The 121714-nt window shown below is 41.3% G+C and overlaps 1 protein-coding gene across 7 annotated transcripts; it reads left to right on the top strand.

Moving 5' to 3' along the window:
• Positions 1-761: 761 nt before the first annotated feature.
• Positions 762-107120, top strand: RASGRP3 (RAS guanyl releasing protein 3). Of its 7 annotated transcripts, none has more exons than XM_082745546.1 (18): positions 762-1046; positions 65055-65187; positions 67977-68171; positions 69142-69202; positions 70447-70514; positions 71100-71231; positions 71999-72146; positions 73826-73999; positions 74804-74920; positions 77129-77404; positions 82930-83007; positions 86540-86656; positions 90350-90465; positions 93604-93751; positions 98483-98519; positions 100636-100761; positions 101107-101448; positions 105219-107120. In XM_082745546.1, the coding sequence occupies exons 4-18, from the start codon at positions 69200-69202 to the stop codon at positions 105236-105238; spliced, it is 1902 nt and encodes a 633-aa protein (XP_082601672.1). In that variant the 5' UTR covers positions 762-1046; positions 65055-65187; positions 67977-68171; positions 69142-69199; the 3' UTR covers positions 105239-107120. The 7 variants fall into 7 exon arrangements, with proteins under 7 accessions (XP_082601672.1, XP_082601675.1, XP_082601669.1 ...); XM_082745549.1 differs by having other exon boundaries at positions 69142-69263; positions 101107-101471; XM_082745543.1 differs by lacking the exon at positions 762-1046 and adding an exon at positions 29820-30217 and having other exon boundaries at positions 101107-101471.
• Positions 107121-121714: the final 14594 nt, after the last annotated feature.

Here is a 121714-nt window from a genome sequence, read left to right as displayed (position 1 = left end):
CCTTATGGGGATTCTTACTTCTCCCCACTTGAATGATATCAGGCAATATCAACATTTGGATTTGTCCATCTAATAGGTGAAAAATGAGGTCTAATTTTTATTTTATGGCATCTGTAACTATGAGAGAAGTCAAACAACTTTGAGTAGCAAAACTGCGGACCGCCTCTAGTTTAATGCCAATGGATGATGAGTCTATAAACTTTGCTTCATTGTTTCTTGTAAGGCAAAGCATCTACTTTTCTCATCCACCTGCTGATACCTTCTGTTGTTGAACCTTGCCTCCAAAAGGATGAAAAGAAATCAGTGTGGCAATCCCTCCCGTCTGCCCCCTCCCTCGTCTCCCCCAGGAGTTTCATTTTCTAGATCATTCATTCCCTTGGGAAACGAAGGTGATACAGGTTTGTGGATGGTATCTTATATAGAAAATGGTACATCTCCAACCCCTAGCTTTGGTGGTGGGAAATGTCAATTTAGCACAACCAAGATGATAGGAAGTTAAACTTGACTATGGTACTGTGACCAAAGCTGAATTTCCCTTAGCTTGTTTATTGGTATTCACTTGAAAGAAACACACACGCACACACACGCACACACACGCACACACACGCGCACACACACACCTCAGACTGCTTTTTGAAATCAAATACATTTCCTGCCTTCTTCTTTCCTCCGTGCTCTTACGACCAGCCTATTTATAGCCCAGGAAAGGAAAAAGCTCCAGGGGAGGCAGGAAAACTAAGTTCAGAAAGAATAGGAGGAAGTGTGCCTGCCATGTAGCCAAACAACCTTTAATTCATTGAGCTCAAAGCTTAGCAGCTTCACTGTCGTCCTGAGGCGTAAACAGCTTGCAAATTTGAAATTTTTTCCTCTTCCCACTTTGGACCAGTGCTGGGGCAGTGGAGGTGATGGCAGCGTTTTAGAAGACAGGACAGAAATCTCTAAGACTTTGCATGCATGGAAGAGACGCTCGGGAGGGGTTGGAGAAGCGGAAAGAGATAGTTCAACAGAGGAATAAGCTGGAAAAGAGTCCACATCTGTGAGTGAAGGTAAGTGTCATTTTTAAGACCAACCATTGCTGTGTCTACATGCGTATCGGGAGCAACGGGTGTCAAACAGAGACAGTGTGTATCCTGTGAGGGCACGGCCTCACGAAGAGCTCAGAAGCTTGCTTCTATTTCTGAAGAAATGCAGAAACCAGTCTCCATCATGACTTCTTCAGTTTTTAACAATGATAATTTTTTTTTTTTTGAAATCGTAGTTGTTTCCTTAAGATAGCTTTAAAGTATTCTTCTGCTTCATCATCACCAGGGAGAAAATAGTATAAATAATTTTACTAAAGATCATTTTTGAAAAATAATTTCTTGAGTTTGTCTGTCCAGTCCTTTCAAATCGCTGCTTAATAATCTGTGTACCATTCCTTCCATCACTCCTGGCTTAGAATACATTTAAATTGGCTCGCAAGCAAACATAGTCAACTTTAGAAAAGTTGCTTTAATTAAAAGTTAAATTTGGCAGAAAAGTAAGCAGAGAGAAAGTTGTTGTTGTTGTTGTTGTTTTTAATACAGAGCTTCTTTTCCTGGACATTCATTTTCAGACAAAGGAGAACCTTCCAGAAGCACCAAAAACATCACTGACCAGCTCCAGTGATAGAAACTGTTCGCAATAACTATTTACATTTAAGTGGTGATTTCAAAACATTTGTGTCGCATACATTTTCTGAGTGACCTGAAAATTGCCCCCGGGTTTGGAAGAAGAAAGGTGGAAAGGGTTAAATCCAAGAACAGTCAGATGCTGCCCACAAAAACTTGGAAAGCTCCTTAGGGACATTCTAAATTCTTTTAACATTCCTTGCCATCAAACAAGTACGTTTATTTACATGATGCACCGTATTTGCATCCACTGCTGAGAATACCCACGTTTGTGTCCTGGCGGAACTTGATTAATGTTGTCACAAGGACAACAAAAGAATATGTTTCTTGTGGTCTGTTGACAAGAAAGAGCAGAAGGAAACGTGTTGCTGTTATTTTGCCTTATCCCAGTTTGAGATTGGTATGTTTAGAATCTGTCACAAGGAGATAGCAAAGCTGGGAGCCAGCAAGGCTGAGGTCACCAGATTGTGACTGGGAGAGGACGCCAGGACACGGATCTCTCTCCACATGGAGTCCGCTGGCTGCTCTCTTTCCTAGGAGAATTTAAGGGCTATTTTTTTTTTTAATTAGAATATTAGAATTCATTCCTTGGAAACTGTAGTCAAGCGTGGTATTTTTTTTTTTTTAAGATTTTTATTTATATATTTGACAGGCAGAGATCACAAGTAGGCAGAGAGGCAGGCAGAGAGAGAGGAGGAAGCAGGCTCCCTGCTGAGCAGAGAGCCCGATGTGGGACTCAATCCCAGGACTGTGGGATCATGACCTGAGCTGAAGGCAGAGGCTTTAACCCGCTGAGCCACCCAGGCGCCCCAAGTGTGGTATTCTTGACTAGGGAGAACAGTTTTCTTCCTTGAACTTCAACTGTACAAAGAAAGAGGGAAATAAAATTAATCTGGATAAATATGGTAGATCTGAAGAGACAAACTCTTAGCATGCATTTCCAAGACATTCCTGTGCTGCAAAGTTATTTCTGAATCTGTTTTCTTTCAATTCTGCAAAGTGAAGCCCCAGGTAACGTCTTTAATTGCCCCTCCACGTGGGTCTAGTGATAGAGATGGTGCTGACGGTGATCTTCATTTCTGGGAACGTTGAACTCCCTGCTCTTAACGGTTTCAAAACAACTTTCTCATCTGACACATTTGTATATTTACATTACGAGAATAAAAATGGTTTAAATACTGTTGAAGGTTTAAATAATAGAGAAAATTTGGCATTATGCTTTTTATTCTAAAAGTGTATATTTTTTTCACTTTTAGAAACCTTATGGTGGGTCATTGGTTTCTGGAGGCCCCACAGATGATTATAAATATATTCATGAAATCCCAGTCATTTAAAATAGATTTGGGGGGAGGATTGTTGAATCGTTTCACTGGTTTCTTGATGTAATTTCAAGCTCCTCAGACTATTTGAAGGTAGAGTTACCCAATTTTTTGAAAAAAAAAAAAAAAAAAGTCAACTTTTTTTAGGTTTTCTGTTAAATAGAGATGTATCGCTTGGCTTCCAACGTGACTCTTATGATTGCTCTGTGTATATAGGTCTCATGATAGAGCCACCTCTGGCCCTCCCATTTAAATACAGGGGAAATCAGATTATTGAAGAGATAGTGCGAAGTGTTGAGAGCCGGCAAAGTCACTGCATGTGATGCACAATTTGTGGGATGTGTTGGTGTGGAGTGTGGGGAGAAGCATGCTAAGGCCAAGCGGCCGCACCTACCTGGCCAGGTGCCGTGGAGGGGGTCCCATTATGGTTTTAGTTTGTCTGTGATAAGTGGTCTCTGGAGGTTTTCTCATCCCCCCCATACCCCTATGTGACAGGTTAACAACAGCATATTGATTGAGTTTTCCTCCTTATCCGGCAATCTTTACCTTTGCTAACTCAGCATTTACTCAGAGAAAGGGAATTATGTAAGACACAAAGCCCCTGACACCAACTTCTTGATTCGTATTAACTAAATGAACGATGTAGATGGTGGGTACTGGGTAAATCCTAGTCCAGGCGGGCTTCCTGGAGTTCTGAGGCTGAGTTGACTTGCAGGGCAGAACAGCTGATGACAAAAGAGACAAGCGTGTCCAGAACAGGATTGGAGCTGTGTATGTGGGCCTCTGCGCAGGCCAGTGGGACAGCAATATTGTTGGTGTACCCAAGGAAGAGGACTGCCAGACAGAAAACAGGATTCCCAGTTAAATGAGTTAAATGTGAATTTCAGCTAGACAATGAACTTTTTAAAGTATATCTCTGTCCTATTGCACAGGGGTGTGTATGTGTATGTGTGTGTGTGTGCGTGTGTGTGTGTGTGTGTAGCCACTGCACGGGACATACATGTTCAAAAATATTATTTGTTGTTTATCTGAAATTCACACATACGTGGGTGTCCTCTGCTTTAATTTCCTAAATCAGGCAACCATAGTAGGAAGCTGTGCATCAACCGTTGGCGGGGGCTGAGGCAGTGAGCATATGGGGCCAGAGAGAGGCATCTGGAGGGGGTTCGGGGTCAGACTGGTGTGACTGTGATGCCGGACAGAGGAGTTTAGAATCTAATTTAAAGCCACTGGGAAGCCATTGCGGGGCTTTGGAAAGGGAAATGACATCAATAGAATTTGCCTGTTCAAGACAGGACCTGGTGGGGCAGAGAGAGCAGGTTGCCAAGGCCTGGGCTCTGGTGACCGCAGAGAGATGGAAACCAGATGGAGACGCATTAGAGAACAAATCGACATGTTTCGTCAACTAATCGGTGATGGTTACAGGAGGAGAGGAAGCATCAGAGAGGATGTTGTGTTTCGGGTTACGTTTCTATGCTAAGAAATAGCCAGTCAGAGGGATAGCCGCAGGTCAGGGAGTGAGGCGGGGAGATGAGGATTTGGGTTGTAGAAGTCTTAACTTTGATGCCCTGATGGAACAGCCAGGTAGAAATCCTAAGTGAGCAGTTGGAAATGGGAAACAGCTTAGGAGGAAGGAGAGAAGCAGAAGAGATCACAACGGGCCAGCCCTGATTGGGCATTTCCTTCATGCCAAGACTTTTCTGTGATGCTCCCAGCCGCCCAGGGGCAGGCTCCATCACCAGCCACCTTTTATAAAAGAGGAAATGGAGGTTCGGAGAGGTTAAGTAATCTGTCCATGACTCCTTAGCTAGCGAGAGAGTGAAAAGCAGGTGCGTAGGAGGCCCAAGCCAGCAATCAGCTCTGAATTCCCCTTCTGCCTCTGCACGGATCTAAAGGCACCAATTGTTCATGCTGTCACCCGATTTTTAGCTGGATTCCTGGTCTTTAATTTGTTTCTAACTGGTAGCTCTCAGAATTCTGCACCTTTTGGTTCATCTCCCCCAAAAGGGAAACGTGTATACTCGGAGAATTGCGTATTTCTTTACTTTCATGGTTATTTATTTCCAAAATTGATTTTACCTTCCGTGCCTCGTGTTTTACTTTTCCTTGCTTATCAGATGAGTAATTATGCCAAAAACAGGCCTTCGAGTGTTAAAAAACAACAACAACAAACTCCTTTCTCTGTCCCCGGCTGTCCTCTAGTGGCCGTCCTAGGTAACGACGCCCAGGCCAGGCAGGGACAGCGCTGGCCCCGTCTAACACCGTCCAGCAGCAAGCTTGTTAGGAAACCAAGAGTTCACAGAATCCCTGCAGAAACATCTGTGAGTTCCTAAATGGTTTGGAGCCTCGTTGTGCTAGGAGATTCTGGAAAAGGTCTTCGTGGAATTATATACCCCCTACAGTTGGTTGGCCTGAAGGGTCTTTTGAATAGATACATTTCAGATTTACCTTAAACTTTGTAACCGTGAAAAATATGTCACTTCTTTATCTTGTTAGGAGGACACATATTATCAAGTTTGGTTATTAAGCTTTTAATTCACATAGGTGCTTTAATTGTTAAGAAAGTTTCCTAGGCCTTTTATTCTAAGATACACAGTATAGTTTTTAGTCAAAAGTGAGTAATCTCCCTTTTAGGAATATATCCTAAGGACATATTCACAGATTGAGACCAAAATGTATGTGAAAGAATGCATATCTATTTGTAATGGACACATTTTGGACAAATATACAAAATGAGGAAATTGTCAAATAGTGTTCCACAATGTGGAATTTCACATAGCCATTAATTAAAATAGTTAATGTTTTTAGTAAATGTTAAGTGAAAAAGAAGGCAAAACATTATATACATGGTGCGAACTCATTTACCTAACAATTGTATATGTTTATATGAAAATTAGTTACCTAAAATTTTACATATCAAAATATTAGCAATAGAATCTCTCCTTGGTGGGATAATGGGGATTTTCATTTTCTACTTTGTTTCCAGGATAAACATGTTCTTCAAGATAAGCATGCACTAACTACTCTTATAATCAGGAACAAAACCAGTGTGTTTTAGAAAAAGTGGAGAGTTAAGTCCCAGGGTTGATTTCTTGCTGTCATGGCTGACAATAACATCTGAGCTAATTCAGCCCCATTTACGGCCCCTTTGCCCAGTAAAGAGCTGTATCCTGTTTGTGACAGCATAATTCATTGTAATGGAAAAGATTATGATGCACTAGCCTGGTCTGTGACTTCACTATATTCATCAGCAACAGGAAACAAAGACACACACTTTTTTTTTTCATAATTGTTTTAGTAATAATTGACAATTGGAGGAAATGAATGGCAGAAAACAATTATGGGCAGACAAGATGGTCAGCAGATCGGACTGGGAAATGCAAAGGAGCCGGTCTCAATTTTATTCCTGCAACAATTTCAGAACATTACAAAGATGTCATTGTTTTGTTTTCAATCCACTCCTGAAATCACTGTTGTTTTTACCAGCAGTTACACAATTCTTTGCTGGCAGCAGTGACACCTCCCCCCCCCCGTATGCTTTTGATTCAGTAATCTGGTAATCCTACATCAGGGTTTTGTACTGAACTTTTTGTGTATATCAACACTTGGAGTCAGTGTGAACTTTTCCGTGTGTGTGTGTGTCTGCTAACAGTGCTTCTCTAATAATAAACTTGCCATTGGTTGTCCATACCTAAAACTCTAAAAGCTTTATTTTTCTATTAAATGTAAAAATATCAAATTCATAGTTCTATTTTCCATGAAAGGATGCCTGGTCTTCCTTTTACAAGCAGCGGCTGGGGGAACAAACAATAGAAACTCAAAGCAAGTGAATTCTTGATTCACTTGCTAGTGGGATGGGCACAGTTAGCAACCACAGAGCCGAAATGAAGGCTGCAGTATCGATTAGGAAAGAGCGAAGGAAGACGGGTGTTACATATACTACAGTAACATTTCTCTTCCCTAGTGGCATGTGCCCGTAGTGTAATGTCACTGTCAGGTTGAGTACTCTTAAAAGTCTTTGGGTGGATCGGAAGGGAGACAAAACTTAAGAGACTCTTAATCTCACAAAACACTTGAGGGTTGCTGGGGGGAGGGAGAGGGTGGCTGGGTTATGGACACTGGGGAGGGTATGTGCTATGGCGAGTGCTATGAAGGGTGTAAACCTGGTGATTCACAGACCTGTACTCCTGAAACAAATAATACATCATATGTTAATAAAAAATAATGAAGTACATTCTTTGGGTGGAGAAACTAAACACACAGGGCATGCTTTCACTTTTATCCCAAGTCAGATTCTCCTCTGGTTAGCCTGATTGGAAGCACAGTTCTGCAGCAGCTCTGGCTTCCAATCTTAAAGACCACTTATAGGCCTTGCTGTTTGTTGTGAAAGCTTCTAGACCAGGGCTGTCCAGTAGAAATCAAATGTGAGCCACAAATGTCATTCTGTATTTTCCAGTCACCACATTTAAAAGAAAAAGAAAGAAAGAAAGAAAGAAAGAAAGAAAGAAAGAAAGAAACTAAGAAAAGAAACGGAATTAATTTTTTAAAGAGCTTATTTATTTTTGAGAGAGAGAGAGCAAGAGCATGAGCATGGAGAGAGAGAGAATCTCAAGCAGATGTCACATTGAGCCACTCAAAACCAGGACCCTAAGATCACAACATGAGCAGAAATCAAGAGTTGGCCCCTTAACCACTGGAGCCATTCCGGTGCCCCCAATTAGAATTGGTCTTTTAAATGTAGTTACAAGGGCGCCTGGGTAGCTCAGTGGGTTAAGCTTCTGCCTCTGGCTCAGGTCATGGTCTCAGGGTCCTGGGATCAAGCCCAGTTTGGGCTCTCTGCTCAGCAGCAAACCCGTCTCCCCGCCATCTCTCTGCCTGCCTCTCTACCTACTTGTGATCTCTCTGTGTCAAATAAATAAACAAAATCTTTTTTAAAAATGTAGTTATATAATCCAACATATCAAAACATCATCATTTTGACACATAATCAATATAAAAGATTATTAGTGGGATAGTCTACTTTTTTTTTTGGACCAAGTCTTTGACATCAGGTTAGTGTATTTTACTCTTAGCACAGATCCCCATTGGGACGAGGCTCATGATAGTGGATTCAGCAGATCTGAACAGAAGAGTTAGAGTTATATCAATAGCATGTGAAGCTTGGTCTGTGAGATCCTACTATCTGTTCAGGACTCAGTCTTCTCCTTTGTGATCGATTCTGCTGGCCACTCTTACAGGAATCAGCTAAAACTGAAGGACCGAGAAGCAAGCAAAATCTTGGCAGTTTTTGAGTTTCTTCCTTTAGAACAATTCAGCTGTTCATTTAGACCATGTAACTAATGGATGCCCCAATTAAGAAGAGGGTAATAGAGGTTAAAAAGTTCCCCGTTTTTGAAATCTGGGTTACATGGTGGTAAGAAGCCCTACTTTTTAATGTTTTCAGGTGAGCTTAGGCGTAGGAATAGATTTCATTACACAACCTAAGACGTATTTCCAGGAAGCATTATAAATATTGTGTTTCTAATAATGCATACAATTTAGTACAAAGAAAGAAACCTTTAGAAATTCGTGCACGCAAGCGCGCACACACACACACACACACACACACACTCCTTCTAACATTGTGATCACTTGCTGATGTCTTTTCGGCATTCTGCATTGTCTTATTTCAAGAGTAGGAAGTAAGCTTCAATAATCTTGTATAACTCTGATGCCCTGGGGACTCGCATGCCAGTCAGCTGGAGCGATAAATATAGCTGTGTGTGCTAAATATGGGGATACAAAAATAGAGCCGGTGGAAGTGGATCAAACTAAAGGACTCTGTAGGTTCTTGTGGCCCCGCCCATGGCGGAGAGCTGGAGACGAGAGCCCCGAAGTCCTGGCAAAGAGTCCCAGTCCCCTGGTCCCCTCAGAGTTTGGGTTCATTTCTTATTCTATGAGGGTCTGTTTATAAGAGCTAGATTGAAAGCAGTCAGAAAACCCAAAAATCAAAATAAAATATAAAGACATTTATATTGTAAATAATGACCATCTATGGCGTGATTTACAAATTGGTAGTGCTCCAAAAGCCTGTTTGTAAGAATTTTCTTGGCCCTCTGAATTCACTTTCCATTTTCCCCACTGAAACAAAGTCATAAAAAAAAAAAAAAAAGAAAGAAACAAAGTCATAAATAGTGATGGGGTATGTGCATCTAAAATACTGTGTACTGGGGCGCCTGGGTGGCATAGTTGGATAAGGGTCTGCCTTCGGCTCAGGTCATGATCTCAGGGTCCGGGAATCGAGTCCCACGTCAGACTCCTTGCTCAGCATGGAGTCGGCTTCTCCCTCTGCTTGCAGCTCCCCCTGCTTGTGCGTGCTCTCTCTCTCTTTGACAAATAAACAAACAAAATCTTTAAAAAATAAATAAATAAAATAAAAATGAAATACTGTGTACTTACAATGAAATTGTTACAATATATTTATATTCACAATATATTACAGTAAATTATTATTCGTTATTAAATCATGATTAATATAAATCTCTTATATATTATACGTTTTATATTTATAATTTTTATAAATCTGTATTAGCTAAATTATTACAATGCATTGATCATGAAATGCAGTTACTAATATATCACTTCTACATGAGTATATTACATAATACATTAATAATATGTTAATAATTACATTCCATTAATAGATTAATAACCTATGAATAATTAAAACAAAAAAAGAATATGTAGAATCAAAGCACACGTCACCTTATATCCGAAGCAACAAACACTGGTAGAGAAGGTAGCAAGTGCCAGGTGTCCCACTGAGTGTGGGAACAAGTGTAAAAGATACCTATTTTGTCCCTTAATGTCGGCAGGAAAGCAAAAATTCACTGAAGAATGAGAAAACAGGTGGAATTCTTTTCTAAGGAAGCTGCCTTACCTCTGTGACCTGCCGGTGGAGATGGCCTTTTCATTTGCATGTCTGAACCTTAGATTTGCCCGTTCCTTATGGATGAAGTATGTCTAGCGCTGCGTTTGGTGTGTAGCCATAATTAGGATCTTTTTTTGTTCCCAAATAGGGTGAGGTTTTCCTAAGTAACATTTGGTAGAAAGGAAGGTGGAGAGAAAGTTGCAGTGAAGGAGATTATGTGGGCCCATGAGACCGAGATCGGGTCCAATGGCTCAGTTCTGCAGAGGGAAAACGGAGGCAGAGCCCTAGGGACCCTGCATCTTTGTTTCCCCTGCAGTCTCCAGGGTGGCAAAGAGGAGGGGAGCGAGGCTTGTGCAGCCGGTCTCTGCACCTAGAGGGCACTTTCTGACTCTGTTTTCTGCATGAGCTGCTCATGCGTGCCATGAGCTCTTGGATCTTGCGGATAGGACCATGGCTTTTTCTCATCACCAGTAAATGAAGAGTGTGTGACAAAGTGAGACATTAACTGCCCTTCGGGCAAGGTCAAGAGCCACTGGTTGGTTTCACAAGTCAACAAGAGAATTCAAGGACATGCAGGTGAGTGGAGATGACGTCTGTAGCTCAAGAACAGGAGCCTCGTCCAGGAGGATCAAGTATGCCTGTGACCTCTCTCTTTTAGAACGTCTTCCTGTCCTTCCTTCTGGTTGGGACCTGGGGCTGTCTCCCTGGGCAGGGAGGTTGGCCAACAGAGACCAAGGGTGGGTGCTGTGCCATGTGCTGCTCAAAGAGGCAGGCCACGGCTGGGACATGCACATCTGTGTTTCCTGTATCTGAAACGACCCCTAACCCTCCTGTCTGATAAATCCATCCTCTCTCTCAATTTCTTTGGATTCTAGGACGTTTTCTTTAAAACTTTCACGTTTCTCTTTGCTGTGGAAACTGACCCAGACTACCTAAATCTGCTGCCCTCATGAGTTACCCATCTGAATTCTCAGATTCTACCACTGAAGCTTTCAATGTGTCTTCTGGCACATAACACCTTTGTTTTCTCATTTCTCTTTCAAGATTTTTAAACACATTAAATCAGCCACTCTGTCCCTAACTCCACTGAAAGTATAATGTCAGAAACTTTCTCAATGATGCAGGAAATAATCTCTTTCCACTTTTATTCCTCTCGACCCCTGCACCATTTAATATCCTAAAGTTGTCCTCTATTGAAATCTGAGATGCCACATTGTTCCTGTTTTCTTTCAATCCTGACGAGTGTTTTCTTTTTTCTTTGCCCTCAAACGCAGCCATTTACCAGAGATCCTTTTCTCTCTAAATCCTTTCTCCCTCAGAGAGCTCGTTCATGGCTTCCATATGTAAAGAACTCTGAACTCGCTTCTCTGGCTTTAAGGGGATTGTCGCCTGCATTCTAGGACCAGGTGTTGGTCCGTATGTTTCTACTCGATGTTCCTTCATCACTTCAAACTTAGCACGTCCAGGATAAAAATCTTAACCCTTCTTCCCTCAGCTACACAGCCACCCTGTGTTCTTTCCTTTGAGCTACGCAGCTGCCCTGTGTTCTTTCCTTTGACCGTGACATCATCCCATCTGGGTTGGAGCCATCTTTCCTCCATCTTGTTCTTCACCTCCTGGTAACCCGGTAGATTATCCTTCCTGCTGAATGTGTCTCACATTCAGCTCCTCCCTTCCTGTCACCAATGCTTCTCTTCTTCGTCCTTTTTACCTAAACCCGGGACTTTGTCAGTCGCCGACCAGCTGATTGCCTTCCCTCGGGCTCTCCCATTCCCCCACACTCACCTCTCCACACTCGTGAGAGCATGATCTGTCTCGGAGGGTGTTACCCTTTGTGAAGTTAACATTTGTTAAGTTGGAGCCTTCAGAGTTGCTGGATGGTGAGCAAAACAGAAGGCCACAACAGAAACTGAAATAGATTTACTATTCACAGGTTCTGGGGGAAGCGCGCCGCATACCTTGAGGGGCTAAACAAGGAGGTCAAGGTGGGGTGCAGGCACAGGACCTGAGCACACGCCTTTGCCAGAGGCTGTGGTTGGCCTGCTTTGGGGTTCCTGGGCTAAGGCCTGATCGGCCGATTCAAACCACAAAGTGTGGATTTTGGTAAGTTCCACCAGGTCTTACCTAAGGATAGCAGGAGGGAAGGCCCTAGGAGGTGGGGGAGACTATTGATCACAAGGGTCTTTAGAGAAGTCCTATCAGGAACTGATGTTAACCTGTCGCTCTGCAGGCTGTTATCTAGGGAAGGCCCTTACGTGAGGGGCTGGTGTCCATTAGCTAAGCTCTTGACACAAGGCTGCACACGGCCTGGGCTCTTAGCCAAGGCTCAGGGAATGGAAATACATTCAGCAGAGCTACATTGGTTATAAGAAAACATGTACGTCATGGAAACACAAGTAATGAAGTGGAGAATGGCAGGGGCCTCTCTCCAGAAACTTGATGACCAGAGCTGAAGGCCATGAATTCTGGAACATGATGGTTTCTGCCCCATTCCTCAGAGGCTCTGCTCACCTCCTCCCACCCCGGCTGCTCTTTCTGTCTCGACTTCACCAAGCCCAGCATGGAGGACGTCCATCTGCTCTTCATTTGAAGGTTCTTTTTATTCAAGCGCTGATCGAAATGGAGACATCTCTTGCTTTCCACTCCAAATTCTTTTTAGAAAGAATCTGACTATCAGACTGGCCTAAACTTGCCTCAGGTGTCCATTCCTCGTCTAGTCCTGTATAACCTTGAGAGGCGAGTCCCGGGACGAATCCAGAGGGTGGGGGCCGTTTTCAGAAGAGAGGCTCGTGCTTGTGAAGCTGAGTCTTACACACCTGGCCATCGGGCAGAATAGAGCATTTTATTTTTTTTTCCTTTTCTCTGCCAGACCCTAGCCAACAATGCGTCTCCTAACTTTGCCTCTTCCGACGTGTTATAACATGCTCTCTATCACAAGATGTTTTGTGATATTTCTTTCATTCAGTCGTTAGATGCCTGGTTGGTTCCTCTTCCAGGAGTTTCTTCTCTCATCCACTTACTTATAAATTCCTGGAGGTATAAGGCATAAGAGCGTCACTGGGCCTGGGACCATCCATATGCTGGTTATCATGTATATAAAGAGAAAAAAAATTTTAAGAAGAGTGTGGGAAGAGTTGATCTTATTTTTCTTCTCTATGCTTTTCTATACCTTTCAGATCCCTTGTGGTGAACATGAGTTTTGAAATCACACACATCCAAAGAAACACAAGTCACTTTTCAAAAACCATAACTATTCCAAATAGGAGCCAGTCGATCCCTGATACCTCGACGTAAAGTTGGGTTATCTGTTGACTTTTCTAAGCTGGGTTAGGCATATAATCCTGTAATTTAGGAATATCATGTGGGAAGAGGAATAGTTTTGAAATCCGGAGCACAAGACTGGGAAGGGTGGCCTAGGTAAAGAGCCTGGAGGAGGCCTGGCCCACAGGGACCACCAAAGAGGGTTGAGTATGATGAAGAGTGAAAGTATATTGTACAGACCTGGAGTTTTCTGCTAAAGGAGGGTGTAACACAAACATTTAACTCCTCTTCTGCTTTCTGAGATCCATTCAAAGAGCTCACAGGGCTTGGTGTGTTGTTTTGTTTTTAAGTCATAAATAAGTCATAAGACAGTATTTAGAAAGCTAGAAAACAGACAGTTGATCACTAATTCAACAATAGAAATCAGAAAATTCATTCATTTTGCACCAGAGCACACGTGCACGACCCAGGAACTAGTTGCACCAGCCACCCCTGAAATTAATTGTAGGTGAAAATGAGGCCAATTTGAAGACTGGTTTGAAATCTTTGTAAAAAGTGGCTAGCTTGGGGGGCACCTGGGTGGCTCAGTCTGGGAAGCGTCTGCCTTTGGTTCAGGGCATGATCCCGGGGTCCTGGGATGGAGCCCTGTGTTGGGCTCCCTGCTCAGCTGGGAGTCTGCTTCTCTCTCTCCCTCTGCAACTGCCCCTGCACGTGCACACTCTCTCTCTCAAATAAATAAATACAATCTTCAAAAAAAAAAAAAAAAAAAGGGTTAGCTGGGGATGCCTGGGCTACTCAGTCAGTTAAGCATCTGTCTTTGGCTCATGATCCTAGGGTCCTGGGATAGAGCCTCAAGCCCTGTGTCAGGCACTTCCCTGTTCAGCAGAAAACCTGCTTCTCCCTCTGCCTGCTGCTACCCCTGCTGTGCTCATGCTTGCTTTCTCTCTCTCTGACAAACAAATAAATAAAATCTTAAAAAAATAAATAAATAAAAGCACTTTGGATAGGGCCCAGCTGAGGGCAGGCATTTTTTTTTATAGCTGAAACTAGAGAATTAGTTGAAGGCCGACACCAACCCTCTACTCCCCCTCATCTCCTAGAATGGTAGAGGCCAAGCAGATAATGTGAGTGCCAATGGGTTCTAGGTTTTGCGTCTTAAGATTTGGCCACTGAAAAGGATGTTCTCGCTCCATGTCTGAAAAGCCTGGGGCAGGGACTCATAGTTTAGGGAATCATCTGCCTGAATCTAGTCAGATGTTCATCCCTGAAACACTCAACTGTGGTCAGAGCAAGAGAAGTATTAAGACTACTCCCCTTCACAGGGCGCCCTGGTGGCTCAGCGGGTTAAAGCTTCTGCCTTCGGCCCAGGTCATGATCCCAGGGTCCTGGGATCGAGCCCCGCATTGGGCTCTCTGCTCAGTGCAGAGTCTGCTTCTCTCTCTCTCTCTGCCTGCCTCTCTGCCTACTTGTGTTCTCTGTCAAATAAATAAAATCTTTTTTTTTTTTTTAAAAAAAGACTACTCCCCTTCGGATCACACGCGCCATCACACGCGCCCATCCCTGGACCAGTGAACACTGCCCCAAATACCAAAGCCGTCCCAAAGGTAGGAGGGGCAGAAGAGATTGTCACTAAGAGTGGGCACGTTGGGCCCATCAAAGATGTCAGCTGAAACTCCGTGGCCTCCTCTGCAGGCGATGGTGTTATGCAGGCAAAGGTGCTATAAAGCCTGAAAGCCGTCTTACCAGTTGTAGGAAATGAATACACTTTGCATTCCCACAATATAATACGGGTTTCAAAGTACATCATTTTATTAGCTTTCCATAAAGACCTATGAGACAGATAGTGTCATTTCCACTTTCTTGATGATTAGGGGGTCCTCTAATGGTAATGGTGTGGACTGGCTCACTATTGCTCAACGCGATTTTAAGGCAGAGCTGGTAGGAGAAACCCTGTTTTTTGGTCTTGTTTTGTTTCGTTTTCAGGAGTAGAAGTCAATGATTCATTGCTTACTTATATCGGACCGCGGGCAACAGGACAAGCGCCCTCCTCAATACCGCGGCACTCATTAGCCCATCCCCTGCCTACCTCCCCTCCAGCAGCCCTCGGCTTGTTGTCCATCATAAAGTCTTTTATGATTTGTCTGTCTTTTCTTCCTCTGATTCCAGTTCTATGGTAGCACCCCATCCGTGAGATTCCCAGACAACTGGGCAGGGAAGGATGTGTGGAGGTGCCTGCCATTCCGGGGCAGCGGGCTGTAGGGCAGACAGGTGTCGCTCGTCACCGAGGGTCTCCCCCACCGTCGCCTGCACGGCCTCCCCAACACGTGTCCAATCCGCAGAGGCCGGGAGGGCGCTGCCAAGTGCACAGAGCCAGAGGAGCCACGTGGCCTCCTTTTTTTGGAATAAGACTAAAGAAGTAACTTCTGGGAAGAATTTTCCATCTGTTTTCCAGATAAGATGGATTAGAACCATCTACCCTGTTTTGCAGATTGCATGAAAGGATGGATGAATTGTGCCGTCTGGCGTGGCCGTGTTGAGTTCACATGTGGCCGAAGAGTGCCGGCTCCGCCAGGCTGGGGAGGGCTCTGGACCTTCAGAAACCCTCTGGAGAGAGGAGCTCCAGGGTCCCCAGGGGAGCCCCCACGCCGGCGGAGGGCCTCACTGTAGGTAGGAAGGGTGGCCCCTTGCGGGATCCGCTGGGCACCTCCCTGAGCCTTGCATCTCCCCTCTGCTGAGGTCCTGGCAGACAAACACGCTGTCCACTCGCCGCTTGTCTTTGCCTCCCTGGCACTTCCCTCACCCTCTCCCCTCCCGACCAAGTCCATTCCCCTTCTTATTTTTGGTATAAAAAACTTTCCTTCCATGAATTTCAAGGCTTCAGAAAAGCAGTTTTAAAACGTTGAGGGGAGATATCTGATCTATTTTCTGTACACACACCCACATGCGTGCCCTGTGCCTGTGAGGCTGAACTGATTTAAAAATGAGTCCCTCCTTTCGCTTCTTATTTAATAAGAGTCTCTGCATTTTCATGGTGAGTTCAGCCAGGCTCGAATGCTCTGAAGAGTCAAGAGCATTATTTTCTCTTTGAGGTTCTTTTCCTCGCCTGTCCTGCTCCTTTTGGATTTTTCAAGTTTTCGTTATTCTTGGGTCTCCCCTCTAGTGTTCTGGAAGCTATGTCCTCTATTTCTTTTCTTGCATTTGCACATTAAAGACATCTTTTGATGTAACAAAGCCTAACGCTGATGTCTTCACATGGACAACTTCTTGCGAATAACACAAAGACCTTAGAAACCTCTGACTCTGATCTCATTCTCCCATCCGTCCGTCGTCTTATTACTGCTGAAAATTTTAGCTCCACTTTTTTCTCTTTCAAACAATTTTGTTGAGGCGTAATTGACGTATAATAAAAGGTGCCTATTGCAAGTATACTGTTTGCTGTCTTGACTCATGGCGGTACCCAGGAAGCTATCAGCACATCGAGATCACAAACAGTCACTTGAAAAAAGTAAACGGATCAGGGTCACACTCGAGTGTAACTGGCTGCTGTTTTACCAAGGTCTGCTTGCTTTCCATACCCCCATTTTACTTAGGAAGTTCTGTGGTTTCTGGATAGAATTAACTGTGATAATCACCATTCATCAAAGCCCGCTAGGCCTTGAGCCAAGTGCTTTACGGTGATTAATTTTCATTGCATTCTTCAGTGTCTTCAATTTTTAATTGTAAAAACAGCACAGGTTTATGATACATAAATGTATTCAATATCAAAAGTGAATAGTGTGAAAAAGGAAAAACTAGCAACTCTGGCCACCCTCTTGTTTTCTTCAGGGTGGATATTTGCTTGATATCATCATAGATATTTTCTACATATTTGAAAACATACCTGATTATGATAAAAATGGAACTAAACACATAGTGGAGGGTTCTTTCTGGCTTAAAACAATAATCATTTATACTTAGTGATTTTTGCAGCTTGCTTTTTCCACTTCTTACAGCAAAGCCATCTTCCCATTTAATCCTTTTACTGGCTGCATAATGTGTATAGCATTGAATTAATGCACTGTGATTATTTTTGGCAACCTACCTTTCTTTCTTTCTTTTTTGTAAGATTTTATTTATGTGTTTGACAGAGAGAGAAAGCACAAGCAGGAGGAAAGGCAGAGGGAGAGGGTGAAGCAGCTCCCTGCTGAGCAGAGAGCCCATGTGGGACTTGATCCAAGAACCCTGGGATCATGACTTGAGCTGAAGGCAGACACTTAACCAATTGAGCCACCCAGGCGCCCCTCAATCTCCCTTTCTTTTTAGGTTATTTTTGTTTTTCTGGTGTGATTACCAGTGTCTCACTGAGCTTGTTTTAACATTTATTTTTGTGTACTTGCTGAGTATTTTTATAGGAGAACATCCTGAAATACAACACATTATTCCCAACCGATATAGCCTCCTTTTGAGTTGGGTATTATCATTGGCTTTTTGCAATTGAGGAAGTTTATCCTGAAAGGGTTAAGCTTACTCAGTGGGTGAGTGGCTGATGGGGGAATGAGAATCCTGACATCCCAGTGTCCCAGCGTGTCCAAGTCCTCAACACTCAACAACACTGCCTCTCCTACTGGCTTGGAAAAATGGTTAAAAGAGAAAAAGGTTATTAATGTTGGAATTGTCAGGAGGATTAGTGGGGATTTTCAGCTAATGGTAGTTCCTATGGAATTCGAATACAGGACGTATTTCAAGCAATTTATATTTTCACCTGGCCCTTCAGCAAAGGAGGCTAATATGAGCCCTGACGGGCTATTTTTAGCAGGTTACTTTAAGCCCTCTGGGGGGTGGGGGTTGTGAAATAGCCTGTCCATCACAGGCAGCGTAGAATTACTTGCCCACTTTTGTGTTCTGAAGGAAAGGACACAGTCCATCTGGGCCAGTAAGTTGGGTCCGAAATGGGACTCGTGTTTATTTTACTTAATAAATGTGCTCTTGAATAATATGAGCTAAATTTTGCCATTGTTAATGCACCAGAGGTGCACACATTTCTTATAATCCTGCGACGAGTAGATTTCTAAAACAAAGAATGCTTTGGTAATGTGAACAAATTTTCCTAAATTTATGTTGACTGTAACTTAGTTTTTCTGAGGGCAAGGAACCTTATGCTTGGTCGCTTGTGTCTTAGAGTATGTTGGTGGCTGTAGCCATATCAGTTGGAAAATATATGCTGTGAAAAATATAGAAAAATGTTGCCTAACGTCTCATTCCAAAGCCCCAAACCAAATGTCATGGCAAAACCATATAATTTTGAAGAGGCGGTTTTAGAAAACTAGGAGGAGTAGAGCTGTAGACAGTGTGTACGCTTAGCCGTGTGTTTGGACAGCAGGGCCCATTCCTGTCTCTTGGAGACGATAGTGGGCTCTTCAGCTACTAAGACCAAAATCCAGAGCATAAAATCAAAACAAGGGAGTTTCTGACCCTTTTTTACACTAGCACTGCTGCGTTCTTTGAAAGTTCAGTGAATCATTTTTAGTCCGACATTCACATTTTCGTTCTTCATAACATATCCGTTCACGTTCACTCATAATTTTAAAAAATTAATCAGCAATTGATTCTGCAGTCGGAATGGGCTTGAGAGTTTATGGGATTTTTGGTGTGTGAAGATAATAAAGACTAGCTGGAGGGAAACAGGCTCCAACTTTTAACTTGGACACATTTCGAGTCGACATGATTAAAACATTTTGGTTTTAAAAACTTACTATTGCTTGTGAAAAGCCAGTCAATATCTTCAATATAAATGATGTAGTTAATATACCTGATGGAAAATAATTCTGGAAGGAAATTTTAATGCTTCTCAGATTAAAATCTTGATCCTCTAAGTTGATATTTACTGGTCTTCTTAAGGTCATTGATGTTTGCACTGATTTTAAGTTAGTTTTGGGAAAATAACTAAGACTGTATAGTGAAATGAGTAATTCTACAAACCCAATAGTCCCAGTTTTGGATATCTCTACCATGGAATGAAAAACACCAGAAACTAAAGGTATATGGGTGAGGATAATCAGTACAACATTTTATACTAGCACAAAACTGAGAACATGATGAATGTTCATTAATAGGGTGAATACAGTATGATATAACTATGCTGTGGAGAAGTATACAGCTATTGAAAAATAAAAGTTAAATCTCTGTTACTGACCATATACATGACCATGATATGATAAGGGAAAAAATAAAATACAGACTTTTATTTTTTAAAGATTTTATTTATTTATTTGACAGTCATAGATCACAAGTAGGCAGAGAGGCAGGCAGAGAGAGAGGAGGAAGCAGGCTGCCTGCGGAGCAGAGAGTCTGACGTGGGGCTTGATCCCAAGGACCCAAGCCAAAGGCAGAGGCTCTAACCCACTGAGCCACTCAGGCACCCCAAATACAAACTTTTTTTTAATGGAAAACTAGAACCTTATATATGCTCGTATATATGAGATACATTTTCCATAGGTGTATGTCATCTTGGCAAGATGGAAGTGGATAGGTTACTAAGTTTTTCTGTATGTCTATCTCTGTATCATTTGATTTGCTACAGTGAACATTATTGCTTTTTAAATGTATATATTTTATAAAGTACAAAGAGAAACGTAGGAGTCCTGCTTTCCCTATATTCCAAAAGGAAACAAGACTATTCTTCCATGTGATAAAGTAGTTAGTCTGACCGGTTACAATATAAATTTAAAAAGAATTTATAGGCATTCAGTACCTGTCAAATACCACGTAGGCTAGTATTGTTCAGCTGTTTTAGCCTGCATGCGCCTGCATTGATTTCTCACTACCATGTGTTTATCTCCACCAGCCAAGAAGCTTTGCAAAGTTCCTACTTCCCACGGTTGTATTAAAGAAACAACACCCACTCTCAGTTCTGAGCCCTCCCCTCCACCTGCCCCTCAGTTTGAGAGTTTGGACACAGCATGCATCAATCTACTGCTTTTCATGAATAAGAATGGCAACACAAAGATGAGCCCTGAGAACAAAAACTCCCTGCTTAATTAAAACATGAAGGAGAACTGGAAATTTTCCTACTCCATTTTTATGTGTTTCTTAAAGTGTTTTCTTAGTTTACCCCTCTGATCTACAAATCAGAAAATCTGGTTGCAATACTATTGGAGCCTTATTACTCAGTAGGTTCTTGCTCTGTCTGTGGCTGCCTTTGTGCTCTCCAGGGCAGTCGTGATGAAGAATATCTTATCCAAAGGCTTTCTATACACAAAGGTTCTAAGTAATCCCAAGACTGCAGCCAAAAGTTGGAGCAAACACCGTGTAAGTAAATCATGGCGATGTTTAATGAAGTGTGTGATAAAGGTAATGATACTTTAGGAAAGGATATGGAAATGAAGTTAGAAGCTCAATCCTCACAGGTTTATAACCTAGGGATGGTGATGGTTGGATTAAAACGTGAGCAAGTAGTTTGGCACCAAGGACTGAGAAACAGGACTTGCAGTCAGCTAGCTGGGTTTGGATAATGGGATAGCTAGAATGAAGAGCGGAAGTGATCATGTAGAACCTGTAGAACATGGACATTGTTTAGAATTAGTACAGGTTTCCCCAGGTATTCAACAGTAGAGCATTCCTATGAAACCTTGTATAAGCCAAAATGGCATAAAGCAATAAAATAATTTATTTACATTAATAATTTATTATTAATTTATATGGGACTTTTAAAAAGATTTCATTTATTTATCTGACAGAGAGAGACACCATGAGAGAGGGAACATAAGCAGGGGGAGTAGGAGAGGGAGAAGCAGGCTTCCTGCAGAGCAGGGACCCCCCGCTATGTGGGCTCCATCCCAGGACCCTGGGATCCTGATCTGAGTGGAAGACAGATGCTTAAGGACTGAGCCACCCTGGCGCCCCTGTGTGGAAAAGTTTTTGAGCATGCCCACACTCCAAAAAATAACTTCTCTTAGACTTTTCTGCTATCACATCTTACTAATAGATGCACAAACTAAATCCACGAAAAGCACAGATGCTCACACAGTTGAAAATTATGGGGGGCTTGATACTGAGATGCTCAGTGTAGTTCCTGGGAAAGGAGCTTGGTGGCACCACATTCTCCCCCAGAGATGGGGGCGGTGCCACACACGTGGCTCTGGGGTGCGCCCTGCCTCTGTGAAGGCTCACTGCCAAGGGGGGAACATTATTTTCACTTGTCATCTTTTTTAAAATTTCTGTTGGCATGAACCCAGTGCAGGTCAGCAGACTCAGAGTGGAGCGGATGTAGGAGTGTGGGGAGAAGGCAGGAGAGTCTCAAGTACTCATATGAGAAAAAGGATTTGGAGCTTCTAACAGAGCTTTTCCTAGGATTCCTGCAAAGAGCAAACTGTGCCCATCTCATGCATTTAGCTATCACACATTTCGAGAAAAATTTTTAAAGATATATTCTTAGCCTCATTTCCCCTGAAGCAGCTTTGTATTTTCTCCTTTGAAACAGCAATGATGCCGAAACTTGAATAGAAAGGAAATTATAAATCTGAAACTGCCCTTCTATTATTTTCTGCACACTAAATGATTCTCAGAAAAATGCACAGAGGCAGCCTTAGGAAGCTTTTTGTTTCCCCCTAAGCAACTTCTTCAAGAACTAAAACAGTTCTGAGGGGGCACCTGGGTGGCTCAGTGGGTTAAGCCGCCGACTCTTCATTGTGGCTCAGGTCATGATCTCAGGGTCTTGGAATCTAGGCGGCATCAGGTTCTCTGCTCCGTGAGGAGTGTGCTGGAAATTCTCTCCCCTCCCTTTGCCTCTCACCTTCCCTTTTCTTCTTCCCCAACACGCATACTTTTTCAAATAAATAAGTCTAAAAAAAGAAAAAAAAGAACTAAATTTGGAAAGCAGCAGTGGTATGTTAGAAGATTTATATCAGATTAGTTTGACCACTAGTCTGTGGTTTATAGGGGTAAGATCTTCAAAGATTAGTGCAAGTTGCTGTCAAATCGGGGTTTAGAAATAAGGGGCCCCTGGGTGTCTCAGTGGGTTAAAGCCTCTGCCTTCTGCTCAGGTCATGATCCCAGGGTCCTGGGATCGAGCCCCGCATAGGGCTCTCTGCTCAGCAGGGAGCCTGCCCCCCCCCCCTCTCTCTACCTGCCTCTCTGCCTACTCGTGATGTCTGTCTGTCAAATAAACAAATAAAATCTTAAAAAAAAAGAAATAAAACTACTGTTTTGTTTATTATATTTAATATAATATTTATTTACTATTTTATTTATTATGTAAGTAATTATTATTATTATTAAGTAATTATGCTAAGCGAGGTGATTCGTGTCATGGATGCTAACTCTTCCATCTCATGTTTAAGGAATCCAGCTTCAGCTAGAAATCTAGCCCAGTCTGAGAAGCTGATTAGATGGAGAAGAATCTTCCATAAGGGTAAATGTAAATGAATTAGATTCAGTAAATGCCACATTAATATGTAATGTGTTTTTAAAAAACAAATGAAATTTAACACAAAGGAAGAAAGAAAAGAGATAAAATACATGAAAAAGAAAGAGACCAACAGAGGAAGTCCATTTTTAAATGTAACTGATTTGTCCAGAAATTTGGGAATTTCTCCAGAGATGCTGAAGAAAAGGGGCACGATGCCCAGACAGGGTGTGGGAGAAGCTTCTGCAGCCTATGGTAGAGGTTGTCCTCCTGACTCAGCCACCTTTTTACTTTTATACAGCCCAATCCCAGTTTGTGAATGGCTTGTACCAAAAGGTTCACTTGTGAATCGGTCGGTTACAACTGCTGTGGTAATGCCAGTCATTAGACGCCACAGTGCAATACAGTTGACCTGGCCGTTGTGCATGAGTGCGAGCAGGTTTAATTAGAAAAAGACGAGCAAGTCTGTGAAAACTTCCATGGACCCTAAATCATTTGGTTGGGTGGAGATAGTAAACATGGAAGGTTTGGAGTCAGAGAGACCTGGGTTTGCTTGCATCTGTATTTCTCTCTCTTTCTCTCTCTGCTGCTTACTAGCTGGGGGCAGGCTAGTTAATCTCATTAAAGGTCATCATCATAGTAATAATAGCATCCCCTTAGGGCATTGTTGTGAGAAGTAAATGAGTATTTTGCACAGATGTTAGCTTGTTATATATTATTAATACTATATTAGTATGGTACAATATTAATAGGGATTAAGTGTTATGATATATTATCATTAGAATTCCTTATGTATGGGTCTCTGTATGTCCCATTCTCTCCAAGAGAGACTCCGCTTTGAGAGCAGAGATTTTTGTCACGTGCTTTGGTGACTCCTTAAATGCAATGCACTTTGAAAGCAGACCCTATATTTCTTTCTTTGTTGACAATGGTTTGCTTTGTTCAAGGGCTTTAGAGATTAAGAACTCCACGCTCCGATTTTCTTTTCACAATTTTTTCTGTTTGTTACAGACATGTGGCTAGCACACCTCTTAGGAGAACTGATGGTGTCTAGGGGTTTATTTTGGCTCAAGGGGAAATACAGGGGACGAACAAGAGTGGGAGAGAAAAATCCCCCATGATACTTAGACAAATGTTGGAAGAAACAAGAAAGAAGCGTATGTATCTGAGAAAGACATGACCCAGTAGAAATAAGAAAGTAATGTGTGAAAGGTCTGCTGAAAAGAAAGGCAGGTAGGGGGGTGCCTGGGTGGCTCAGTGGGTTAAGCCACTGCCTTCGGCTCGGGTCATGATCCCAGAATCCTGGAATCGAGTCCCGCATCGGGCTCTCGGCTAAGCCGGGAGCCTGCTTCCTCCTCTCTCTCTCTGCCTGCCTCTCTGCCTACTTGTGATCTCTCTGTGTCAAATAAATAAATAAATTCTTTAAAAAGAAAAAGAAAAGAAAAGAAAGGCAGGTAGGGCTGGGGATGCAGCATGGCGTTAGTACCTCAAATCGACCAGGAGGTGGTGTGTCACCAAGTTGGAGTAGGAGTTTGGCACAAAGTGAATGGCAGCTTACTGTGGGGGCAGTTGGCAGAGGACCTTCCTGCTCTCTGACCATGTGTGCATAAGATGGAAACCATTTGGGACTTCTACTTAAGGGAGTATCTCAGGTAGACATAAAGGCCCATCCGGGCATCTCTGAACCCACGGTGCTCAAGCAAGACCACACTTCTCTCCTCTTCCCACGTCCTCTGAACCTGCTCGTTCCACCACGTCCAGTGACTTGCTGTCCAATATGGAGTCCAGACACAGAAAGGTGGAAAACTGAGACTTAGGAAAACGTGTCTTACTTAATCAGGGGAAGGTGAGGCATTGCAGCTCTGGGTCTTTTTTCATGATCACATTTCTTAGGGCTTTCTCCTCTTTGTGTAGATGATTAAAGCATTTAAAGCTGAGGGCAGAGGCTTCATTTTTTAATCTCATTCTGTCATGCGCGATTTAATTTTGTTTATGGTGGGTTTTTTTTTTTTTACTTTTTACTTATTTAAATATTTAAAACATTCTTAAATGGTTTTCACTTTTGTGATCATAATTAAAATAATTTTCATGGTAAAAGCATTTAGTCATGATTAAAATAATTAAAATTAAAATAATTTTAAGATGTTAAAAAAAATCACATGATTTTCTTCAAGTTTATGTGGGGTCTTATTTTCACTTTTAGTTCCTTTGTCTACTAGGCATTTAGTTTGGGTATGGTATGAGATAATAACTGATTTTATTTTTGTGAGGTAATAATTGATTTTTATTTTATTTTAATAATTGGTAATAATTTATTGTTCATCATACTTAACTATCCAACCAGTCATTATATAGTCCATTTCTTTCCCCTGGGTTTAAATATCATATTTAACAAATAAACATTTTTTTTAAAGATTTTATTTATTTGACAGAGAGAGAGAGAGCACAAGTAGGCAGAGAGGCAGGCAGAGAGAGGGGGAAGCAGGCTCCCTGCCAAGCAGAGAGCCTGATGCCAGGCTCAATCCCAGGACCCTGAGATCATGACCCGAGCTGAAGGCAGAGGCTTTAACCCACTGAGCCACCCAGGTACCCCAACGAATAAACATTTTAATATAGTACTTGTTTTTGTATTTCTGGCTTTCTGTTCTGCTATTGGTCTGCCTCTTTTGGCTCCAGAATCAAACTTTTAATTCTTGATTTTTCAGCCTACTTAATACCTAGTACCCTTGACCAGCCTTGTTGTTTTCTGAAATTTTCTTTACCATTCTCAGCTTTTTATTCTTTCACATAAACTTCAGAATTTCTTTTTTGACCTGTTGTTTAAAATCTCTGGCATTTTAATCAAAATTTAATTATATGTATTAATTAAATAGAAAAGAATCGACAGCTTGACGATATTGAGTCTTCCAGTCCTGGAAAATCATAGAATGCTCCATTTATTGAAATATTTCTGAGGCACTTGGGTGACTCAGTCCTTCAGCGTCTGCTTTCAGCTCAGGTCAGGATCCCAGGGTCCTGGGATCAAGCCCTGCTTCCCTTCAGGCTCCCTGCTCAGCGGGAAGCCTGCTTTTCCCTCTCCAACTCCCCCTGCCTCTATTCCCTCTATCACTCTCTCTCTGTGTCAAATAAATAAATAAAATCTTAAAAAAAAAAAAAGATTTCCTATTTTCTCAGTAAACTTATAAATTCCTTTATATTTTCTTCACTTTTCTTGTCTTTCCGAGAAATTTTATTACTGTTGCCATTTTGAATGAGATTTTTTTTTCTCCCATGATTTTTCTAACAGTTTTAGGCTGTGACGTGGGAAACCCAATTAATTTGATTTTGTGATTGTTCACTGGCATTTATAATCATTTAAAACATTTTTAAAAGTTGATTCTACTGAGTAAATGATTATAACATATGCAAGTTGGGTAATTTTGTCTCTTGCTTTCCCCTAATTCTTCTTTAGTTTTTTGGTTTGTTTGTTTGCTTGTTTGTTTTTACTCTTGTCTGATTGCAAAGGCTTGAATGACGGAAACAGTGCTGTAGTAACAACGAGCACCCTTTCCCTGTTTCTCAATTTAATTTTAATGTCTCTACTAATATACCATTTAATATCTCTACTACTATACTATATGACACTTGTGTTTGGTTTGGGATCATCTTTATCATGCCAAGAAAAATTCTCCTAACTCCATTTTATTAATTAAAAAAATTGATACTAAATTTTATCAAAAGACTTTTGAAGAGTACCTCTTGTGCTAATTCAAAGGCTTTTTACCATCACGTCATCATACTGATGCATTCCTTAATATTCACAGTTTTTTTACGTCTCTCTAGTAGACTATGTTTATATGTGAGGTTAGTCTGTGGTTTCCATTATTATGCTTTATCAGTTGGTTTGTTTGTGTGCTTTTGTGTCTGGGGTATTATGTTAGGTTTCTGTTACTTTTGTTCATTTGAACATTTTATACAGCCTGGGAATTATGCGTGGCTTGAAACTCAAGGATAACTTGATTGTGTAAGTAATTTGGACAAAAAACTTCTTTGGAAACAATTTCTTAATAACTTTGGCATTTTCCCATGCTTATTGATCCGTTGTTTTTCAACTCCTTGGGTCAATTTGCTTCTCATTAACTCTTTTGGCTCTACCTACAGTATTGGATATGGTATTCTCATTACTGAGACCTGCTAAGCATTCTGTGATTGCCCTTTTGATTTCTTTCCAATCAATTATTTTCTTAAAGAAGAGTCATAAAAATTTTCCAAGAGCTTGGTTCTTCTTTGACTTATACTTTTGCAATTATTTTATAGTTGTATTACAATGCGGTCATAGAATGTGGTGAAAATAATTTCTTTGTGGGGGGACGTTACTTAAGATTTTTTGATGGTCTAATATAAAATGAGTTACTGTTACTTTTCTTATCATCTTTTCTGAGAGGAGTAAACAGAAGATCTTTCTTTTTAATCATTCATTTATTCATTCAGCATTGTTTCCATGTGTCTCCTACAGGTCAGACATTGGATGAGGCACTGCAGGATATAAAATGAGGAAGTCACAGGCTTTCTTTAAGGTTGTCAAAGTGTGAATGGGACATAGACATATTAAGACCTACTTATAACATAGAGTAAGAAATGCAACAGTAACAGAATGTACAAAAGAAGGATTTAAGCCTTGTTCTAGGTTCTGGGAATACAAAGATGCGTGAGATTCTACCATAGTTTTGGAGAGGCTTATGGTACAAAAGTTTAAAAATAAAACAAAATAAATTTTTTTTTGTCAGAGACAGGCTTTTGGAGACAGAACAACTAATTAGGAAACTACTGCAGTCATTCAGTAATAAATTAAGATATATGGGAGCTGTTAGAAAACATGAAGAAGAGAGGAGATTTTTACATGTGAGAGCAGCGGGACTAATAATAATAAATAACTCTAATAGAGCAGGACTCTATTAGAAGAGTCCACGTAGGAGGCTGAAGGAGGTAGGAATGAAATGTTACAGAAGCCCAAAGAAAACACATTAAAGAGTGCTTGGCCAGTGAGGTCAAGTGCAGCAAAGAGGTCAAGTCAGATAAAAGCAAAAAGGTGTCCAATAGCATTGGTCTTTGGTGACTTGGGGAAACGAGTTTCCGTGAAGTTGGGGGAAGAGGCAGACTGGAAGCCAACCTCAGGATAAATGGGATGTGAAGATGAGCGACACAAGAAGTGTGTCTAGAAGCTCACCTGTGCTGGGAATGTGTAGGTTAGGGCAGTAATTAAGGAAGCAAAAGATCAAAAAAGATTGTTTTTAGGACGTAAAAATAATGTGAACATATTTAGATAATGAGGAGGGCAAGTGGACAGGGAGAGAAGGCGTGATGGTTGACAAAGGATCCAAGGTGAGACAGAAAGCTGGGGCGGGGGTGGGGGTAGCCTTTGGTGGGAGGAGGGCACTTCTTTTGGAGTTGAAGGAGAAGATTGGTCCCTGTAGGTGTTTGGGACACAAAGGAGGGATTTCTCCATTTGTTTGCAAGGTTAGAAAAGGGTCTTTTGGAACCTTTGGGACACTCCTGGACGCTGTCAGAAAGGCCCAGGATCTTCGTCCGAGTTGACAGTTCCCTTGATATGTATGATTTGGAATCCATCCCTTCCTCTCTCCCAAAGGAATGAGAGAATTTCTATGCTTACCTTTCCCGAGGCTGTTTTTTTCATTGTTCATTGAAGGGTTTCCAGAAGCCTCTGCCTCATTAAGTATGTGGTATGCAATGGATCATCAGAATAATTAACACCACCAGTTGCAAATAAGGTGATTGATGGATGCCACAAAATCACCAAAGTTTCCATTACTGTTAAGTGTGAAGTATAAATAAAATCCAAATAACATTTCCAGTCTTCAGTAGGCCTCCCTTTCTGCTTCTGATTCATGATTGTCATACGAGGAAAAAGGGTTAGGAAGGTGACATATTCTAGCACATTGTATTTTAATATCTGTAGTTTCGTTGTATTACTAACTTTGAACAAAAGGGGTATGTTTTGCAGCTTGCAAAACATTTTTCTATTTACACTTTGGTCACTCACATGTTGGTAACAAATTAGTCCCCTGAAAGAATGGTAAGACTGAGGGGTTTTGGTCTTCTCTTGTTGTTGTTGTTATTCTGGAAAAAAAAAACACTCTATCCTCTGTATGGAGGGAAAGTTCTGATTTGATTGATTTTGTAAATAATTATGAGACAAAACCCAGATATGGAAGATTGCCCACACAAGCTCCTCTGTTGAGTAATATCTCACTTACTAAAAATCAAGGTTGACAGTTTAACGGGCTCATTATGGTGCAGAAATCCCCCGGGGCATTTTAACCTCTTAAAATCTCTTTTGGATGTTCAGTTTGCCAAATAGCTCACTGCCTGTCATACCTACATTCTAGCCTGCTTGGGCTCTGCTGTTAGAAGGTGGCATAAGAAGTCAGGTGCTATCCAAAGTCAGAGCGTCCACAGGCTTTCCTTGGAGAGGGGAACCATCAGCTCAGGTGAGAAGTATGAATTCAACAAGGCTCCCAGAACGTCTGCCACCTTCCTGAGTCGCACAGGAAACAGCAGGTCGGTTCAACTTCCTAGCACCAAAGGGGGCAGCAGCACATCTGTAAAGCGGCCTGTACATCTTGTGATCATTTCTGTTTCCACTCTTGATTCCCCGCTGATAGTCTCAACGGCTCTGCGGTGCCCCCCAAATGTTGATACGCTCCAACAGAGAACTATAGTGTGCGGAAGCTCAGTCTCAGGTTACCTGAAAGTCATTTCCACTGGCTCTAGACGAAGATAATGGTCTTCCTTAACCCTCACCCACTCGCCCCTCAGCATCACCTGGCACAGAAGCCCTGGCCTTCGAAATTAAACCTAAACATCCTGAGATGGTTAGTCCGCCTTCCTCACAACAGGCTGCCCAGTCTTTTTTTTTTTTTTTTTTTTAAGATTATTTATTTATTTATTTGACAGACAGAGATCACAAGTAGGCAGAGAGGCAGGCAGAGAGAGAGAGAGGAGGAAGCAGGCTCCCTGCTGAGCAGAGAGCCCGATGTGGGACTCGATCCCAGGACCCTGAGATCATGACCTGAGCCGAAGGCAGCGGCTTAACCCACTGAGCCACCCAGGCGCCCAGGCTGCCCAATCTTAAACAGCTCTTCCCACAAACCGGAGCCTGGACGCTGAGCAGAGAAAACCAAGATGGAGCAGCATCTTGATGGACCCCGGGGGCACCCGGTCGCAGCACAGTTTCCACCTGCTGCGTCTCCTTCTTCCTGCTGCTCAAGAACCCCAGTGAAAACCTGATGAGATGAGAGACCATAGGGACTGCAGCTCCTCTCCCCACACCCCTTCCTACCCCTCCCCCGCCCTCCACATACACATCAACTTTCCACTTGCAGTGACCTGCCCTTCAGGGTGACTTATCAGCTGTTTGGGGTTTGCCACTGAAAGAAAACAAATTGTGGAATGCACCGCTCTGCGTGCTAATGAAATGGCTGAGCCAGCTCAGGGGTTATGAGGCTTGCGAATTAGGAGAATAATGATCTTCAGTTTCTGACCTCCTGGCACGGCAGCAGTATTTATCAGGAGGCGCATGTGACTGGTTAAGACACAGAGCCGCAGCTTGAAGGAAACAGCTGCTCGAGGCATGCTCCAGCACTTGGCAGCCGGACAGGCAGGGTGCCGATGTGAGGAGGACGTCGGAACCGCCCCAGTAAGTAACTGGAGAACTTTTGAGAGACAGAGAGAGGGAGGGAAAGAGAGAGAGAGTGTGTGCGTGTTTTGCAAGGCACTGACAAATTTTAATTTGGATCTTGGTTTCCATTTGGCATTCAAGGAGGTATTTTATGTTATCTGTTGTTAATAGCCAGTTGCGTTTTTACTGATTTATTATTATTATTATTATTATTAGAATCTGTCATTTGCAGCAGTGTTTTATTCTAACTTTAAGGGTGAATAAGGCATTTTGCTTGATTCCTACCTAGGAAGCTACGAGTTGATTTCCTGGTGTCTGGGATTTTTATGGTCTGTGGTGTTTAGGTTCAAAGCCAAGATTCAAGTTATGAAAAAGAGAGCTTACAACAAAGTGGATGGATGACTGGATTGGATTTGAATCGATTTCGCCATTGAAATTTGAAACAAATAGTGCTTTGAGAAAGGTGTATGTCTCACTTGATCGGTCAGCTTGGGAAACGATCTCATTTAACGGTGTATAACAATCTGCAATACAGAAAACTAACATAATGATATGGAGATTTAGATAAGGAAGCTTTTTTTTTTTTTTTTTTGAGTTCAGGCATGCTTTCCAACTCACTGAAGATACATTTTGTAGCTCTTTTCGGGAACAAGCTAATTCAACCTCATTACTTTAAAGCTAATTTTTTTAGTCACCCCCTGGTCCTCCTGACTTTAGATAAGGGCAAGTTAGCGTTTTGATGATGCTTAGTGTCCCTCCTTGTTGATGACCTGAGTGATGAAAGTGCTGCCTGTGGCTGATTATCAGCTCTGGGGGCTTGAGAGCCGGCTTCCAAGTAACAGACCTGTTCTCTCTTTCTCGGGTTCATTCGGCTGATTGGAGCTTACTCTGGGGAGAGCAGCACAGCAGGCACCATGCTGGAATGGGGCTGTTGTTCAGGGACTTTCTGTGGTCGTCACCAGCCAGAATGTTTAAGAAAGGAAAAGGGGAAAGGGAGAGGACAGAACCCGGAATCAGTGAGGTAAACCTCTGGAAGTGACAGGCCTCTGAATCAGAGCCCTGGCGGAGATAACCAAACAAGTTCCTTTTTCTGGAGTGCCCGGACATTAGGAAGAGAGGCGGGGGCAGGTTGTTTGGATTCGGTTCTTACCAAACAGTTGTTTTGCTTGAGACAAGCACAGGGTATTCCAAAGTGAGTTTGTTTCCCCCAGATGACTGATGGATGGTCAGATAGACTCAAGGGGTCCAGCTGTCTTGCCGTCTCTGCTCCCTGCCTGGAGGGAGCTCTGCTCTCCCACACCCCCTCCACCCATGGGAGGCAGAGGATGGACTGAAAATGACCAGAGCACGCTGGGCCTGTGGCGGTTTCCCTTGGCGTAGCCGGTCTTGGGTACCACATCAGTCAAACATCTGGGACGAATGCACTTTCAGATGCCCATCTGTAAATGGGGCTAGTCTGGCACTGGGAAATTTCTCCCCTTCTTCTCCTTAAAATGTAGAAGAGTCTACAAGACCTGGAAAGTTCAACAAGCAAAAAATTCCTCTTTATGCCATTTATGTGAGGGCCTTGATTTTAGCCCATGGCCGTGTGGCTCAGTGACTTCCCTGTTGGCCCCCAGGGTTGCCCACTGGGCCACTTTTTAGGGGAGTTTGCTCATGGTTTAGTTTCGCTTTTACTGCAGGCATCGTGGAAAAGAACTATCAGGTGAAATTTTGTCTCCAGGATAATAGAGACACCCACGATAAAATGGGAGGGGGGTCTCATTGACAGGGTATCCTTTGAATTATTCAAGTGCTGATTTTTTCAAGGCCCACAGATGATTTTGAAAAACCCCATGCTACCTTGAATATTAACAGCCTAATGAATAATTATTTTACATGCCAAAAGAATGCCTATAGAGTCACAGACTTTTAGATTTGGATAGAAATTCTAGAATGTACCATCCATTTCAAAGTTGAGAAAATTATAACACATTTATCTGGGTCAAAGAGCTACTTTGTTGCAGAGCCAACAAAGAGGGCTCAAGGCTTCCGCCACTATTATTATTTTATGATTATAACATTAATCCTAATAATTATAACTTCCATTTACCGTGCACTTACTCTGCCAAATGATGTGCTAAGCAAGTGTATTCATTTTTATATAACCTTCACAATACATCTGTGTACTAGCTATCATCATTTCAGTTTTATAGACGGAGAACCTGAAGCCTCAGGGTCCCCTTCGGCCACTGGGCAGTCCATGGCACAGACAGAAGCGGCTCCTGGATCTGACTCCAGAAACTGCACACATGAAAAAAAAAAAAAAAGCATGGAACACATACACTGATCCCACACATTCACGCTTAAAAGCGTAATGCTTAATGAAGTGCTTAACTGAATGCAAACGAGACCATTTCAGTTGCACAGAACACACACACACCGCACACACCCTGCGGGAAGGCTCTTTCGGACGCTGCTCCCTGCTCCCGGGCAGGAAGGGCGAGGTTTCCCCTTGTGACCGTCCAGGCCGGAGCTGTTCAGATCACTGACCTGCAGCTTGTTTTTCTCACTGCGAGTAGTTCAGGGATGGCTCTCCCATTGGGAAGAACGGCAAGTTGGAGCTTTCCCGTTAGGCTGGAGCACTCCATGGTCCCTGCCCTTTCTGGCCTTTTCCTCAGCTTTTCCTGTCACTCCTTTCCTTTGGAGGACAGCTGCTCCACCCCTGCCGCACCCCAATAGCTGGCTTTGTGGTGATAACACTGTTTGCAGACCTGTTCGCTGTTATTCCACCTGGAAGGCTGGTTGTCCCAGCAGGTGGGTGTTCCTCATGCATAGAAACAATGTAGTCCTTCCCTCTGTTTGCTCCTGCGGTTCTGTTTGCTCCTGCGGTTTTGAGCCTGACAGGGGAGGTTGGAGGCTGGGGGGAGTGAGGTGCTGGAGGAGAGGCCTGCTTTTCCCTGTCCAAGGAAATGCTGCGGGCTCTGGCCCTGGCCCCAGGTACACTCTTCCCCCTGCACCTGTCGCGTAGCTAAAGACTGATGGTTCTTCACTTGTGGGCCAGGAACCTGAAGCTTCTCTGGGTCATCGGCCAGACAGAGACCAAGCCCTTAAAGAAACATAGTTCTTGGGTCACCTGAGTGGCTCACTTGCTTAAGAGTCTGCCTTTGGTTCAGGTCATGATCCCAGGGTCTTGGGATCGAGCCTCACATGGGGCTCCTTGTTCAGCAGGGAACCTGCTTCTCCCTCTGCCTACTGCTCCCCCTGCTTGTGCTCTTTCTCTCTGTCAAGTAAATGAATAAAATCTGAAAGAAAGAAAGAAAGAAAGAAAGCCATAGTTCTTGAACCCTTCTAAAAATTTAATTTGGTTCCTCCCTGTCGTTAAATGTCCAAATTAGGGCTGGTAATGAGAAAGAGGACTGAGTGATACATAGACAGCAGAAGGGTCCTGTGCTTAATCAGGAAGAAAATTAAGTCTGGAGACCAGTCATGGATGTCTTTGAGAAAGTTTGCATTTTTTTTTCAAGGCTGTTACATGGCAAGATTACGCATTCTGAAGGTCAAGCTATTTACAGCAAGAAAGGGGAATTTTTAATCAACTTATCACCTGCCGATGCTTCTAAATCAGCTCCAGAGAAGTGACCCAAACAGTCTGCTAAACCAGAACCACTAGGAAATTACCTCCAGTTCTTGCTGGGAATGGCTTATTTCCATGGCAGTGGGAACAGTCCCGTGTGATAAACAGAGACACATGAGACAGATTCAAAATCACTGCAGAGTTTGTAAGTTATACTCCAGATCCAGTTTAAAGCAAAATAAAAAAGTGGTTATCTTCTTGGGAGCTTTTAGGATGAGGAAACAAAATTTGTGATACCGTGTTGGTTGGCTTTGTGTCTTTGTTTTTTTTCCAGATGGTGTGTTCCAAAGACCCTGTTAGCAGAGTTCCCTCCCCTGGGTCCCACTTCCCCTTTGTACTGATGGTGCATTTACAGTCGCTAGAGCTGTTCCCCTACTTGCAAGTCCCCTTCCCTTCTTCCCTTCCTCTGATGGATTTGAAAGTCTGGAGTTTTGTTTGTTTGTTTGTTTTCGTCGTTGTAAATGATCACAGTAGCATCTCTGAGTCTGTGTAGGTTTGCTGTGTTTGATCTTGAGTCCATTTGGAGTATCTAGAAGACCAACTCCTGCATTTCTACTGGAATGTTCTGGGGCACTTGCTTGCATTTTGCTACAATCCTGTGAGAGAGGGAGGGCATCATCACCACGGTTCGCCGTGAGGAAGCTGAGAATGAGGCCAAGTGAGTGTGACAGGGAATCAGTCCCTGGCAGAGCTCCACAAAATCCTGTGTCCTCTGACTCTGAATAGTACTAGCTAGAGAATTGTCCTCTGTGATCAAAAGTGCCATAATTTGTATTATTTCTGGTGGGCAAAGGGTAAAGGGGAGACTGATTCAGAATGCACCGTCTTGTGCACGTCAGTGAGTGTATCTGTGCAGTATTTCTAAACGAACTTAGTGGTTGTTTTCCTCCTCTGCACACACAGTATGATTAAGTTGGGGTCCTACTAACTAGGGCATGATATAATATTCAACTTCTATAAGGGATCTGGGGTTTTTTGTTTATGTGTTCGTTTTAGGTACCAAAAAATGTAGCCTGTTGTTCAGCATGCCACTCCCATTATCCCACAAAACCATCAGCAGCCTTGGAATCCTCCTGGTTATAATACCTGGACTCCCATGGGAAATGTATAAATCTGACTACTAGGAACAGGGTCCACTGGGACTATTTGCCTCCACAAAGTTACCTCAAGAGCCCTAGCTTGGTAGGATAATTGAGCATCTCCACTACTAGTCCGTTTTCTGTTATGGTCACCCAGTTCATTGTAGAACAATGTTATCTGTGTGTTGGCGAGGTCATAAAAATGACAGCACCCAATGCCTGATGATTTTACAATGTAGCTGCACATTTTAATGGCTGTGACTTACAGGTGGGGGTGGGGGAAAGCAAGGGAACCGCCCTCTGACAGTAATAGCCATTACAGTCTTTCTTTCTAAAGCTGTCCCCTCCTTTTTTTTTTTTTTTTAGTATGAATGTGAAAGGTAGCCTTCTTTGAATTAAAAAAATCCTGAAAAACATTTAATTCAAGAATTGACTCAAAGAATGTTTTTCTTAGTAACTACTGTAATAATCAGAACTTTCTGTACCTCTCAAGAGGACAAAAGGGGAAAGAACATTTTTTTAAAAGCGGGAAAGAAAGAAAATGAAATGGTAGATTCAAGGGTAGGTTCAAGGGTTGGTGTCCTGGGGGCCCCTGGGTGGCTCAGTTGGTTAAGTGTCCAACTTTTGGTTTCAGCTTGGGTCATGATCTTGGGGTCATGGGATGAAGCCCCATGGGGGGCTCTGTGCTCAGTGCAGAGTCTGCTTGAGATCTTCTCTCCTTTCCCTCTGCTCTCTCTCTCTCTGTTTCTCAAATAAATAAATAAAATCTTAAAACAAAAAACAGAACAATGGGGCACCCGCGTGGCTCAGTGGGTTAAAGCCTCTGCCTTCGGCTCAGGTCATGATCTCAGGGTCATGAGATCGAGCCCAGCGTCTGGCTCTCTGCTCAGCGGGGAGACTGCTTCCCCTCTCTTTCTGCCTGCCTCTTCGCCTGCTTGTGATCTCTGTCAAATAAATAAATAAAATCTTTAAAAAAAAAAAAAAAAGCCCAGAACAAACAAACCCTTAGTGTCCTGGATTTCAGTGTGTAGAGTAGGAAGTAATATAAACCTGATATCCCTCTTGTAATTGGAGAATTCAAGTCATTATACAAATGATTCATGTAACTGCAGGTACCCCATCATCTTGGAAGTTTCCATGGGATCAAATTGGTCATTTTATTTTTTGAAGGCTCATCTATTCCAACTGCTGTCCTATCTTTATGCTTAATTTAGTGCTGCTTTAAAAGGACGTGTCCCTACCCCACAAAATATTCCAAGACCCGTGCCGAGATCATTGTGTCCTTGATTTGTTTTTGTGTTGTAAGTGTTTATAAGAGAATGTGTTCTGGGTACGGCCTTTGATAGAGAACTAGTGATGGGGAAAATAACATGGAAAAAGGTTCGTCATTAATTCCAGAACTTCACTTTAGTTACTACCTTGCTGCTGCCTCATTGTTTCAAAAATCACAGCCAAGGTCTTTGTACTGTGGTTGCGACCTTAGCAACTGATGAAAGGGCCAGAAGGAAGTCAAGGGGCTGGAGAAGAATTCAAGCAAAGAGGATATCAATCTGTCATGGAATCAGAGGAGCGAGCAAGCAAGCAAGCAAGTAGGTGGGAGGGAGGGAGAGAGAGAGAAAGAAAGAAAGAAGGAAAGAGGAAGGGAGGGAGGAAGGAAGGAGAGAAAGGAAAGAGAGGGAGAAAGAAGGGAAAAAAGGCTGTTTAGCCAGTCATCTGTTTTGTTTTGAGAGATTAGTAATTTTCCTTTCAACTAACAATTCAAAATGAGCTGAACCAATTTTCCTTGGAGACTTGTATATGAGTTCACTTGAGGAAGGTACCACCTGGGGGTCTGTTCCTTTTTAGGAATTGACACACTGGTTTGACAGAACTTTCTGGGTGTGGAGTCAAGGAGCTAGGAAGGACAAACAGCCTTCCCCAGCCATACTCTATCAACTTGCCCGTGACTATCAAGGAGTAATGTTCTCAAATCTCAAGTTAATATAGAAACCTGAAGCTCAAAAACGATTCAAGAATTTAAAACCATTTTAAAATAGAAGAACTGAGTATAGTTTCCATACTTGGCTCTGGAAAAATCATACCCTGGCTTCAATTTGACTGAACTTAGGATTCTGCTTTCCTTTCGGTTCTGCTTTTCAAAAGTAGAAAGTATTTCATGTATGCGTGGAATGCCTGCCACTCAAAATCATATGAGTTGACAGGATGTTTTGCAGATCCTTGCTTGTTTATGGCAAGGACAGTGCTCCGTCTAAATTTCTCTGTTGTCTCTCTCTCCTGGCTCACTCAGGTTCTAAGATGAATCCATCTCTCTTTTCCTTCTGTAGTTAGCATCTAAACAGAATCTGCGGCTGGGAGAGGAAAGAAACGGGTATTTCTTTTCACAACTCCCAGAGGTAAACTTCATCACTGATGCTCTTTATGGAAGAGAAAACTAAATTTCAGAGAGGTCAAGTATCCTCCATAAGGTCAAAGCCAGTGAGTAGCAAAGCCAGGATTCTGGTCCTAGTTTGCCCGTAAACAAAGTACATACTTTTTCTATTGAGCTTCACATGTCTCTCACTATATTTATGTTAAAAACTGCTGTTTACTGTGGAAAGGGTAGCCTTTCTGTGGAGTCTGGATTTTGCTGGCTTACACACAACCAACATTATGTCATGCTCAATACATAGCCGTTTCCATTAGAAGGATGCTACTAAATGACAAAAAAAACCTTCCTAGGGCTCTGGATTCATGAGTACGTCCTGCAGTCGTCTCTTAGCCTCTACCCAGAATGCACTCATCCTGTTTCTGTTGTTGAGTTGTTCTTTCAACTCTGGTCCTCTGAACCTTGGGCTGGGTTCTCTTCCAGAGCCAAGCCTCTGGCTATGCTTGAAAATCACAGCACTATCTCAGATGATGACAGGTATAAAAAAGATCATGACCGAAGGATCTGGATGATTAGCCAGCAATGACAGTTTGCTTTAAATTATATTTGGTTTTTATAAGAAGTGACATAATACTGGCATCAAATGAGGCAATCATACTTACTTAATAAATTGTGTCTTGGGGCCATGATTACAAATAGATAAAAGGACGAAGCAGACCTTGAAGCAGGACCAGTGGAACATACCTCATGCTATTTTAATTCTCTGGGGTTTTAGAAGAAATATTTCCTTCACCCTCTCTTGGAAGCTGCAGGAACTTTGGTTGACTTAAGTCAGTCATGGTGGTTTTATTGTGTAAGATTTGAGGTTTTATCTTTCTGGCTATAAGGATGACTGAGAAATGTGTATGCCTTAAACTCTGCAACTATGTGGAATATTCTCTCATATTAGAGAGGCCAGTATGTTTGGAAAACTGTTTTGAGTTTTAATCCTCAATAACGGAAATTTTAGTCAACCGAAAGTTATCAAAACATCAGTAAGTATGGCCTAGTTTATGAGTCTTCTTATGTAGAAGCTGGAGCTTATATTTACATAACAAAAGTAAGAAGGGAAAAAAGACCCCAAATATATTTTCATACAATTCATTTGGCAAGTGTTTTTAAACATATGCATTGTGTTGCTTGTTACACACATGAATAATGGCACAGATTTTACCTTACAGGATATTACCACCTAGTTAAGCATATAAATATTTTTAAAAACTGTTATGACAATCATGACACACAAATACTTGGTCTATAAAAGGGAACTTGCGTAGAGTCTTATGGAAGTTGGCAAAAGGGAGATGTCTATATATATGGCTGAGTCAAAGAAGGTTCCCTAGGACTGGTGACATTTGAACTAGGTATAAAAGGATAAGTAATCACTATTCAAGGAGAAAAAACTATATTTTGAAAGTCTTCTTTCAGGGCACCTGGGTGGCTCAGTCTTTAAGCATCTGTCTTCGGCTCAGGTCATGATCTCAGGAGCTTGGGATCAAGCCCTGCATCGGGCTCCTTGCGAAGTGGAGAGCCTGCTTCTCCCTTTCCCACTCCCCCTGCTTGTATTTCCTCTTTCACTCTCTCTCCCTCTCTCTATCTCTGAGACAAATAAATAAATAAATAAAACCTTAAAAAAATAGAAAGTCTCCTTTCCATGAAGAACATGTAATTTGATACAATTGAACCAGAGGGTACATGTGAGAGGAGGAACTGGAGAAAAGGTCCAAAGATAAGGTGGTTCTGATGGCTAAGGGTAGTGTGTACCCTTTTGAAGCATTTAGATTTTTTAATTTAATTTAATTTATTTATTTGACAGACAGAGATCACAAGTAGGCAGAGAGGCAAGCAGAGAGAGAGATGGGGAAGCAGACTCCCTGCTGGGCAGACAGCCTGATGCCATACGGGGCTTGATCCCAGGACCCTGGGATCATGACCTGAGCTGAAGGCAGAGGCTTTAACCCACTAAGCCACCCAGGCGCCTGAAGCATTTAGATGTTTTTGAGGACCATTGAAAGTCTTTAAAAAGCTTTTTATTTATTTTTTTAAATTTTTAAATTTTTTTGTAAACATAACGTATTATTAGTCCCAGGGGTTCAGGTCTGTGAATCGCCAGGTTTACACACTTCACAGCACTCACCATAGCACATACCCTCCAAAAAGTTTTTTATTATAGAAAATTCCCAACGTATACAAAAGTAGACAGAATAATATAATGAACCCCCATGATATTCATTACCTGAATAACAATTTTTAATGGCCAGTCTTGTTTCATTTCTATCCCCACAGATGTTCTCTCTTTTTTTTTTTAAAGAATGTGTATTCTGTTTTGTTTTTTGTTTTTTGTTTTTAAAGATTTTATTTATTTACTTGAGAGACAGTGAGAGAGAGCATTAAGGAGGAGAAGGTCAGAGAGAGAAGCAGATTCCCCATGGAGCTGGGAGCCTGATGCGGGACTCGATCCTGGGACTCCAGGATCATGACCTGAGCCGAAAGCAGTCGTCCAACCAACTGAGCCACCCAGGCATCCCACAGATGTTCTCTTGTTTCCATATTAGTTTTGACACAAATCTCAGTCATTTAATCATTTCACTTGTAACTATTTTGGTGTGTATTTCTAAAAGATAAATTATATTTTGAAAAACCCATGAGGTCATTAATACATCTCAAATAATTAATAACTTATAAGTTTTGTTATAGCTTGCCAAAGAAGTGATATGAATATATTTGTAATCTGGAAAAAACTCTGGAGGCAATGAGGGGAATAAGTCGAAAGAATATTCCAAAAATATTTTTGGAAAAAAGTACCAAACCAATAGAAGACTCCAGAGATGGGTTTGAACCAAGCCAATAGTGATGGAGAAGATGGAAGAGTATTTTTTTTTTTTTCAGAGTACTTAAAAAGTAAACTGGTAATTCTGGAGATCAATTAGATATGGGGGTAAAGGGGAGTAAGAAGGAAAATTTGGATTACCAATATATGAATACACCAATAACTAATATAGTGTAGGGAGTCCTTGAAAAGCAATTCAGCCTGGTTTTTCATTAGTAAGAGATGTGTGGATACAAATCCAAAAAAATATCTTCCTCAAACAAAACTTTCAGACTTGGAACATTTAGAGTAATTTTGAGTGTCCCATCTTAAGAAAGTCATTAACAAAAGTTAGGAAACAGCCAGAATAACATCTAAAATGTTGAAGGGGATAGAGGAGCCACTTGGACAGACTGGTAACTGAGATCACTTTAGTTTACAGCTGATAATAGTTACAAAATCATAAAGGCTAATGAACATGACTTATTCATCAAATCCCCAAACACTAAAGTTTTGAAAGATGTGAATTTAAAATAATAGGAGGAGGAGCGCCAGGGTGGCTAGTGGGTTAAGCCTCTGCCTTCTGCTCAGTTCATGATCTCAGGGTCCTGGGATCGAGCCCCACATCGGGCTCTCTGCTCAGCAGGGAGCTTGCTTTCCCCCCTCTCTCTGCCTGCCTCTCTGCCTACTTGTGATCTCTGTCTGTCAGATGAATAAATAAAATCTTTAAAAAATAAAAAATAAAATAAAATAATGGAAGGAATTTTTTCACACTTTTGTGTAAAAATGTTCAAACAAACAAAAAAACTTGAAAGAATTATATAGTGAATATCCATGTGCCACCAATTCAATTTTATCATTAACAATTTACTACGTTTGCTTTTTCACATCTACCCACTTATCCGTTCTTCTATCCATCCATTGGTTCATCCTTTTTTTCCCCCCCAAAATAAGTTGCAGACAGCAATGCACTTCATTTCAAAATACTTCTTCAGTCATATTTTTAACTGGAGTTCAATATTTGTTTGTGCAAAATTTGTATTTTACACAAGAGAGATGAACTTTATACATTTATTTTGCCAAAAGGAAAGGCTACAATTCAAGAAGGATGAACACAATTCATGGCTGGCTCTACTGGGTTAATTATGAAAATGAGAAGCTGTTTGAGAACTTCTTGATTCTCAAAAGTTGTTGCCATATGGAGCAACCATACCCATCCACAAAACAGCCTTTGAGACAATGTCCATTATTGACTTGGCAAACCTAAAGCTTCTCAGTAAAGGTTAATTGAATCTGAATGTGAAGAAACTGACACCCAGAAACATAAACTCTTTGCCAGGAAACGACTGAGCAGGTATGACAACAAATCACCTCCAACCGTTTCATGCTGAGCATCTCATCCCTCCCTACCTATAATGACTCCGCCGAAGAACAGGATAACAGAGTGAATAGTTTATAAGGAGAAACTGTAGGAGAGGCAACGCATTCCATACAGAGTCATCCTGGGATGACTCTAGAAGAGCCGGTATGTGTGCAAGAGGAAAGAAGGTAAATTATCCACACAAAAGAGAACTCTTTATTCACATATTGAGAAAAAAAAATGTCCATGTTCATAAATTTTCTGACAGTCTCCTGAAAGATTAAATGCAGCTTATGATAAATGGCAAAAACAAAATAAAACTGAAAATGATTAGCACAGGAATAAAACAAGGGCCAAAATATGTCAGTTAGAGTGATATAACAAGCTTAGACATAGGAAGCTTTGAAATGTTGTAAATGAAGTCAAATTCTGACATGTTAAAACCCACTGATTGGCTCAAGGATTAAAAATCAAGCAGAGAGCATGTCTAGAAGATGCATTTTTCTCAAAGGCTTCTTGCTGATGAAGATATCTAGGATTCATTTGAAGACTGAAAAATTCAAATAGCCACCCTTTGCTTACACACACAAAAAAAGACATTCTGATACTAGAAAGAAATGTAGGTGTTTGATTGACTTTTTCAGTTTCCATTTTGATGTTAAGACATCAGTCTGTTTCAGTGGTTTTCCCCAGAGTTGGGTGTGTGTGTGTGTGTGTGTGTGTGCGCGCGCGCGCGTGCATGCGTGCACGCAATTTTATCCTCCAGGGATATTTGACAACCTATGAAGTCAGTTCTGGCTGTTCCTACTGGGGTTGGAGATGGAGTCCCACCAGCACCTAGTGGATAGAGACCAAAGGTGCTGCTAAACATCCCTCAGAACCAAGGACAGACCTCCACAACTAAGAATTACCCAGTTGAAGTACCTATAGTACTGAGGTTGAGAAATCCTGATCAGTATGTGTTGGTTACAAATCTTACTCTCATGTGCCTTGAAAACACTAGGTGATTTACACATGCCATCTCATCTCATGAGTGCTATCGAAATACTATTGCATGGGCACCAGGGCAAAAAACGAGACAGAAAATGACCAGTCTTTCAGAATAAGGTCCACAGAAAGCCAAACTGAGTGGTTTACAACGTAAGTAGACAACACTTTGTTATCTAAGAGGATCACATGTTGGCAGGCAAGAATCCAGATACTTGATGACTAGAAAAATATTCAAGAGAATTAGCTCCATACTATTTAACGGGCAGGAAAAGGGATCTTTAGATCCTAAGTCATAGGACAGTTCATCCTGGGACTTCTCCCTCTGGGACTTGGGGAGCTTGTTTCTCTGTTTGCTTCTTTCCTCTTCAAAAATCTCAGGAAGGGGAACTGGGACTATTGGAAGCAGGTAGATTAGATAAACTGCTACCAACCTGATGATTATGTCTCTCATTTATGTTCCTTTTTTTTTTTTTAAGATTTTATGTATTTATTTGACAGGCAGAGATCGTAAGTAGGCAGAGAGACAGGCAGAGAGTGAGGGAGAAGCAGGCTCCCCGCTAAACAGAGAGCCCCATGTGGGCCTCGATCCCAGGACCCTGGGATCATGACCTGAGCTTTAGCCCACTGAGCCACCCAGGTGCCCGTCTCATTTATGTTGTTCTCCTTCATCTTCCCCCTACTAATTCTACATACTCTATCTGTGTTGGCAACCATGTTCTCCTTTCTTCATCCATGTTACAACAGGGGCTCGTCCCCTTGGTTACTTCTTTCTCCTTCTGAGTCGTTTACTTCTTTCTCTCTACAAGATCATCACCATCAAGGTAGAGGAATGTTTTGGCATCTCTCGTCTTATAAAAATATCCCTTGATCCCCACATCCTCTGCCAATTTCTCTTCAATTCTAGATAAAGTCATTAAACTCTTATTCTACACATGCTGTCTTTGTTTCTTCATCTCCCATTTACTCTTCCGCTCACACCAACCAGTCTTCTGCCCACAGATCCATTAAAGCTGCTTTTGTCAAAGTTGCCAGTGACCTCCATGTCGCAAAAATGCATAAAGCAGCTGGCTTCCCATCTTCTCTTGTTTGACCTCCCTCAGTAGCATTCAGCACACGGTTTCAGCTTCCACGAGCATGTTCTTCTCTTGGCCTCATGGCACAACATGCTTTACATTTTCCTTCTGTCTCTCTGGGAGCCCCTTCCAACACTCTGCTGCTTTCCACCTTTCTCTGACCTCTAGATGTTGGAGTCCCCAAGGTGCAAGGGTGAGCTCTCTTCTCCTTTCTCCTTCTGCTTTCTTCCCGAGCGATTCAAATCCTTTCTGTAGCTTTAGATGTTGTTTACATGGGGATAATTCCCAAAATTAAATTCCATCTCTGATCTTGCCACATTTGGATGAATTCACTGCATCTTGAGACCTGCATCTGGGACTTCACAGGCAACTGAACCTTAGCGCCTCTGAAGCCCAGCTCTAGAATTCTCCCAGTGTGCCTCTCCCTCTGTCCTGTCCATCTTCCCCAACTCAGTAGTGAGATTGTAATCCTGATAGTTCTTCAGGCCTTTCGTTCTCTCACAGCTCTCACTAAATATTCTCCAAGTTCCAACACTTCAAAGAGACCTTTCCTTGCTACTCACCTAGAATAATCCCTCTTGTCACCATCTTTCTTCACTTCCTGTGTGGGTTTTCATTCATCGTTCTTATAAAGGCTTATAATTGTGTATCAGCTTGTGTACTTGTCTGATGTTGGTTTCCCTCTAAACTGTACATTCCCTTTGGCAGGGGTCTGGTCTCTTTTGTTCACTGCTGGGTACCCAGGCCCTGTCATAATGTCTGGAAGGTAGAGGTATTGTGTTCGATAAACACAATATTGTGTTTAGTCAATAAAGGACAGTTTGGATACTACCTAAAACCAACACTTTTTTTTCTGGTGAGATAAGAATCAGATCCTTTTGCTGTTTGAATCATACTCATAAGAAGATGAAAGATAATAGTTATACATCATTCAAAAAAGAGAAAATGGATCCCTGGGTGGCTCAGTTGGTTAAGCATCCAACTCTTGATTTCAGCTCAGGTCATGATCTCAGGGTCGTGGGATTGAGCACCACACTGCGCTCCATACTGGGCATAGAGCCTATTTAAGATTCTGTCTCTCCCTCTGCCTCTCCCCTCCCAAAAAGAGTAAAAATGGGGTGCCTGGGTGGTTCAGTCATTAAGCATCTGCCTTCAGCTCAGGTCATGATCCCAGAGTCCTGGGATCAAGCCCCGAGTTGGGCTCCTTGCTCCACAGGAAATCCTGCTTCTCTCTCTCCCACTCCCCCTGCTTGTATTCTCTCTCTCTGTCATATATATAAATGAATTTCTTTAAAACAAAAAGTAAAAAAAATTAATCTTTAATATGCTTGTTGACTGATGAATTGGTTGAGTAGATAATTGAAAATTTACTTAATTTCTTTGTGTTCCTATTCATTTGTAACATAGAAATAATATTATCAACTCTCTTTTTCAGAATTGTTTTGTAGGGTGAAATTAGATCCTTGTGCTATAACGTCTTTTTTTTTTTTAAGATTTTATTTATTTATTTGACAGACAGAGATCACAAGTAGGCAGAGAGGCAGGCAGAGAGAGAGAGAAGGAAGCAGGCTCCCTGCTGAGCAGAGAGCCCGACGTGGGACTCGATCCCAGGACCTTGAGATCATGACCCGAGCCGAAGGCAGCGGCTTAACCCACTGAGCCACCCAGGCGCCCTATAACGTCTTTTGAATAAAGACTTTAGATAGGCACAAAGCCCCATTCGAGATGGTGCAGAGATTACATGTATTATCAATTTCCTTAGGCTGAGAACTGCATTGCACTAATGTCTGAACTCTTGTGGTTTGTGGGTCAACAAAATGTCACCAGTCTTCTTTGTTAAAAGCCCTATTTGAAAGGACACCATTTGACGGTGTTTTTATAAAGTGGTTGGACTTAAATCATTGTCCATGTACCCTGGAGTCTTCCTCTTAGCTGCTGTGCCCTGTGGGAATTGCCATCCAAGCTGGTGGACCACACAGCAGTGTCCACCCCACCTCACCTGATGGCATCTGGCCAAGGTGCTGAACGAAGTGGCAAAAAAAGCAATTTCACTGGGAGGAGTGGGTTAGTATCTCTAGACCTTGACAGTGCCATAGATATCGCAGAAGAGTTGGGGGGGGGGGGTGGAGGGAAGCTCACATTGTTTTTTAGTTGGGTGTTCAGTCTAAGGTTGCACGTAGAATCTTGGGAGGGGAAAACATTTCAGTATCTCAATTTCTTTTTTAAAGATTTTATTTATTTATTTGACAGAAATCACAAGTAGGCAGAGAGGCAGGCAGAGAGAGAAGGGGAAGCAGGCTCCCTGCTGAGTAGAAAACCTGATGCTGGGCTCGATCCCAGGACCCTGAGATCATGACCTGAGCCGAAGGCAGAGGCTTAACCCACTGAGCCACCCAGGAGCCCCACCAGTATCTCAAATTTTTGTGACTAAAATGCTGTTGGTAGTAGTCAGGGAATAATTTTGCTTTTCCTTTCCTTTTACATCGGGCAAGTCCATTTGTTTTAGTATATTTAAAAACTGACATTAGGTGGTAGAACTTCAAGAAATTTGAGGTTTACTTTGTCTTCTTCTGATATCTTCTGAGGCAATCAGTCTTTGTGGGTTTAAATAGTGGTTCCTAAACTATTGTTGATGACAGACCATTTTGAGACTGTGAAGAAGGCTATGGACCCTCTCCCAGAACGAAGGTCAGTGGGGAGGCACCTGGGTAGCTCAGTCAGTTAAGTGTCTGATTTCAGCTCAGGGCATGATCCTAGGACCCTGGGATCGAGCCCTGCATTGGTCTCCCTGCCTAGCGGGGAACCTGCTTCTCCCTCTCCTGTTCCCCCTGCCTGAGTGCTGTTTCTCTCTGTCAAATAAATCTTAAATAAATTTTAAATAAATCTTAAAAAAAAAGAGGAAGCTCATGGGCACAAACACATATAATTCCATATATGGTGTTGGGGGGGGGTCTTATAAATCTCTGATTCTTGGTTAAGAGTCTTGCTGTGGACTGAATTGTGTCCCTCCCCAAATTCATAAGTCACAGTTCTTTTTTTTTTTTTTAAGATTTTTATTTATTTGACATACAGTGATCACAGGTAGGCAGAGAGGCAGGCAGAGAGAGGGGAAGGGAAGCAGGCTTTCAGCTGGGCAGAGAGCCCAAAGTGGGACTTGATCCCAGGACCTTGGGATCATGACCTGAGCTGAAGGCAGAGGCTTTAACCCACTGAGCCACCCAGGCGCCCCCATAAGTCATAGTTCTAACTCTGCATGTAACAGAATTGAGAAATAGGGCCTATACAGAGGTAATTAAGGTTACGTGAGGTCATAACTGTAAGACCCTCATCGGAGAGGACTGGACACCAGAGCTGTCTCTCTCTCTCTCCACCATGTGAAGACAGAGCAAGAAGAGGGCAAGCCAGAAAGAGTCTCACGAGGACCGAAATTGGCCAGCACCTTCATCTTGGGCTTCCTAACTTCTAGAACTCTAAGAAATTTCTGTTGTTTATGCCATCTAGTTTGTGATATCTTATTTTAGTGACTGGTGCAGACTAATATCAGTCTACTCTAGAAACTGCTGTGTCTTGTAAACTAGTTGTGCTTTGAAGGAGTGGGTATTGAGAAGGGGGACTCCCTAGGGAGCAACTTTTCTGCATGTGGAAGAACCAACTTGGCAGGAGGGGGAGGGCATGGTGGTTGTGTATGGGACCTGGGAGATCAGGGAAAGGACCAGCTGCCAGCACTATGCCTGGCTCTCCCTTTCTGACCCTGGCTTCGTGAGTCCACGCTCACAGAGCAAAGTATGAAGGTCATGCTGAAGGCTGATGTGTTCTCAAGTTGGGTGTAGACTTCTTTCTAGGTTCTCCTTCATTTCACTGACAAGATTGTCCCTCTGAACCAAGGACCTCCTTGAATTTCTTTCAAGCATTTAATAAGAGGCAGGTCTCTCTCCAATTAAGATTAGAGCTACCTGGGGTGCCTGGGTGGCTCAGTGGTTTAAAGCCTCTGCCTTCAGCTCAGGTCATGATCCCAGGATCCTGGGATCAAACCCCACTTCGGGCTCTCTGCTCAGCGGGGAGCCTGCTCCCCCCCCCCTCTGCCTGCCTCTCTGCCTACTTGTGATCTCTGTCAAATAAATAGACAAAATCTTAAAAAAAAAAAAAAAAAAAAAAAAGTTAGAGCTACCCAACGCAGAGACAAACCTCTGAGAACGTGGGAAGCATTTGCTGCTTAAAAATCCAGCCTTATCCCTCTTAAAAAGGCTGCCACTATCTGATGTGGGTAGAATTTGAGGGTGATGACAATAGGAACTGTAAACTATAGACTATTTGCTTCCAACCTGGGAAAGGAAGGGCAGAGTCTCAAAGCCTGGTGATGCCGTAGGAGTGAGTTTAGACTCGGGGAGGGGAATGTGTGCAGGTCTTTTCTGGAAGACTTTAGACAAGAAGTCAAAGTTTGAGTGACCAAAGTTAACCAACAAAATATGTGGGGTTTCATAGGACAGGAGTAAATGACAAGACAGGGTTTAGGATGCAAATATCAGAGCCAGAGAGCCAGAGAGCTCTTTGTGTCAGGACCATTTTGAGTTCCAAGGTTCCACCTTCTCAAGGTCACCGTTACCAACAAACACATCTCTGCCTAGCTCAGAAGTATCCAGAACTGCTTCAGATGCCCAGGACCCACCAACCAGGGATTTTAGCCTCTTACTAAAACCTCCTTTATCACATTAGACCCTTAAATGTAAATATATATATAGATATATATATTTTGGCCAAGGGAGATGATGGGATAGAAATCATATTTGCAAAGTCAAGGAGCCAAATCCCCTTAAAATTAGACCGCTGAGCAGAAATTCTGTGACAGACAGCATTTCTTCCAAGTCTAAGTTCAAAATTGGCTTTCTGATACATACCCTTTTTATTTCCCATGGTCCCCAGGAAGAGGCTGGATTTTCTGGACGCTCACCATGGTGGCATATTTCCCTTTCTCCCATAAACTCACTCTTTAAACCTGGGTAAATTATGTTGACTTTTTGATTCTAGGGCTCTCCTTTATAAAGTGAGGGAGTTTACCTGGAAAATAAAAGGTCCCCCTGAAAAATAGAAATGTTGTCAGTCTCTCTTGTACCACAATCTCTTTCCCCATTAGAACTACAGAATTTCTCTGAGTAGACCCAAAAAAGCACTATTGGAAGACTTGAATGAGCAAGCTGATGAAATCAGGTGTTTAGAGACCAGTCCCTGCAGCTGCACTGACCGGTAAATAACCCTTCCCTGGTTTCTGGTTTCTCCTTTTAGAGCAATAAACAACAACAAAGGAAGAATACCAGCTCAACTTATGTAGTCACTGGTTACCCAAGTGACTCATGATCTAAGTGGTGGTATTTATCCATAGGAAATTATCCTGAAAAGCCCACAGCGATGAGTACTTGAGGATTACCCAAATTTAACATGGAGGAGTAAGTTGTTAACAGTTGTAGTCAACATATCCAAAGCAACCCAGAGAGGAAGTGGGAGAGAGTGAAACTAGACACTCATTATAATGTGAGGAATCTAAAAATGTATTTGCCTCTAAGCATGAGTAGTTACATATTTTTTATATAAATATCCCAGTATACATTCTGTTTTTCCCTTAGTCTTTCCAGAATCTACAGAGTAAAGTGTTGCAAGGGCATTTGCACCAAGTCCCATGCTCTTTGGGAATCATTAGTAAACATTTATTTTGTTTATTACGAGAGCTTTTCTCCAAAAGGAAAACACAGAAATCTGGGGGAATTGCAAAGCATGGAGGTAACGTTGACATTTAAAAAAATATTATAAATGGAAATAAATAATAATATGTTAGCCAAAGCAAGCTTGACAAATGTTGTAGAAATCCTCAAATTTACTTTCTTGCTTGGGCACAAGGTGAAGTTTGTCTTGCAATTTGAACCTACTTTGTAAATGAAAATGTGCCAGAAGGCATAGTAGCTGGGATTCTTCTTTGTTTAATCCACGAATAGTAACATTGTTAAGATCTGCCCAGGGAAGAGTCCTCCTTTGCTTTCGCTGAGCATCTGTGATGTCAATTGGCAGCCTGATGTGTCTGAGGTTGGAGCTCAAAAATGCAAATGTCTGCAGGGCCAAGAAAATATTACAATGAGTGAAACTGCGGCGCCTGGGTGGCTCAGTCAGTTATGTGTCTGCCTTAGGCTCAGGTCATGGTCCCAAGGTCCTGCTTCTCCCCCTCTCCCCCCTGCTCATGCTCTCTCTCTCTCAAATAAATAAATAAAATCTTTTTAAAAAATCTAGAAAACTGGATTTGTAAAAAGTGAGAGTCTGGACTTGTGCATGTTGCAAATAATGGAAAAATTCTGAATCTTTGTGAGAGCCAATTCTGTGTGGGCCTAATTAAAAAAATAAACAAACAAACAAACAAAATCTGTGGGCCAGGTCTCTGTCCAAGAGGTCACTGTTTTATAATTGTGGATGCTGAGTGAGGAAGACCTTATTTTGCACCATCTTTAATTTGGAGAAAAGAACTTGACTTGTGGTTCAGTATTTGTATGTCTTTAAATAAGCATTCTCAGATAAAGAGAAAAACGTCAAAAAAGCATTTGAGGGGTGCCTGGGTGGCTCAGTGGGTTAAAGCCTCTGCTTTCAGCTCAGGTCATGGTCTCAGGGTTCTGGGATCGAGTCCCGCATCGGGCTCTCTGCTCGGCAGGGAACCTGCCTCCCTTCCTCTCTCTGACTGCCTTTCTGCCTACTTGTGATCTCTGTCTGTCAAATAAATAAATAAAATCTTTAAAATAAAAAGAAAAGCATTTGAGAACAATAGAATATTTAAGCAGTACTTTTATATTTAATTTCTATGACTTTAGAGCTAGTTTCTTAGATTTTTTATAGAAAGTATGACTTTGTGTTAGGACCCACAAGAACACCTATTCAAGATGTTGCTGATGTCACGTACATAGCATCTGTTCAGTCATTTTGCCACGAACATAGTTCTCAAATTAAAAAACTCACTGGGGTGATTCAGATCACTCCGTACTACAACGAGGATATGGATACTTGGAGACATCTAGACGACATAAACAATTTTCTAGTTTTTATAAAATGAATGTTTGGCACCGTGTAGACAGCACATTACTGAAATCAAGACTCCCTTATCCAAAAGCAAAACTGAATTTTGGGAAAAAAATGACTAGAATGCCTGAGAACCAAAAACACTTTTATCAAACTCGAGCTCCCTTCACATTGCTTTAGATACTGAAGGTAACACAGTTTGGGTCTTGAGTATTCCTTTATATTTCATTTAGACACCTTTGAGATAGTCCAGTATTTTTTTTTCCCCAGTTACTGACCGTTTTATGGTAGCTTTTCCCCCCCTTTATCACCCAAACCAAATATTACTGATAGTAATAAGATAATGAGAGGTTTAAACATTTTCATTTGTACTTTTCTGTCATAAGAAGGCAATAAATAATCGTAATCAGCATTGCATTAAGTAGTGAGGAAGTATCTTTTCACCTCCATGTTTGCTAAATCCTTTCAGGTTGTATGTGATTAACAGTTGAGGCATGGTAAAATAGCTAAATAAATAAATACATGCTCTGGTTCCTGGACTAGAAATTAGAGCTGTTGAAAAAAAAAAGTCACTGAAAATGAGATATTGTGGTGAGATAAAGATTGGTGAGGGTTTAAAACTGTGTGAACACGGGGACTTGTGAAATCCCCACAAATTACCACAGAAGCTGATGATTCTAATTTTAGTGCCCAGCCTGGTTTCACTTACTATTTCAACTCTTCAACATCCTTATTGTGACTCGGAGATCCATCAGGAGAACTCTTGGTGGAAATGCCTTTGTGTGATTTCTCCCCTCAAGAATTGCTTTTATGGATATTAATAACCTAATATGCATTTATTCCCATGCTGGAGAAAAATGATGGCAATGTTAAAACTTGGATCCTCTTCATGACTCTTTGGCACACATGAAATACTACTGGGGTTTCTATAGGAATCTACTAAAATCTCCTCCTCTTTGACGTCTTTGGGGACCTGTATGTGTCTGTGTATCCCCTTAAGTACTTAAATGCTTGATAGATATTTCTTTAAAAAAATAGATTATAACTGGGGCGCCTGGGTGGCTCAGTGGGTTAAGCCGCTGCCTTCGGCTCAGGTCATGATCTCAGGGTCCTGGGATCGAGCCCCGCATCGGGCTCTCTGCTCAGCAGGGAGCCTGCTTCCTTCTCTCTCTCTCTGCCTGCCTCTCAGTGTACTTGTAATTTCTCTCTGTCAAATAAATAAATAAAATCTTTTAAAAAAAATAGATTATAACTGATCGATAAAAATAGTTGAGGGATGCCTCGATGGCTCAGTCATTTAGTGTCTGCCTTCGACTCCAGTCATGATCCCAGGGTCCTGAGATTGAGTTCCACATTGAGCTCCTTGCTCAGTGGGGAGCCTTCTTCTTCCTCTGACTGCTGCTCCCCCTGCTTGTGCTCGCTCTCTCTCTCTGGCAAATAAATAAATAAATAATAAAATCTTTAATATATATATGTACTTTAGGTACATTATATATACATATGTATAAGTAGGTGAATATTAATAGTTTGGATTGTATGTCTAGAGGCAGCTACTTTGTCCTCCCAAATAGTGAATATTACATAGTAAGAAGCTGATTTTGGATTCTTTATTTAAGGAAATGTGGGCCTAAGTCAGCTAGAAGAAATGAGATTTCAACTAGTTCTCATTTCATACCTCACATTCCTAGCCCGTGCTGCCTTTCCCCCAGTTTCTTTGTCTCTCTCTCTCTCATATTTCTTTCTTTCTTTTGCAAAATGACTATATGTAGGTAAAATTATGGGGCTTATAACTTCGAGAGAAATGATATAAATAGGAATCATTTATTCCTTAAGTAGAATGTCGTCATTTACCTAGAAAAAAATAATAGTAGCTAACACTTATCAAGGGCATACTATGTTCCAGTAAATAAGCCCCTAACCTATAGTAACTCATTTAATTCTTGGAACAACCCTACAACATAGATCCTATTACTATCCAAGTTTATAACTAAAGATACAGAGACACAGTAAGATTCCATAAAGTGCCCAAGGCCACATACTAGAAAGCACAAAAGTCAAATTTGGTCCCAGGGGTCTGGCTCTTGAGTCCAGACTCTTATCCAACCGTCCAGCTCTACTCAGAACTCATCAAGCGACTAAAACATGTGAAGCTTGTGCAAAGCCACAGAGAAGGGCTACGTTGGGATTCTATCACACAGACCTTCACAGTGGCTTTTAGTTCTGCTCCTTACAACATGGTCCTCCTGCTCTCCCCCCTCAATGTTTGTTGAATGAAAGAATGAACACATAGATTCTTTAATTCCAGTTTTAAGAGCTCCCTATTCTGTTAGCATTCCTGCTTCTCCACCGTTCTCTGCCTTTTTCAGTGTCATTTTCTTTACATGTGGTTTCTCCTTTTCTCCACTCAGTGCAACCCCACTCATGCTTTAAGGCCACAGCCCAACTCTGTGAGTCAGAAGTTTTTACTTCTCTCGTGACTCTTTCATAATGCCCTGTATCGTCATTTCTGTTTATTTTGAACCCCCCCCCCCCGCCTTCTTTAGATTCTAAGGCCCCTGAGATCACAATCTGTGCCTGATATAAGCTTGTACCTCTGCCATGGTGTTAATCACAGTGTCTGGCACAGAAATAAGTGTTTATTAAATAAATGATAAAATGACTGGAAGAAGTATTCAGTGTAATTTTATTCTCTGTAACATAAATCTGTAATAAAAATCTGGAAGCATGTCTTGAAATTCCATCAGGGGCAGTTAATATAAGAGGAGTAAATTCATTCAATTAAAAAAAATTCAAGACAAAAATAAGAGTAGAGGGGAAAAGTGGAAAAGAAACAAATTTGAAGTCTGCAGATCATGTGGGAAGAGTCAGGTGACGGAGCAAGATAAGCATATGCAGGTATCAGACACACTTCTGGGTCGAGAGCTAGAAAGACAAAGGACACTGTCTGGTTCTTAAGAAACTACTGGGGGGACAGAACCATTCAGTAACAAAAGTCAGACAAAGACTCACTCAAGTCAGTACGTTGAGTGCCAAAAATCTTCCCAGAGGAGCTGGAAGGGAGGAGAAGAATTCAAGTGGGCATTTAAGAAGTGAGTATGTGGGACACCTGCAGGCTCAGTCAGTTAAGCGGCTGTCTTTGGCTCAGGTCATGATCCTGGGGCCCTGGGGTCTTGGGATCCTGAAGTTCCACATCAGGGTCCCCGCTCAGCAGGAAGTTTGCTTCTCCCTCTGCCTGTTCCCCCCTGCTTGTGCTCTCTTTCTCTCTCTTGCTTTTGCTGTCTTGTTCTCTTTCTGGCGAATAAATAAATAACATCTAAATTTAAATAAAAAGAGTATATGATTACCAAACAGACTTAGAGAGGGAAAGGAAAACATTCTAAAAAAAGGAAAAAATATATCCAAAGCATGTTGTCCTGGTCAGGTCAGGCTCCTGTAACAAACATACCATACACTGGGTGGTTTAAGCAATAAATTACCTTCATGAACTCATGACCTCCCAAAGGCCCCATCTCCAAAAACCCAGGAGAAGCACTGGAGAGGAAGAGGGGTGAACCCATATAAGAAGCATTTGGGAGGTAGATGAGCAGACTTGGGTATGGAGGGATAGTGCAAGAAGGCCCTGGGAGGTCTAGGAGGAGCCCCAAGTTTCTGGCATGGAGTCCTGGGAGGTAGACGGAGCCACACATCCAGGAAGGAGAAACAGATACAGAAGTTTAGGAGGGTGAAGAGGACATATTTTTTTAAGTAATCAAAAAAATTTAGTAGAAATATAATTCACAGGCTTTTGGAATCTGCCCTTTTAAAGTGTTTAGCTTAAAAAAAAAATAAAAAAATAAAGTGTTTAGCTTAGAGACGCCTGGGTGGCTCAATCAGTTAAGCCACTGCCGTTGGCTCAGGTCATGATCCTGGGGTCCTGGGATCAAGTCCCGCATCAGGCTCCTTGCTCAGCAGGGAGACTGCTTCTCTCTCCACTTCTGCCTGCCTCTCTGCATGTTTGTGTGCACTCTCTCTCTCTCTCTCTGACAATTAAATAAATAAATAAAATCTTTAAAAAAAAAAAAGTGTAGGGGCACTGGGGTAGCTCAGTGGGTTAAGCCTCTGCCTTTGGCTCAGGTCATGATCTTGGGGTCCTGGAATCGAGCCCCACATCGGGCTCTCTGCTCAGAAGGGAGCCTGCTTCCCCCCCACCCCCACTGCCTGCCTCTCTGCTTACTTGTGATCTCTCTCTCTGTCAAATAAATAAATAAAAATCTTTTTTTAAAAAGTGTATAGCTTAGTGATTTTTAGTCTGTTCACAAGTTTGTAGCACAACTGCTACTATCAAACTTCAGAACGTTTTCATCATCCCAAAAAGAAACCCTCAACTCATTGTAGTCACTCCTATGCCTCCTTTCCCTCAGCTCCTGGAAGCCACTAATTTACTTTCTGTCTGTATGAGTAGAGTCAAAGTCATGAGTATAGCCTATTCTGGGCTTTCATATAAATAGAGCTCTATAACATATGGCTTTTTTTTTTGGTCTGGCCTTTATCACTTAGCATCATTTTTTCAAGGTGTACCCATATTGTGGGATGTATCAGTTCCTTATGCTTTTTTATGGCTGAATAAAATTCCATTGTAGGGATATACTTTATTTTGTCCATCTCTTTATCAGTTCATGGAAATTTGGGTTGTTTTAACTTTTGGACTATTATGAATAATACTTTTGAACAGTTGTGTACAAGCTTTTGTGTAGACATATATTTTCAGTTCTTTCATGGATCTATCTACCTAGGAGTGAATTTGCTGAATCATAGGCAACTCTATGTTGAAGTTTTTGAGGAACTTCCAAGTTGTTTTCCAAAGTGGCTGCATCATTTCATATCTCCACTAGCAATGTAAGATGGTTAGATATGAAAACCTATCCTCAAGTTAAATAAAACTTTCCTAAATGCACCCACTCCTAAGTGGCAGCCCCCACTCTTGGCCCTCTACTGTACACCTTGCAGCTGGCCTCAGTCTGATTTGGAGTTACTGACATGGAAGTAGTTGAAGCCATGGTTGTGGGTGAGTTAACCATGGAGAGTCTGAGGTGAGAAGGAAAGTCCAGGCATAGATACCTGTGGGCCCCCAGCAGAAGGAGGGGAGTCTGTGTGTGACTGAGAAGGTGTGACCAGAGGCACGGGAGGAAAACCAGGGAAGAGAAGATGTCAGGAAAATCACCCAAGGGAAGAATTTCAGGGGGAGTGTGGTAAAGAGGTAACACAAGGCTGCTGAGCCTTAGCATAAATGTGGGGACTCCACCAGAGTAGTTTTGGTCAAGTGTGGGAGTGGGAAGTGAGGGAAGAACTGGACAGAGCTTGATTTGGGTCATCTGAAGAGGGAATGAAACAAATCCAGCAAATTCTACTTGGCCTTCAAGGATGGGAGAGATACGAGAGTTGGCCAATGGGGAGCTGGTATTCTTTGTTTCTGGTTTTGGCCAGACTTGGCCATCTTTACTCAAGCTGCTAGCAGTTTAGCTCCAATTCATTAATTCTTCCTTTTTATAATGGGATCAACAAAACCCTTATTTCTAGTCCTTTGCCTTCTCCAACTCTTCAGTATTTACTTTGTGGAAAGGATCCATGTTCTCCCTTTCCCCCCCTCTTCCTGTGTGTCTCTAGATCCTCTAATAAACCCATCTGATTCATGTTTCTAGCAGTTACACAATTTCCGAAGAGTAATTTGGCATATGAACCAATTACTTCCATCAACCTGTAAACTCCACGAGAATTCCAAAAGTTCTTTTCAGCATTTTGATAGATGCCCACCAAACTCCTTTTCCTCTGTATGTAATGTGCTATTAATCCATGTATAATGTTGTTCTAGTAGAAAAATATACTCTAAATTCCAAATAACCACTTTACAAATATAGTTGGAAACATTTCGTAATTCTAGGACTTCCTTTTTTTTCCCATTGGGTTTTATGCTCTGAAAACCTTTTCTAAAAGAGCTTTTTTTTGTTCTGATGAGGAAGACAGAGTAATATTGTTTCTCTCGTGTTAGGGATGATGAAAACAAGGCTTAAGGTAGTTAAATAGGGACCTAAGATACTACGGACGCTTGTTAGTCACTAGTATTTTCTCTTTTGTTGCTATGTACAGGGATTTCTTTTCAGGAGTAAAGTGGAATTAGTTAATGCCTTAAATGAGAAGAAGGAGATATTACCACCTCTTGAGATTTGTTTTCCTTTTGAAGAAAGGAAGAAACACTTGCTGTAGGAAAAAGACATGAAATCAGAGAGAATGACAAAGTCATTAAGTGGAGTCTTCTAATTATGGCCTTCAGGCTCTATACATTTAACTGAGAGTACGGAAATAATCTTAAAAACATTTTTTGTTCCTACACTTCACTTTCAATTGTTTTCAGTAAAAGGTCTAGCCCCAAATCCCTGATTCAGAAGTATTTGAAAACTGGGACTTTACCATCCCACAAAAGAGTACCATGAATGAATTGGTTTCTAAATAGGATCAAAAGTTTTCATTTAGGGGCACCTGGGTGGCTCAGTGGGTTAGGCCTCTGCCTTCGGCTCAGGTCGTGATCCCAGGGTCCTGGGATCGAGCCCCGCATCGGGCTCTCTGCTCAGCGGGGAGCCTGCTTCCTCCTCTCTCTGCCTGCTTCTCTGCCTGCTTGTGATCTCTGTCTGTCTAATAAATAAATAAAAAATAAAATAAAATAAAAAAGTTTTCATTTAAATGATAACATGCACCATTTCACTTAAAAAGGAGGAAATCTAAGTCTTGCCATTTGCAATGACGTGACTGGAACTAGAGGGTATTATGCTAAGTGAAATAAGTCAGTTGAGAAAGACAGTTATCATATGATCTCATATACACGGAATTAAGAAACAAAACAGAGGATCATACGGGAAGGGAGGGAAAAATAAAACAAGGTGAAATCAGAGAGGGAAAAAACCGTGAGAGTCTCTTAATCATAGGAAACAAACTGAGGGTTGCTGGAGGGGAGGGGAGGGGCAGGGAGGGATGGGGTAGCCAGGTGATGGATATTGAGGAGGGCACTTGGCTATCTGATAACACTGACTTTAACTTGTATTTTCCATTCTAGTTTTGTGACCCATAAAACTTAATATTCTCAGATGTCTCCTCTTCCAGGAAGCTTTCCCAGCTCCCTTTGGTTGAATTTTATCCCATTTTTGTACTCCCATAACACCCAGGGCTTGTTTCTCTGACACTGGACTTAATGGGCTCATTGTTTTATAATGACTGGTTTATGATCTGTAAACTGCAGTGGGATGTAGGATCCTAAATGAGCTCTTTACATCTCCAGCCCATATCATAGCACTTAATGGTTAGTAGATATTTAATAATCATTGGCTTTTTTTTCTCTCAACCAAACAAATGCCTTTCTGTGAGCATGGAAGTCAGTTTTTCATTATGTTAGTGTTTCTTGCTGAATTCCCATGAAACAACTTTGAACTCAGGTTTTAAAATGCTTTTCTGGGGTGCCTGGGTGGCTCAGTCATTTGCCATCTGCCTTCAGCCCAGATCATGATCCTAGGGTCCTGGGATCAAGCCCCACATTGAGCTCCCTGCTTACGGGGAAGCCTGCTTTTAGGAAAAAAAAAAGAAGAAGAAGAAGAAATAAAATAAAATGCTTTCCTAGTGTTCTCAAAGATAAGCAGCTTCCACTCCCAGCACAGAACAGTGGTAGGTCAGAGAGAAAGAGTATACTGCAAGCTGTGCCTTCTGTTCACATTCTTTTTTTTCTTAGAGGCTTTCTGTATAGTATCTTCATTCTCTTAGAACCTCCTTTATGTAGACTCTAACGCCCAAGTTTGTCCTTTGGCCCCAGTGGGTGGATCCCTAAGAGTTTTATTTACTCATGCCAGTTACTGAAAATGTCTCCTTGCCCCTGGTGGGCACATAGACAATACCATGTTAGTGCTGGTACCAAGTACAGAATAGAAGTCAATAACCAGCTCAGACCTCATCCTGGAACCTGGCTTCCTTGAAATTTTTTATAACAACTAAGTAACAAGGTAGAACTGTGCTTTATTTGTTGCTAGATTTCTGGGGAGAATACTGGCCTCCCAGAGTTCAATGGATAAAGCATCAGCACAGTGATGGTACAGACAGCATTCAAAACAATGACCTTCTCCTCCTTCTCCTCCACCAACATCATAATCAAGCTCAGTCTGGAGTCAGTGAATAAGGGGATGTGACTTCATTTCAGGGGATTTGGAACCAGGTCCTTCCCAAGCATTAGTGCCACAGACGAGATTCTTATGAATATAATGCTGAAGAAAACACTGGTCTTCACAAAAACTGTTTTCCCAAGGCTTAAAATTTTAACTTATAAGCTAAATATTTTCTAGTTCTGAATCTTATTTTGAGATTTTATTTATAATTTGAACACTAGAGTTGCTGTAGTAGGTCATAACCTTTCCATGGAGTTGAATGTGTTTTTCTGGAAACCATCAGATTGCAAATGTCTAATATGTGTGTATATCGGTTCTCCTCTGTGTTTAGCTTCAGCCTAATGCTAGGAAAATACCTCCTTGTTGGACTTTGGAATCTCATATATATTCCTAGAGTTTCTTTAAGATTCTCATTTGTCATTCAACTCATGTCAGATAGCTGTAGATATGTCCGTTGGGTTGACAATAGTATATTTCAGTTAACCAAGAAAGAATAAATATAATGCAGCTTAACCTTGTTACTTAATTGTTAACCCAAACTACAACAGGGCCTTGTGGAATGAGCTCTGAGCTAGTTATTGACTTCCGTTCAGTATTTGGTACCAGTGAGTCCCTGAAATGCCAAGCTTGCTCTAATAATAATGGTTATTCATCTGCAGACAATAGAGCCAGTGATAGAATGCTTAGAAATGAAGCAGAGGCATAGTACACATTTGTTCTAGACAATGCTCAGAAATTGATCTAATAGGCAAGCCTTAACAACAGCTAAAATTTCTATTGGTAGTAAGAAAAATATAAATTTTCCAAGTCAGAGCTGGCTTTGTCACTAAGCTAGTCACATGATGGGACAAGTAACTTAACCTCCATAGGCCTTAATCTCCTCATCTATGAAATGGGGAAAATAATATTTTGCTTTGGGGATGTTATAAGATTTAAACATCATATAGCTAGTTTTCCCCAACATTATGTGTATCACATCACATGCCACGAACAAGTAGTATTTGAAGAAGATATTATTACTTTGTTTTCTAAAATACACACACACACACACACACACACACAAAATCCACAAGAATGTTGATTATTAATGCCCTACTGATTTAGGAAAAGCTCTTTGTAGGAGAAAAACAACAACAGTGAAAGCTTAAAACCCAGGAAAAACTCATTATCACATTAAGTAAACCTATCCAAGGCAAGAATAAAAAAAAATTACTCTAGAGTTGAGAAAATATTTTCCACAGCTACTCCATATGTCATTGTTAAATAACCTTTGGGGATTTTGCTCCACTCTGTATAAATGTGGGATACTGGACTCTGGGTCATCGTGATGGCCCACTTAAAATGTTATAACTTTGCTATAAGCAAATAAATAAACTCATTTCCTCAGTATGTACTATCCTGGTTGGTCTGTGATAGAATCAACATTGACAATAATGACAATGAGGCCATGACAAGAGTTACTGAATGGAGGAAATAAGGTAGAAAGAGCAATTCAAAGAACTAAGAGGCAATGTGGAAAGAAGTGAGAAGGAAAATCAAAGTTAAAACACCACCAATACAGGGTACCTGGGTGGCTCAGTGAGTTGGGCCTCTGCCTTCTCCTGTCATGATCTTGGGGTCTTAGGATCAAGCCCCGTGTAGGGCTTTCTGTTCAGCGGGGAGCCTGCTTCCCTCTCTTCCTCTGCCTGTTGCTCTGTCTACTTGTGATCTCTCTCTCTGTGTCAAATAAATAAATAAAATCTAAAAAAAATAACCACCAATACAGAAATAAGAATGCCAGGTATAAAGAATGAACTGAGAAGAAACAGTAATGTATCTTTTTATTTATGACCTTTTTTTAGAGGTAATGGATAATTAGGGCATTGGTGAGTGTGGGGGGGGGGGGGGCAGAGAGAGACAGAAGTCCCCGCAGGGAAAGTGCAAGACAGGGGGATGGTGACTGAGGCTGTAGCTTTGGAATGCAGTATCCTGGATCAAGACAAAGTGTGGGAGACAAATGACTTCTCCAATAGTGTCTGTCCTCTTCTTCACCATTTGAAACAAAGCTAGATGAAATGGAAGGGGCTCGTGTCCTTGTGATGAAACTACCTAGCAAATGCCAGCCATGCTTTAGCTCTGAGTTATGGAAACCACATGTGACTAGACCATAATGGCATTAACTCAGAATTGCCTGCTTCATAAAGAAGGAACTTGCTGTATAAGTTGTTCCAGAAAAGTTAAATGATTTCAGAAACATGGCATAAGTGAGTGATGTCACCCAGGGAACAGGGAACACTAAATTTCTTTCAAAACAAACTCCAGAAGAGAAACATCAGCCTTTTCAATGGAAATAATGGGAGATAGCCCAGTAATTCTGGTTTCTTCTGTGCTTTATAACATCTCCTGCATATTTTTTTTCCCTCTTGATAAACCTCAGATCTTCCAGCAGATGACCTTGTCTCCTTCTTTTTAGAGTAAATGAGTCATTAGAAAATTCCTCAACTCCCTACTATCAAATGGACAGACCTACCTATACCTCTACCCATTTCCCACCTCTTTCCTCATGTTAAATTTAAAAAGGTGACCTGCTACCTTATCCAAGGTAAATCCCTCCACCTATAAAAGGGTACATCACCTCTGTCCTCTTGGGGACCTTATTATATAGATTAAATTCTTTTTCTCCTGTTCTTAAATTTTCCTTTCCACTGATTGTTAGCACTTAAATATGCTCAGGTGCCAATTCAGAAATCTGTAATAGTGTATCCAGAAGCTAAGTCAACATTTCCCTTTGGATATCTCAGACATCTCTAACTCAACACATTTAAAAATGCACTCATCATTGTCCAAAATGAACTTCCTTCTCCTTTCCCTTTTTCTCGTTTTTTCAGTCTCAGGGGAATGGCTTCATAACCCAACCAAATGGTTTGCTAGAAACCTGGACATTATCCCTGATTGCTCCTTTCTGCTCAGTCCCCAAAGCCATTCAATCAGCTAATCTTGTTGGATCTATCTTCAAATTATAACCTGTAACCAACCAGTCTTCTTCATCTCTATTGCCACATACTGGTTGAGATAACAATCATCTCTTGCCTAGATGGTCATAACTAACTACTAACGGGCTTCACGATCATCTGTGTACATCTCTACTCATCTCTTTTCCATACTGCAGCTGGAGGAATCTTTAAAAAGTCTAGATAGGATCATGCCACACTCTTACTCATCTTTGAAATCACGGTTTCCTATTGCCTTTCAGATAGAGTTCATACTTCTTCATATAGCTTACAGTACTGTTCATGAGCTACTCCTATGAACTTCTGAGTCTCATGTCTCACCACATTCAGTACTTCAATCACTCTATGTCTTTCAGCTTTTCATTATTGCCATCTTCCTATCTACTCTTTGCCTAGCTAAAACTCCTTTGGCTCCTAGACTAAAGTAGTGCTCCTCCCCTTCCTGGGATTCTTTATTGCAATAACTTGTTTAATTCTTTGCTAGAGTATCAGAATTATGTCTTTCTTGCAGGGTCACATGACCCTGCAATTGTGCTACCGGGCATTTACACCAAAGATACAGATGTAGTGAAAAGAAGGGCCATATGTACCCCAATGTTCATAGCAGCAATGTCCACAATTGCCAAACTGTGGAAAGAGCTGAGATGCCCTTCAACAGACAAATGGATAAAGAAGATGTGGTCGATATATACAGTGGAATATTACACAGCCATCAGAAAGGATGAATACCCAACTTTTGCATCAACATGGACAGAACTGGAGGAGATTATGCTGAGTGAAATAAGTTCAGCAGAGCAAGTCAATTTTCATATGGTTTCATTTACTTGTGGAGCATAAAGACTAACATGGGGGACATTAGCAGAAGGAAAGGAAATATGAATTGAGGGAAATCAGAGGGGGAGATGAAAAATGAGAGACTGGATTCTGGGAAACAAACTGAGGGTTATGAGGGGGCGGGGGGAGAGGAGATGGGTGAGCCTGGTGGAGGGTATTAAGGAGGGCACATATTGCATGGAGCAGTGGGTGTAGGTGTGGTGGATAAACAATGAATCTTGGAACATGAAAAAAATAAAATGAAGATGTTAAAAAAAAAAAAGAATTATGTCTTTCTTGCTCACCAATTTATCCTTCTCTCTGCTCCCAATCTCTTTTACCAGCTACTCTGGTATCTTGCTTAGTATCTGGTTTCTAATAGATCCTCAGTATTTGTCAAATAACCTGATTTTTTTTCAGGGTTTTGCTATCATTTCTCTTACTGAACTTAATAGTCTTGATTCTCCCATGGAGTTTCAGAGAATATAATCACAGCACATTTTAGGTCTCACGTCTGTGGTGAGAAAGGGAGATTAAGCTTGAACATGGCCAGAACAACAAATGCTATGTTAATCCTTAAGGCTTAAGGTTTGTAATCAAGCAGTCATTTTCACTAAGGACTTAGGCATTTAGAGACACCCCCCCCCTTATCTCCATGTGAGGGTCAAATGGACGGTCTGAGTGCAGTGGTGTTTACAATTAATTGATCATATGAGGGTCAAAAAAAGCAAAGACGTGTTTGTGGTTATTAATACATAAAGACAATATCTGCCATTAGGAGGAAAGAGTCTTTATGGGTTTTTGTTAGTTTTTTATTGCAATAGAGATAAAACTATAGACAAGACTACCTTTGGAAGTTCATATAGGGCCAAAATCATTTCAAAACTGTTTATTGAATACTCACTAGATATAATATTTCACCTTATAAATCCTACAGTCCTGGAGCCAGGAGCAACCTTTGCTGTCATTCTGGCATGCTTCCTAGACACCATCTGGGAATTAAGCCTACAACATCTCTGATAGTCATTACTTTACTTTGGCTTGAGAACTTTCAAGAATGAGATTCCATTGCTGATGAGGCCACCTGCCCTACTCCTAGAAGCTCCAGTGTCACAATACTTTTTCTCCTTTTTCCTTCTCTAACTTAACATCTCTCTTCCTGTCACTTCAAACATATGTCTTCTACTTCACCTAAGTCCTCAACTTAGAAACCCTTAAATACTGGAAGGGAAGAGGTAGAGTGGGCAAAGAGAGAGAGCTTTCCTGAGCACCCAGTGTTTTAGAAGACATTCAGTGGATAGATTTTACATTACCTCTATAACTCCTTCAACAATCTAGCAAAGAAAGCAGGATTAATGACCTTGTAGTCGGAGGTAAGTAAGACTTTCCCCATTTGCTTATCTAATGTTGAAATCCAATCCAAGATTCTGAGTCAAGAGGCTGGGGTGCTAATTTATGTCTCTTAATGGACAGCTGCATAGAGTTGGCTCTTTTTACTATTTCTAAACTTGGGAGCATAGTTCTTATTGTCCTAGACAACCTCACGAGGATTTATTTGAAGATAGAGGCGTTCATGTTAGTGAAAGACTTTTCACTGCATGAATACATCATAGCCTTTGGAAATCACACCCAACAGAAATCTATTGCCCTTTGGAAGTGAGAACTTCTCTCTTAGAAGTAATTCAAGCCCTGGAGAAATTTGGCTTATGGTGTCCTTTTCAAACTTGCGAGAAAATGTGGATGCTGGGGAGCAATAATTTTCCTTGCAGCCAGAGAGTACCTATCAACACTAAAGCAAGTCCCAAACCATCGGGAGACTAAACAACCTGGACTAAAATAACATTGACATTCATGTTGAGACAGTCAGGAGTGATTTAGAGTTAGAGTTTGATGATCACCACAACAAACTATTCTGGAGATTTACTAACACTCCAAGGTCAGTGTTTGGAAATTCTTAAGGAGTACTCCAATAATAGAAGTATATTTGGACCAAAATAGTGTCTTACACTATGTGTATAAATTTCAATTTTGCCACACTTGCAGAATTGTAATAGGCTGAATTAAAGGAAAACGACTTGATTTTAAAAATAACATGTCACATGGGACGCCTGGGTGGCTCAGTTGGTGAAGCAGCTGCCTTCGGCTCAGGTCATGATCCCAGGGTCCTGGGATCGAGTCCCACATCAGGCTCCTTGCTCGGCAGGGAGCCTGCTTCTCCCTCTGCCTCTGCCTGCCTCTTTGTCTGCCTGTGCTCGCTCTCTCTCCCTCTGTTTCTGGCAAATAAATAAATAAAATCTTTAAAAAAAATAAATAACATGTCACCAAATAACTATTTTGAATATTTTTCTTTTTAAATTGACTTTGTAGATGAAATTTAGACAAAATCTCAATACCACCTATAACTCAAGGGTTTTGGAAGTCCTTTAACACCACATGGATTCTTTTGGGCTTCTATTATTTAACTCTGTCTGGGGATTTCTTTATGTTCTTTTATCAGATTCTCCAAAGTACTTATAATTCAAGTTGGATAAACCGGTTCTGCTGACTGCATCCCCAGCACCTTTTCCAAGGATGATAACTGCCCTTACAATTTTTTCAGACCTGGAGATCTTTCAGTGTAAAGCCAGTAGGTAAGTATTTCTGTAAACCATTATAGGTGATGTAAGAAGCTTGACAAGATAAATATGCCTAGAAAAAACAAAAGAAAGGTGCTATGATATTAACAATCATGATGATGAGATGATGGGTAACATAATCTTCCTTCCTTTTTCCTTTCTGTCCTATTTTAAATGAAGACTATATATTGCTTTTGTAATAAAGAAGCTTTACTGTTGAAAAAATCAGTTGTAGACACAATAATAGCCACACATCTGAAATGAGACCTCAACTACATGTACAGGTGACAGAATGCTAAGTAGAGGCACAGACACATCTCCTGACTGCAGAAACAGATTTTAACTGAGTAGTCTGGCCCACCTGGCTCTCAGGTGCTGGCTTTATTGTGGATCACAAATCTAACTCCAAACATGGTGACAGGTCTTTGGTATGAGGTTATGTCCAACGCCTTATGGAAAGGTAATAACTTCCTCAAGTAGATCAGCTGAATAATTTTGGTTTTGCCCTGAGAATCTAGTTTAGTTGATCTAAGCTCTTGGTTCTAAGTAATATATTTACTATCCAGTAATAAGAGTTAACAAGATAAAAAGTGTCTATACAGACATGAAGGAGAATCAAACCTGTCAGTTGTCCAATCTGGACTTTTAATGGGATTGGGAGAATTTATATTAGGGAAATAAGAGAATTGTTGCTCCCAAATGTCCTGGAAGAGATATTAAGTTCTTATTATGAATACAGAGAGATTCTATTAAGTCTAGAAAGCTGGCAGGAACTCCTGTTCCAGGCTGTTTACTAAAACAAACTAAAAAATTTATAGCATGCGTGCATACAAATATATACTTAAAAAGGCAAACTTTTTACACTTCCTTATTTTCTTCATTTCTTCATCCATCCATCCACTTCTTCATTAATTCATCAATTGCTTTTCTCAGTATCTTCTCTCTGAGGGACAAAATCTTTGGTGTTGGGGAGTCCACCAGAGCACAAAACACAAAAAAATCCCTGCATTCATAGAGTTTATGTTTATAGCGCTAGAGAGATTTCAAAACAAATCTAGTAAAATATATAGTGTGTCATATGGGGATAATTGTTATGAAGAAAAATAAATCCAGGAGGTGAGGTAGGGCATGCTAAGTAGGAGGTGAGTGTGGGGAGAGAGGTCTTGTTGTTTTAAGTGGGGTGGTCAGGAAAGGTCTCACCGATAAGGTAACCTGGTGAAGAGATGTAAAAAGAGGTGGTCCCAGACATCTTTAGTATTTCCCTTTCACAAATCATTTGAGCAGCAGAAGTGGGAGAGCCCTGATCCAGTGTTTCTGTTATTTTTACCGCACATGTGAAATAATCTGACTTTTTATGCTTGGAGCATGGCACCTTCAGCACAAGAATATGGTTTTTACACAGAAATCATACATGGTAAAAAATTGTCCTTGGAGTTGTATGCCTAGTGTGCAGATCCACTCAAATATCACTGTTTGGTGGTCTGATTGAACTAACAAAACCATGTACGTGGACGTTAGTTTTTTTCCCTATACGTTCATGTGTTTGCTTTCTGAAGTGGACTTTGAGCCTACTGAAGACGGGATTGGGACAATGATTTATTCATCTTGCCGGCCTCAGCACTTAGCCCAGTGCCTGGTATTTGTCAGGTACTCAATGATTACTAGTTGAATAAATAAATTTTGAAAGCAAAATAGACATTGACTTCAAACAGTTTGTGAGATTAATGCCCAGTGGCCACATTTACCTATTAAACTACCCAAAATTGATAACTTTGTTACATCATGATAACCTCTCTCTTCCCTAGGCCCTGTATAGACCTGTCACAGGGACTCTGTAAAATAAAATGGTGGTGTTTCCAACAGCAATACTTTCAGTATGAGGAACTCTAAGAGGTTGTTTCTAATTCCCATTTTTCCCATGACAGTGCTGTAAAATAGGACCTCTGTCATACCCACACTTTTCTTCTACCTAGGAGACCGCTCATTCAGCTATGTCCTCTTTCTGACTAGGGGACAAAATTATGACAGCTTATGATATCCTTACTTGAGAGAGCAGTGAAAGGAGAGAAAGGAAAGTAAAAACTTTATTTTACAATGGAGTCCTGATTCTAGGCCTTACTAATTGTGTAGGTTTAGACCAGTTGCTGAATCTCTGCAAATCCCATGACCTCATCTGTAAACTGGGAATAATGATTACTTTTGTTAGTTAACTTTGTTATGAAGTATCATTGTGTTGGCCATAATGTTATTATTATGAAGGTCAAGTTAGATAATACACATAAGGCATTTGGTATGGCACCTGGTACAGAATGTGTGTTCAATTGGTTTTTGTTAATACTTTCACTACTACTATTAGTGTTACTATTAGAGAAATCAGGCAAATAAGATTTTTTAAATTAGTTGTTGAATGTTTATATGATCACAGCAGATGATGCATATCAATATATTTGCACTTTAAAATTTACCTCCTATATACTTGTAATAATATTAAGCCGAGTAACGTTTATAATGTTCTTGAATGGCTCTCTTATCACTTAAGAATATGAAGAAAGTGTAAGATACTGTATCCAGAAAATGTCAGCTGCAGAATGGAATGGTACCTCACAGAACACTCTGGTCGTTCTGGGGCGAAGGAACACTTCAGCAGGCATTTGACCGTCATGGTGGTTGATGGACTTTCTCACTAGGAGACTTTTCTTCTAGAAAGATACAATCATGGAAGCCCTTATCTTTTTATGTGGGAAAGTGATGCCTTAATGAGGTCTGAACCCTAGTCTGATAACTTCCGTTTCCTCTTTCTTTAGAGTCTTGAAGTATGACTGAGAACAGACACCATTAGTGGCACAAACCTTATCAAGTCACGTGATTATGGAGATGGTCTATTTGATGCTGAAAATGTATCTAGTTTTTTGACAGCGGCTAAATAACCATGGGGTCAAGTGGACTTGGAAAAGCAGCGACCTTAGATGAACTGTTGAGAACGTGCATTGAGATGTTTGGTATGAGCCCTTTCTCCCTTTGATGTACCTTGATACTCTCACTTCTCCCTAATCGGAATGCTATGGAACAGAATTCAGTCTCCATCTTTGGCATTTAAGTCCTTTTTGATGGACTCCAGTCTGCCTCCCCAGTAACACTGCCATGTGCATTTCCATGCCCATAGTTAATATGCCAGGCATCCTGTCCACTTTAATGTTTCTGGAATATTCCCTGCATCTTTCTACCTCTGTGCCTTCACTGAAATTCTACTTCAGGGCTCATCTCAGAAGCCAGTCAGATGTTCATTCTACCATTCCTAATCTCTACTGTCAGGAATGCTGATTGCTTCCTCCCACAGCTCTTTGTGACTTTCCCATGGTACTGTGATCGTTTCTCGGTCTTTCGACTCAGACAAGTAGCATAATCTGCTGTGTTCTACCTTTCCATGTATGTCTTATTTCTCCTAGTAGTTTACAGACTTTATAGCTGTATGCTTTCTAATGTTGTTTACATATCCACCTCAGCATTTCAGATTATTCTTTGCACAAACAGAGTCATAAAGTGGATGGTTTTTTAATTGTTTTTTAAGTTGATTGTTACAGGAAGAGTTAGACCAGAGTAGGGTGGCCAGATAAAATACAGATCAGTTAAATTTGAATTTCAGATAAAGTATATTTTTAGTGTAAGAATGTCCTAAATAATGCATGGGACATACATGTACTAAAGAATTATCTGTGGTTTACCTTAATTTTGATTAACTAAGTGTCTTGTACTTCGGTTTGCCGAATCTGGTAATCCAACACCAGAGGGAGGGTGAACCCCCCGTTGTCCATCCACTTGACTTGCAAGGAAGAGCCAGTGGAAGGAGGAGGAAAACAATAATTGGGTCTATGAGAAATTTTTGACACTGATGTTTCTCTACTGGTATTAGAAAAAGAGAAGAGTGCACTGTTGTCTCCACACCCCTCATTTTATTTTATTTTTTAACAGATGACAATGGAGAGCTGAATAATAGTTATTTGCCAAGAATAGTTCTACTGATGCACCGATGGTATTTATCTTCCACTGAATTGGCAGAAAAACTTCTCTGCATATATCTTTTCAACTACTGTGTAATTTTTACAATCATAAATCAAGTTCTGTATTTAGATAGAATGTCTAACAAAAGCCGGTAAATTAAGATGAATAAATAGTCTTTAGTCAGTGTTCCAGCTGTTTTGTGGATATATATAGATGTCTAGACAAGACATCTGGATGATGGACCAAACAGTTGACTATCCATCTGGATGTTTTGGCTCTACTGAAAAATAATCACTAGATACAAAATGAAACAGAAGCTGTAGGCTGACTGTTTCTAACTTGACTTAAACATTTCTGCTGTTAGTACAATGAAAGAATAGTCAACACTGATTCCAGACCTAATTTATTCCTTTTGGGATGATAAAATGATGGACATAGAGGATACAGTTTAGACATATGAAAATGCCAGCCAAAATAACGGGGTCTGGCTCAGGAACAAACAGCACCTGAATTTTCACATCTTCCCTTGATTACAAAACTCAAAGAACATTCTAGCAGTTTATTGGAATCTGTTCATTGATCATAATTTCAGATTTCCTTCGATATAATAGCAAAAACAAACAGGGGGAAAAAACCCTAGTTAGAGACTCCGTTCTATAATAAGGGCTTTAATAGTCTACCACCTTTGAACATAAAACAGTCCTAAAAGGTGACTGAAAGCCAAATGACTCAAAATGACAAAACACTCTTAGATTTAAAAGGGGATTTTATTCTCAGAGATCTAATGTTGATTATGCAACCACTAATATTGGTTCCCACGGTCCCAGCCTGCTTCAAGCCTAGGGGACCTTGCAGATGACTGGGAAGCCTTATGGGGTAGGAGGAGCCTGAAAGGCAGAAGGTCTGATTATTAGGGCCATGTGGTCATCCTTCTGCTCATTGCAAGCTTCCTTCACTTCCTACGTCTCCCCTCCATCCTCCCAACAACCTCAGGGCCAGGGGGGATGTCTGAGAGGGTAAGAAGACATTCGCCTTGAACAGAGGTTCCTGAAAGTGAGCAAGATCCTAATCCCCAGGTCTCAATATTGAGGATTAGTGTGTAGGTGACGATTATTCATTGCTGACATCATCAGAGCCCATTCTCTCCCCATCTGAACGCCCACATAACCCAGATGTCCCCACTATGGCCTTTGTATTAGGAATTCATCTAAATTGGTCAGAGAGATGCAGGTGTGGGCAAAGGACCTTGGTGCAGGGATTTTTTTCTTTAACTAGTGCACGTATCAAGATGCCAGTGGAGAAACCTGTGATGAATTTCGGTTAAAGATCTGCTACTTCATGAGGTAAATATACATGTAACTGTCTTGCAGCGGATGGTTCTGGAATTGTTGACCATTTCTTTCCCCCCAGACAGTAGACCTAGTTTGGCAATAGAATTGACTCAGATTCCCACCCCTAACCCCACTTTACTGATTTTGTTTAAATTGGCCTTCCTCTGTTCCTGGGAGTAGAATTTATCTTTCTTTTAGAGATTAAGCAGTAGCACATGTGATTAGGGAATAAAACTAGCTCTTGGAAAGAGTAAATTCATTTTTTTTTTCTATTTTCCCACCATATGCTTTCCCATCTAGTTGCCATGGGTTGGGAGAAGCGTTCAATTTCAGCTGTGTCTCAGCACTTAGGTGCAAGTCCAGATGTTCAGGACTTAGGGTCAGAAAGAGAGGCTCAGAGTGGGAGTGGTAGGCTTGGGTCCTTAATTGAAGGTGGGAAGAGTGAGACTCTGTGTCATCGGTGGGGAATAAGAGATTGCTAATTTGGGTTACAGTCCTGGGTTCATTGTTAATTGTAATCTGGAAAATGATACAACATTATCCATAAAGATCTAGCTTGAAATCTTCTCTTCATCAAAACTACTTAATGCCTTTCAGGTACTGGATTCTCAAGTTTCCTGCAGAGTTTAACTTGGACCTTGGTTTGATCCGTATGACTGAAGAGTTTCGGGAAGTAGCTAGTCAACTAGGGTATGAAAAGCACATCAGCCTCATCGACATATCCAGCATGTAAGAGTGGCTCACGCTTCCTTCCAACACGATGAGCCCACTGTTAGGGGAGGGAGTGGTGTGGCCCCGCTGGTTAATTCAGTTATTAGGAACTCAGTGCTAATGAGACTGACATTTTATATCTACTATTAACTTGCCACAGAGAAAACTATCTAATGACTCTAAGTATGGTTATCCATCTTGCAAAGATAAGCTCTTGTATTGTGGGCATTCATACTCTAGTCCATTTTCCTAGAATACTTCTTCAAGAATCTTGATCCAGGTGGCATTATCCAGGAATCATCAGGGATGTTGTTAAAAATAGAGATTATTCAGGTTCATTCCTAGTTAATCAGAATCTCCGGCAGTGAGGTCAGACCTCTGTCTTTATCACAAGCCTTTCAGATCATCCATATGTTGCTGAAGTGTGAGAACCAACTTCTAGTAGCTTTCATGTGCCTTAAATCACCATCCTATTTATTGATAATCTGACAAATTTATATACCTAACCCAAACCTCTCCCCTGTGATCCCAACCTCACTGGTCATAAGAAAGAGCAAGTAAGAAATTCTTGATGGATCAGTGCAAACCCACCCTGTCTGGAAAAACAACTCAAAGTTTCTGTTCTATTGGCAATGGGTCAGTGGTTTTCTCTTCAAATATGAGGGACAGGGCGTGTATTTTGCTCCTGGAAGCAGGCCAAGAGTTACAGAGTCAGTAGGTTAATAACTTCCATCGAATGAAATGGCCTTTCAGCACATTGACCAGACTCACTGTTTTTTTTATAGTCCTTCCTATGACTGGATGAGAAGAGTCACACAGAGGAAAAAAGTATCCAAGAAGGGAAAAGCCTGTCTGCTCTTTGACCATCTGGAGCCCATTGAATTGGCTGAGCACCTCACTTTTCTGGAGCATAAATCTTTTAGAAGGATCTCAGTAAGAAACTGACATTTATTCTTCCAAGGATAACAACCACCATGCCAACTTTCCCAAGAGCTACGTTTTCATACTCTGAAGTATTGGCAGCCCCGTCATTGTGCTCCACTGGAAAAGTGCCCTGAATTCACAGGAACAATCCCTTTTAACCAAAGATAAATATTATCCTGTCTTTAGTTTATGGCTTAGGAGCTATATATCTGTCGCTATTTTCAATGTCTCCTTTCATAGGATTAAAGCATGATTTTTCTGAATACTCAGTGGAGATTTAACCATTCAAGGTTTATGGAGCTCCACCGACTTCTCCCAAGTGAACGTGTTTTGCTAGGCCCTTCATTTGAGGGAAGAAATCTTTATTTAGGTTGGGATTTCTGTAAATGCCTAATTATGGGTGTAGGTTGAAAATAAGAGTTGTAGGCTTTGATAAGAATCTTCCATTAGGTTGTTTCTTTCCCAAGAATGGAGGTCCTGAATTAAACCTTTCTTTCCTACTCTGTCTTGATAGCGTTCCTTCTCCACCTCTTATCTCTTCCTCCTGAGTATGGTCTCTTGTCTCTTCCTAGCCACCTACTCTCTATCCACTTGTTATGATAATATTTCTGCAGTGGCTCATAATCAGCCTTTGTCTCACCAAGCTTTGGGGCAGCCATTCTTCTTCCTACTTTTCCAAAATGCCAAGGAGTTAATTATATTATTAGTTGCAAAGAAGAACATGGAGTTAGAAGTATGGATTTCTGAAACACAGATTCTTTTCAATAAATAATCCTACTTGGAGAGGACCTTCATGGTTCTCCACCAGCAGGCCATGAGAGGTAACCCGCTGCATTGTATATATGATGGAAGGCTCGTATGTATTTGATGACATCCATGATGACCTCCTGAAAAGGTGTCCATTTTGCTAAGGAGCTACCTTACTTCAACTGCTGTTTTTATTTTTTTTCTTGAAAAAACCTTACAGAATTATTCTGACTTGAAATCATTATATATATATACACATATATATGTATATATATATTCATTTCCTTTATTTTTAAAGATTATTTATTTATTTATTTGACAGGGAGTGAGAGAGAGAGAGAGTAAGAGAGGGAACACAAGCAGGGGGAGTGGGAGAGGGAGAAGCAGGCCTTCCACTGAGCAGGGAGTCCAATGCAGGGCTCAATCCCAGGACCCCGGGATCATGTACGGAGCCACACAGGCGCCCACATTTCCTTTTCTTTAATGCATGCCATTGTATCTCAACCTTGCCTGACCACTGGAATCACCAGCACCAGTGACTGAAAAATGGAGATTCTTAGGTTCTTCCTCGGGAGATTGATCCTTTAGGTCTCAAGGGTTCCCAGAAACCAAGAGGTTATAACACAAATGCCCCCGGTGAATCTCACGATCTGGCAAATTTGGGACTCACTGGAATGTGATTTGGAATCTTGTCCCTCCCCACCCCACCCCTGACGCTGTGATGTATAAGTATGTATCTGTGTATGGGGGAGTGAAACAGCAAAATAATATGTGAGGGGTACATGTATATTCAAATGTGTAAGATGCCATTATAAATGTGAAATGAAAGAAATCATTCTGTTGTTATGAAACAATATCCCACATCTTCCATCCAACGTTCTAATTTCTGATTTTGCAAAGGCTCCCTTTTAATTCAGAGTCTCTGAATCTTCCTTTACTAGTTCACTGATTACCAAAGCTATGTCATCCATGGCTGTCTGGAGAATAACCCAACCTTGGAGAGATCTATTGCTTTATTTAATGGAATCTCTAAGTGGGTCCAGTTGATGGTTCTTAGCAAACCAACCCCCCAGCAAAGGGCAGAAGTCATTACAAAGTTTATCAACGTTGCTAAGGTATGTATGTCTTGGAGTTAGATGGTTTTGGGTTTTTGGGGGGAGGGGGTTTAGGCTTTTGTCAGAGAGAGGTTGGGGGGAACCTTAGAGGGGGGAGCTGCAGACAGAGGGAGAAGGAGGCTCCCTGCTGAGCAAGGATTCCCAATTCAGGCCAGGACCCTGGGATCATGACCTGAGCTGAAGGCGGACACTTAACCAACTGAGCCACCAAGGTGTCTCTTGGACAGGGTTCTTAAAGGAACGTTCGTTCACTCTCGAGAAAAGCTGTTGAAGAAATTTGGGGTTTGCAATATAAAGGACAATTAAAGTATTCTTTTTTTTTTTTTTAAAGATTTTATTTGTTTATTTGACAGAGAGAAATCACAAGTAGATGGAGAGGCAGGCAGAGAGAGAGAGAGGGAAGCAGGCTCTCTGCCGAGCAGAGAGCCCGATGCGGGACTCGATCCCAGGACTCTGAGATCATGACCTGAGCCGAAGGCAGCGGCTTAACCCACTGAGCCACCCAGGCGCCCCCAATTAAAGTATTCTTAATATCTGGTGAACAACTCATACTGCTATCATGGGAGAAGATTGCTTTTAATTGGCAATACTTAAAAGAACTTACTATAACTATTTTTTTGGTAAAATTATTGGCATATTTTTCTGGTGAATTGCATTTGTACTTCATTTTAAACTGATGACATTTTTCTTTGTTATTGAAATGGTGCACGCATTCACCTATAATTCAGATAGATCAGAATAATTGAAAAATTGTTACAAAGTATTGATGTTAACTTTTTTTTTTTTTTTAATTTTTTATTGCAGAAGCTCCTCCAGCTTAAAAATTTTAACACTCTGATGGCGGTGGTGGGAGGCCTTAGTCACAGTTCCATTTCACGCCTCAAGGAGACCCATTCTCATCTTTCTTCAGAAGTTACAAAGGTACAGTGGATTAGATCCTAATCTTAAGTAAAAAAACTCATCTGTAAGTTGTTTAGGGATAGGATGCTCCTAAGAAATGTCACTCAGAGGGTGAAGTTTTCTTCTTAGGGGATGATTGGTTACACATGGAGAATTAAATAGGAAAGGAGTAGCCACACTGCCTGGAAAAACCGGATCGGAAGTGGTGGCAAGTGTCCCAGTAGGAAGGCTGTGAATACCATAAACGTACTGCAGTTGTAAGTACTAGTGTGCATTTCATGCCTACTGTGTGACAGGCCCTGTGACACACACAGGGGATACAAGACAAATAAGACAAATCATTCCTACCCTCCTCAAATGAAGCCGTTCAACACCTGCTCTCTTCAAGGCCCTGTGTTCGGCAAGGTGAAAGAGACAAAGGAAGAGGCAGGTGTAGACCTTGTCCAGAAATCCCTCAGATTGATAGATGAGTTTTCAGGGAAAAAAATATATTTTTGAAAAAACAGTGATCATTTCCCAAACTGAGCTTTTTCTGCCACATTGGTTTCCAGGCCACTAGAATAATATTTTTCCTTATTGAGTGAAAAAGGACATTGCATCCTTACGAAAAGATTTCCTTGTAAGTGTGGAGTTTGCTCTATCAGTAAGGACACTTTTCAGTTATAAGTTTAAAAAAAATCTGGGAATTGCTGGAGCAGTAAGGGAACGGGTCAGCTCATATACCTGGAAGTCCAGAGGCAGGGCCAGATCCAAGCATGGTCTGATCAGAGCTCTTGGCTCAGTAGCTCTGTCTTCCTTGGAGCATCAGGTTTTTATTCATTTCATTAGACTGCCTTCTTTCCTGATTAGACCATCTGTAGCAGCAAGAAAGTGATGCTTTGGGTTTTTTTGTTTGTCTGTTTGTTTTTAAGATTTTTAAATCTATTTGTCAAGGAGAGAAAGGGTGCACACAAGCTGGGAGAGTGACAGGCAGAGGGAGAAATAGGCTCCCCACGGAGCAGGGAGCCCAATGCGGGGCTCCATTCCAAGACCCTGGGATCATGACCTGAGCTGAAGGCAGAAGCTTAGCCGACTGAGCCACCCAGGTGTTCCACAAATGATGTGCTCTTGTTCACGAAAGTTGGAGATAGAGAAAGCTCTCAGCCCTGCCGGGTGGAATGAAAGACCTCTTTTTAGGCAGCTTGGCCCACCTCAAGTTCCATGCTCATCACTGGGCCAATCACAGTGGCCCAGAAATATAACGTACTGATTGGCTTAGGTCTGTGCTCCTGAACCAATCACAAACCAGAGGGGATAGAATTGGGATGATGGTAAATCAGAACCCATCCTTGGACTTGGGAATGGAGGCAGCTCCCTCTGAGTTACATGGGCCATTTGGAGAAAGTATAGCCCCATGGAAATTGAAGTCTGTTACAAAGGTCTGGTTGCTGTTAGGCAACTAACAATAAACAGCAGGATATAAGCCAAGATACACAGCTGTCTGACCTAAAACACTCATTCAAAGCATAAAGAGGCTCGTTATCTTAGTGTCTTAATATCCTTTGTCTTTGTACTGAATTTCAAGTAAAGAGCAAAACACATTTTACATGTTGTGAGGAGTAAGAATTCAGTAGAGGCTCTTAGAGGCTTGGAACCACTCGTGTATCTTCGAAAATTATTTGAATTCTTCCTTCTTACAGAAAAGAAAACTCGGGCCCCTCAAAATGAAGTTGCTTGCTCAAGGTCATGCTTGTCGTTAGTAGCAGAGTCCCAAACCCCTAGCTGTCTTACACCTAAGTGTGGCTTTTCCTCCTACCCCATCCTGTCCCAGATGAACCTTCAAGTAATACCATGAATGCAACTTTCTTAGAACAACTAGGACACACCAATATAGTACCTATTATATTTTAATAGGATACATGATTATATTTGTGGACTGTAAGATTTCCATGAATTGCAAACTACTTATAGCTATTTGATGTCATTTAACATCCTGACATCGCCAGTAGGCAGGTAGAGGTGCAGGGAGGTTTCTGCTCTGCAGTGAAATAGAACAGGCTGCCCCTCTCCTAGCCAGGCCCAGTGCATTTCTCTAATTTTCTTTTCCCAGGTTAATATTTCCCTGCATCAGTATTGGTTCGATCGATGCTTCTCTCAGTGGCCGAGGAATGTCCTAGCTGCACACAGCAGATTCACACAGGGGTGGGTGGACAGGAAAACTGAAACCTCTCCTTTCCCATCTGTTCCCAGAACTGGCACGAAATGACAGAGCTGGTCTCCTCCAACGGCAATTACTGCAGCTACCGCAGGGCCTTTGCAGACTGCGAGGGCTTCAAGATCCCCATCCTTGGCGTGCACTTGAAAGACTTGATAGCAGTCCACGTCATTTTCCCAGACTGGACGGAGGACAACAAAGTGAACATTGTAAAAATGCACCAACTCTCCGTGACCCTGAGTGAACTGGTGTCCCTGCAGAACGCCTCCCACCACTTAGAACCCAACATGGACCTGATCAACCTGCTCACGGTGAGTTCAAGGGACCGGGTTTGTGCTCAGGGCTCTTCCGTGCCTCCCTGCACAGGGTGTACAGGAACATCCGGGCCATTCACTCACCAGGTTGCATGCTGGGCCCGTGGACGTGGACAGATCTGCAAGAGTGGGGGAGGGGAGGGGAGCCCAGCCCTATAAGCAGCATGAATTGAGACTGCAATCTTGGGGACAAGAAATTTCCCATTATCTGGAGGAGCCTAATCAGCACCGCTCTCGCTCTCAGCCCCTCCCGCTCTCAGCCCCTCACTCTCCCTCACCACACCTGTCTTGTTCATCCCCTCCCTCTACATGGCTCATCTCATCTGCCTCCCTTTGCCCCCCACCCCCGCCCCACACAACCGTAGCTGAAGCCTGGGGTAATGTCAGGACCTCCTCCATCATCTCCCTGCCCCTAACGCCAACCTCCCCAAAGCCACCTGGCATTGGAGGCCCTTCCAGACTCATTGTCTATCTAGCCTGTTTTGCCATCACCTGCTCCCACAACACGCTCGCCTTTGAGGAACACTGGACTTTCCACTGTGAACTGTTGCCTTCTGCTTCCTGGCCTTTGCGCTTTCTTGGAAAACCCCTTCCCTACCCACCCCTGTGACTAGCTCAAATTCAAAAGCCTCTGTCTTTCTGGAGCATTCTCTCTTCCTCTCCAGAGCAGTAACACATCGGTCACATGTGTGCCTCTTGCCCTTTATGCTTTCTTAACCATAGGCGGTATCACTCGGTAATAGATTTCTTTTCCTGTTTACCTGCCTGACTCAGCCCATCTCCCCAGCACCTCTAGCAGTACCTGGCATATTTAGGCGCTCAACAGATGAACACTGTATCTGGGAATGAATGGGTCAGACAGAAGACATTCACCCAGTAATCATACTTTTTGTCCTCTGTGGTGGGTCGCCAGGTCCTAGCGCTTTTAGAGAGAACAGGTGTAGAGAAGAGAGCCTTCCCCACTGGCGGCTGCTTTGTCAGGGGGCAGAAGCATGACCAAATTCTCTCACCCTCGTTTCACAAATGCAGAAGCAACTTCCCTGTTTGGGTTTATAACACCGAAGCCTCTGACCTGTGGCTGCAACACCGAATTGACTATTTTCCCGTAATGACCATGGAAAATGAAAACAATAACTTTCTGAAGCTCTGAGAGCTGAAATCCCCTACTGCTACATTGGAATGAGAGCGTTGGTTCCTAGACCTTTCATAGACTGTTCCTAGAGCACATAATTGTTTACCAAAGAACAGAACTCCCTAAATGCACGTCGTAAAGCCAGCTGTACCTTAGTATAAAGCAGAAGTGGGCAACGCACAGAAACATAAACCTCCTGGGGCTGAGTCTGTATGACAAACAGTAAACACGCAGACGTTCGCCATTGGGGGAAAAAAACCCTCACAATAGACCAGGCACCTGCATTTATTAATCATTTGCCATGTAAATCTGTTTCCATGAATAAGTGACCAGAGTTGCAGCCCCAGTCGGACTGCAAACCCACAGACCCAGGTGATGTCTGCAGACTGGCCTGAGTTCCCCATGTCTGTGTCCAGGCGGCTCTGTGAGAGCATCATCGAACAGGTGCCCATGCATTTTCTCATCCACACAAAAGATAGTGATGGAAGGGGGTGCCTGGGGGCTCAGTCTGTTAAGTGGCTACCTTCAGCTCAGGTCATGATTCTGGAGTCCCAGGATCGAATCCCACATTGGACTCCCTGCTCAGCGGGGAGTCTGCTTCTCCCTCTAACCCTCTCCTCTCTCATGCTCTCTCTCACACAAGCTCTCTCTCTCTCTCAAGCTAATAAATAAAATCTTTAAAAAAAAAAAAAAAAAGACAGTGATGGAGAAGGGGAATACATTTGGGTCACGAATGCAACAAGCACCCTAATGACAGCTATTTGGGAGGTATCAAAGGATTTTGAATGAAAATTTTCAGGTACAAATGGAAAATTTGAACTCCAGAAATAAGGATGAAGAAAACGTTGTTTTTTTTTTTTTTTTCTGGGAAGGAAAGAAAAAAGAAAGAGGATGCCAACTCAGTCTCTCTCTCTCACTCTCTCTCGGCCATTAAAGGAGTATATAGGAGCCACCAAGCCCCATGTTTAGGAAGAGCAGGGTTGTTAGTATACTGCAGGGGCAAGGATCCCCGGTGGGAGATTTAGCTTTTTAGCTCTGGGTGTGCAGTTACTTCGTTTGGTCTTGACTTTGGACTTTTCATAAAGGGTTCCGTGCTCCTTTATGAGATCTCTTCCAGCTCTAAACTGTGATTCTGGATATAAGCACAGGGGGAGCTTGGAGACTAAGGCAGCCGGTGTCAGTCTGATTCTGTGGTTCCAGCCCCGTGGTTCCCTCAATAGCACAGCTCCCCCTCTGAGCACCCATCAGCAAGCCAGGTCCTGCTTAAGAGCCCACATCCCTCTGTCCTCCCCACCACCGAGGAGAAGGTGCAGGGCACAGGAACACGCATTCCTTCTTCCTGCCACCGACGGATGAATCTCTTCAATGTGGATAGAGGAGACTTCTGTCAGGGGTTCCCTGGACCCCAGGGGGCATTTCACGGAGCACCCATGTGTTGGGATTAGAACCGTTTGATTGACGGAAGCTACCCAAATGCATGCAAAGGCCTGGGAAGCCCCAAGACTCTGGGTCAGGTTTTTGCCCAGAGTGATTGTTTGCTTCTAAACACGGCCCTAGGTGAGGAAGACAATTCACAATAGAAAGCCCTGGAGAACAGCAAATTAGGACTCTTCAATGGATCCAGAACTACTGAGTGTTTGCCCAGGCAGGGAGCTGCACAGCAGTGTGCGAACTTCCTGTAATAATTGATTGCATTTTCACAGTGCTTCCACGAACTTCTCCTTGGTAGGTTCTCACAGACACCCTAGGAGCTAGCCTCTGCAGTCCGGAGCCTGTAACCTCAACCCCTAACCCTTTGTGTTTTACAAAGAAACAAACGGACTTCTGAAGGACAAGAAGCTTGCAAATGGCAAACTTCTGAATCCCGCAATGGAGTGGTGGGGGCACTCCTCCTCTCCTCAACCATGGACTCTTACTCCGTAATGTGGAAACATTGCTGACATTTATTTTATTTTGCATCTGTAAAAATTTAAGTAGACTAGGGACACCTGGGTGGCTCAGTGAGTTAAAGCCTTTGCATTCGGCTCAGGTCATGATCTCAGGGTCCTGGGATCGAGGCCCACATCAAGCTCTCTGCTCAGCAGGGAGCCTGCTTCCTCCTGCTCTCTCTCTGCCTGCCTCTCTGCCTACTTGTGATCTCTGTGAAATAAATAAATAAAATCCTTAAAATAAAAAAAAAATTAAATAGTCTCTCTCTCCCTCTTCATGGGTGTTCAGAGAAGGAGTTAATTACAGAACCAAATCTATGAGTCAGATACTGTGATGCCATTTTTATCATTGTAAACTTATCCCCTGAAAAGTACCCAGCACGTGAAGGAACTAGGACCCCAGCACTACACTGTTGGGATTTGAATTGTTCCCCTTTTCAGGGACAGTCTAGAGAAGGCATCTTCCATTGTCATCCCTCCCAGTCCTGGAACCAGAAGCTTTAAAAGCAATGCTTCTTGCTTCATGGCATATGAAATCGTCTGATTCTTTTCATAGTATTTTTAGATCTATCAGTTACTTTTACCATTCTGAGTATATGCAAATATCTGGAAAGCCCCCTGTATTTTTACAGTTTCCAAAAAAAAAGAAGAAGAAGAATTGCAAAAATGGTGAATGGCGATAGTTTGATGACCAAGTGTGTTTTATTTTATAATTCTCTAATCAAGGCAATGTGGTCTTAATGTACAGAGTAAATCCACAACCATCTTTGCTGATAGACTTTGATGTAAATGCAGCAAACGGAAACAGTGACTCAGGACATATTTCAAAAACAATGAGACTCAAAATATGTTAGACACAAGCAAACATTCCTGAAATTCCACTGCCTATAATTATAAAATACAGGCATATAGGAAATACAACAGGTTACTCTACGCAGGACATAAAACCCAGAGGAGATGAGAGAATGCACGGAAGTAGGATCATGGCTGGGGAAGCAGAGAGCTGGCAGGAGTAACCCAGGGGGCAGCTTCACATTCACTGATACGTGCAGTGACATTTGGCTGGAAACCTATCAGTATGGCCCACTAAACAAACCCCACTGGTTATGCGTTAGCTCATTTAATCTTCACATCAGTTCTAGGAGGGACCTATTATTTATGCTTCCCATTTTATAGACCGGGAGATTGAGCCCCAGGAAGGTTAATGACTTGCCCAGGTTCACAATACCACTAATAGAGAGCAAAGGTTTGGAGAAGATATTTCCATTATTGGATCTGGTATCTGTCCATGTGCTATATGAAAATTCTCGGGGTACCAGGTGGTGGGTATTATAGAGGGCACAGATTGCATGGAACACTGGGTGTGGTGAAAAAATGAAAGTTATGCTGAAAATAAATAAATGAAAAAAAAAAAAAGAAAATGCTCAAGGATGTTCTGTGTCTTTTGAAAGAGCATCTCCCCTGCATAGCATGTGGTTATTTGGGTTTCTGGACAGATGTACTAGCACTCTTGTCATCCCTTCTCCAGCAGATGTCAGTGCCAGTCACTAGAGACCTAATTAGGAGGACAGGAACAGGTTCATCAAAGTCCAGAATAACTCCTGGTAACAAAGAATTTGGAAGAAAGAAGTCACTTGATTTTCTTTCTGTTTATGTAGCATTCACAATGCAAGGCAGCAAGCCATGGGGGGGGGGGTTACAGAGGCAGAAAAGACAAATGGCTAACTGTTTTCTTGAGGCTTAGAGGCCAGTAGAGTTTTCCATTATGGAATTTACAAAATGGTGGGCAACTGCCCATGGCAGATGGGTTTTATTTGGCTGACATGGAATCTTAAATTTTTAAAATTAGTTGCTAATATTTTAAAATTGAGTATTTCATATAAAACTTCAGATTTCTGGCTTCTTCTGACAAATGAGAAGATACTGCAATACCAAACAAACTTTCTTGACATTTCATTGTGTACCAAGGCCCCTGTGTAGTACTTCCCATGAGGTATTCCATTTGATCCTGATCAAAATGCAATTCGGTAGGGACTTTTAAGATAATTTCCATTTTACAGATGTGGAAACTGAGTATCAGAGAAGATGTAACTAGTTCAAGGTGACAGGGCTAAGCAGTGGCAGGCCTGCACTTGAACTCAGACCCACTGGACTCCAGAACCTCCCTCTCTGCTATATTTGTCACCTCTCTGAACAATCCCTATTGCATTGAGCGCATTGCCTTTTGTTGATGTAAACACATCTGACATAACTCATAGTATGGCTGATGGCCATACTAGGTTTCACTATTTCTTTTTAAAAGTTCATGTTCCACCTCCAATTGCTCTCTTTTTAATGTTCTACATTCTCTCAAATTATTAGACACTGAGGTTACACATTGAGTTTGAAAAATATTTCAGCAATGTAAATAAATAAGTAAATGTGATCCAACATCATTATTTATCCCTTCTAATTTGTTGTAGCTTTCTCTGGACCTCTACCACACAGAAGACGATATTTACAAACTGTCACTGGTGCTGGAGCCTAGAAATTCTAAATCGGTAGGTGGTGTTTTCTCTCTAAGGATCAGAGTCAAATACTGTTGTTTGTCATATATCATGATGCCTGTTCCAGTGATGCTTTGTGATCTGAAGACTGAATAATTTTAAAAATCCGTATTATTCCATTTTGCCCGTGGAAGAGCTGAGCTCTGACAGTTTGAGATTATTTCTTCATATCAGAGGCTAATAAAGAACAACATTATTCCCAATTATTCCGTTTCATTGTTTATCTTCTATGTGCTGTGTCCCATCTGAGAATTTGTGTACACATAGGCCCTCCTCCCAACAAAACAAGAACTCATCTTAATGTTAAACAGCATTTAGACTCTCCAATATAAAACCCATTCAGTATGAAATTAAGTGTAATAAATTTTGAAGACCCTAATCATAATTCACAAATTTCCCTGCTAATGATCGACTCAGCTCAGAATTTCAGTATCACATTGGATCACTGACTCTTAGTAAAGAAACATTCTATGCTGAGATTGGGGAAATTGCACTACCGAAAGTACACTGGCCATTAGTTTTATCGAGTATTTTATGCAGCAAACTGAAACAGTTGTCTGTGTCTTAGATATGTTTTGTGCTAATAAAAAATACCTGGGCGAATTTGAAATTTATAGTGAGGATGAGGTTCACATGTTGAAGGAAAAACTGTCTCTATGTTGGCTTCTTAGACTCCTATCCTGACATCAGGTTTCTGATAAAGGCTTCATGCCTTACCTCCTTACCTGTTGAGTTCTGTGGCATGTTGCCAGAGATGTGGACCTTAAGTGTGACCCTCTATTCTGATTCTGAAGCATCAGCCCGAAAGAGGCAGAATGACTGTGGGTGCTGGGAGGTTACGCACTTGAGTTTGAGTCGGTTGACCTGGTAGCATCTGTTCTTATGATCATGAGTGTGGTGTTTCCATCAGCATGTTCACCTCCCCACCAGTCCCCAGAGGCTCATCTCCTGGGGACACTGAAGAACAGATCCATGTGGCCAGATACAGACCAAAGGGAAGAATGAGGGCTAGACTCTGCAAAGTTAGCACGCCTAAGAGCTGGAGAGAAAGGCAAAGTTATTAGAAAAAAGGAATTCATGAGCTCTTTTCTCATTCCTTGGCTTTGATGGGAGGATGCTGATTTCAGTGTGGCAAGCTGTTACACGTGCACATGGCATTTCCACCTCCTCACCCCTTCCTCTACCTATAAGCAGGCACTTTAATTGCTATCCATTGGTTGTTGAGCACCTGCTGGGGCTTCTGTATCTCATTAACTCTTAAGGAAGTGGAGTCTGATGAGGACAGGTGTCTCACATGGAGCACACAGCCTGTATGTGGAAGAAATGGGAGGTGGTGTCAGGCCTGTCTGTCTTCAACTCCTGTGCTTTTTTCGTTTTCTTTTCTTTTCTTTTTTTTTTTAAGATATTTATTTATTTATTTGACAGAGAGAGAGGGGGATTACAAATAGTCAGAGGCAGGCAGAGAGAGGGGGGGAAGCAAGCTTCCTGCTGAGTAGAGAGCCCCATGCAGGGCTCGATCCCAGGACCCTGAGATCATGACCTGGGCCAAAGGCGGACACTTAACCATCTGAGTCACCCAGGCACCCCTTCTGTGCTTTTTCTGCCACAGGATGCTACCCATCATTTTCCTGGCAGCCCTTGTATCAGGAACATGGTAGGAATGACCATGTTAGCATACTTGCCTGATTTGTGCTCTTTAGATGTTTTAGTTTATTTTCAGGATGAATTTTTGCCAATTGTAGGAGACATTTCCATCCAATGTAGTCTTTTTTATCTTTTATAAAAGCAGAAGCTTTCAAAGCCCCTTCCAACGACTAAAAGCCTCTGAATCTATGCGAACACATTTCCCCAATTCTTTTCCATCTCTTGTCCTCCTGTTTTGTGTTTAGGTTTGACATATGCTGACACTAGAGAACAAGCTCCTGTCAGGATGATAGTACCGGGTGTGCTTATGGTTAATGCTGGTGGACCTTGCATAGTCCCCCTCTGAACTTTTGCTCTGCACAGCGCATCCTTCGTGTCTCACTAGTTCTTTGTGTTTTACTTTGTGTCTCAGTTTTTTCAGACTACCTCTAGATCGAAAGAAATACCTCACAATTCCACTTTTAGGATAGTTAGGGCCAAACAATTTAATATATATTAATCTTCTAATGATGTAGAAACCACTTGAAAAAATAACACATGTTGAAATAAAAATAATATTTTAATTTCATTCTTAAATAACCACAATTACTTACAAATGGATGGGTGTGCCTGTTGGGCATGGAACAATTTCTTAAATCTTAGAATCAGGTTGAATACTGCCATCTTTCTCCTTGTTCCACACTGATTTTTCGTTTTGGAAAGATATGATAATATTGGAAGAAATGTAGCAGGATCTAATGGGGGAATTGTGAACTACTTTAAGATGGTAGTTCACATGGTGTTTGTCAAATATGGAGTATTGCTTTATTTACCTTGGAAGTTTGAAATATCTTTTGGTACCCCCATATGAGTCCACTGCCATGTTCCCAATGAGGCACCTTGTTATACAGTTTGGGAACCATGGGTTTATCCTTCATCAGATGAACAAAATAAAAAGCTTGAAAGAAGGAGCCAGGATATGTATGATGTGTGTGGGAGTGAGTCTATGTTTTGGTGATCACATCCAGGCAGCAGGTAGATTTTGGTCCTGCTCTCTCATCTCACAACATTGTGAGGGGCTTAAATCCAGTATAGATACTCCTTAATTCCTCTTGCAAACATATTTATCCCCAATTCAGTATCAAAACCTTCCAATACAGTTTTCATGCATGCACCAGCAAAGATATTTACATTGTATGACAGTCCGAGGGAGAGGATTTAAGTGCACAGCACTCTTGGCTAGTCTCTTGAGGGGATTGTGTTTTCCTTTGTGTTGTGTAAACATGTAATACATTATCACCACCATCTCCTCCACATTATTTAGTGAAAATGTCTTGAAAGAACGTGGAAAAACATAGAGAAGGCAAATCCACCAAAGAGGCTAGAAAAACCTAATTAGCCAAACAGTGAGAAGGGATTAAGCGTATTGAGAAAGATAAAGATACTGGCTTGAGGACATAAACTTGACCATTTTCATGGGCCCATTTACTGCACACATCTACTAATTTATCAGCAATCCAGTTATTAAAGAATTAGACAACTGGTGTTTTATATATTTTATATTATACAAAAATCTGTTTGGAGTATTAAATAAGTTTCAAAGCTGTTTTAATAATATTTGGGGAACATGAGTAGAATTTTCGAGTGGGCTGGGAGAGCAACATCTTTTTTTTTTCCATTTAGAATAATGGAATCTAGGCTATTGCTAAACAAAATACAGTATCCACACGTGTATGTAGTCACAGATTAGATTCCATTGATAGAAGATGTTTGCTTTCAGAACATTTAAGTGTTGCATATATATTTTTGCTGATATTTTTAATATAGAAAGTGCATGTCCTTCTCAGTGCCCCCTAATTGTTCAGTCTCAGATAAAGTTAAAAAAATGTGTTTTCTCTGTCAGCAGCCTACCTCCCCTACGACACCCACGAAGCCTGTGGTGCCCTTGGAATGGGCATCAGGAGTGATGCCGAAGCCAGACCCCACAGTCATCAATAAGCACATAAGGAAGTTAGTTGAGGTAAGTGGTTGAGAGAGTGGAGATTGAGCACTAGAAGGCCCCTTTCTCTTTCCAGAATACTCTACCATTGCCAAGAATCAACTGAAGTCAATGAAAACAGGCCTCTGGCAGGTAGGAGCAATTTAGCAGACACTCTCTGTACTTGGCATTGGCCTCTGGGGGAGAGTATCCCAGAAAGGCTCCCTCTCCCCTTCGTGTCCTCATGTTTTCATTTGCCAGAATACCCTCAGCTACTTCCAACTCTCTTTCAGTGGCATTTGACGCCCCCACTATTGCCCCTGCTACTCAAAGGGCTGTTTGGGGATTAGAATCTACTCATGAAAAACCTACATGGGTCACAATAAAATGCCCAAGAAATTGATTATCTGAGGGTAGGAAAAGATCCTGTCGGTTGCATAGTTTCTTTTGCTGTATGTATTGGGGGTCTGTGACACAGCAGCACAATGACATCTAGGTCAGAAACATCACTTAATGATGAGAGAGTCTCCATCAGAGTTTTCTACATAGAAAGAAGAGTAGAGGGGCGCTTGTGTGGCTCAGTCAGTTAAGCGTCTGCTTTCAGCTCAGGTCAGGATCCCTGGGGTCCTGGGATCAAGCCCCTCTTCAGGCTCCCTGCTTAGTGGGGAGTCTGCTTCTCCCTTTCCCTCTGCCCCTCCCCTCACCCCGATCATGTGCATACTCTCTCTCTCTCAAAATAAATAAATAAAATCTTAAAAGAAGGAAGGAAAGAAAGAAGGAAGGAAGACAGAAAGGGCAGGAGTGTCAGTGTGGGGAAAATGGAAACCAACCAAAACTATGACCCCTGATTAAATATCAGCTTTAATGGGTGGGTATGATGCAATAGGATTGCGTCTTGGGATAAAATGAACTTTTTTTGCTGGGGATGGGTGTTTAAAGGAAAAGAAAGAATGTTCTAATCTTGGATCATCCAGGGAATTACAGTGCATTGAAAGAAAAGTTTTGTGGAGCATGTGAGGCAGCAAGGAAAGGTCAGAAAGGATGGGGGAAGGTGTTTAGTCGCATAAGGTCCAGTGAAGGAGGCCATGTGTCGATGTTATGGTCACAGACCCAACCTGGAGCCAAGGAAGGGGGCGGGGGTATGGGGCAGGATCCAGGGAGGACAGAGTGGCAGCTCAGGAAGGTCCAGAGCCAGGAAGTGAAAGACAGAATGATTCTCTTTCCCACTCTTTTCTCTGAATGCTCATTTCATTACCTGCGGAAAGACTTTTTGTGTCCCATGTGGGGAGTCTGTTTCACTCTCTCCCCCTTTCTCTCTCCACCCTGATGCCATCTCTCCTATTTTCTCTCCAATTCCAATTTCCTAGGGGAGAAGGTTGGCCCAGTTTGGATAAGTTGCCTACTTTCAGCTCAATCCAATGAAAGACTGTGTTCTATCATGAAATTTGGAAACTCAATTTTATTCCACAAAAAGAATGTATTTTCAACAGAAATATGGATGTTACCTATAAATAGAAGGCACAGAACAATGGTCAGTTTTAAGCAATTTCGATTGTAGATAAATACAGATATTGGGACTTACTAAAAAGGTGATGCTTTAGGATTTTGCACAATTCAGTTATCTATAAATAAACTTACAATAGGTGCTGAACAGTCATATTTTTAATTAAGTAATTTGTTCATTTATACCTTGCCCATCTCCCAAAATACTCCTGAAGGAGCTTGCAACATCGAGCGCCATGGATAAAATAGAATAGACAGAAACCACCAGGAAAAGGGAGAAAGACTCATCATTACCTGCTTGCATAGATGGGTTTCTGGGGAGAGCGTAACATACCTTTTTGAAAACCCAATTTAACAGAGGGCATTGGAACACTCCTTTTATTTTTCTCCGATTATAAAGAAAGTCAGAATCATTGTAAATATGAAAACTTTTCATAAAAAGGAGAGAATCCAAGTTTTGCTTTCAGACCTTGGGAGTTCTGCTCTCTGGGGATAAACACTGATAATTTGTAAATTATCTTGTATGACTTAATCCCCCCATAAACACACACGCCCCCATATGCCTCTGAGTAACATGGTTCACCAATTTGCCTAGAACAGAATCCCCTAAGTGGAACTGCTGGGTCAGAGAGTAAGCAGACTGTCCTCCAGAATGACTGTGGCTATTGACTTCATCAACCAATATGAGAGTGCCTATTTTCTCATATCCTAGGAAATTATCAATGATCTTAACATTTCCTATCTGAAAGGTTAAAAAAAAAAAGTTTTCCTTGCGTTTCTATAATTATTAGCAGAATTGAGCAATTTCCACAAATGTATTGGCCGTTTGTATTTTTATTTTCTGATCTCCCGATTTCCTTTCTATGTCTTTGTTCTCTTGTATGTTGCAGATAATCTTCTCTGTCATTTATCTTTAAATTTATCCGCTGGACTTTTTTGATTCAGATATTTTGCATTTTATGTAATAAAATGTTTCTACTTAGAGCTGCTGACTTTGATGTCAGGAGGCCTTTCCCACTCAAAGATGACAAAACATAAAAATTATTTTTGTCTCTTTACCTTTCATACTTTTATAGCTTTACTTATTTTTAAGGATTTTATTTATTTATTTGACAGAGAGAGAGATCACAAGTAGGCAGAGAGAGTGGGGGAAGCAGGCTTGCCGCTGATCAGAGAGCACAATGAGGGGCTTGATCCCAGGGCCCTGAGATCATGACCCGAGCTGAAGCCAGAGGCTTAACCCACTGAGCTACTCAGGCACCCCTATAGCTTTATTTTTTCTATTAAAATATTTAATGCATCTAGAATTTAGTTTCGGGACAATTGATTTTGTAAGATTATTAGCCATTTAGCTCCACAGCAATTATTGGGTAATTTTTCATTTCCCTGTGGATTTCAAAAGATACTCTTTTGATATTCTAAATTCATTTATAAACATGGATCTATTTTCAGACTCTGCTATCCACAGTAAGTTATAGTACCATGTTGTTTCGATTAATGTAGCTTTGTAGATTATTTGATTTCTGATAGGACACCTTTTCCCTCATTCATCTTAAACAATTTTAGGCTATTCTCAACATGTTTACTTCTGTTTGAACTTTGGAATCAGTTTGTTTATTTAAAACAAATTCCCGCTGGAATTCTATTGGAATTGCATTAAAAATATACTTGAATTTTTTTGGATACTTTAACACCTTAAAGCTTCATTTGCTATCGGCATGGTATTGGCATTCGCGAATTCACCAAGCTGAACTCTTACAAAAACTGAGGTCTCAGTTAGGCCTTACTTTCTTCAGGAAACTTTTTAAAATCTCCCATCTCCACTCCTCCCCAGGACACCCTATTTTTTTGTTTTTAAAGATTTTATTTATTTATTTGACAGAGACAGTGAGAGAGGGAATGTAAGTAGGGGGAGTACTAGAGGGGGAAGCAGGGCTCCTGCCGAGCAGGGTGCCCAATGCAGGGCTCCACCCCAGGACCCCTGGATCATGCCCTGAGCCAAAGGCAGAGGCTTAACAATCGAGCCACCCAGGTGCCCCATGACACCCCATTTTTATCCTCACCATTGCACTTATCTTTTTATATCATAAAGGCTTCTCAATTTCATTATCTCCCACTGGATTCTGAGCTCCTCAATAGAACAATATGCTGGCTATCACTGCTTTCGCAATGACAAGTTCAGAGCCGGCCTCATAAATAGTTTTTCCATAAATATTTGTTTTTCCTTTACAGTCCGTGTTTAGAAACTATGACCACGACCACGATGGGTACATCTCCCAAGAGGACTTTGAAAGTATAGCTGCCAATTTTCCCTTTTTGGATTCCTTCTGTGTGTTGGACAAAGATCAGTAAGTTTTCATTTTGTTATATTTTAATGCAACTGTCCTGAAGCAGAAAATTAGTGTCCGAGGAGAACCTTTAGTGTACATTCGGAAAGCTTCAATCCTAGGGCACTGATGAGACAAGTCTAATATTTCGCTGATTTTTTTCTTGGTGTCCACAAACATGATGGGTTGGGCGAAATCACAGGGCTGACTATACCATCAGTGTGCAGTCCGAGTGCCCATTTGCAAATGAAGATGATTCTCCATCCCCACATTACTTCTGCTTAGCTCTTTCATCAGCCCCCAAAACTCCATCAAAAAGTGCAAAGGGAAAAAAAAAAAAAAAAGTGCAAAGGAGAGGAGCGCCTGGGTGGTTCAGTGGGCTAAAGCCTCTGCTTTTGGCTCAGGTCATGATCCCAGGGTCCTGGGATCGAGCCTCACTTCAGATTCTCTGCTCAGCGGGGAGATTGCTTCCACCTCTTTCTCTCTGCCTCTTTGCCTACTTGTGGTCTCTGTCTGTCAAATAAATAAATAAAATCTTAAAAAAAAAAAGGAGTGTAGAGGAGAAATATCGTTACACCTAGGCTGGTAGAGTCCTCAGCATCAGTGGACCTGCAGGCAGGACTAAAACTCACCAAATAACTAAAATTATTTTAAATTACTTACAGTCTTCAGAAGAGCAGGTAATATCTACAGATAGCCAATAAGTGCCCTTTCTTTGTTTCTCTCTTTCCTAGCTCAAGGTTGTTTTGATAAATGAAGTAAACATACATTTCTCTGTAGCCTTAAATGATTCCTGGAAAATTAAATGATCTTAGAGGCTAAGATCTAGCTCAGTAGAAAACAGTGGAAAATGAAATAGGGGGGGGGGGGAAATATATATATATATATATATATATATATATATATATATATATCAGAGAAACACTGGACTAAGAAATTTGACTGCTTCATTTTTGATTCTGTGAGATTAGTTCCTAGTTTAAAAATCATCTATAATGAGGTGCTAGATTTTATATTGATGAAATGTCCAAATCATATCACTTTAGAATTCTTTAATGTTTTTGTTGGTGTGAGAATTTTTTAAAAACTAAATCTATAAGTAATTCAATACACCAAGGAAAGCCTTGATATTTTATCATAACATCTTAAAACCTTAATTCATCTTTATTGTATATCTAGGACAAAGAATACTTTTAAGATAAATTAAATTATTAGAAACATGAACCTCTTTTACAAAATAAAATTCAAGTTACTACCTGCTAACTACTGACTTCCCTTAGTTCATTTCTATCCGTGACATGTAGGTAAGACATGAACTTAAAATCACTTCCTACTTTTCATTTTTTGTTTCATTTCTTGTTTCATTTTCTTGTTTCTTCTTTGATAGACCTGACACTTGTCCTGGCAAAGATATATAAATTTTATTTTTTTCTAAAAATGAAAGTTTGAAATATTCATAGCTTACGTGATTTTTGTTAGGTAAGCTGAGATACGTTGATGTTGAGAGGGGGGTAGAACATTCGAGGAGATGCTAGCAAGCTGTGGCTATCAGAAATATTGGTTTCTAGGTCTTCAGCTTAGCCATGCAAGCTGGAGTCCTGGGCATGTGAGCAAATTCTTATGGGAAAATTGAAAGGCACATGAGCTCAGGGCCTGAGAACTACAGCTTGAGACGCTTCCCCCCACATTCAGCTGAAAGGAAGAAGTGGATCCTACAGGAAAGCCAGAGAAGGAGGAACGTGGGAGACAGGAGAGAAACCAGGGCTGTGTGGAATCACACGGGTACGTGGAGGAGAAAGTGTCAAAAAGAAAAGAAACCTGCCTGCATGTCACACGCAGCCAGGAGGTCGACATCGTCAACCTCCATCGATATCATCAGGATCCAGGATCCGTCAAATAAATAAATAAAATCTTTTAAAAAAATAAAATTAAAAAAAAAAAAAAAAAGAAGTGAGGAAAGGCCACTGAGGATGTCACCGTGACAGTTTCGACAGAACAGTAGGGTTAGAATCCTGGTCATATGGACCGAAAGTAATTGAAGGAAATGGAAAAGAAAAAAACCCTCTAAAAAATATTCTTCCTGAAAACTTTGGGAGTAAGAAAAGGAAGAGAGAAAAGACAGGTGCCAGGGATGGAAGCAAGGTTAAAGAAAGACATTTTCCAGGGCGCCTGGGTGGCTCAGTGGGTTGGGCCTCTGCCTTTGCCTCAGGTCATGATCTCAAAGTCCTGGGATGGAGTCCCGTATCTGGCTCTCTGCTCAGCGGGGAGCCAGCTTCCTCCTCTCTCTCTGCCTGCCTCTCTGCCTACTTGTGATCTCTCTCTGTCAAATAAATAAATAAATCTTTAAAAAAATAAATAAAATAAAAAAAAAAAAGAAAGACATTTTCCAGATGGGGAAGTAGTGAGCGTACTTGTACACAGAGGAAGGAGTGGGTGAAGAGACTGAGAGGAACATGGAAGGAGCCGTGTCCTGGGAGACTGCAGAGTTGGGTAGGGGAGCATGACTTCCTCAGAGACAGGAGGACACAAGAGAGGACAGATGAGATGCAAAGGCATTCTGAATTGGCACAGAAGGGCACATGCTCCGGCACTTGCTGACGTGGAGAGAAGGTGGTATGAAGACCACGTGCTTCAAGTGGATTTGATCTTCTTGATAAACAAGAAGTCTGGCTGTGTGCTGGTGGGTGTAACCAGAGGTTCTATGTGAAGATCTGAAAGAATCGTTCTAACAGATGGTCCATAAGCCAGTAAGACATGAAGGAAAGATTACCAACAGCAGTGGCCCAAATGACGTCAGGCTGAATGAATTTGAGAATGATGGGCCCAGTTATTACGGTTTTCTGCCTTTCTCCAGCAGCCTGATTCTTGCACACCCTGTTGCTAAGGGATGGGATCAAGGATATTTCCTTCTAGAAGCTTCCATTTGGTAATGAAGGAGAGTTCTATGCTGTGGACCACAGGATATACATACGTCTCTTTTCTTTACTAAGAAAGCCTTTGCACCAAAAGCTGTCCTTCGAGGTCCTCTCCTTTCAGAAAGGAGAACACTGCCCACCTGCTTTTGGCCACAAAGGTTTGGGGAGTTGGGTGATTACAGTGTGTCAGCCACCTCACAACATGGTCTTCAAAGATCCCTCCCTTCTCTGATTCTCTTCACAGGGATGGCCTCATTAGTAAAGACGAAATGATGGCTTACTTTCTGCGAGCTAAGTCCCAATTACACTGTAAAATGGGACCTGGATTTGTCCACAATTTTCAGGAGATGACCTATCTCAAGCCAACCTTCTGCGAACACTGTGCAGGATTTGTAAGTCCCTTTTCTATTGTTTTCTCTTGTGTGCAGTTATTTGCGCCTCATTCTGAGAAGATAGGAAGATGATACCCCAACCGAGTTTATTGTCTGCTTTAGATCAGAAGTAAACTATGATGGCTCCCTGAAATTAAAAATTAAGTTAAAAACAAAAGCAAAATCTGCAGGTTTCATTGTGTTCTTTCTAGGAACGCTGGGCTGGTGACAGGAAGGGATGGCGAGGATTGTTAACTCAAGAGAGCAGTTTGTTAATCCCTGCCAACGAAAGGCTCTGCCCAATGAGCCTTGGCATTCATCGTTAATACTCATAGTAGGTGCAATTAAGGGGGATTATTTATCTTAGCCAGTTCCTCCCAGTTCTTATTTCATGTGCTGTCAGTCACTAGAAATCTATCAGGGCATGGCTGAATGATTCATAACTCAAAAGGAAAAAAAAAAATCTTTTTGGAGAGAAGATGGTTATAATAATAAATAACATTTATTTGGCATTCGACAGTAATGAAGTACTTCCATGCATGTTAGTGTAATTAATCCTCATAACTAGCTCATGAGGTGAATACTTCCTTCTCTCCATTTGCCTATCAAGACAAAGGGGTCCAGAGAGGAAGGATAAAGGATCATACAGCCTGTAATTACCAGAGCCAGGACTCAAATGCAGGTGTTTTGACTCTAAATCCCTTGCTCTACGTATACCATGGCACGAATGAAGATTGTACACTTTGTTCCCCCACATTTGATAATTCTTTAGCAGCTAAGCGCAGCGTTGGCCCTGATATTGAACCAAGAGTCATGGGCCCTGAAAGTCGAATTGTTACCCAAGTTTAGAAGATAAAAATGTGGTTCTCCAGCTGCAGGTGGCCCAGCACCCAGCATGACGATTGCTCCTTCATCCAGATGCCAAAGCTCAGTTGTGTTAGCTTCATTCAACCATCAGGTTCCACTGGTGACCCATTTGAATTCACAGCTACTACTGCAAAAATTAGACTTTTCCCATCCTAGGCTGGAAGGACTGGCTTTGAGGGGCCCAAGGACAGGGGTTTGTGTTCAAGCACACACACACAGACACCCCAAGAATGGGTAAATAAGAGGTAGTAGTCACCTCAAAGATGGCCCCAGGGGGTCACTGCAGCTGATGTTGTCAAGGGGCAAGGCCAGCTCAACCAGCTGTCTTTGCCCACCCTAGAGAAGGAGAGATTCTATTTCTGTCAGCTTAACCACTGGAATTTTATCGCCTGACCACTTTACCATACAATAAATATGTCCCCTTTTTCATGTTTCTATCCTCTGATGGGAATTTTTGTTTGTATCTGGCGTGAAAAATGCTAACATGGGATAGGGCCACGTGCAGCTCTTCTGCAGAGCAGGGCCCAGGGAATCTGTTAGGCCATGTCATAGCTCCACCCAAAGTCAGGTTGAGACATCTGCTCTTTGGTATGGTGTGAAAGCTGGCGGGCTCTTATCAAAGGTCAAGGTCTTTTCCGTGCCCTCCAGTCCTTCTGGGTATCTCTTCCTTCTATGGAGCCACGGGTTCTGTAGAAGGAACAACAAGGAATCTTTCCCAGGAGTTTCCACACTCCCCTTCCTGACTCATCAGAGCAGGTTTGCTGGTATCATGTTCTTGATGCTTCTGTGATAAGGTAGAAAGCTCTGGACTTGGAGTCTGGGACCCTGACTTTGAATCTCAAGTCTGCCCTTTTTAAGTTTTTGTCCTTGAGCAAATTACGGATCATCTTTGAGTCTCTGTTTTCCTATCTGTGAAAGGAGGTTTAAACTTACCATATCATAGAGCACCTCGGTGTCTCAGTAGGTTGGGCATCTGCCTTTGGGTCAGGTCATGATCTCAGGGTCCTGGGACTGAGCCTCATGTCAGGCTCCTTGCTTAGAAAACAGTCTGCTTCTCCCTCTCCCTCTGCGCCTCCCCCTGCTCATGCTCTCTCTCTCTCAAATAAAAGAAATCTTAAAAAAAAAAACTTACCATGTTGTTATGATAATTAAATGATATCAAGCATGCTCAGAGTTAATACTTCTCTTCTCTTTTAAAAGTATTCCATGATTACTTTTAGAGTTTAACTGAAAATAAGTCATTTAAAGTTTTAATAGCCCTTTTTATTCTTTAAAATATATTTAATTTCGTGGATGTGATTTAATTTAATCTTTACACACGCGCACACACACACACACACAAGTTCATTGATTTTCAACGGGAATTGATAAGTTTAGATGTGTCACTGAAAGAATTGCGGGTGAAGGCAAGGAATCATTTTTCTGTGCCAGGACCACCTGCTTTTAAAATAAATTCCATTTTAGGGGTAAGCAAAACAAACATGATTTGAAGTATATGTATCTTAGAATTAGAATTTCCAAACTGAACGAGTTTTGCTAATTCCCTTATTTTGGGGTCTGGGAAGGTAAGTGACTTCTGTACAATTGCAGGGAGCATTAGCAGAAGGATCATGAGTCGTGCACACTCATGTGCACTGGACTCCCAGTCCAGTGCTCCTCACACCATAGTCCCTCCAAATCCTAAAGCAACCTGAGCTCTGAAATCAAAGGACTGTAGGAAATAGTCCTATACGCCCATCTCCATGAGGTCCCTGTCTCCGGTCATGGCTGGCACACTGACCCAGAGCCCCTTCCTGCTTTGTGTTGTCTCCTAGTCATTGAGGAGTGTTAGCAAGCAGTGCCCGGAGTGTCCCTCCTGATAGGACGCAGGCTTCATTCTGTGTTTTCTAGCAGTTCCTGCAACTATGCTAATACTGTGCCCTATCTGGATATTAGAATTCTTCTTAAATCTTAACCTTCCTTGTCCTAAATTGGTGGTTTTTGCTCATACACAAAACACCCAGAAGCAGTGGCTTCCTGTCCTTCCCTCCTGTGACCCAAGTCTTTATTCCCTGCTCACTAGCAGCAAGACCTTGCCAAGTGGCTTCACCTCTCTAGAGCCCGGTCTATACATACGTAGTGTTCAGCGAGTGAATACACATAAAAAGCTTAAGACCGTGCCTCTCACACAACCGAAGTTCAATATGTTAGCTGTCATTATTATGGTTATTTCTATCATCAAGGGCTCTGTGAGGAAACAGTGTCTTATCACTGCAGAGTTTCCCAGATGTGGGACCTTGCAGATTATTTAATGTTCTGGACCATCCCACTCACCTTTTATGCGAGAGAAGCAAACTAGATTATGTTGAAGATCCCTGAATCTCTGACATGCTATGATTACCCCAATGCCACTTCCCTTTTCTATATAGACTGCTCCTGACCTCTTCCCGTCACTGAGTTACTGAGGCCTTGCTTCCAGTTAGTTGTCTTAATAATCCTTCTTTCCCAGAACACATTTCCATCTTAATAATGTACTCTGAAGGACCCGATAACTTTTTTTTTTAAAGATTATATTTATTTATTTGTGTGAGAGAGAAAGCACAGGCAGGCAGACTGGCAGGCAGAGGCAGAGAGAGAAGCAGGCTCCCGGCAGAACAAGGAGCCCCATGCGGGACTCGATCCCAGGACCCCGGGATCATGACCCGAGCCGAAGGCAGTGGCTTAACCGACTGAGCCACCCAGGCATCCCAGGACCCCATAACTTTTAAGACTCAAAGGAATCACTTTCCACTGGTGGAATTTCCGGGTCAGAGGGTAAGGATCAGTCTTCTTGATGCCTCAAGTCACTTCACACTAGCAACTCTTCATTCTTCTTACAGGGAGGGTCGTGATGACCCCACTCAGGGCATTGGTCCCCTATCACACGTGTAAATGACACCGCCATCAGCCCTAGTAGACCACCGGCCTTGTTTCTTTCAAAATCATTTTATTAAATAGATACCAGTCACCTAACCTAACCACTAAAAGGTTAAAAATGGGAGTTCTTCCAGCTTGGGTTAACCCCACTGAATTCATCAATATTATATGTTTCTGTTTGGGGGACCCACGTGCCATGCTGAGGGAGACACGGGGAAGAACACGGTGTGTCAGGAGGGCGAACACACTACCCACAGGACGATCCTCTGAATCAGTTGGGCAAACACCCCCCCTTCTTAAACTGTGGGCCCCTGCACCTCTCCTGAGACACTCCTCACTTCCTACATCCTGCTTCCTGTGTGGTTGGCAGAATCGTAGCCTTAACTGCATCAACCTGAGCCCTGACACAGGCCAAACACTGAGCAATCAGAGAATGGATACATAAACAAATAGATCTTTTCCCTTTTCCGTGTTCTTTCAAGATACAAATGATACTTTGAAAAGAACCTAGTGCCACGCAAATGCTTTAGTGGGATATACCTCCCCATCCGTTGCCTTATTTCCTGTAGGGGGCGCCATGAGCAGCTGGAGTGATTCAAAGGAAGGCAGAGGGAGCTGGGGGCTTCCAAAAACAGTGAGAGTTCCCCCTGTGCATTGTGCTGAGAGTGCATCATACCAAAGTCCAATAAATGTACCCGTGTCCGTTTCCCATCCCGGCTCCCATTTGGCTTCCAGAAAGAAAAGGGAAGCAAAGCTGTTATCACCCCAGCTGGAGTGAGCTTCTGTCTGACAGGAAGGGTGTCAGGATCAGCTACATCCTGTTTGTGCTCTGCCAACTATCATGCTTCCCAGGACTTACTTCCTTCTCTCTGACTGCCGGGGGTGTGGGGGTGGGGGGGAGGTTGGGGGGGATTGGGGGGGCGGTTGTTTGTTTGTTTGTTTCCAGATTTTAATTCAGGTTCTCTGACATTCTTTTGTCTCTTGTTACAGCTTTGGGGCATAATCAAGCAAGGATACAAATGCAAAGGTAAATCAATGTTATTTTGTAAAATTTTAAAATGTGACATTTGGGGCAGGAATCAAATCTGTCTGATGAAACCACAAAAACTCTTGGCATCATGGAGAACCCTGTTCTTTGGGCCATGGGCAACTGAAGAGATAACACATCTAGGAAGGAAAATCCAATAACCTGGAATTTTGGAGAGTCCCAATTGGAATTTTATAGTTTGTTGCAAGAGCAAGCAAACCACCCTTATCAACCCACACACATGTGGCCCCATCTCTAGGATGACTTATGAATCCTCAGCACAGATTTAGGGTGGGGGTTCTGGAGTGGGACAGGCCTAACCAAAATACCTTATAAAAGAACTTTGTCCTTCATGGGAATAAGCAGACACTCCTTCCCATAATATGTATGCCTTTCTATCTGCTCTCATAGGTAGCTTTTCCTATCTCCACCAAATCACAGATGATGATGAGAAAAGAAGGAAGCCTTAAAACTTATTTTTGTCCCTTTCAGTGAATTTGTTCATATAGTTCCCCCATTTAATTGAAATTTAGAAACAAATAAATATGTACTTGATATATAAATATCAATCAAGTATATCAAGTATAAAAATATATTTGATAAAGCAATACAAATTCATCTCAGTAAGCACTCAGGACTTTGTTACTATGTATGCATATATGATCATCATTTATTACTGGTGTTTACGAAATTGCTGGACAGGTAATGCACATTATTTGTACTGGTGGTTTTAAGAATCTGACAATGCTCTTGAAAGATATAGCTACAAAAGGAAACATCTTCATCACAGAATGCCTTCAGATTAATACTATTCCTTTATGGTACCTGCCCCCCCAGCTCTTTTTCAGCATTTGGCCCTTGTGTTGTATGAACAGAGTTCCCTGAAGCTAGATGGGAACCACCTTTTAGTCTCAAAAACCTTCCCTTTAATTTCTGGTATTCGTTGTCTGAGTATAACTTGGATTTTTACTTGCAAGCTGCAAAGATACTGCAGTATCTTATCACCTAGCCATAGTTTTATTCTGGTTTCTGACCCTTATCCTCTAAAAAGACACATACACCACATACAGACACACACACACACACACACTTTTATGAAGACAAAAATCAATTAAGCCCTTGGATCATCTTTGTATATACAGTATTTTCTCTTAAAGGCAATGGAATAAAAAACCTAATTAAAATAGATTGAACATTTCATTATAATTTGGTCTTTCCATGATGTCATTACAAGAGCATTTGAAATAAGACCATCTGGGGGGAAAGCAAGCATTAGAAAGAATTAGAAAGGTCCTGTTTGATAGTGAGCAAGAAATATGCTCTTTAAATTGATCCTATCTGTTCAGTTATTCTAAGAGAAATGTAGGACCCTCTATGGGAACTAATTGTGTTGCTCTTTTCCAAAGCAGCCAAAGTTTTCTACCCCAAATAGTAATTAACAGTCTACTTTGTTAACTAAAGCGATCTAATGGGACTTTTTCACAGTCTGCTGCTGTTTCAAAGCCATAGTCAAATCTGGAACCTGACCCTGGGCATAAGCCCACCTTGTTTTCTGTTTCTATGGCAAAGAAAGAAAGCAGGAGATAAAATCACTTGTTCTGGAAAAGATTTGGAGGAATGAAGAAGAATAAAAAAAAAAAATGCAAGTGAATACTGAATGAACACCTCGCTATGACTGATCAGAGGTGGCTGTTGGTCCTGGGAGACACTGGAAGCCGGGGTTTCTTTCCCTCATTCTGGCTCAGGGAGCCTCTTGGTGGAGAATCTGTCTGGGCCTGGAAGAGAACCCCAATCCCATGGGATTTCCATTCTGTTTGAAGCAAAGGCAACTCCCCAGTAGGTCTGTCCCCTGCTGGTTTGCTCCCTAGCACCTCAGTGAATTGTGCAGAGGAAGAAGTCGAGGAAATGTGAGAGAAACGCCAAGAAGGCTAACAAGCCCCACTGGCTCTTTTCCAGCCCCTGGCCACACCCTGCAGGCCTTGGCCGGACTCTGAGTCAACATAGGAAGGGAGACGGGAGGCCACAGCTGGCAGCTCAGGTGGCACCCGGGAAGCCCAGGCAGCACCCGATGCCCATGGTTCCCACTAATCATCTGTGATACTGTGGAATTTTTCAGACTGTGGAGCCAATTGTCACAAACAGTGCAAAGACCTCCTGGTTCTGGCCTGCAGGAGACTGACCCGGGCGCCCTCCTTGGGTAGTAGTCATGGGTCACTGCCTGGAAGTCCCTCGCTGCCCCCAGGTAATAGCCTCTGCTTTCTTTTCTACCTTGATTTCTTTCTGCTCGCCTTCTTGCATTTGGGCTTCCATTGGGTTCTGGATCTGCACCTGGTCAGTGTCATTATCGACATCCAGACCTACTTCCAGGAGGGTAGCTATGGCTATGGCTATAGCCTTGACGCCCACTTGCTGCTCTCTGCTTTCGGGTCTCACTGCTACGCAACTTCCCTACAGCCCATTTGGGTCTGCCTCTGGTCTGTGCCCCTAGGGCCTTGACCATCAGACTCCTGTTGTTTGCCCCAACTTTGATGGTTCGCTCGAAAGTGATCAGATGTCAAATAATCACAACAGCCTTCCCCCCCTCCAGTGCAGGATGAGGTGTTCGAGTTCCCTGGCGTCGCTGCTGGACACCGAGACCTGGACAGCAGAGCCATCACACTGGTCACAGGCTCTTCTCGCAAGATCTCCGTGCGGCTCCAGCGGGCTACCACCAGCCAGGCCACCCAGACCGAACCCGTATGGTCCGAGGCTGGCTGGGGGGACTCAGGGTCCCACACCTTCCCCAAAATGAAATCCAAATTCCATGACAAAGCAGCAAAGGACAAAGGTTTTGCCAAGTGGGAAAACGAGAAGCCCAGAGTGCAGGCTGGCGTGGATGTTGTTGACCGGGGCACGGAGTTCGAGCCTGACCAGGATGAAGCAGATGCGGGTGAGACAAGACAGGACGGTGAGGTCAGTGCTGGGTCAAACCACAAGTAATATCGCAAGAAAGAGAATGAGAGGGGCGGAGATGAGCATTATAGTGAGTCCAGGAGACAGCCAGTTTTGCGAACCGAATCGTTAGGCATTAACACATACCACTTTCCATCTTGCTGTTGGCTAGTTTTGTGATCCCAGGAAAATGACTTCTTCTCTTTGCAGCACAGTTTCATCATGTCTAAAATGGAACCAGATGGATTCTAAAGCTTAGTGAGGCTGCCATTTCTAGGTACTGAAATGATGTCCCAGGGATCCATGACTTACAGCGTGTATCCAAGAGACCAGTGCCCTGTACCAACCAGTGTAGTTTTCCAAGCTAGAATCAGGGCCAAACTCGGGAGGGAGAGTGATGGGTAATGGAAGCAAAAGATTTGCAGATAGAGAAGCAGCATTGGAAACTCTTGCCCTCAATAAAAAATTAAAAAAAAAAAAAAGGCTTTTGACAGCATCATGGAGAAGGGGGTGGTGAGAAGCAGAGACATGAGCGCCTCAAGGTTCTATAAGCCAGGCTCTGGCTCCACATAAATATTACAGTCACATCTTCCAAGCATATGGAATTTGTTAGAATAAGCAGAAAATATAAATTGATTCAAGATAGACGTAGATAAATTTATTAGTCAACAGTCCGTAGTATATTAAGAAAAAAGATTTGGGGAAATTGGTGTCGTATTCCTAACCTTTCAAGCGGTGCCATGGAGGGCAGCCATCACCTCTCTATGGAGTCGTTGTCATAAACAGAATTATTGGGTTAGGCAAAGATCCTACTGGATCAAGCCAGTACTCTTTATTCTTATGGGTGGTCCTCCACATTCCATTCTGTAAGTCACCTAAACACACAGTCTCCTTGGTTTCCCACCATGAGAAAAACCCCAATGACCTTTAACCAAAATTCCTCTAGTTCCTTCCTCATTGAAGACAATTAATAAGGAGGCCACAATTTATCTTCAGTTTTAGGCAGTTTACTGTAAGTTCCTGCTGAGCCATTTCTTTTTCCTTTCTTTAACACCAACTTTTGAAAACAACATAATTGAAACCTCATTTATGTACTATAAAACATACTCATTTAGGGGCGCCTGGGTGGGTGCCTCAGTGGGTTAAGCCTCTGCTTTGGCTCAGGTCATGATCCCAGATCCCTGCTCAGTGGGGAGCCTGCTTCTCTCTCTCTCTCTCTCTCTCTCTCTCTGTGCCTCCCTTTCTGCCTACTTGTGATCTCCCTCTACCTGTCAAATAAATAAAATCTTGAAAAAAAAAAAAACCCACATACTCATTTAGACTGTATATATAAGGTGCCTGGGTGGCTCAGTGGATTAAGCGGCTGCCTTTGGCTCAGGTCATGATCCCAGGGTTCTGGGATCGAGCCCCACATCGGGCTCCCTACTTAGTGGGGAGCCTGTGTCTCCCTCTCCCTCTGCCTGCCACTCTGCCTACTTGTGCTCTCTCTATTTCTGTCAAATAAATAAATAAAATCTTTTAAAAAATAAATAAATAAAGTGTATATATGATTCATTGGTTTTCAGTAGTCACAGAGATATACAACCATCGTTACAATCTAATTACAGAATTTTTATATCATCCTCTGGGGGTGCCTGGATCGTTCAGTTGGTTGAGCATCCGACTATTGATTTTAGCCCAGGTCATGATCTCAGGGTCGTGGGATCATACCCCACATCAGGCTCCATGCTCACTGTGGAGTCTGCTTGTCCCTCTCCCTCTATTCCTCTCTCCACCCCCTCGTGCTCTCTCTCGCTCTAAAATAAGTAAGTAAATTAAATTGTTCAAAAAAAGAAAAAGAACATTTACATCATCTCCGAACATACCCATTAGCAGTCACAGCTCATCTCCCCTACCTCATCCCAACCCTAAGTAAACCACTAATTTACTCTCTGTCCCTATAGATTTGCAATGCCAACTTTATTTTTTAACATTTCTTCGTTGATCATCTTGGCAAATATTTCAGTCCTATCCTTCCATTTCTTCTACTGGCCTGGCATAGTTCAAACTGGGAATATAAAGGTGAATAAGAAAATGTTCCTGATACTATGACAGAAGAAGATATTCTAGGGGAAGAGATCTTAACTTGCAGTCTCAAGAAGGGCCTTAAGGAATTCATGAAACTGTATTATATTTTATGTGAAATTATGGATATATGCTCATTTTGGAAAAAGGGTCCACAGCATTGAGCAGATGCTTAAGGGGGTCTATGGCCCCCCAAAAAAGTGAGAAACTGCTGTGCAAGATTCTTTGAAATAGTGCTAGTCATTCCTTACTACCTCAGCCTATAGAGGTTGTTTCCATGAGCAATGTAGTTATAATTAAAATCTCAGGAAAAACAAGAGATTCTATGGGCAGAGTCATAGGATGCCTACCTAGAGCTTTCAAGATTGTGCTCACCTTGTAGACCACCTCTGAATTCAGGGGAGCACCTGCTTTTGCTTAATAAATAGTGAAATGAGCTATGAGCTCACTTCTATTCTCCTAGCACTGCAGGGTACTTAAACCTTGCTCCGGGACTAGGAGAAATTCATGGCCTGTTCAATGTAGGACAATTATTTACATGAGTAGGATTTCCTGATCTTCAGTCTTTATAAGGAAATAGAGACAAAGATCTGGATTTTTTAAATTTAATTTTATTCTTTGAAAATTGAGTATTTATATTCAAGTATTGTCTTATCCTTTCAATTTTCTCATGCCATAAATCATAGGGATGGTTCACTGACTACTAGTATTTAATTTCATATGTGCTAATTAAAGAACACAATATGTTTTATATGTAATGCATATGGTATACAGTGTCCTCATCCAAATCAGTAACAGATGAAAAGATAATTACCCTTGTTGAGGAAAAAAGGAAAAAATGTGATGAAATTACATCAGAGTTGAATACGTAGACAAAGGGGTTTTCATATTTAAGAACTTTTTTCTGCCAGGCAAGGCAATGACTGGCATTCAGAGAAGTGATCTACAGATTTATTATGTAGACTCAGATAATGTCTGTGATCCTATGAGTAAAAATGAGAAACTGACAGAAAAGAAAGCTATGTTTGTAATCTGTGTATTTCCTTTGGTGGAGTTCCAGGATTTAAACTCATTTTAAAATTTGAGGGTCTGAACATTTTTTGTGACTATGCATATCATTTCACCAATGATCACTGAGGCACTGGATGGCAGGGACAAATGTCAGGTCATGATTGCTCTCTTGGCAGTGAGAACATGTCTATTTTCCTTATAATGCTTCTTTGTTTTCCCTTATCTTCTGTTAAGTTAAATCTAGCTAACAAATATTGTAGAAGGGCTAGGAAATCCTGGAGTAAACAGTCTGATATGTTTATATATCTCTCTCCCTGTGTATCTCTCTCTATATCTATGCAGATCCATATTGTTTTCCCTCACAGATTTTCTCAGTGTCCTTATACAGATTTATGCTGTGGATTTCTAAGAGGGAAACTTCAACAAGAAGGGTTTCATAGACCAGTGTCTTGGGATGCACCTTATTTAGGGGGCGTTAATGTGAAGGACCTTGTTGGACTCCATAAGATTTAAGATTTCATTAGCCGGGTAGCTAGACTACATGGTCTTTTCATTCCCTCTAAATCTTAAGGGTACAAAGTACTGATGATTTGAGATGTTCCCTCAAATGTAACCAATAAGCCACTATCTAAGAATATTCTTGTTTGGTTAAATGTGACCCAGCCATACAACAGATTCTGATTCATATTTCAGGATGGCTGACTTCGGGCTGAGGACACTGGAGGCAATAATGTCAGCATTTGGAAGGAGCACGATGAGAAAGTCTGAAGAATTCTCCAACTCAGGAAGTTATCTGAAAAGATATCTTGGACTTTTACTGCCTGATAACTCCATGGGTTTCCCTGATTGGACTATGGGACCGAGGATTTACCATATGAACTATTTATTTCCTCCTTCCAAGCCCTAGTTCAGGTGTCACCAGGTCTGGGTGATGTAGTTGGTAGATGTCTCCTGTATCTTTCCCATTTATATATGAGTGAAGTGAAAGCCTTTCTGCATGTACTTGATACACGTTCTCTAAACTCTACTTTTTTGTGAGAAGATTATTTCACTATTTTTGTAAACTTCTGGTGGAGGAGAAGTCAATTTAGAGGGGTTTTGTTGTTGTTGTTGTTGTTTTGTGCTTTTGGGATGGGACCAGGACTTATTTTCTTGAGGGACAAGAAAGCTCTTTAGATCCTGGAATGAGGTGTTTCTTCTAACACAAGGAGATGTTTACATTGTTCTTATCCTACAGTGGCTATTACAATGTGTAACAAGTCATACATTTATATTCACATAAGTCTTACTAGTTCTGCATCATAAGGAAGCTATGACAAGCCATGAAAACTCTCCTGATATTTATAATTGTTGTGAGGGAAAATTAAGTGTACTTGTCTTAGCTGACTAGGTTTAGCCGTCTTTCTTAAGACTCCCGTTAAGATTGCCAGTAAAAAAAATATGGAGAGTGATTACAAAATCAATTAAGTTTTTGGGGAATAAAATTTAGGAGAAAAGCAAACCACTTAGTGAAATGAAAAACAACCAGCAATTCTTTAAAAACTCAAAACAGTTTTAAGAACTTTATTAAAAATGAAAAATTTGGGTTATAAAAGAGAGCCTTTGTCCTTTTCCTAAGAAATTTCCATCCATAATTAAAGAATAGTCATAGAAATCAAATCATCAGGAACCACCTTGGATTAATACTATTTCATTTCAGCTTTTAAAGTACCAGTATTTTCAATGTCTCCCTTTGACCTAAACAACTAGGCCTGGGTCTGGTTTTTACATGATTAGAGGACAAAGAACTTAGTTCAAGGTGTTCAAATAGGGAAAATAGATTGAGCCACTGGACGAGGGGAATGACCTGCTGCCATGTGGCCAGTGAGAAATTGTACCCACAGAAGTGCACTGGGGTTCATTGGGAGTTCAGATGTGTCTACCATGTAAGGCTGAATTTATTTCTGTTTGGCGCAGTCACTTCAGTAAAGAAATACCTTTCTTCTTTTTTTCCATTATATAAAATTGAGGACAGTTCTACTCACCCAACACTTGACCACCTGCTTGGGGCAGGTCCTGTGGTAGATGCACAAAGACAAGCAACATTTGATTTCTACCCTCTGGAGAGATGGTGCCTTAAAGTACACTTCTGGATTTGCTAGGACAGACTTAATTGTGCCAAACAGATTGAGAAATCGATTTGCAGAAATATTGCAAATTAAATGAAGTTATTAATTGAGGGATCTTTGAATAAGCTACGTAATAAGAGAACTCACCGTTTGCAAAGCACCTCAGAAAGCAAGCAGCCATCCCCAAGTGTTGGTGTGTGTATATATTATCTATTCCTAGTCACAAATGCAATGAAATACAAACAGAAAATGGCAATTGAAGTACATGAAACATTCTTGTTTTTTTTTTTTTTTTTTAATTTTAAGAAAATTCAGGAAGAAAACTTGGATTGTTCTTTTTCCTCTCAAAGCGATTATTTCACCGTCACTTAGTTTGGGTTATTTTTGAGTTTTCATATATAAGAAGAGTTTTATATTGTCAGCCTTCCTGTGACAAAGATGCTAAATGTACAACTAAAAAAGAAATAAATATGAACAACAAAGAAAATGAAACAAACGTATATTTGTGTGAAGACGTGTATACACACACAGGTACACACACACACTACTGTTACGAATTTGCTAAAGAAGAATCTGTGTCCACAATGAAGCTTCTTTGTAATGTTGGTTACGTTATTTACTCACAATCAGTGGTGACTCTAAGGTTTCTGATCTGTCAGTTTCCCATTATCAGTAAGATAAGTAAATTCGGCAAACCCATAGTGAAGGGAAAAGAACTATGATGTCTGGTCCCTCCAGACCTCCCTTTTGTAGCTTTAATGATCATTAATACCTTTTAGGTGAAAGGCAAAAGCGAAACCAGACTCTTTACAGTGACTGTCATTAGATACCAGGAGAGAGTATGTTAGACGCTGCAACTGGGACTACCTTGAAGAATGTACAAATTGGACTGATGCTTTTTTTTTTTTAAGATCTGCCTAATCAGAGGGTGGACCTAGTTGTTGTTGAACACTTTAGGTTAGTGGTGGCCTCCTGATGCAATAATGTCCCCAGATGTCCAGGTTAATGGAGTCTTTCCAAAGGTCCAAAGGGCTTGCTGTGTGAAGGCAGGACTCCTATGTAAGGGAGCACCCAACTGTTGTTGGTGGTAGAAACCTTAGCATTCCTAAAACAAACACACTGATTTTTGATTAAGGAGGTAAATTCGGTGAAGAGAGATATTGCAACATGCTGCTGGCATATAATTCGCAATCAGATTTAAATCCTGTCTCTGGGGGTGCCTGGGTGCCTCAGTGGATTGAGCTGTTGCCTTTGGCTCAGGTCATGATCTCAGGGTCCTGGGATCGAGTCCCACATCGGGCTCTCTGCTCATCAGGGAGCCTGCTTCCCTCTCTCTCTCTCTCTGCCTGCCTCTCTACCTACTTGTGATCTCTCTCTGCCAAATAAATAAATAAAAACTTTTAAATAAATAAATAAATCCTGTCTCTGAAAAAAAAATTAAAAACATAAATCCCGTCTCTGCCAGTTATAGTTGTGAAACCCTGGGCAAGTCGTGTACATCTGTTGGAGGCTCAATTTCCTCCTTTGACAACAAGAGATTTCACCACCTTCCTCAACTACTTCACAGAGCTGTTGGAAAGATCAGGTTGAATAGTCCATGTAAAAATACTTTATAAAGACTTTATAAGTAAGTTGACATTACTTTGCAGTTAAGCAGGGTTCTTTTCTAAAATTGTCAACAAGATCCCAGACTATGTGTTTACATGACTGTGTACTTTGGAGGCTCCAAACCCAACATTTGACTAAATTCTGTATCAAAAAAGAATTATTTAAATGGAGAAGTATAAATGGAAAAATATTTAAAGGGCTTTTTCTTATTCCTGGCTCTATGTGTGTGTAGGGTTAATTCTGGTCTGTTTCTTAACATTGGTTGTTCTCTCTCTGTTTGAAAAATAGGTAGGCAAGGTTAAGAAACAAAATGGGTAAAATGTAAATGAGTATAGAGGAATATAGGTTAACCCATAGCTAGGCTTAAGAGGTTGTTGGCTCTTGAAGGAATTTAGTTTAAAAGATGCAAACAGGGACGCCTGGGTGGCTCAGTTGGTTAAGCAGCTGCCTTCGGCTCAGGTCATGATCCCAGCATCCTGGGATCGAGTCCCACATCGGGCTCCTTGCTCAGCAGGGAGCCTGCTTCTCCCTCTGCCTCTGTCTGCCATTCTGTCTGCCTGTGCTCGCTCTCTCCCTCTCTCTCTGATAAATAAATAAAATCTTTAAAAAAAAAAAAAAGATGCAAACAAAGGGTTCCTGGATGGCTCAGTGGGTTAAGCCTCTGCCTTCAGCTCTGTTCATGATCCCAGGGTCCTGGGATCAAACCCTGCATCAGGCTCTCTGTTCAGCAGAGAGCCTGCTTCCTCCTCTGCCTCTCTACCTGCCTCTCTGCCTACTTGTGATCTCTGTCAAATAAGTAAATAAAATAAAAAAAAAAAAAAACAGAGGAAAACAATTAACTTTAAATATAAAAAGTAGACCATTCATTTGATAACCAGAATCTATTTTACACCAGCTGAGGGTGGAAATGGTAGGAAATTACTTGGGATTTAAAGATTATCAGGAAATCGCTCCCTCCAAGTTGCATCCAAAACTTGCATCCTGGGGACGCCTGGGTGGCTCAGTTGGTTAAGCAGCTGCCTTCAGCTCAGGTCATGATCGCAGCATCCTGGGATCAAGTCCCACATTGGGCTCCTTGCTCGGCGGGGAGCCTGCTTCTCCCTCTGCCTCTGCTGCCACTTGGCCTGCCTGTGCTCGCTCTCTCTCTCTGGCAAATAAATAAATAAAATCTTTAAAAAAAAATTTAGGGGCATCTGGGTGGCTCAGTGGGTTAAGTCTCTGCCTTCAGCTCAGGTCATGATCTCAGGGTCCTGGAATCGAGCCCCGCATCAGGCTCTCTGCTCAGGAGGGAGCTTGCTTCCTCCTCTTTCTCTCTCTCTCTCTCTCTGCCTCTCTGCCTACTTGTGATCTCTGTCAAATAAATAAATAAAATCTTAAAAAAAAAAAAACTTGCATCCTGAAGTCTAGAGCATACTCAAATAAAAGTATCTATTTTCTTTTTAAAATGTGAGTAACAGGCACACTGGAACTCACATCTATTCAGAAACGAAGTGACTTGCAGCTTATACAAATAGCATAAGGGAAGCATTCTTTGGTTGCATTCTCTAAGGCAGCTGGCCTGAAACTTCAAAAATAAAATGTAATTAAAAAAAAAAGAGGGATGGAGCAGTTCTGGATCACATGAAACGCATTAACCAAATGAAACACAACAGCCACATAATATGTTGTAAACCTTGATGGGATTTTGGATCAAAAAATAAATAAAGCAGACACTTTGGGGTCAGCAATTAGGGAAATTTAAATACGGACGTCAGCAATCCCCCTTCTCTGCAGCTCTGATTTCCACAGTTCCAGTCACCTGTAGGCAACACTGTTGGAAGCAGGTGCTTCTCCTTCTGACCCATTGTCAGAAGATCAGAGGTCAATAGTGGCCTAATGCAACGTCAGACGTTGGGCATTGAACGTCAGACGCGGCAACATTTAGCCTCACAACGCAGGCGTCACCTCACTTCCTCTCACCATCATGGAGGCAGATTGTCATGTGACAGAGGATGAAGGGTGAGTACAGCCCAATAAGATATTTGGAGAGCGACCACATTCACATATTTTCATTACAGTGATTTTGTTATGCTCCATTTTGTTATTAGGTATTGTTGTTAAGCTCTTACTATGCCTAATTTATATATTAAACTTTATCAGAGGAATGCCTGGGTGGCTCAGTTGGTTAAGCGCCTTCCTTCAGCTCGGGTCATGATCCCAGGGTCTTGGAATCGACTTCCACATCGGGCTCCTTGGCTTAGTGGGGAGGCTGCTTCTCCTGCCTGTCTCTCCCTCTGCCTGCTGCTCCCCCTGCTTGTGCACACAGTCTATCACACAAAAAAATAAAATAAAACAAAATAAAGCTTTATCATAGGTACATATGTAGAGGAGAAAATGTAACACCTATAGGTTTCAGTACTATCTGCAGTTTTAGGGGGCTCTTAGATCATATTCTCCTCTGAGGGGACAAAGTGTATATGTTAAATAACTTACTGAAAGTTTATTCACTTCAGAGTGATAATGACTTTATGATTACATAGGAGAACATTTTCATTTTGGGGAAATGCCTGCTAACGTACTTAGGGTTGAAGTATGTCTGTATTTACTTTAAAATTTTCAGTGAAGAAAAAATTTTTGCGTAGAGAGAGCGAATATGGCAAGATATTAACTACAGTTAAATCTGTGTAAATGGTCTGGATATTCATTGTACTATCTTCAGCTTTTCTGACGTTTTGTAGTTAAAAAAAAAAAGTAGGGAAGGGGCGCCTGGGTGGTTCAGTCAGTTACGCGTCTGCCTTCGCCCAGGTTATGACCCCAGGGTCCTAGGATGGAGACTCCGCATCGGGCCCCCTGCTCAGCGGGGAGCCTGCTTCTCCCTCTTCCTCTGCCATTTTCCCCACTTCTGCTCTTTGGCTCTCCCTGTCAAAAAAAAAAAAAAAAAAAACCACTAAAAAAAATTTAGAGAAAAAGAAATCATTACTTCTAATCTACTGGAAATCATTAAAACAACAACAAGAATAAAAACAAGAAACAAATTTCACTTGCAGAGCATCTAAGGAGGGATCTGAAATCCTGGGCCCAATGGGAAAGATGGGCCCAAAACATGAGAGATTGATCAGAGGTTTACAGGAGAGCCTGGAGAGAAGATGCTGTAGTAGAGAGATTACAAACAAAGACCACTACAAAAACCCCTGTCAACACAAAGAGGCACATTCAGAAGTACTAGCCTCATCCTTTGTTTACAGTAGAAGGAATGCACCAACCGCCAGTGGTAGGAAATAGTAGAACCTGGTTTGTTCTAAGAAGCAGAGCACACAGACATGGAATATTTGCAAGAAAACCATCTGTCTCTACCATAGCAGAATGCTACAGTCTTGTGGTGGGGGAGTAGGGGGGATCCACAATTGCCAATCTCTGCCAATTAGCCTTTGCTAATTGAATTTACATGCGAAACCCAGGATCATGACAAATTTCACCTGGCCTGGACATTATCCTGGCTCCTTTCCTAACCGAACTTTGCACAAATTTTGGATAAAAGCTCAAAATTAACAGTTAAGGCAAAACAAAAACCCCAGGGGCATAGTAGAGGAGGGGGAAAAAGGATAGTTAATGTCAGAAGACCTCTCACCGGAAAACAAACAAGCCACATTGTTACAGAGCATCTGAAAATTGTTTCTCCACATATCAAAGTCACTTAATGAATTCCTAAATCACAGAATCCATGATAATAATAAATGCTTAGGGGTTCCTGGGTGGCTCAGTGGGTTAAAAAGCCTCTGCCTTCGGCTCAGGTCATGCTCTCAGGGTCCTGGGATCGAGCCCTGCATTGGGCTCTCTATTCAGTGGGAAGCCTGCTTCCTCCTCTCTCTGCCTACCTCTCTGCCTACTTATGATCTCTTGTCTGTCAAATACATAAATAAAAATCTTTTAAAAATAATAATAAATGCTTAGTGTTGTTCTAAGCCACTAAGTTTTAGGGTATCGTGTTACACAATAATAGAGAACTAAGGCACTATCTTGCTGGACAATCCAACCCTAAGATTTAGATTATCTTCTCTACTGCACAGAAATAAGTTGAATCTCTATCAGATAAAAATCATTCTCGTCACGTTTTCTACAAGTTGGTGTCTGGGTCCTAATCCGTAATAAATAGCATAGCAAACAAAATTCTGTTTCCCTAGAAGAGAGTTTCTCAAGCCTTGCTTGACTGACATTCGTTTGCAGATGATTTGCGGGGGAGGGGGGAAGGCTTTCCTGTACGTTGCAGGCGATACCACTAGATGCCAGGAGCACTTCCTCTTCTCCCTTAAGTTGTAACAAATAAAAATGTCTCCAGACGTTTCCAAATGTTCTCTATGGGGCAGAATTGCTCTTGTCGGAGAAACAGGACCCATGCATCAGAATGATCTTCAGGTGTCACTCAAACACTTGGCTGGGCACCGTCCATAGAGTTCCTGATTTTGCTGGTCCAGACTAGGGGCTGGGAACTTGCATTTCTAATTATTTATGTGATGTTGGAGCAGATGCTGCTAGTTGGATATAGCATTTGCGAATCACTGCTCCAGAAAGTCAGATGACCCTTAGTTAGACAATACTTTAGAATGAAACCCAAAAGCTGTGAAGCCATCTTTGGCTTTATTTCCAGATTTCCAATGACTTTTCTTTGTAATTCTAGGAAAATGGAAGGTGGAGGCAGTTCCGCCTAGTTACAAAGGTGAACACTGGAACAAAACAAAATTTCTATATACCAGAATACAAAAACAAAGCCAAGAGACCTTATAAATTTTGAAAGTCATAAAAATGGAAAACCTATCCTAAAATAATAAGACAGAACTAAGTTCAAATATATCTGTCATATAAATGTAAATGGGCTAAACTCAACTAGTAAAAAGATTCTCAGACTGGTAAAGAAAAATCCAGTTCTAAGCTATGTATGAGACACGGGCATAAGTGATTCAGTGTTTGAAAAGTTAGAAAACAGGCAAAGATCCATCAGGTAAATGAAAACAAAGATAAAACATTACTCATAAATATAGTATCACACAAAATTAAATGCCAGGCAAAAAACACAAAGAGACAAAGGCAGGCTTATTTTAATGCTAAAGAATATAGCCCACAATGAAAATATAATAATTACAAATATTTTTTCACCAATTTACAGAGCATCGACATTTATTTATTATTATTATTATTTTAAAGATTTTATTTATTCATTTGACAGAGATCACAAGTAGGCAGAGAAGCAGGCAGCGAGAGAGGGAAGGAAGCAGGCTCCCTGACGAGCAGAGAGCCCGATGCGGGGCTTGATCCCAGGATCCTGGGATCATGACCTGAGCTGAAGGCAGAGGCTTTAACCCACCAAGCCACCCAGGCACCCCTATTTATTATTTTTTTAAGATTTTATTTTACTTAACAGAGAGAGAGAGATCACAAATAGGCAGAGAGGCAGGCAGAGAGGGGGAAGCAGGCTCCCTGCTGAGCAGAGACCCCCCCCCACCCCCAAGGTGGGGCTCAATCCTAGTACTCCGAGATCATGACCTGAGTCAAAGCCAGAAGCTTGGGGCGCCTGGGTGGCTCAGTGGTTTGGGCTGCTGCCTTCAGCTCGGGTCATGATCTCAGGGTCCTGGGATCGAGCCCAGCATCGGGCTCTCTGCTCCGCAGGAAGCCTGCTTCCCTCTCTCTCTCTCTGCCTGCCTCTCTGCCTACTTGTGATCTCTGTCTGTCAAATAACTAAATTAAATCTTAAAAAAAAAAAAATAGCCAGAAGCTTAACCCACTGAGCCACACAGGTACCCCAACATTTATTTATAGACCAAAAAGTATAGGAGATTTAACAAGAAAAACACAGAAATATATTAATGGTATAAGAAATTTATTTTCACCTCCTCAGTTCATGATAGAGCAAGTACACAGGAAATAAGTTCTGACCTATGCCATCCAAAACACAAGGTACTACCCACTGTGGCTGACAAGCACTTGAAACATTGCTAGTCCAAAATAAAATGTGGGGCACCTGGGTGGCTCAGTGGGTTAAGCCACTGACTTCAGCTCAGGTCATGATCTCAGGGTCCTGGGATCGAGTCCCGCATCGGGCTCCCTGCTCGGCAGGGAGCCTGCTTCCCTCTCTCTCTGTCTACTGTGATCTCTCTCTGTCAAATAAATAAATAAATAAATAAATAAATAAATAGAATGTGCTGTAGGTATAAAACATGCCTGATTTCAAAGATAGCACACACAAAAAAGGTAAAATATGTTACTTAAGAAATTCTGAATATTGATTACATGTTGATACAATGGGTTAAAATATAGTATTAAAAATAATTTTACCTTTTTCACTTTTTAAAAAAAGATTTTATTTATTTATGGGGCACCTGGGTGGCTCAGTGGTTTAAAGCCTCTGCCTTCGGCTCAAGTCATGATCCCAGGGTCCTGGGATCAAGCCCCACATCAGGCTCTCTGCTCAACAGGGAGCCTGCTTCCTCCTCTCTCTCTGCCTGCCTCTCTGCCTACTTTTGATCTCTCTCAAATGAATAAATAAAATATTAAAAAAAAAAAAAAAACAAAGCCCACCTCTTTAAATCATTCAAACAATTTCTGACTCAGGGAGGAAATTGAAATTGAAGAAAGTTTAACACATGTGAATGAAAACGTTGTACAAACTGCCTACAGGATTCAGCATAGGCAGTACTCAGAAGGAAAGTTAAAGTCTTAAATACATGAGTACATGAATAGTCATTAAGGAAGTAAAATAAATGGCTATTTTGCTCAAATCTAGAAAAAAAACACTTAAAATGGATAATTTTCTAGGAAAATCTGCAAAAACTGGCTTAATAAAAAAAGTGGCATTGTTGAAGAGTTCCTGTTCAAAGTTATCATCAGATGGTTCTACTAGAAAATATTATCAGACTTTTTAAAGTATAGTTTCAGAATAACTTATATTGTTCTACAACCAAAGAAAAGAATTTCTAAAATCTTTTAAATTAAGCAAACATAGTATTGGCAATAAAACTCAGTAAGTATTGCCCCAAATAAGAAAACTAGAATAATCGCAGATGAAAGTTTATACTAGAGTTTTAAGGATGGCTCAATATTCATTTATCTATGAATATGTGATTATGTTAATAAATCAAAAAATTGAAAATATATGATCATCTTAATAAATGCTAAGTAAACATTTGAAAAATTCAACATGTTTTAATGTAAATAGTATTAAAAATAAAAATAGATCAAATTCCTGAATGTGATTAAAATTTTCGTATCTCAACCCCAAAACCAGCATGATTCCTAGTAAGGAAACACCACAAGCATTTATGCTAAAGTCTTATCTAAGATAAGAAGAATGCCTATCCGGGATGTCTGGGTGGCTCTGTGGGTTAAGCTGCTGCTTTCAGCTCAGGTCCTGATCCCAGAGTCCTGCCATCAAGTTCCGCATCTGTCTCCTTGTTCTGCAGGGGGCCTGCTTCTCTCTCTGCCTCTGCCTGCTTGTGTGCTTGCTCTCTCTCTCTCTCTCTCTCTCTGACAAATAAATAAATAAATAAAATCTTTTAAAAAAGGGAAAAAAAAAGAAGGCCTATCCTCACTATTACCTAACATTGCTTTGAGAAGTATTAGGTAATAAAATAGAGAAAAACATTCTTTGATTTGATAGGGTTATCAATTTTTATTCTTTTTTTTTTTTTGGTAAACTTTTTTCTTTCTTTCTCTCTTTTTATAGGTTTAATTTATTTGACAGAGAGAGAGAGAGAGCAAAAGCACAAGCAGATGGAAGGGCAGAGGGCTAGGGAAAAGCAGACTCCCTGCTGAGGAGGGAGCTGGACATGAGGACTCTGGGATCCCAAGACCCTGGGATCATGACCTGAACTGAAGGCAGCTACTTAACCCACCAAGCCACCCAGGTGCCCTGGGGATATCAACATTTAAAAGTAGGTAAAATCATTATTATGATATGACTCTATTTTTAGAAACCCAAGAGAATCGACTGAAAGCTTACTACAACAAAAAAATCAATAAGATAGTTGGATATTAAAGACAGAAATAATTTTCATGAATACAGACAGCAATATGGAGATCTAACAAGATAAAAGACCTCATCTGTGAGTGAAAGAAAGAAGTTAAGATATCAAGGAAAAAACTTAGTAAGAAGCAAGCAGGGGCATTTGAGTGGCTCAGTTGGTTAAGCAGCTGACTGTTGATTTTGACTCAGGTCATGATCTCAGGGTCCTGGGACTGAGCCCAGATTTAGGCTCTGCACTCAGTGCACACTCTGCTTAAGATCTTGAGATTCTCTTTTTCCCACTTATGCACTCTCTCTCTCTCAAATAAATAAATAAATAAATAAATAAATAAAACCTTAATAATGATAAAAAAAAAAAAAACAAGCAAATACAACTTTAATATGCTTCCAAGAAACATGAAAGAAGATTGAAATGAATGGAAAGGCATTACATTTTTGGATAAGAAGAAAACATCATGAAGATTTCAGTTTTCTGTCACCTGGATGGCTCAGTCAATTAAGTGTCTGCCTTGGGCTCAGGTCATGATCCCTGCTCTGCAGGGAGTCTGCTTCTCCCTCTGCCCTCCCCCAACTGGCTCTCTCTCTCTCTCTCTTTAAAAAAAAAAAAAAGATTTTGGTTTTCTTCAAATGAACCTTTGAATTTTTTACAGCAATCCGTAAAAAACTCTAAGAGGAAAAACATTTTTTTTTACATTAACATATTGATTTTGAAGTTCATGGGAGAAAATAACAAACATGAGTAGCTAGGGAGTACCTGAAAAAGACTAATGAGTACAAATTAGCTCCATCAGATACTGAAACATAAAGTAACACAATATTACAAGGGTATGCATTGACAGATAAAGAATAGCAAGTCCAGAAATAGAAGAAGCAATATGATAATTATGATAATTGAGTATATGATAAATAGGCATCTCCTATCATTTCAGAAAATATTCAGTAAAATAATTTGGGACAAGTGGGCAACAAGCTTAAAATACATTTAGATTTATAGCTCAAAACTTACACCACAATGATTTCCAACTGAATGAAAGATTTAAATGGAAAAAAATCAAAGCATATTATAAACTATGGGATAAATATTTTAAATTATAATCTGGATAGGGAAAGCCTTTTTTAGTATGACACAGTACACAGAGCTACAAGTACATTAAGATGAATTAACATTCCAGGTTTCAAATAAAAAGGGCAAAGGAACTCAACAGATAATTCGTGCCAAAAGAAATCCAGAGTACACAATATGTTACCCTCCTCACTAAAAAGAAATATAACTTAAAACTACACTGTAGTAATGGTTTCACTCATCAGACTCAAAAACAGACTCAAAAAATTTAAATACTTCCTTGGCATGTGTGTGGGAAAGTAGACATTCAATTCACACATCACTGTTGGGAATGTAAATTTGCGGAACCTCGATGAAGACTGTTTTGACAACATCTGTCAAAATTTGATGTGGATTTCCTTTTTGACCTAGTAATTCAGTGTCTGGGAATGTATCCTAAAGCTGATGATAGATAGTAACAATAGCAGTCTAGTAGCAGCTAATACAGCATTTACTCTACACTGGGCATCATTCTAAGTAGTTTCTGTATATGAATCTCTGCAGTAACCTGAGTTCTTATCAATGAAAAGCTTGAGGAACAGAAAACTTAACAGGCCCAATCAAACCCCAACCATACATGTCAGATCAGGCTCTTGCTTGTGACCTCTCAAGATAGACTGGGACACAAGAGAAACAAAAATGAGGAGGGTAACTTATTGCATGCCATCATTTATGTACAAGTAGAGGGAAAAAATGAATATATTCTCTGTATATGTTTAAAATATCTCTGAAAGAGGACACATACACACCCCTAACAAATTAGATGTCTGTTATGGGGAGGAGGAGTAGGGGAGGACTGTGCGGCAAAGGACGGAATTGAGGAGGCTTCACTGAATAACTGCATTTGAATTTTGAGCTATGTATTATCTATTCAAAATTAGTAAAAGTTTTTTTTAGAAATTCCAAATTTAGCATTCTTTTCAGTACAACCCACCATCACTCTTGATTTTTCCATAGCTAAAAAAGATCCCAGAAGGAGTGTTCTGTACACCTCAATGATAATAGAGATTATATTCTCAAGAAGAGGCTTCTCTTGTGCACAATGTACAGACAGCTATTTCTGGTGTAGGACACTGCATTATTAGTGAAGTAGTCCTCATACATACATACATGAAGATATTTACCAGTTAGTGGTCCTTAAGCTTTTCTGCTCACCTGAACATTTTTAGGTTTAAATATAAAAAGTTTCATTGTAAATTTAAATATTCCTTGGTTGCTGTAAAATGAAATGAGCACTCACTGTGATAGGAATTAAGATCTCATGACATGATTTGGTAAAATAGGTTCTAACTATCTTATTGTATAAAGACCTCTGAATCTGAAAGAAATCACTTAACATTTCTTATCCAATGTATCTTAATAGATTTGATTTTTATAAAATAGTCCAGTTACATTTAAAGGAATCCATATAACTAACCAATATTCTTTTGGTTGCTCTGAATTCAGAATATCCCCAGACAGGCCAATTTGATCCTTAAGGGAAATAAATACAAAGGGATTTAGAGGGGCTGGAATGCTTTAAACAGGTGTTAAAGGAGGCTTCCTTGAACCAATATATCTTACAGTCTCTATGTTTGGTATCCAAAAGAATTTATATCTAGCACAGTTTGCAAGAGGAAGATGTCAGAGGTGTATTGTGGACTTTTTGTTGGTTTGCTAGTTTGTTTTTTGGCAAAGTGGACAAGAGTGATTTTCTCATCTAGTTTTGGGGAAGAGTATTTGTGGAAGATGAGGATTGGGAATTCATTCCTTTGCTTAGAGCAATCCATTCAAGTAGCATTTCTCTTGCAATGACTGCATATTCTTGCCAATTTCATTTTGGAAAACCCTATGCCATATCAGAGGCATCATCCTATCTTCTTATTTTACCATGCTCTTGATTTTTTTAAAAAGTGCTCAAATAGAATATTTGACAGATATTTAATAGGAATGATCCTTCTAATCTTCACCCCATTCCTTGGTTGCAAAGCTGCTCTGCTCCACACAAATGCACAAGAAAAGATTCTCTTATCAGACAAAAACTAGAATCAAGAAACAAAAGGATGCATAGAATATTGTCAATCATAGATTCTGTACATATGTGGGAAATCAAGCTATTTTAGGCTGTTTTGAGGTTGTAATAAGGAGAACTGAATGCTATGAACTTCTTTGCAACATTTATTCCAAACCTGAACCAGGAAGGGAAGAGAGTCTCCCTAAGGTTCTGTTTATCCTGTTCCTGAGTAGTAATTATTGACAGTAGCTGAACACTGAGTGCATATTATGTACCATACACCATGGAGGGCATTTTATATAGATTGTCACTTAATCTGCACAGCTGTTCTATGAAGGCATACAGATTGTGAGATAATGGCTTGTGCACTGGAGTTCTGAATCCAGATCACCTGTTTCCTGGTGCTCTAAGCGAATTGTTAGACAAGTATTTGTTGTATACATACATTGCTTTTTAGTTTTTATATGGGTACACATTTCATTGCCCTAGTTTGTTACAGAGAACTGTCTCTGGGGGAAACATGCTTTTTTTTTTTTTTAAATTAACATATGTATTATTTGTTGCAGGGGTACAGGTCTGTGATTCATCAGTCTTACACAATACCCAGCACTCACTATAACACATACCCTCCCTAATGTCCATCTCCCTGCGTCCCCATCCCTTCCACCCTCTCCGACTCCAGCAACCCTCAGTTTGTTTACTGAGATTAAGAGTCTCTTATGGTTTGTCTCCCTCTCTGGTTTCTTCTTGTTTCATTTTTTTTCCTCTCTTCCCCTATAATCCTGTCTTGTTTCTCAAGTTCCTCATATCATTGAGATCATACAATAATTATCTTTCTCTGATTGACTTATTTTGCTTAGCATAATACCCTCGTTCCATCCATGTTATTCCAAATGATAAGATTTCGACTTTTTTTTTTTTTGCTGGCTGCATTATATTCCATTGTGTATATGTACACATCTTCTCTATCCATTCATCTGTAGATGGATATCTAGGCTCTTCCCATAGTTTGGCTATTGTGGACATCACTGCTATAAACATTGGGGTGCAGGTACCCCTTCAGATCACTACCTTTGTATCTTTGGGGTAAATCCTTAGTGCAATTGCTGGGTTGTAGGGTAGCTCTATTTCCAACTTTTTGAGGAAACTTCACACTGTTTTCCAGAGTGGCTGCACCAGCTTGCATTCCCACCAAGACTGTAGGAGGGTTCCCCTTTCTCTACTTACTCGCCAACATCTGTTGTTTCCTAGCTTGTTAATTTAGCCATTCTGACTGTTGTGACATGGTATCTCACTGTGGTTTTGATTTGTATTTCCTTGATGCCGAGTGATGCTGAGCACTTTTACACGTATCTGTTGGCCATTTGAATGTCTTCTTTGCAGAAATGTCTGTTCATGTCTTCTGCTCGTTTCTCGATTGGATTATTTTTTGGGTGTTATATTTGATAAGTTCTTTATAGATTTTACAAATTTTGCATACTAGCCCTTTATCTGATATGTTATTTACAAACATCTTCTCCCATTCTGTCGGTTGTCTTTGGTTTTGTTGACTGTTTCCTTTGCTGTGCAAAAGCTTTTGATCTTGATGAAGTCCCAGTAGTTCATTTTTGGTCTTGCTTCCCTTGCCTTAGGTGATGTGTCTAAGAAGAAGTTGCTACAGCCAAGGTTGAAGAGGTTGCTGCCTGTGTTCTCCTCAAGAATTTTGATTGATTCCTGTCTCACATTGAAGTGTTTTTATCCATTTTGGGTCCATTTTTTGTGTGTGGTGTAAGGAAATGGTCCAGTTTCATTCTTTTGCATGTGGCTGTCCAATTCTTCCAACACCATTTGTTGAAGAGACTGTTCTTCCAATGGGCATTCTTTCCTGCTTTGTTGAAGATTTTTTGACCATAGAGTTGAGGGTTCCTTTCTGGGCTCTCTATTCTGTTCCATTGATCTATGTGTCTGTTTTTGTGCCCGTACCATACTGTCTTGATGATTACAGCTTTGTCATAGAGCTTGAAGTCTGGAATTGTGATGCTACCAGCTTTGGTTTTCTTTTTCAATATTCCTCTGGGTATTCTGGGTCTTTCCTGGTTTCATAAAAATTTTAGGATTATTTGTTCCATTTCTGTGAAAAAGTGGATGGTATTTTGAGAGGGACTGCATTGAATGTGTAGATTGCTCTAGGTGGCATAAGACATTTTCACAATATTGGTTTCTCCAATCCATGAGCATGAACATTTTTTCATTTCTTTGTGTCCTCCTCAATATCTTTCATGAGTTTTCTATAGTTTTCTGAGTACAGATCCTTTGCCCCTTTGGTTAGACTTATTCTTTGGTATCTTATGGTTTTGGGGGCAATTGTAAATGGGATTTAATCCTTAATTTCTCTTTCTTCTCATT

The sequence above is a fragment of the Mustela nivalis genome (genome assembly GCF_964662115.1).
Source record: "Mustela nivalis genome assembly, chromosome: 8".
NCBI classification, from domain to species: domain Eukaryota; kingdom Metazoa; phylum Chordata; class Mammalia; order Carnivora; family Mustelidae; genus Mustela; species Mustela nivalis.
The sequence above is the reverse complement of the archived record's forward strand: the minus strand, read 5'-3'. Positions and strand labels throughout refer to the sequence as shown.

Bases quoted from the DNA above. Each gene is read 5' to 3' on its own strand.
- RASGRP3 (XM_082745549.1), top strand. From the start codon at position 68,102: ATGGGGTCAAGTGGACTTGGAAAAGCAGCGACCTTAGATGAACTGTTG. The intron at 71,232-71,998 runs GTAAGAGTGGCT...TTTTTTTTATAG, and splicing joins CTCATCGACATATCCAGCAT to TCCTTCCTATGACTGGATGA. The intron at 86,657-90,349 runs GTAAGTGGTTGA...TTTCCTTTACAG, and splicing joins ACATAAGGAAGTTAGTTGAG to TCCGTGTTTAGAAACTATGA.